We start from the raw sequence: 141,601 nt of genomic DNA, 5'->3' as shown, positions 1-141,601 counted from the left end.
ATGTCCCAATCTATTTCCGATCTGATCAACTCCCAAACCCAGCTGGAAGAGGAGAGACAGAGACTCTCTGAGACAAACACATTTCTAAGGGAGGAGCTGTTTCAAGTGAAGGAAAATAATCGAGAACTTCTGGAACTAAATAACAAGCTCCAAGGAGAAATCCAAAGTCTGGACGAGAAAATTGAGGCAGACGCTTTTCTGAGGGACGACTGTGAGAAGGCATCAAAAGACAACACGCAGCTCCAGGAGACAGTCGCAGAGCTTCAACAGCAGAAGCAGAACCTGAGCACCCTGCTGGGGCAAGAGAGGCGGGACGCAGCAGAGCGAGAGAGAAGCAGGAGAGAGGAGATGGACCTGATGCTGGTGGACATGCGTTCAATGAATGAGGCCTATCACTCTCTAGACCGCTACTGTCCTGTGGTTAACCAGAAGACGAACGGTACATCAGCATTTTGTTCTTTGTTTTCTTGGTGAAAATGTCCTTCCCAAGTATCTCAATCAATCATCAACGAATGTGCACTAAGCACTTAATCCATGCTGTGATCTTACTCCTGATTAGTTGTTGCATAATGTAGTGACATCTTGTTAATAGTTCACAGTGTGGTAGTGCAGTCTAAAAGTACAATTGCCATGGTACAGAGCAACTCAGAGTGAAGGAAATCTGCTTCAGGCAATGAATAGCAAAATGATTTTGTGGATCCACAGAGTGCTGGAGTTTTTACATAATAATGAACTTTATTCTACTGTAGAGTTATCAGGACTGAACCAGAAAATGTAACCTTATCCCCAGAGGGTTGTTATATAGTCACCTACTTGATGACATCAAAGGGCTCAAGTCTGGCTTGTGGCTTAGTGAGAAGATGTTCATGCTTATTCATTAGTAGACCTGAATAAAGCATGCAATATCTACAATATTTCAAATTAAATGCATTTCAACATTTCACATAACACATCATTCATGGGATTAAAGTAGGAAGTAGTTCATAACAAAATGACAGTGAACTAGACCAAGCAACTGATGTTTTCTTAATCCTTTCCCACAGAGCGGATTTGCAAAAAATGTCATGATAGCTGGAAACTATTCCAGACCAAGTGCTACTACTTCTCCTCTCGCACACTCGCCTGGAGGTCCAGCAGAGCCTGGTGCCAGACACAAGGGGGCGACCTGCTCATCATTAACAGTCAACAGGAACAGGTAGGGAAAAAAGAAAGGCACTATCTCTTTTTGCTTAGATCAGATTAATATTATAACATTTAATTACCATTGGATGTATCACTGAGTATCCTCTGTTCAATAAAAGATGTGAAACATGACACTGGAAGCAAATTTCTGAGGCAGTTGACAGTTTATTGATATCATCTAATCAAATATCATCTTCCCTTTCCAGACTTTCATTTTTGGCACCAGCCAGGCGATGGACCAGGCCAGCACCAGGGTGTGGATAGGCATGACAGATGCAGAGATGGAAGGTGAATGGCACTGGGTGGATGGCAGCCCAGTCACTTCAGATCAACAGTAAGTCATCTAGTAAAATAGCCCTTGTTGCCTTATGGCAGAAATATCAATGTTAATGTAGATTAAAGCTACAAACAGTTCACTGTTTCACTAGCAACTGGTACAGAAATCATTAATCTTGAGGTTTTGAGCATTGTAGAGGATAACTCTGTATAGTTGAAATCACCTCTTATAGTTCAGTAGATTCATTCACATGCGGGTAAATGAGTTCTATTCCACAGGACTCTATGGCAAGGAATACCCCTAGTATATACACACAGAATCCAGTCTGTAGATGTTTTATAATCTCATCAGCCCCAAGCATACCTACTATCCTTTAAAAAGCACAATAATTTTAATTTAGTGTTATACATATTTTTTTAATAATAGGTATCATTCATTTCAAATGGTTGATATCTCATTTTGGAAAGAAACTCTTCAAAAGTTTTCAGCGATTAAAGTAATTCTCATTACCTGCACACTGTATCAGTACCTTTAACTTTATCTACTCTATAAGGTTTTTTTTAATTAAGTTTAATAGTAATACTCCACTACAATTATTCTGGTGCTCTATTAAATGTAATGCATTTCCAGCCTGTGGGATTAAGTGTCACACCATAATAAAGTTCAAGCAGTTGTATAAGGAATGTCTGCACCAAAGAGAATAAAATGTGGCTTTCTTTAATAAAGCTGAGATATAACAATGGCAGGATGATGTGACACAGTTGCTCTCACTAATTGTCTAGGTATTGGCTCAGCAGTGCAGGAAGGGCGACTGAGCCTGATGACTGGAAGTTGGATAATCCCCTAGGAGAAGACTGCGGACACATAGATACCAGTGAAAGCGAACTCACTTCCTGGATGGATGGCTCCTGTGACGTCCCGTATAGATGGATCTGTGAGAAGAATGTTTAAAATATCCAAGAAAAGTTTTTTTTATTTCATTTTGTAAATATACCACAAATAATTTGAAGTGTGTCATTTTACTATTTACATGGTTTATGGGAATCTGATATATACAATCACTGAGCTATATTCAAATCAATGAGTCCTAGTGTGGTGACGGTGTACTGTATGCTGAATTACATGTTATGTATCAAAATAAAAGAAAAATAGTGGCATTCAGTGTTCAGACTCCAATATTTCCAGTGCTACTGCAGTAGATAAAGACAGGCTGCCCCAAGCAATGATGATCTTTTTTTTACCCTTTTATTTTCATCAACTATAAATTTGAGTAACTATAACAGACCATTCTAGAAGTGATAAAATTACTGTGGTGGAAGTTTCCTGTAATAAAAGAGACTCGGAGAGTAGAGTTGTCTTTCTGTCGTCTTTATTGCCTGCAGACAAGGCACAATGTTCACCCAATGAGTGTGTGAAACAAAGAGCGAAAACAATGTGTTTTCTCCACCCTTCTTATAATCATGGTATCATAGTAGAATCATAGTTGAGTCATGAGAAGTCCAACACATTCTTATACTTGAAACATTCTGCAATTAAGGTGCATCTGTACATAACAAAGATAAACGGGCTAGAACCGGTTACAACTGGCTTTCTAGGGTCCATCTTCTCCATCATCTTTCCATCTTCACACAGTAGCCATTGTCTCAAGCCAGTGTAAAAGTACTGCAGGCAACAGAGGAATAAGACAGTGCTTAATGCATAGAGAAATAGAATGGTATAATATAATTTCCACTACAATTCCAATACAATTCAAATAAAATGATAAATTTAAGTTATTATAACTATCTAGTGTTGTCAAAAATAATGCAATACACACACACACACACACACACACACACACAAAGTTTTCCTCTGAAGTTTCTTTTAGTGTGTATGTGTGTGTGTATGTGTCTGTGTGTTTAGGCAAGGCAAGGCAAGGCAAGTTTATTTATATAGCACATTTCAGCAACAAGGCAATTCAAAGTGCTTTACATAAAACATTAAAAGCATCGAGACAAAATGAAAACGATAAAATTCAAATAAAAGACCAAGAAAAATAAAGTTCATTAAAGAGCTAAGAGAGTAAAAAAAAACCCCAAAATAGGCTAAAATAGAATAGGACAGGTGTAAAAAACAAGAATAAAGGTTACAGTGCAGTGTGAGAGTTGAATAGTTATTTGATGTCATAAAAGGCAGCGGCAAACAGAAAAGTCTTCAGCCTTGATTTAAAAGAACTGAGAGTTGCAGCAGACCTGCAGTTTTCTGGGAGTTTGTTCCAGATATGTGGAGCATAAGATGACTTGCTAATTTTAATGCACATTAACCTCATATGAGGAGTCAGTAACTACTCCTGCTTAGGTTTGCTCCTCCTGCACAGTCGGAAGCACAGGAACCGTATTGATCCCACTGCAACGGCTGTCAGCATCAACAGCACAGCCAAGAAGAAGCAAATAACATCCAGAGAATGATATGAGTACCAGGGCATCTTATAGGACTCGGTGCGTAAATGTGAAGCTCCTTTGTGCCTCATAACAAACTCAATCCAGTAGAGGGCAGTATCCAAAGGACGCATTGGCTTGTCCCGATGGAGATTAGAGAGACGCTTCATGTTATCTCTATAGGAGGGATTGTGGAGAACTTCTTGTACTGCTTCCAGAAAGTTCTGGCTGGTGAGTTTTGTTACATCCAGCATCTGAGCAGCCCCTCGCATCTCCAATCTCAAAAGGTTCTCAAACTGGTCAAACAGAAGGGGTACACCTATAACTGGCACTCCATGGTAAATGGACTCATAGACCCCGTTAGTACCACCATGGGCCACAAAGGCTTTGGTCTTTGGGTGACCCAAGAGGTCATTCTGGGGCATCCATTTCACCAGCAGGGTGTTGTTGCCCAAATTGCTGGGACGCTCGCCAGCATGCCTCCATATGACCTTCTGTGGAAGTTGGGCAAAAGCAGCAGCAATTTCTGAGGTAATCTCCACAGGTAGACCTTTAACCAGTGTACCTAGCGACATCAGGATGACTCCATGCTCCCCTGAGCTTTCAACAAACTCCTCCAGCTCTGAAGATAAAGGCTCCGAGGGCTTACACTGAAAGCCACCAATGTAAACAATGTTTGGCATGGTGGGCCTGGGGAACTCAAAGACAAAGTCCACCCTCATCAGCCAAATGTCTATTCCTTGTAAGAGGTGATAGAAGGTCACATCCGGATCAAAGTACCTCTCTACCAGTCTCTCATAGTGAGGGCTTACGATAAATCTATCAATGTAAACGTTGAGGAAATAGTGGAACATGTTCTTGACCCTTTGGAGAAAGGTCATCTTGTCTGCTACTGCGTGTCCAGAGGTTGGAACATAGGACACCGGTGAGGGAGCTACCACAAAATGGCCCTCTCCACTGGTGATCCATCTAACATTAAAAACAGTAGGCAACTTTAGTTCGTGGGCCACCAGAACACCGACAGGCAATCCTGGGTCCATAAGAACCGTGTCGTACTCAGTGTCACGAAGACTCTGCATCAGAACCTTGTTTTCGAACATCGCCACCCCCAACAGACTGGCTTGTTGATGAATTTTTGACAATGACGTTAGCATTTCCCAGTAGAAGGACATAAAGGCCATTACAGATGCCCCCTGTTTCTGGATTGCCAGCATCTTGACGAGGAAGGTTACAAAGAAGTCCTGCTCCTCTATGCTGATGGCTTCTGGCAAGGTGATAGTGAGGGAGCGGTAGTGTGGTGCTTCTTCTGTGATGTACCAGCTAGTGGCTGTGCGGACCACAGTGACCTCATGACCCCTTGCATGGAGGCCTTGGATGAGCAGGTTCATGTTGACCCAATGGCTGCCATCCACTGGGAACACCAGAATCTTACCCCCCTGGACACTGGGACCAGCCAGGAGGGAAACACTCACCACCAGCAGCACAGAGGTAACTCCTGGGAGGCCCATGGATCAACTCTGAGGAGAAAAGAATGGATGCCAGTTTTCTGTGAGCAAAGTTAAACTTTACGAAGCACAATAATACAGTAATAACACAGTAATTTTAAATTTTATAGCTACCATGCTGCTTAGAGGAATCCTTAATTTATGCTTGCTGTGTTAATGATCTCTAAGCTCCGTCCTGCTGATAAATGTAAACCAACTAAAATGATCTCAACTGCTTTTTTGCTTCAGGTAACTATAACAACTGCTTTTTTTTGCGTTTTGCAGTAGCACACAAAACTGTTCAGTAAGAACAATTTCAAATGAAAAAAAACACAAAATCATGGTGTGTTACCATTCAACTCATGCTTATTGCCAGTTACAAGGGTATCAGGGAGTTGATAAGCTCTATGTTCCAATTTGTTGAGATATCATCTTGATCATGAATGAGCTTTTGATATAGCAATTCTTATTGCCCAAATATACAGGCACCACCAATGCTCAAGTTTTTCCCCTTGACTTTTATTAACAAAAAAAAGTAAATAGAAATACCTCTAAAAAACTATGACCATCCTCACAGAATTTTTTTTTTTTTTATTGAGTCATATTCGTGTGTATAAGAAGTACAACTTTTGGCTAGGATTTCCGAATGAAACCAAGTGAGTGAAATCATTCCTGTGGAAGAAAACTCAGGATGAGAGAGCGGCAGTTTGACAGGTTTATTCAATCTGCAGGTTGGAAGCCAAGGAACTCAAAATCTGGATGATTACACAGAGTTTTATAGTGTTGAATATTCATAATTATGTTAATACATAGAATATAATAAAGCTATTGATCAAAAAGTATAAGGTCATATGGTTCTAGCACTTTAAGGAGGTGTGTAATAAGAGGTGAGCACCTTCTTCTAGACAAGTCATTATTTTGTCAAGGCCATTTGGTCAATGTTATTTGGGCATTTGCACATTCCAAGCTCACACACAAGATGTTACGTTAGAGTTTAATCTTATAATGATGAAGCAGATTCAGTATTCTTGAGTTCTTGAGCAAAAGGTGTGAATATGAGTAAATATGAGCATACAGGAATGTTGCTTAGTATAGATACTTTTCCATTTCTTCTTCAACACTATGGATACTAGACAGCTAGTTAACTGATTGTGAACTTATGTGAAGGCAATCATGGTCAAAAGTGCAACTGTTCTAAAAAAAGAAAAAAAAGGGGGTGGTTATTCGGACATGGATTAAGATTAGTAGGCCTACTAGACTAAGATTTCATTTTCAGTGGAGATCTCCATTGGTGTAAAGTTTTTAGTTTAATTTTAGTTTATCCATGTCCGGGCAACCCGCCATTGAAATATTACTTTGAGAAATCAAAGTCCAGTGGAGTGCATAGTTGAGTAATCTCTGGTCACAACATGGTCACTAATCTTATTATCTGTATTCAGCAGTGAAGTGACTTGCTAACAATAACACTCTCAGCTATGTACACAGAGCACAATCCCTAGGCATAACGTGCAAAAGAACATGCCTTTGGTGGCCAGTTCCCTTTCTGCATATTTCCTGCAGTCCAGCAGACATTGGTGCTGCAATTTTCATGCAGTCAACAAAACAGACAGACTCACATTTTCTTTATTGATGTTAACTGAAATATCCTTCTGAGTTGTTTAGGTGTTGTAGAGAAGTAAAAATGTTGTAACCTACCTGAAATCCCTCAGACTGTGGAGCTGTGTACTTTGAGCCCTCTCTGGCTTAGTGAAGCCCAACTTCTAGTTTGAAAAAATATTTAAACTCCGAGCCAGACTATGGTGTGTTGCATAATATGGGAGAAGTGGTGCTGGGGGGGAAGGATGTTCAAAATGGATTGCAGATGTGTGTGTAGATTGAAAGCGTGACAGAAAAAAACCTTTGTCAGAGAGGGAGGAAAAGTGGTTTAAACAAGCAAACAATTTTCCTGCAGAGCCCGCCCTCTCTCTGTATTGCGCACGCACGCACGCACACACACCCACACACACACACAGACATTCACACGTATAGACACACACACACACACTGCAATAACTTTTCCATATCTTCCCCAGCGTCACTCCTCAGATACATTCCATGTCCCAAAACAGTTTTCTTTTCCAACAGAAACTGACCTGAAGTGACCTGTAGAATGAGCTTATCCACCCAAAAAAACATTCCACTGAGACAAAAATAATGTGTATATAAAGAAAAATAAATGTTTTCCACAGGAGTGGTAAGTTTCAAGACCGTCAAGTATGTTTTAATTGTTGTAGATATTCAGTCAATGGGAGAAGTGTTGGACAAGTGAAAAAGTGAAGATTGGTTGGTCAAATGTTGAATAGTTTTTCACTCTTTTTAAGTTTAATGAATGTGCCGATGTAGTTTTTAACAAGATATCCTTGATGCAACACACAAGACCAGCTTGAAATCTATTTTGGTAATTTCCATACATATTTACAGATTTCAAATTAAAATGAGAAGTTAAAAGTTAATAAAATAAAAGTTTGTCTGCATTTCTTTGTTTTTCCAAGAAAGTTTCCTGTTACCGGTTACTTCACTTCACTACTCCAGTCACATCCCTCACAACCTATAGATACCTGAAGCAGCTATTCTGTCTCATAAAGTCTTATCAAATCCTCTCAGCAGGTCTTTGCCCAGGTTTTGCAATCTCTCTTGATTTATTTGATTTGAATGACCTCTAGTGATAAGATTGATCTTTAATTTTCACTTCCTGTTAAGCAAAAAATGGGCATGTCTGTGCATTACTATACCTATCTATTTGGGTTATGCACAAACTACATTTTTATAGAATCTTATATTAGGAGACAGCAAAAGACAACAAAACGTTAACTGTGAAGCTATGTTGAGCTGTTACATCTGACAAAATTTTAACTACAGTCAATAAATAACTGCAGTACGCTTCTAAAGTAATTTGCCTCTCTTGATCTTTAATGAAATTAACTTATTAACTTTAACGTATGCAACTTATGCAGTTTCATCAGCAGTAGCCTACTTTTTGATAAACTTTATGGCATATTGCAGTTAATCAATAGCGACAGTTGCGACACAGTTTCTGTGGAAATTAGGCCGTAACAAACTGGGAGAATGAAAAAAAGAATATATAGAAAATGTGCAAATCGTTCTTTGATAGTCCTACACGTTATCTAGCACTTCTGCAATCTTTTGAGCTATGTTTATTTTTATAAGCTGTGTAGACATATAGGCTATAAACGTTGTCTGTCCCTGTCACAGTCGGCTACGTAGCAACTTTCAGAGCAGAAGACTGCCTCTTCCTCGTCACTATTTCTGAACAACTTCACAACTTCACACCAAGGAGGTTCTCTTCACACCATCCTCCTGTAAACTTTCGCCTCGCCATCTTTGAATTTGCTTCATGAATGAACGCTTACTCAACTACGTCTCAACGGTAAAAACAAGACAGTCTACGTGATGACGTCTACCGTCGAGCGATCAGTAAAGATGGCGGATTACATCCACTGATATACTTAAAGATAGGGCTAAATCCATGTGCAAACGGGGCACATATATAATATTGAGTTGAGCTTGCTAGTTAGTTGCGATTCTTTATTGTCACTTGTAAAACCTTATCTCTCTAGCTCAAACTATTGAACATATGTTTTAAAGGACAATATTGCGATTTGGTATCGGCCGCCATGCCGTGGGTCGTAGGTTTAAGCAGTATGGAGCAGAAAACAGTCAGGCTACAATAGAGATTCAGCATCTTTCACATATATTTCCACTGATGTTTATTGTGTGACAGAATACAAAAACATTTAAGTTTTCCGGGCGACAGAAATCAAGACTAGTGTGTGTGCTGACCACATGGCTCCGATAGTAGGCTACACTCCGAAAGCTGCTTCAAGTTTTATTTTACTTACATTTAATTACGTTCAGTCTCTTTAGTTTGGTAGTTTGTGTTTTTGAGGACTGCATTTCCATGTAAGGTCTCCTGACTCAAAGGGCTGTCATATTTAGCCACACAATATAGACATTCCACCTTTCATTCAGTCTTTGGGTCCCCCCCCCCCCTGTGGCTTATTTGGCCATTTACAAAGGTGATTTTCAAAAGGTAGGCGATGTCATACATTTTTAACCAGCAAAGTAGGCCTACTATCAACACTAAAAGTAATTCTCCCATGCATCATTAATGGGCTTACCTCCACATATGATTCTATGACAGATTAGTGTATTGATCTTGATCTGATTCTCAGCTTCAGGAGATATTTGCAAAACTAGACTGAAGTGCAATAGCGATAATATGCAAATTCTGTTGATTTTTCCTGCAGTGAGACAGAAAAAGCAGGAAGCAGAAGCTGCAAGCTTAAACTGCTTCCTCTTTCACTAAGAAGTCATGTGTTATTGAAAAGGGAACAGCTTTTCAAAATTAATTCACACTCCCTTGGGTGTCACTTGAGAATGTAAACTTGAGACTTGACACTTGAGGGAGCATCTGACCGCTGGATTTTACCACTCTTTGTCAACCTTCACAATATGACTCATTTCCACGCTCTGGCTCTGGCCCTCCTGGCGTTTACTGGAGGATGGTTCCTGTGTGCGGCTGATGTTGGGGATTTCACTCCATGCCTGCAGTTCTTCTACACCTCATGGCCTCCTAAAGGTCTGGCAGGGACCCAGATCTGCCAGCGTTATGTTAACCAGTACCGCTTCGCCACGCTGTACAGTCGCCCACGTCGCTCCCCTTGGTTCTCAGCCTATTTATACAGTGCGCCAAGAGGGAAGAGGCCCACAGCATCTTGGAAGTTTGAGCCACAGGTGAGGATACTTTAGAGTCTTGTATCGTCTAATTTACAGGTTTGAAACAGATGTGATGATGGAAAGTGATGGAGGGCATGCCTTACGCTAAAGATCGTTTATCTATCTGAGAGATGTTGAGAAGTAGGCTATTTTTTGTAATCCAGCTAGAATCAATATTTTTATAGAACTATTTTGATTAGAACTGATGTGCTGGTAGCAATCCAATGGCTGATCTGTACTTTTTTTTTTTCTGAATTCGCTGCTATTATTCAGATTTGGCAGCTAATTCTACTTTCTCAGGTTCTCTAAACTGACATGTAAACACAAATATGTGTTTGCAATGTGTGACAGAATTCTTAAAGAAAAACATGTTCAAAAAGACAATCCTACAAGAAAAAGAACACTATAATCAATTTAACTGTTTTTGTAGATACTGATATCCCAATTTAGTACTGATATATTTGCACAGTAAGCACTTCAGTAGTGTTTTCAGTAAATGAAAAATGAGGAAATGAGCGTCTATAAAAGAGAACTGTCCCATCTGTGCTTTCATCGTGCCTCATCTGCAAAAAATAGGCCTACTGTGTTATTCTTCTTATTTTCAGATTTAACAAGCAGTGAAAACATTTAATCCAGTATGTATTTGTGAAAGGGTGTAGTTTTCCTTGTGATGGACTCAATACAGGACAACATTTTCATCATTTTTTTGTTCATCAGCAATCCCATAAATTGAAAAACATATTCTGCAATAAGCTTATTGTATGTTTACTGGTAACACAAGAGAACTTCAATTGCATAACACAAAAGTGGTTTCGTTCAGTTTTTTCCCCCCTGAATTACATAATGCAGTGTAAGTGCTTTTAAACATGTGGCCTACCTTAACTCCTTCAGTGTTTCCTTCCATCCTCCAATGTATCCTTCCCTCCACAGTTAGCCTACCCAGCAGCCGATGGCAACATGATTCCCTTCCCTCCGGGCCCTGTAGACCAGAATGTGGTGGAGAGCCAGGCAGTGGAGCTGGACTACATTAACTCCACCTATACCCGAGGCCACCTCAACCCGAGCCTTCACCACCAGAGCCACGAGGACCGCTCCTCCACCTTCACCCTGACCAATGTCGTTCCTCAGAAGACAGGCTCTAACGATGGGCCCTGGGAGGTCCTGGAGCAGACTGTCAACAAAACCCTAGCGGCCCACTGCCTCGGAGACGCTTACGTGGTAACTGGGATCATCCCGTACCAGAAGGAGGAGCATTGGCTTAAGAATCATCGTGTGGCAGTACCTGAGTATCTTTGGTCGGCCTACTGCTGCCCAAAGTACAACAATAGTCGTCCAGAAGAACTGAAGGAGGCCTTTCCCACATATGCTGCCATCGGCCGCAACGACCGCAACAGCACCGAGGAGATCGTGCCTGTGGATAAGACCGCTAAGAAACAGTTCAGGGGATATGATGTGAGACAAATGCCACTTGCAACACTCGAGATGTATCTGAAGGACAGGTTCGGGACTGTTGTGAGTGTTTTTTATGAACAGTGTTCTGGGTAAGAGTGATCAGACACTGATGCAGACACAAACACACAGATTATTGTTACCAAGAATTTGATTGTTGCACAGCTGTTTTTCCAGTGGATGTTAATTTCATTTCATTCAAATCACATACCGTCCTTTTATATGTACTTGTCAATTACCTAAAGTAAACCTAAAACAGACTTAAGACTGTGTTGGTATGGAAGAAGACAACATTATGAAAACATAATTGCACATATGAAACTTGATGAGCTTAGAATTTATATGTAATTGTATTACTTTTATTTGAATATACTGTATATGTAAGTAACTGTAGAAAACAGAGATACTAGCATCTAAGATCTTTTAGAGCCGGCGTCTTTCGACCATAAGGTCTTCATCATGGCTCTAAACCATGATAATGAAGGCTTTTTGAATTTCCCTCCTTACTGGATTTAGAGAGCCTTGGACATTGTGCATACAGCTCAAGAGTTTACTTTGTTTCTCACTGGAGGTTTTCAATCTTAGAGCTAGTATCTCCTACATCTTCTACAGATTTGATTCCTGTTGCCAACAAGCATCTATAAAGCTAGTATAAACCTAAGGACCTCAGTACTTTGTCTTAATCCATAAGAGCATCAAGTGTTACTTCTATAATTTTGTAATATGTAAATAACTGTTTGAACTAAAATCACTGCAAGTTTGCAGTCATGCATGCATCAAATTATTTGGACCACTAGGTGGCATCCTTGTGCAGTACATTTAGCCTCTGATATGAACTGCACGTGCATGGTTGTTTTTAGGTCAGCCACTGTAAAAAGCAACTAGAGGGATTTTACCATGAAGTTTCAAGTTTATAGAATCTGTTGCTGTCTGATGAGTTCTGATTGAAAGAAACACCTGATATCATTACCTTGCCTATCAAAATGTCTTTTATCTTGGTTCACTAAACTAAGCAAAATGTAATCTTTCTCAGTTATGTTTGTGTTAATTTTTAATGGGTTTAGTATTTAGATTTTTTATTTCATTTTATTTTTTCTAAATGGCAACTCCACCTCATACTATTCTGTGTGTATCACATTAATGTCCATGTGGCACTGGAGGTGAAGGTTGTGGTTGAGATTAAATTGCAGGAGAGGACGCCTTTGAAATGTGGATATCTTAACATTTAGTAAATATGCCAATTTGTACACCTTGTGTCTAGTAAATTTGCTTGTGCACTGAGCTTGAGATGCACTGTCACCTTTTTTTCACAATCTACATTCTATAATATAACATTGTTTGTAAGTGTTTGCAGATGTATGTCATTGTTACTGTACAACTTGATTTGCAAACTGAAAATGAATAAATATATTGTTAAAAAAAAAATGCCAATTTGTTGTTCATACCATGAAGAAAGAAAAAAAGTAAGGTGCAGATCTGACTCATTTATGTAAACATTAACTTGTTCCACCAGTTGGACTAGATCATTCTGAAGTTTTAAAGACAAGACAAGTCCTTTTCCTTCATTATAATCACTGAGACACAACACAAGTTCTGTCAGTTTGGTTATGAATTTAATCCATTAATAGATGGTGTAGTAACACAAGTGCACAAAACACATGAACACATCTGACAGTACACACTCATGTCTGAAGCTCAAATTAATGCTCTGGGATCAAAAGCTTAGTAAGGACGTTGTGTGATGGGTGTGAAGAGCTTGTCCCACACTTCCACCTTCATAATGGCCCTGCCCATAGGGGACATAGTGGCCTTGATGTCCAGGTAACTGCCGTCATGGGTGATGCCAGAGCCATTTGCCTCCATCCGGACAAAGCCCTCCTGGTTTTTGTTGTAATACATCTCTTTGAACAGAGCCTCGTTGCACTCTTTGTCCTTGCTGTGGATCCCAACGCCGAACCAGTTCTTGTACAGGTTAAAATCGTAGGGCACAGAGAACATTATAGCTAATGTCTCGATGTAGTTGTTCCTGGTCCTCTCGAACAAGTCATAGGTCAGGACGCCCACAGCACCGGAGGCTTTGGCACTGGTCTTGCTGAAGTTGCACAACTCAGTTTTCAGTGTGCGCACAGTGGGTTGGGGTGGGATGTGGGTGTTGCCACTCTCCAGGAAAACCCTTTTTTGAACAGAATGAGGGGAAATGGAATAAAAGTAAGAGCCAAAGTTACATTGACAGTGGGATACAGGTATTTAGGGACATTGTCAAACGTGTCTGTGAAACTTATTTTCTAACATTAATTTAACCAGGGAAGAAATTTTGTGAACATGCATGCTCTTTTTCAACAATTTCCTGCTTCACATGCATACAGTTACGCACATTCAGACCTGGGAGCTGCCCAGTACTATAGTCTTCTACTGTTGGGTCTTGTCCTGTAAGTCTTGTACTTACTTGGGGTTGAGTAGGCAGTAGTTATTGGTGAGGTTGGTGATCTCGATGGTGACATTTCTTCGGCTGCTGAGATTAGCTGCCACAGCCTCTGCTGATTCACTCATGCTGTTGCACGTTCAGGCTGTGATATTGCAAAAGAGGTGTAAAGTGTAATTTGCAGATCGGCATTACAGTGCAGTGGAACAATTCAATAGGTATTGCCGTTAACAAAGCCCATAATAGTATAGTGTTAAATCTTCCTCAGATACAATTCACTGAATCATATTTGTCAGTTGGTTAATTTAACCCAATAAAGCCCAAAATGTAGCATATAGGAATAAACTGGCTTACCTGTCCGAATCACTGCTGTGTTCCTTACTCAGGTAATGCCAGATTTGAAACAGTGGGTTCACTCTTCAGATCACTCTTGTTGGGGAATGCATGACACTGGACTTCTACCCAAAACTGTCTCCACCCAGAGCACACGCCTACTCTCTCCTGCTCTGTCTCACTCTTGTTCTGCCTCCTTCCATCTAGGTATGTGTAGAAAGGTATGAAGACAGGGTGTAGACATCAATAACAACATACCACTGTCACATTGCTAAGGCGAGAGCTTTGTTTGTACAGCTTTCGTGACTTTGCTCCATTCAGCAGTGTCTCCCACGCACCACACCTGTGTCTCTGGGTGTATTTTGGAATTTAAGAGACTGTTATTGCCCAATGGGGGGATTAGATACCTGTAGTTTGAGTAATACTGCAGTTATTGTAATAAGTTTGATGATTCATATATTATGTCTACTGAACAGAATATTGAAAAAGATGTAAGATGTTTTTAATCAAGCTTATTGTGATGAACTGTCAATGCAATATGAAATAAGTAGATCATTTGTGATGTTAGTTATATGCTCAAATAAACAAGGATACAGAAAAACGTCAGGGACAAGATATTGATGAGATTGTTTTTTTATTTATTTAGAGCACCCACCATATGTGAATAACAAACAGACAGAACTGTATCTAAGTTTTCAGAAACATCTTTGTAGATTATGTTCTAACGTCCAGTGATAAACTCCACGCCAATGATTGGTGTGAGCGATACACATTTTATTCTCAGAGCATTACAATCAGTCTCATCTGCCCATCTTGTCATACAGCTCCAATTTTATGATAGCCCTGCCCTCACTGGACATGGTGGCTCTCAGGTCCACCGCCCTCCCGGCGTACATCACCCCTGTGCCGTCGGCCTCATGGCGCGAGAAGTTGGTGAAATCCTTGCCTTTGTACATGTGATCGTAGAGCTTCTCATCGCAGGTGCGCGTGTGCTCGAAGATGCCCACTCCCAGCCAGTTCTTGAAGAAGTTGTAGTCGAAGGGCACCGAGAACATGATGGCAATCAGCTCGTTGCAGTGGCGATTGCGCATGTCGAACATCTCGTAGGTCATGACGCCCACAGCGCCCGATGCCGTGTTGTCGTCCTTGGTGAAAGAGCACACCTCGCTCATGTTGGTGCGCAAGGTGGGCTGAGGAGGGTTGAAGCAGAAGCCACTGTTCATGTACACCCTAGTGGGTAAAAGAGGCAGAGAGCAGGTGTTTTAATCCACAATCATGCATGAATGGATTCAAGTACTGCATAGAGGACATCTGAATTATACATGTTAGTGATCCTAATCCTGATCACTGTCTTTATTGGTTCACACACAATGACAAAAAGGAATCAAATGAGGAGATTTACCCATTCAGAGCAATATAGATTATAGCAAAGCAGCTTTGCAATTTAGTCAAATCCACATTGTTTGATAGTGGCTCTTACTTTGGGTTGACAAGACAAAAGCTGGAGCTGATATTGATGATCTCTATAGTACAGTTGCGGTTGGTGGTCAGTGAGGCAGAATGGGACTCTGCAGTCTCAGGCATGGTGATGGCTGGTGGAGATGGCTCTAAGTGTAGTAGAGAGAGAGAGCAGCTGTAAACAACAGAAACTGACAATCCAGATTGTATGACTGTGGGTGACAAACTAACTTCTAAGTTGTGAATTCCTACCCTGAACTACTTTATGGTCTCTGTAGAGAATGCCTTGAAAGTTCTTCATTAAAGTTGCTTCAGGTAGAATCATTTGTCATCATGCTATGATACTGTCATTTGAATGATAGTCTGTCTGCAAGACCTGCCTCATGTCTTATGTGAAAGTCTATACTTGACTTACATAGACTGCTAAGAGCCATGCAAATAATATTTATATTTTTTAAGATACATGCTGTGACACAATTTTGCTGGACAGAACACAACACATTGCAGCACCATACTATTCCACCTTGACACAGACTAAAGTACTATAGTATTTCTTATTATAGTATTTCTTATTTATACCGGATCAGACTATTGTTAGACATTTGTTTCTCAAAACAATGTTAAGTTTAATGAATACTGCCTAATTAGCTCAAAGTAAACTTACTTACTTTGTCTTATGTCACACACACAGGATGGCAGAGAGTCCTCTGAAAACAGCTCCGGGTTTGGTATGGAGGCAAGTGCAAAGTCACACCCCCCGAAGACACACAGTCACACCTTGCTTCTGAGGCTAGGTGTGTCTGCAACTGTTAAGTGCTCTTTTTTGTGGAACATCTGCCACAATGCAAAATACAAAGTAAATGGCTCAATTTAACTCAAAGATAAAGTTATATTCAACATTGTGTTGTGGAAAACTGATAAACCATATAAGCCAATATCCAACAAACATGTACACTGAAAATGTTTAACTCCGATTTGATCTTTGTTGCTATAGCAAAGTACATTTGCTATCTTGCTAAAGCACTATCAAATTGGATAATTTAGAGAGACACAAGGGTGGTTGGTCCAATGTAATAAAAACGTATGATAATTCTGATGATCACCAAGGCACAAGATGTTAATGAATGATAAATGGAAAAGCACTCTTTGCATAGGCATACACTAGATTAGGATCAGCGGCTTCTTGTTGCCAGGTAAAAAAAAAAAACCTGAAAGTCAGCATAGATTTGTTAAGCCACCACACCCTTAGGCATTGGATACTTCTGTTGATGACTCATTTTTTGGACATAACTCAAACCTCACGGACCAGATCATCTGAAAGAACTGAACACAATGCAGCAATTGTGTGTGTGTGGCACAATATTATGGATTAAATTTATTTTCTATGACACCCACAGTCAGTCTGGTCATTCTGGTCTCAAGAGTGCATGTGGGTTTGCTGAGTTTAACTGTAATTTCCAAACAGTGCAAAGCATTTAGAGGTATTAATGTATTATGCTTTGCTACGTTTGAGTGCATGTGCTATATTTAATTACATTTCACATAAAGCTGACAAATCAGCACAGGCCTTAATTCTAATAATTGTCTTTACCCACTTATTCCTATTTAGGGTCTAGGGAGTTGCAGCATATCCCAGCATGCATTGGGCGGAAGGCAGAGATACACCCTGGATAGGTCCTCAGTCCATCACACGTTTAATACAGATACACAGACAATCACAGTCACACTCCCATTGACACTTACGGGCAATTTAGAGTCTCCAATCCACCTGACCTGCATGTCTTTGGACTGTGGGACGAAAGGTGGAAGAAACATGCAAATGGCGCACAGAAAGGACCGGGGCTGGGACTCAAACTCGGGACATTCTTGCTGTGAGCGAACAGTGCCAACCGCTGAGCCACCGTGCCGCCCCGCATGCATTAATTAAAAGAACAAAACATCCAATTAAAATGTCCACTTCAAGCTACGCTGAATGTGCATCGGGTTCATTCAGGGCTTGTCTTTATAGGACTTCAAGAGGTTGGTTGTCCAAAGCCACAGGACAGTAATGTTCTATGCCAGCAGCAAAGTGGAACCCTCCTGCCCACTCTTATAGTCATCTGTCAGGCCATGACAGTGGCATTGAGTCAGCCACCACTGGCTCTTCTGTCTCACTGTGTCTCAAAGTCCCTCCAGACGATGACACAGTGCTCCTCCCTGCTCCCAAAGCCACAGACAACATTTACATGTCTCTGTGTTTATATACTTTGCAGGGAGTATACTGTCCCAGGAGTGTACTGTATGGCATTGCAGTAGAACTCGCCCACTTTGTTGTGAATTTGATATTTCAATGCTATGTTAATGTCCCAAGATGAGGGAGCTCAAGCATGTCTTCAAAATGTCACTCAAACATTAAAAAGACCAATGTCAGCACTTGAAAACACATCACTTAAGCACGCAGTATTTGTACACTAGAGTGTAAAAGAAATTACATTTTAGTAAAGCTTCATCGAACTCCCCAGTTTTGTGGATATTAAGGCATGTAAACATATCATTGTAACATGCAGACTGAGACCAGTTGGGGGCACACTAGCTTTCTGCCACTTCCAGCAAAAAGTTATTCTCTGCACAAGCAGATCCACACTCTCGTGACACCTTAATTGAATCAGGTGTGCAAGAGAGTTGGGGCTAATAGACGTCTTGCCATGGAAGAGTGTTCAGGTTTTCATTCAAACCAAACACTGCACCAACTTATTTCAGTAATTTGCACACCTTCAACCAGAGAGCGAAGGACTAATATGTGAAACCAGCTTCTGCAGTGTTTGGTTGGAATAAACACTTGCATGAGACTGAACACCACTGGCTTAAAAGGAACATTAGTGTAGAATCCACAAATTCATCTGATGGCATTTAGTGTTGAAATTATCCACAGAAAAAAAATAAAGCATTATTAAGTCCATAAGTCCAGCGTAGGATTAAAATATATTGTGTTAATTAAACAGTGCATCCATTTATGAGTCTTCTAAGCGTGCAACATTAAAAAAACTGTTTAGTGCTGTCTCTTAGTGCTATCATTAACCTAGGGGAATCTTTGATTTTCATTATTTTTATTACATCGTAAAAGCAACAATTCTTGCTATAAAAATGCTATGAGAAATCAGTATAATTAGGAAACCAGTCATTTCATGATTGAAAGGTGAAAGGTAATGAAATTATTGTATGTTGTGATATTATTCTATGAATCTACAATTTCTCTCATATCTGTCTTTTAGCACAACATCATCTTGATAAATATTTACAGGTGTGAAATGGACTAATTATTTGTATAGCCAAATGCCTTTTATATTGTAGAACTGTGTGTAGCTCTGTTTAACAGTGTCTTCTGTATATGCTACTCTCAGTCTTCATATGGCATATGTGTATGTGATCAGTTTCTATATTCATAACCTTTTCTGAAAGTGTGTTATTTAGTATTTTACATGTGAAGAAGGTTATAGACTGAAAAGAAAACAAAATATGTGTTTATCCCAGGACAGCCATGAGGTAAGACTGACCTCTCCACTATGCATTGCAAAAGGCTGTGTTTGTTTTCACACATTTTTACTGCATACTTGTACTTGTCTAGTAATGCCTGCTCCCTGCTGTATTTTCAAATTAGGCTAAAATTGTTTTGTTTTTTTCTATTCATATCATATTCTCTGTTGTGCTGGTGGTGCATTTTCTTGCCTTTATCTGTTAATGTCTATCCACCGAATCACTTTGGTCGACCAGCTTCAGCCAGGAAAAGTTGATGCTCTTGGTCCTCCTGCAAGGAAAATTCAGCATGTATGTCCTTTAAGCCATCCTGTCACAAGAAATAAACAGTCTGGCTCCAATTCTGCCAAAACTTCAAAACGTATGGTCAATAAGCATTTTATTTACATTGACATATGGTCTCCAGGCTGTGTGATGTGACACTCTACACAGAGTTGTGAATATCATAATGGTCAGTAAGCTACTATACTCTCAGTATCCACTTTATTAGGTACACCTATAGTACCAGATAGGACCAGGACCCCCTTTTGCTTCCAAAACAGCCTGAATTCTTTTAGGCATGGATTCAACAAAGATCTTGGTCCATGATGATTTTTCTTTGTTCCTGCAGATTTTTCAGTGGCATATTCATGCTGCAAACAGCCTGATCCATTGGTTTTATTGGGTTGAGAACTGGAGACTACACCAGCTGTTGGAGTGAACTAAAGTCACCGCTATATTCCTGTAACTACCTTGAGATGATGCTTACTTTGTGTGCTTACTTTGTGACATGACGCATTCTTCTGGAAACATACATTTAAAAAAAAAAAAAAAGTATAGACTATGGCCATGAAGATATGAATCTAGTCAGCAGCAATGTTGAGGTATGCTGTGACTTGCAATTTTGAGATGTGAGCTGTATGTAAATGAGGAGGCATGGTTGCCCATGGTTGTTCTATCACTCATGACCTTCAGTCTTCGCCATGGGAGGGTGTTCACTGCATTCCAGGAAATATCTTGTCATCTATGTTTGGCCAGTTATCTGAAGGAATAAAAAAAAATACATCATCAAACAACAAGTAAACATGTCGTCCCCCACAAATGATGCAGGCATCCCTGGACCAATCAGTGTAATTTTGAAAACGCCGGAAGACGGACGGACGGACAGACGGCCGGGGCTGATCTATAGTCCCTCCCCTGATTTCATCATGGGAGGCAACAAAATGGGGCCCAGAAATGCAAGGTACATTGGTGATAGGTGTTTTGCAAATTGCTAAGTTTAGCTAACAAGTGCAACCATCAATATTACTTGGCAGTTTGCTTCATCACGTAGCTAATGTTACTCTACTAGTATAGCACGTTGTTGATGAAGGGAGAGAGGTGAAAAGAACTCGCTACCCACTACAAGTATTACATATTCAGTAATGATTGCAAAACATCTACTACATTAATTTAGCACTGTTATCATACTCATTATCACCAGAAATGACCAGCATTTAACTTAGAAACTACACATTGTAATTACAAAATAGTTACTCATTATTACCAGAAATTACCACTTACTTTCTGGTAATTTATCTGTAATTACACAGTAAGTACCCTGTAATTTGTGTACCATAATGTAAAGTCCTACCTATTAAGTTATTATTACTATTATTATTACATGTTTTTTCTACATACGACATACTTGCAGGACTGTAACAGTACTCAAAGCTTTGTGCTGGAACCATTTCGCGTTAGAGGTGAACAGTTGAATTTCTCTCTGTTAGAATGCTTTGTTGGTAACGTCTTTCTTGAAATACTTGTCTTCATCATATTTAATACGTGAGCATCTTTGTGACTTAAAGGTTGAAGTGTATTGTGTCATCAGCTGGAGAGACTCAGCTAGAGAGCGCTGCTGGAGGTGTCTGACTCAGTACCGCTGCCGTGTCCTGTGACAATAGCAGCATGAAAAACGTGAAGGAGTGGAGAGGAGTCATCAAAACTACTCTATACTCTCATTACTCTCATCAAAACATGACATCGTGCAGTGCATGCATGATTCCATCATTTTTTATTAATCATACTGTAGCCAGATGTGTGTGTCGTTGACTCCAGTGTGACTTTGGTTTGTTTTAGTTTTGTTGGTTGGAGCAAAGTAGGAAGGCAGTTATATCTAATGAGGGATATACAGTATATATACAGGTAGTTGACTGAGGCGCTCATTTTGAAGATAGTGCATTGGCTCACTTGTACTTGTAAAACACAAAATGAGCTTGTTCAGGACAAAGACAGTTGTTATCCGCTTGCCTTGGCAATGACTACAATGCTGGCTGGCTTCCCTCCAAAAAATGGGCTTAATCAACCACAGTTGCAACTAACTCACAAATTGTCATCATTATGTGACACCCAAACAGCGCACTACTTCATGGCGTAAGTACGATAATGTACAATTTGTTCAGCAGCTCAGCAGTTCACTTCTGTGGGTCAGTAGCTCAAACCTGTCTGATAAAATGTTGTGAAATGAGCACAAACTCTGAAATGCAGATTACGTGTTGCGGACACAAATTCTGTGAACATTACATTCCTCCACCACAAACTGAATTATGTGACAATACTACTCAAATTGGACATTTCGTCACATGAAAATGTTAGCTAACGGTTCATTTTAGGGAAGTAAAACAATTTGGTTAAAGTTAGGGTAAGGCCATGGTTGGTGCTGGTTATGCTTGGTCATGGTTAAATAAGACTAATAATAACACTTTAGCTAAAAATTTAAATTTCACTCAAAGTAGAAAACTTGTCTGCATGACTTGGGAATCAAACCTGGGTTGCTTGAGTTGAAGGCAGGTCCACGCTTTCTACCACGCAATTTCAATGTCAGACTACTTCCTGTTTCTAGTCATGTCTCCTTCGCGTAATCCTTTCATGGTGGGAAAATGTATTTCCCACACTTTTTATGCAGGGAGCATATATTTGCATTTTAAGACATCATGCTCATTTCACAGAATTTCGGAGAGCAGGCTCCAGTTGCCAGTTTCATCCTGAATGAACCATTTAGACGTGTAGCCACCAGGTCAGAAGACACGGTGCAAATGTGAGTGATTCGTTTATTCGGTGGGTTAGCAGTTCACTTAATGGACAAACTCTGTATATGGGACAGTTTGGGTTTTTACACAAGACAATTGAATGGACAGAATAGCAAGCTGGCAATGGCTGCTGAATCAGACAGACCCTACTCTGCCAACATGTTGAGTATGTACAGCAGTAAATTAGTCCAAATTCATGGCAGTAGACATAGCTTACCAAATGTATAATTATTTGAGACTGGACTTGACCAAGCCTATTGGAACAGCAAAGAAAAGTAAGTTAGCCTAGGTTCAGTTAATCTCTTATATTTAGACTATCAGCTATTTGGCTTGTGTTTATATGTTTGTGAATTGATTTATAATGTAGGGTATTTGTCTTGTTTTGTGACAGTATTGCTCTTTGTTCATCATCATGTTCATCAGTTATATTTACAAAGGTGAATCAAATGAACCAGTCCAATTAATTCACTTCTGTCAAAGAGCCCAAAAGAATCAAATTGGTTAAATCTGTCCCACCACTAGAGACAGGTTGTTTGTTACCAATACTAGTTCAGGTCCATGGGGCTAAATACATAGCTGGTCAATATTTTGGATAAACAGAAAATGCTTCTACTTTATGATTAAAGAGATAGGCTTCATAAAATTCTGAACTGCCCCTTTAAAGTTTGGCAATGTCGTGAAGGTCACAGCTTGACTGACCACAGATGCCTGGAATCGTTCCAGTGTACAAGAGCCCCCACCACACATACACACACACACACACACACACGCCTGTGCGTGTGCACACACACACACACACACACACACACACACACACACAGACAGGCAGATAAGGAAAAGTCTACACATTTTGACCTTGATAAAACTCAGTGAAGCCAGTAGCAGTTCAAACTATGAAAACATTTCATTGATCTTGTGTTCTATCTATTTTTGCTGCTGACTGTTAGATATCCTCTATTAGGTCTCCTGGTATTGCATGACAAAATAAAACATCTTCCTACATAAGTGCACGCAAACAATGCCTATACTGCTTCAGTATAATCTTCATACAGGAGGCTATATGGCCACAGGAATGCAGTATATCAGTTTTAATGGTACAAGCTGATGTATTTCTCAAAGGCGTTTCCCTAGAGGTTTGTCCTGATAAAACTAAATAAACTTCCCTCAAGTCTTTTTCCCCCATCTTTGTCTTTAGGGATGACCAATGAGCTCCCAAACAAAAATCTATCAACATAAAGAGGAATCCCTTGGTTATCTTCTTGCCTCCTTTCTCTCTCTATCACTCTCTTTTTCTGTATCTTCCCTCGCTTTTCACATCTGCCAGGAGGAAAGTGCCCCCCCCAGCCCTGACTCACATGGTTAGTGTGAGTGTATGTTGCTCACTCTCTCCTCCCCTCGCTTCTTTCCTTTTTTTTTCACTTGAGCTGTCTTACTCTCTCCCTCCTCCTCTTCCTCTTACTCTCTCTCCTCACTGTCTCTATCTCTCCCTCCTTTTGATCACTTTCGTCCCTTCCTTCACTCCCTCTTCCTGACTCCAACACGGCTCTGTCACTCAGTCACACGCACAGCCAGGCTCTCCCTGCGCACCGTCTACAGAGATCCTCGCCGTGTCTGCGTTTCGCCAGGTGGACGTGGTGCCTCACTCCCCGCAGTCACCATTTCCACCCCGGAGAGTTCCACGCTGGCAGCGCAGCCCCTTCCCCGGCTGAGCATCGGGCGGAAGACCCTGGTGGCGGCCGCTGTGGGGGTCATGCTGGTCCTGGTTCTGGTGGTCCTCATCCCTGTGCTGGTCAGCTCCGTTGGCACCGGCGGCACAGATGACAGCGCCAGCCACTACGAGATGCTGGGTACCTGCCGCATGGTGTGCGACCCCTTCCCCAGCACGGGCACCGCAGGCTCAGGGGCACAAGTGGGCACAGACACCGCCACCTCGGGCCTCCAGCTGGACAACGAGGCGGACGCCCTGAGCGACCACAGCATCGGTCCGCCGCTGCCCACCTACAGCGCTCACGGGCCACAGGGCAAACCGGGACGTCCGGGGAAGCCTGGACCCCCGGGACCACCTGGAGAGCCGGGCCCGCCGGGACCCAAGGGGCCGCCTGGAGATGGCGTGGACATAGTACGGACAGGGGTACTAGGTGTAGGGGGTAAAGGGACGGTCAGCACAACCATCTACAACACCACGCCTCGGGTGGCGTTTTATGCGGGACTGCGAAACCCTCAAGAAGGCTACGATATTCTGAGGTTTGATGACGTGGTGACGAATATTGGTGATAACTACGAAGGTGCCACAGGCAAGTTCACCTGCAAGATCCCTGGCACTTACTTCTTCATCTACAACGTGCTGATGAGGGGAGGAGATGGCACCAGCATGTGGGCTGACCTGATCAAGAATGGCCTGGTGGGTGACAGTTTTAACTAGTTGGACACTGTGTTTGATGATTTAACAGTAAATTTAAAGAGACTGCAAAAGCACAGTTATTTGCAATACAAATATTTGAAAATTAGTGATTTTCTGGCATAGTGAGTTATGAAACTGTCAACCCTTGAATCATGTACTGGGGTGAACCCACATCGAAATGCTCAGGTGCAACCAGTGTGCTGGCAGTCTAAATTGAGTAGTCATGCATTCATGTGTATCATGATTTAAGGTCTGGCTTAGTCTGGTGTTATAGTCCTGTATAATGACAATGCACAGTGGCAAGCTGCCAGCTTGTGTATCTGTGCGTATTACACATCCAATGATGTACACCATGAAGTGAGTGCAAATAGTGCAGCGCTATCTCAACTCCACACACATCAAAACACAGCCTGGGGTACTGTGTAGTTCAAAGCTGGTGCCCTTTGAAATACAACATAGTTCATGGAACCATGATGTGCTGGTAAGCATTATCAGACTACCTGTCAGACCTAAGCTTTTTAATATCAAATCATGATATTCGCTATATTCATGGATAATATTCTAATGTCTTTTAAGCCCTGGGTGCTGACACTGATCAAACACCATGTAAATTTGAGCCTAGACATTCCCCTGCAAGCACTTTAGCCAGGCTCCAACAGGCTCTATATCGTTAAGCTTGATGGCTTGTATTTTCGCAAACATGGATTAACAGTGCAAAGTTACTCAGACAAATTAGTTTTTTGCACATTTCTCTGACATGAAGGAGGATACCCCAATACTGTTGATCAAATTATGAACCGGTATGAACAGTTAACATTGCGTTATAAACAATACCTCTGGCCACCTGCATCACAATATCGGACATTGTTAGAGCAGAGGGAATCGTCAAGGTTACTGGCCACTGAGGTGGGAGGGAAGGAGGGTTTAGGCTGCATTGCCCTCATCTCTCTGACATCCATCATCATGCTGTCATCCATGGCTGGACCTCTCCTCTCAGACCCTGAGGCCCCATGACAGGCACTACCGTACTCCGCTGGCACTAATTAGAACTCTGTGCCGCCATTTTGGTTCTCACTTTGTTTGGAACCTGTCGCCACAATCTGGATGAAGGGGGGATTACACTTTTATAGCTTGTCTTGTGAGGTTACAGCGTAGCAGCCAACCTGGCAACCCCACTTAGATATTAGCTGAAGCTTAGAAGGGATATGTCCTTCAGTGGCTAACTGTCAGCCCAACTTTCACTTTCTTACAATCTAAAGAGATTCTGCTGCTCTGCTCCAGATTTAACACCGCTATCATTTTTTAGTAATTAGCCTGTGTTGACGTGATCACACTCTCATACTGGGGACACATGGGATTCTCAGCACTCCACCTTGAGAGATGTAGCCTAGAAGTAGGAGTAAACCATTAAGCATGTATGCACCGCCGTCCCTCCTCAGAGGCAGACTGAGTCAGGCTGGCCCTTTCAGTTGAGTCATGGGCTTTATTCACCATGGAGAAAAACAAGATTTTTGCCACAGGGGACACACTTTACACAAACACTGTGGTATCTCAAACTCTTATTTAGTCCACCCTTTTTGCAAATACCTTATTTTTGCATGCATATTGCAAGCAAGCATTGGTCACTGGTCTTAGCTGAGGGAATGTGTCGGTGAATCTGCAACTCATTTAATGTTTGTTTGCATCAAATTTGTTTCACTGTATCTATCTACTTTAATAATGCCATCTGTTGATATTAACTTTTGTACCAGATTGCAAATATCATTTGGCATTTTATTGTTAGATTTAGTGCAAGCACCTAATAGCAGTGTTTCACAATAGAAATTAAATAAAATAAAATAAAAATTCAATTCAGAAAGAACAACAATGTGCCAGAGTAAACAAATTGGTTTGTAAGAATTTTTGCATTTAAACGTGGAATTGATTCCACAGATCTTATAGGTTGGGGGAGGCGGTTCCATAATGTTGGTGCTAAAATTAAAAACGCAGTAAACACCTGCTGTTCATTAAATAATGGCACAGACAGTCTCTTCCTCTGTGTTCCAACATCTCAATTTCGTTCTTTCTTCTCTTCTCTCTTCTCTCTTTCTGTCTGTCTCTCTGTATCTCTCTGTCTTTCTGTGTGTGTGTGTGTGTGTGTGTGTGTGTGTGTGTGTGTGTGTGTGTGTGTGTGTGTGTGTCTTATTCCAGGTCAGGGCCAGTGCCATTGCCCAAGACCAGGACCAGAGTTATGACTACGCCAGCAACAGTGTCATCCTTCATTTGGACGCGGGCGATGAAGTTTTCATAAAATTGGACGGGGGCAAAGCTCACGGGGGCAACAGTAACAAATATAGCACCTTCTCAGGGTTCATCCTGTACGCCGACTGAGGACCGGACGGGACAGGGGCGCGGTGGTGAAAGGTCACAGCCAGCAGACATTCACTTCCTGTCTTTCACTCGGCTCTCGCAGTAAGGTTGATGTTGCCCGTAGCCACTGATCCGCAGTCAGATATTTTTTACATACCTCTATTGTTTAAGGTCGGGGATGGTGCGGTGATTAAGGCCATGGATCTGTGGTTATTGGTAACTGTTTACCTCCTCATCCATGCTTCCATTGTGATACAGGGTGCCTATTGCCTCTATTGTGACGGACGCAAGCAACGTAAAAGTGACAGTCACTGCGATGTTTTATGCTGAGGTGCAGCAACAATTCTGACAGTGCAGACGCTTCACCGTCATTTTTGAGCTGTCATCTCAAATTCAAGTCTGGAAATCACACGCAAACAGTCACGCGACTGCTTTGTACGGTTGTTACGTGCTGCATTTACGTAAGATTATGGTTTCTCATGGTGTTTTGTATGGTAAGATGTTGTGCTTCAATGACTGGGGGGAAATTGTTTTGCCGCAAGAAACACAGATTTGTCAAATATTGGCCCCAGAGTGAGATTATGATTTTGGATGGCAGTCAGTGTCACAAAATGTCTCGTGTCTCAGTGTGATGATTCGGAAAATCATGTCATATTACCCCATTATATTTGGCATATTGTTAGTCTATAAACTTTAAACTGTAAATTTGATATTAAATTTTGATGTGCAACCACAGTCAAAGCAGTATCTGTACTGCACATGCATCCTATTGTGTGTGTATTAAACATCATATAGCTGTTAGTAGATTGTTGTGCAATTATATCATTAGTGTGGGGAACTTCTCTTGTAATGGTTAATGCGCTCATTTGTAAAGCCATGCATGCAGCATTTCTTATCATGTATGTTTCCACAAGTGAGAATACAGGAACATCTAGTGCTGTTGTTTTTTTATTTTGTTCTTTAATGTCCATGATTTTTCGTAATAAAACAAGTTTTTTGCAATTCCTCTCACATTACCTGGGTAATGTCACTCGCTCTATCTATTTGTCGATCGGTTGCTCTGATCACGCATTTTCCCCTGAACCCCTTCTTTGGTCCAGCAAATGCTACGTACAAGAGGGAGCGACTGCACACCAAGAAGCAATCAAAGCAGAGAAGATAGCTGAGGGAAAGAGAGAGGAAATCACAGCAGTGTTAAATGCCAAATGACTTGAGAGATAATTGTGTCTCACAATCAAAGGAGAGATATTTTTTTTCCTGTAATGGGTGTGGAGACAAAGTGTTGAGAGGCTGAGAGATGGCGAGGGAAAGTGAGGGGACGGGTGTTAGAACATATCATGACAATGCTTAGATCAGTGTTGGGAAGTAATCCAGACATGAAAGTAGCTTCTAGGCATTAACTGTAAAAAACAATATATTTGGCTGTTTTGTTATGAAATATATGGGTCATAATTCCCCCTTGACATTGGCCACAGAGGCTCCACAAGGGTCCTTTACTTGGTTTGACACCGCAAGTTAGAGTTCAAGTTTATTTCTACCTGTTGGTGTCGAGTTACTCTCAGTCACATCTCACATCAGATTATCATTACCTTATTTAGCCTCTATTCTCCTCCTGTCACATCAAGTCATGTTCCAACATTCATCACAGTGATTAACTTAATCCTATCAGTACATACTTCTTACGATTATTATTCTTCACCTTTAATATCTTATTTCTTAGCAGCTTAAGCAGTTTAATAGGTAAATCAACTTATTTCTTTCCACCTTTCTTCCAAGCCCTCTTTTCTTGCCCGTTGTCTTCGGATCCGCTGTTGTACCCGAACACCTCCGAATTCCAAGGTGCTGGAGAAAACATAGCTCCCCTTTCCTTGTCGATGACAGCCAGCACATCGGCAAAACTTGATGTAGGTTGGTTGCCTTCTTTTTCCTCCAACGGTGGTCTCCATTCATCCACTATGGGCATAGTTTACCCCAACGGCCCTTCCCATTGATTCATCACTCTCACCGCGCTATTGCCCTCGTCGCCGTTACGTGGAGAGGTGGGAGTGGTAGGTGAATAATAGGAGAGAGGAGGGGGAGTGGGTGAAGATTAGGTGAGCCCTCCTTTCTCCGGTTGTGGTGTCGGCTAATCTTTGACTCTTGCGCGTTGGATCTGCTTGGTAAACAGACCCTGTAGATGTAACCTTCCATTTCTTTGGCGGGTTTGAGCGCTTTCTTGGCGGAGCGGGTGTTTGTGGTCTACTCGGGGCAGGCGAAACGTCCGGATTCTTGACACCACTGAAATACGAAAACCACATTATCATCCACATTCACACTTTCAATGAAGCTGATAAAACTGAATGTCAGCATAGAATGTTGCCCCTTGCCAAAATGCCAGTTGAAGTTTCATAAAATTCAAGAATTATGGCGAGCTGCATAAATTGGTGTGATAGTTTGATCTATAGAGTTAATGGACAGGAGGAAAAGAGGGTATTTTGCGGTGCTGTGCGGTGTTAGAGCACCCTGAAGTCTGTGTAACTGTTTTATGCACTGAGAGCCGGGAAGCCCTCGGGTCCAAACTTCAGCTTGGGAGTCTTAAGACAGCAGAATTCCTCCAGACACAATTAAGACTGAGGGTCCATACCCAAGCAGAGGTCACCCGAGCCACGGGGCAGCCGAACACTAGCGCAGGCTGTTTTCTCCTTGCAGGGTACATGAGCACATCGTCAAATTAGAGACTTCATGTCACAATGTCAAAGGCAAATGCCCCCGGTCTGCGAGAAACAGCTTTCACTGCTGAAACTGTCGGAACTGAACATTGCCTGAGAGTCTGCAACATCTGTACTTTTCCTCAAGTGCCTGGGGAGAAATCCTCCAAACTCCAAACCATTATTATATAAAAACACTGAAGAGACAACAAAGATGAGGCTAGAGGTCCAGCTACATTTGCCATTTAAAATAAACTGTATTGTGTTGTTGTTGATATGATACCACATTAGCGGAAATACACTGTCAGTAGCATTCAGACAATTCACTAAAGCTAGACTCAGTTAAGTATGACTTCACAGGTAGGCAGCCAGGGGCCCTGTATGTGTGTGTGTGTGTGTGTGTGTGTGTGTGTGTGTGTGTGTGTGTGTGTGCCCTCTTTCCCAAAAGGCAATGTACGTTATTTGTGCCATTATGTTAGCAAATACAACGACTGCACCATAGTGAAGACAAAAAAGACCCCCCTTGTCATCTGACTAATATTCATCTGACTAATATCTCAGATATGGAGCAGAGAAGGCAGCGGCATGTAGAGAAACTCTCTTGGCAGGCGCCGTCTTTGCCTCGTCTTGCAAAACTGGGAGATATTCACTCAAGCCATTGTGCCGGGGTAAGCGACAAAAAGCCCTCCTCGGGGGTGTTTGGTTTTGACGGTGACTTAGCTGAACAACCTACCCAACAGGACCGTCCGGGGCCAGTGTTTTTAATTTGTGATGAAACAGCATCTGGACTGTACACGGCGTTTGAACCCTTGACTCACATTTCATTTAATGTCCTTCCCGACTGTAAGCAGGTCCACCGTTTGAAGATAAGTATTCCCCTGAGAGCCGCTTTAAGCTGCTTTGTTGACGTAAGCTTCATCTCTTGGACTCGGCTGAGGGGATATTCGAGATTGTCTACTGTACCCCTTTTCATCATGTATAAGAAGGGGGATTTGAAAGATTATGTCTCTACTGCAGACTTGTTTTAATTCAGGTAATCTCCAGTTTTATGCAAACGTAACTGAAGGAAATTTAGATTCATTCACTCCCACCCACTCGCTATCAGTAAACTGAGATGGCTTCAGCTTGACATTTGCAGGGGCCAATTGGTGAGGCATGAGTCTTATCAGGCTACTCCAGAGTGTGTGTGCGTGTGTGTGTGTGTGTGTGTGTGATTGTGCGGGTCTATGTATGGGTCAGTGTGCGTGTGTGTGTTTCTGTGTGTGTTTCACAGTCTCCACGAGGCAAGAGAATGCTAGGCTTGGAAAAAGTACCTCCTCTGAAATGTCTGATGTGACGTTAATGAGCCCTTGGTGTTGTTATCTTCAGCATCTCCACTTAACTCACCAGGGGAGATCCAAATTAGAGATAGATGCTTTAACTGTCTAACTAAATTGTCCTTCATGCTCATGTATACATCCTCCATCCAAATGAACAGCCACCTGCCCACATGTAAATGCACACTTGGTTGTACAAATACATTACATGATTACACTGCAAAAAAATCTATGATTGAGTCCTAAAATCATCATTTTCTTAAAACAAGTGAAGAAAACTGCCAGTGCAGTGAGATAATTGCACTTGTTTCCAATGCAAATCAACTTGTTTCAAGAATTTTGTAGAATCAAGTGTCATTTTCTTGATAGAGGTGCAGTGATCTGCCTTAGTCTGATTTGTTTCCAGATACTGACACTCATTTCTAGAAAATTCCTTAAACTAGTGAAACTGCATTGGAAACAACTGGAGTCATCTCATCTCACTGGCAGAATCTTTTAGAAATTTTTAAGAAAAATAAGATTTTAAGGCTGAATATGAGACGAAATGACTTAAGATGGATGTTTTTTGTGTACATGTATGAGCGTGGACACACATCTAAGCTCACATATAATTGTGACACAAGACTGCAAAAAATATGTGCCTGGCTGCACAAATGTATGACACACACATGTTGAACTGCTTATTTTAATGCTTTAGTTTATATTGTCACAAGACACAAACAGCATACGCACACTGGAGGTTCCAAAAGACATGCTACCTACATATTGTATGGGCTCAGCCTGATACAAAGCAAATGTTAAAGTTTGTTTTGTATCAGTGTCTCCTCATCACTGTCTGCCTGTCAATAACTACTGACAGTGAACAGCATCTTGCCAGCTGCTCTGCCATCCACGTCAGACCCATCATCTGAAGGGTCACCACAAGCCTGTGTACATTGCCTAGGATACTAAAAATACACAACAGTAGGTGCTATGCGTACAGACTAGCTGTGAAATGACCTGAGCTAGTTGTTGATACTTCAAAAGCCTCGCAAAAAACTCCTCCAGGCTACAATCTGAAGTACAGCATACTTCTAACATGAACACCTCTCTGAAATCCTCATTGACTATAACAACATCAGAGGTGTTAGCAGTAATGTTTGAAAAGATGTCAGAATCATTATTACAGAGTGTGAACATGCAGGGATGGACAGCAGTGTGTTTAGGGAAGGAACATACATGCAATATCCTTTTTATACAATCTTAAGTCATCATTTCTGGCTGTACAGGCATATGTTAACATGGCAACCATTTAGAGTAAGATGGTTTCAGTTATGTGCTCAAAATCACGATGATCACAGCAAGAGGCATGGTTGCAAGACAGTCAAAGGTAGAGATTTATCTTCACAAAATCTCCAATCTTGCTTTTACTGTGAAAGGGACAATGCTCTCATCAGTTGCTGCGTTTTTCAGAGCTTTATGGAAGGCAGAATAGGCAGCAGAGCCAATCTCTTCCTGTTGTGGTCTCAACTCAGTCCAGTGTCTCTGTTGTCGTGAAGCTGGAGTGCTGGTCCATCTTTAGAGCCTCTCTCACAGGGATGTACAGGTGTGTGATCACCTCAAATTAGATGTCTCACAATCACACTGTATAAGAAAGGCATTGTACCATAACCTTGTCATATATGATTAGCCAGCTATTTTAACTAGTCTTTAACTAGTCATGAGTGCAGCTCTTATACTCCTTGTTCACCAGCAATTTCCCTACGTTTGCCTGTCTTTTCTTTTGCTGGCTATAGTTGTTCATCAAGTGTGAAAACTCGCACATTCAAAAAAAGGTTAGTGCAGGTGCGTCGGAGAAACACAGTAAACTATACAATAGAATGAACTCCCGCACAGTGCTACTTGCAATGCAACAACTTTTATTGTATAGTAACGCTTCGGTCTAACCGGACCTTCGTCAGACTGGTCATAGTTGTGCATCTGTGACAAAGAAGTGAGTGCTTGGTCCATGTTTGTTTTTTGTTTTTTTTGGTGAAAATGCTTTATTATAGGTAACAAACCAGACTCTTTCTGCATGTGTTGACATCCCCTCAGCTCTGTCTGATAACCAGCATGCTTATTATGACCAGTGACCAGTGAGGGGTGAGAGTTAAAATAATCAGACTGCTAATATTTACAAGAAACTAGAAGTACCCACCATAACTTTTTTTTTAATGAAAGTTTATTGAATCTTTTTACATATAGTATAAAGTAAAAATATAAGGGGAGTGGACAAGTTAGTTGCATTGTTTCTATTAATGGAGGCATCATGAGGAGAGTATGTCCATGTGTATACATATCCATACCCCTACATACATACATGCCCGTATACACTCATACACATATATACACCTCTGCGGATACATACACGCAACTACATGCTACATGCCCGTATACACACACACACATACATTCCAGCCTATATGCATGTGTAGGCTGTGTGCTTGGTCCATGTTGTTGCCGTGTAAATATGTTTGAACCGTCAGAGAAGTCGGTACATGTTTAATTGTTAAAAAAAATTTGTAAAACATTAGTGTAGCTGCAGGACATGAAGTTAAGCTTGCCAACCCGCCCAAAGCAAGTAATTTCAGGGCAAGTAATTTCAGGAGCTTCTCAGTTCAAGTTGCCTGTATTCTAATTCTTCAGTTCCACATTAAAGAGAGAATCAGCAGTAAATAATGTTTTTTGAGTTGTAAACATGGTTATATGGCATCTATATAGTGAATAGCATTGATCCTATACTTGATTTCAGCATTTTTCGAATTAAGTTCTGGATCCGCTTCTAGGGGCAGAAAATTGTTTCTGCACTGCTCTCTATGAGATGAAACTTTCAACAGTGTTGCACTTCTGGCCACAGCTCAATCTGTGATGTCAAGGCAGGTATTTCACTGCTTTGCGATCAGAAAATTGTTCCCACCCCAAGTAGATGGGTTATCCATTATTGCAGACACACCCCACTATTCCCTCTTGCTCCCCACCCCACTTTTCACATCTTTTTAAAAGTGTGTATGTTTTTCCTGGCTCAAAAAGAGGCTTAAGTCTGGCTTTGTCATCGTGGCCAACTGAACACCCAAACCCCTTCTATTCCAATTTTATGCTATTCTAGACACCAGTTTTTGGCATAGACTAACATAACACTGTCCTCATTGAGTCATTCTTTAATCCAGTTTTATTCATTTTTGACTAAGGGGACCAGAACAGACACATAAGTTTGTCAACAGTAATTCATCACTTATTTTGTTCCAGTGGCTGTTTAGAAGTGACTGGGATCTCTTACTTTGATTCCATGAAAGACAATAACCATTGCCCTCACAATTTCCAAGTATTCCTGAAGTTATGACAGGGAAAAGTCCAATTTGTTCATGTTATTATTAATACATTTTTGATTATGATTACGATACAAATTTTCTCACACTGATGCAAGAACCATTTCTCTGTCTGATAATCACTCACCTCAGGAAATCTTGATGAAGCAGCCTTGCCTATCCATTCAATTAAACTGTTAGCTGTCCAACTGAAAGTCTGGCAATTTTGTGAACATGAGAAGGCAAACTGGTTCACTAATTAGGCAGGCTTCTGCAAACAGGCCAGTAATTTGTAGCTAAAATGAAAATTGCAAACAGTAAGTTGTAAGTTCATAATAAGTGGCAGGAGGGACACACACACACACAAAATCACCCAAATACACTCTTTCTTGCACAGCAGTACACGTGCATGCGCCGATGCACATGTCCCCTCTCATACCACCCCCCGCTGCACCCAGAGAATCCTACAGCGGAGAACATGACAACATACAACGCTCCTCTCCCTGTGATCATGCCTGATCTGGGAACTGTCCAGTGTGTCAGTGACTCAAAACCAACGGCCTTTTTCCCTCGTGGCCCTGACTGAGCCGGGGCTAACGCGCAGGGACAGGTTGAGTCATGTGGCCAGGGACGCTCCGCTGGCATGTTGCCTGTCTCTTCACCTCACCACAGTCTCGTGGATGCGGCCTGACAATGGGCTGCGGAGGCTCTGTAAGTGCCCCTTCCTCGGCGTGACACGGGATGCCAGAGTTCAAGAACACTCCAGTGGTTCGGGAGGGTTTATTCTACCCGTTGGTGTCGGGTTGCATTCCCAACCTGTTGTACGAAGGGAGAGTGGACGCAACAGCAACTTTTTTTTTTGGTTCGGTTCTCTGTCACTGCTCCAAATCCCTTTTTGCTGGAAAATAATCAACATTTTGGGCCTTGTGCTTTATCAAAACAATCAAAATTTCAATTAACAAATCATCCGCTAACTCACAAATTCTCAAACTTGTTGAATTGGCCTACTTAAAAGACAAATCCATCCTTGGATACTCTTGTATTGTTAGAAATCATACATTTTTCAGTGGATTCCAGTTATTTTGTGATAATTTTTATTGTACCTGCCTACTTTTGTTAGCTGTTTTCCTACATTTCCCAGAATGCCATAATGCCTTTTGTTCTCTGTGCTGTATACATGTAGGTGGAGGCAGCAATAGTGATTCTGATAGCTAGTAAGTTTTTCCTGTTGAGAAAAAGTGAGAGTAGAGAGAGAACAATGTGTGCTGTGCCAATTACAAAAAATCCATCAAATCCATCAGGGTGTTGTATTTCACACACTACCGACAAGAGATCCACAGAGGTGTGGCTGCATTACATTCTGGTCTATTGAGGCCTCTGTCAATGGAGAAATTGGTATCTCAGCCTCTTCTTTGATGGGTTTCTCCCTGTATGATTGTTGAACATCGGGGGCAAAATGGTGAGTCTAGAAAGAAGCCCTTGCTGTTTGATTCTGAGAGACCGACACCAAAACCCGACATTTACTGCTGATGTTTTAGACAGATTTTAACTTTGCACTGAAAATATCTTGACATGGTGTCATGTTGTTTATGTTAGGACAGATATCTCCAGGAATAAGAAAAATATACCACACAGAAATGCAAGTTACATCGCTAAAAGCTGTTTTTTTAACAGTGTTAAAGTGTTTTGGGGTGTCCTTTTCCTTTTGAATCATGACCGAAAAATTGATTCGTGTGGGAATGAGTTGGCAAATCAGTTTCTGAATCTGACAGTTTTGTTCAGGCCTCCCATACCTACTCAATCAGTCGCACTGACCAAATCAAACACATAGCTTAACAAGGGGGGTTGAGCATAGTGAGAAGGCTGAATCAAACTTTCAGACAAAGACAATTTGTGGCCTATACCTGCCTTGCCAATGACTGCAGCTGGCTGCTCTACAGGAACTGTCCTAATTACTGGAACCGCTTGAATGAATCGACATGACGAAAAACTGTCAGAACGAGGCTCATATGAGCTGACTCACAACGGTGTGCAAGGACTTTGAGTAGTTTGACAGTGTAATCAAACCAATCATTTTATTGAGATTTAGCTTATAATCAAAGACTCAAATATATTATATGAATATTTGCAGGACAGACCTACTTTACCAAAATCATTAGGATGTGACAAACTCATTTGAAATGTAAGGTTGATCAATTCATCCCTTTTATAAGCATTTAAGCAATTTGGCTTGTGTTTGCATGTTCTGGCATGTCTGTGGGGCTTCTGCGTCGGTCATAATGTGGCAGGAATCACGCAAAATGCTGCTGGTTATGAAATATTATAATTTTTGTGTGAGAGAATCAAAAGAATGTATTCACTTCTTTTGGACAGCCCAAATTATTCGAGTTAGTTACAAGAATCAGACTCCCCACTTCAATTTAACATGCACAGCTTGTGTTTATCAGCTAATTATGAAAATCAGAAATGGAAATTTAACCTTCCCACTTGCCAGCGGAGAGTACATACCAGGTTGGATGATGTAAACTGAGAAATCACCTGGTATGTTCTGTGGTTTGTGGCACTGACACTGTTGTGATAACATATAGATCCAAACCTGACTGTGTGACCTCAATGCTGCTGTTTGTCAGGAGTGAAATAATTGGTTACAGTGGATTGCATACACACCCTTTTCACCCTCTTCCACACACACTTCCCTCTCCCCACTGCTTTGTCCATACTGCAGTGGAGCAGAACACAAACAACACAAGCAACACACACACACACACACACACACACACAATGGACAGGAGAGAGGAGTCAATCCTCTAAATTTCATTAAGACATTTGAGAGTCAGTAAATATACTGTAGCTGAGTGAGCAGTAACACTGCAGCTTAACACAGTAAATGTGTTACTCTCTGTTCTCTCTTAATTTAAATGCTTAGAAAAATTTGTCCAGAGAGAGAAACAATTGAGAATCTCTTGTATGCATTGATGATTCACTACAATGTTAAAATCTGAAACGCTTTAAACACACACCTGATTAATATTGGAAAAACTATAACTCTCTTGGCAGGAATTTATTTTCATTGTGGCTGTGATAAAATGAGCCTATGTAAACGTTACAAACTCGATGCTTTACGAAAACAATGCTGCATCATACAAAGTTCAGGAAAATGTGCTCATCCTGGCAATCAGCCTGGGTTACAACTGAGTTTGGTGCAAAGCTAATTATTTTGTTTGCCTTTGCCCTAGCTGCTTTACCTTCCCTGACAGCAGTGGGCGGGGGGATGATGAAAAATCACTCAGACAGGAGATTCCAAAATGTCGACACACTGTGGTGCCGTGGGCCAACTCTCTGAACATGATGTTGTGATTATGGAACTCTTCACCCCCTGCCATCAGAAAATTATTTGCTTTGCCCCCCGAAAGGCCCCGCGACGCACGCTAAAATGCCAGCTTGTGCCTGTATTCATGCATATTTGCGTGTGTTTAAGGCAACTTAGAACTCTCACCTTTGTAGCATAACACCCTCTGAATTAAACCCCTATTTAAATTCAGACTGAGACTTTGCCACCCTTCTCTGCCTGAAGCGTTCACACTTGCTGGTACAGATATAGTCCTCCTTCCGCGTTCCGCATCGGGTCTCCGTCTGTGTCTCAACCAGACTGAGGAAAGGGACACTTGGAAATCTCTGCTGAACAGCTGGCCGCCCAGTAAAGCACAGTGCCCCCTGGATGGACAGAGCAGCCAAGAAAAAAATCCAAGAATAGACCGTGTTCCTTATCACGGCTCTGGCTGATGAGCAGCTCTGCAGTGATTTGTGTTACACTGCGACTGTGTGTACGACTATGCGCGCTTATATGCGAGCAATTGTGTGTTATATGCATGCGTGTGAAAGATTACATTATGTTAGTGTGTGTGATTTTGTGTATATGTGTGTGTGCAAGTGTGTGGCCAGGCAGCACTGGTTCACTGCCCCCCTAGCCCAAGTCACTCTGCATTAATTCTGCAGTGCCTTGCTAAAAAACAAAGAGCAGACTAGCAGGGGTTTTTGGACGGAGCCAAGTGAGCCACGCAGGCTCGCCCTGCTTCTGCAATGCCAAGACAAGCGGGACCACAGTGCCAGAGTGATGTCACTAAACCCGCCTTCGGGGTTGGATTTTCGTGCCTAAGCTCCGGTGTGGACAAAGGCAAGGGCATGACAACTGGCCGCTAATACAAGTTCAATACTGATTCCTAAAAGACCAGTTTGGAACACATTTTCCTGTATAATTCTAGTTACTTGAAGAATTTCGGTGTTGTTTGCTGATGATATTGGATTGGAGGTGGATGCATTTCAATATTCTCAATAGGATTTATATTTATCAGCTTCATTAACTTTTGTCTGATATCTGGACCGGTGAGGTAGAAGAGAGTTAGGGATTTTGTCACTAAAAAGTAAACTAAAAACCAAATAAGGGACGTTGAGACATTCTGGTAGTTCTGGTTACTTTAAAACAGTAATGTATGATAATTTACATTCATCTCTGACAAGTTAAGCAGCTGATCTTACAAATTATGTATATTAGTTACAAGTGAGAGTGTGCATACCCAAAAAAAAACAAAAAAAACATCTTTGACTTAGTATTTACAGAAGACAGCTTTAAGTGTAGGAAAATACAGTGGTAAATACAAAGTCTGTTTGTTAATTTATCTTAACTTCTTAAAAATGTGTTAGTGTAAATTCACATTGTTTGCGTGAAAAGTGGATTGTCAAACACATCCTTTCCTCTTCAACGTCTACAGTATGTCTTGATGGTACAGGTCGATAAAATATAACTTTAAAACTGTAAAGATCGGATAATTCATATTTTAAATTACTTTGTTCTATGACGAATATTCCACCCAAATTAAAATAATTTCATGAATGTGGATAATTTTGCCATCTTGCACAGATATGCATTATCTTAAACAATTTAAAAGACTTGTTTTAAATGAGAGCTGTTGGGTAACATAACAACTAAATGTGTAAACTATGAAAGAGACCATAGTAAGATAAAGCTGAAGAAACCATGACTCCAGTGTATCACAGGTAGCAAAAATAAACCCTTTCACTTGTTCCATTTGCCCCTTGTAACGTCCTTGTGTTTCTATTTACAATCTATAAAATCAACCAAACTCCTAATTTGGATAAAATTATAAAGTGTAAAAGGTATAACAAATTATAATCTCATTGTTCCCACTGTTATCAGTTTTGATGATCTTACTGATGCTAGGTATCTGCTGCACTAAAATAAGGATTTTAGCTTTAAGATCTTCGTTTTCTTCACTGAGGATCCCAACAAAAATTGCACATGAAACCCTTCTGAGTCGCTAAACCACATTTGTCAGTGCAAGTTATATGTCAACAATAACAGAGCACACTGCACCACTGAGCTTTAGCGGTGGGTGCTCTGATACTAATCTCACAGTATACTGCATCGGGACTTACGACCTGGCTACGCCTACTTCTGACCATGACCACACCCTTGTTCCCCTCGCCTTTCCTCTGCTAGGACAAAAGCATCTTGGCTGCATAGAGGAGTATCCCACCCAGACCGGCGGAGGCGGCGATAGCGATGACCCTCACTAAGAGGAACTCCATGGAGTCCTCCAGCTTGGTGTGCAGCCGCAGGACCTGCCGGTGGGTGTCCTCCCGGCCGCCCGAGTTCTCAATGACATGCTTAGCCAAGCCACGCTTTTCGTTGAGCGGCATCTGGGCGGCCACGCGCTGCTCGGCCTGCTCCTGGGTCAGGCCGTCCCTCTGCATCAGGCGCAACAGCTGAGTGGCAGGGTCGCTGAAGAGGAACAGACAACGGAGGTTATTTATGGTACGGCCAGAGCGCCTTGTTAAAAATCCAGAGGCAGTGAGTCATGCTAATAAGGCATAGAGAGAGTTGGAGAGAAGAATCCAATAACTTGCAAAACTATGGACCTAATGGCCAGTTTCTGTCAAAAACAACTTCAAAATGTCACCTTCTAATGATATATTTAAAATCTGACGCCTGTAAACAAAGTCTATAACTAAAAACCTAAAGTAAAATGGGAAAAATGAGCAGCGGTCTTACCAGTAGACCACCACAGTATGGTTCAGAAACTGAGTGAGGCGCCGGGTCTCAAAGAGCAGGGGTACGTCCAGCACCACGTAGCGGTACCCTTGGGACAAGGAGGAGGAGGGGGAGCATTGTGAACAACAGAATTAATTAGTGTCTTCGACACAATGCTGCAGTGAAGAGATGGTGTTTTCCAGTCCATGCACAACACATTTACACTCTCTGAAGGCAATGAGTCTACTAGTAACACAATTAACTGAATCATTTTTTAAATAGCCCAAGAAGTTGTGTTTTAAGTGTATATTTAAAGGCAACTCCTCATGCTGTTTATGATGCACCGGACAAGAGAAGAGGAGTTGAAGGAGTTGCTCAGGAATTCATCTACTGTGAGTCGGAGTGAGGGTTGTTGCAGTATTTCAAATGTTAAAAAAAGATGGCTAAAGTCATGAAAAAACAAATGAATGAAGAATAATGACAAATGCCCATCTATGTTTTACTATTATTGCCATATGCAGATTGTGAGTTTGAATACAATGTCTCTAACCACTTAACGCTAACTTGGAGTAACAAGAATTATGATGGTTTGAAAAGTTGACAGCCAAAGATCTAATGTACAGCAACCTGTACATTACTACTCTCCACCTCTTAAAATGTTATAGACTTGGGAGTATTTTTCTTGTTTTTAATTTAAGAGCAACTCTTACGCTTAGGAAGCTTTGGGAATAACAGCCTCAAATCTGATGGGTACTGCTGCCTCACATTGAGCTAATTTACCCCCTTTTTTCCTTTTTTTCCTGGCTGAAGTCAACCTGTAACTGAGCCCTGTAACCCTGATTCCTCCCTCACCTCTGAGGAAGTAGAGCAGGATCTCTTTGAGCATGGCTTTGTGGATCTCTGGGTGGGTGATGGAGTTCAGCAGCTTCCTCTTTTCCTCACTGGCGAAAATGAGCTGGCCCAGCTTCTGCCTGTCGATCTCCCCGCTCTCCAGCAGGATCTCTGGCCCGAAGTGGTAGACGATGCGGCAGTAGGCCGAACTGTGGGGCTCCACCACTGTTAACGAGGCAAGGGAAGTTACAGTTGGTGCTTTTCTCAAATTTTTTTTTTTTTTACCTAACCAAGTTAGTGTTTTGTCCAGAAATATTTCAACTATATTTTCATTCATTGTGTGAACCAGAAGAGTTTGCACTGGAAAGAGAGAGTTTGGCCTACCTTTCCTGGCCACCACATCAGCATCAATAATGGGGCATCCGAGCTCTCGCAGCATTGAAGACACTGTGCTCTTCCCTGAGGCGATACCTCCCGTCAGCCCCACCAAAAACATCTTGAGACAAAGGTAAAAGGACAGGATGTTACCAATCAATGTATGATAGTATTATGACAATATTGACATTGTCATAATACTATCACTATCCATATTTACAGTGGTTCAAAGCCAAAGTCACACAAAAACTGCAATGGTGATAACATAAGTCCAAAATTTGTAGATTAAAGATTGACTATCTTGTAAAATTATAGCCTAACATAATAGCCATAAAAAATATGAAACTCAAAATAAAAATGTCAGGGCATTCCTAACTTGAACAAATTAAAAATACCTGGATACAAGAAAATGACAAATTACAAATCTGCAGATCAACAGGTCATGCATTTGATACTGTATATAAAAAAGAGATCCACACATAATAGTGTCTATTAAAAGCTATTAAAAGAGTATACCTTTACTAAAAATTTTAAAGAACAAAACACTTTTATTCAGTTTAATTTCATCAGGCCGTTCAGAGTCTATCAGTTAAATAAGTAAAAATCTGTGCAAAATGATCTGTTGTGCTGCTGTCTGTAAGGCTTAATAAGGTATAAAAGAAGACTGTCTCTAGGCCATCTATAAACTGAATTGGAAGCCAGTATTAACTGGGCTGATATATGAATTTCTAGAAAATCTAGTTACAAGCCTTGATGCAGCATGTTGTATACTGAAGAATATTCCTCTATTTTCGAGTGGAAGAGGAATGAATTATAACTATATCTTAAATGAGAAGAAACAACGCTGGAGCTGCTAAAAACATCATTAATATGTTTCCCAGTTAGGTAAAGCAATACTGAACAAGCCTGTTGACTTGATCAAAACTGCATGTAAATCATTTCTAGACTTCTTTCTGGCTACTGAATTGTTGTTCAATAGACTTTCTCAGGCTACCAGGAGGCAACACGCCCTCTGCTGTGAAAGTACTGCGCCACACCCACAGCTGATGTTGGGCTCAGCAGCCAAAAAAAAGTGTCAAACTTGTTTGACTGGTTAGGAAAGTTAGCTGCAAAGTCATTCTTGGTACAATGGGCATGGCAACCCGAGGCTTAACAGATCCATAATGTTAATTTGTCATTAAATTCAAAAGCATGAGAATACCTTACTGTTCAGAGACTAAGGTTATTTGTTCCTGCTTTCCACATAGATAACTAATGTGCCTTTTCGCTTTACCTTGAAAACGTGCGGCACTCCTTAATTCAACTGAAATTACACTGGAAATCCGTGCAGAGCCAGAGTGGAGCAGACGAAGTAAACAAACAAGCTTGCTAACAGGCTAGCGTTAGCACAAGTGTTGATCAGGTCAATGCGACCAAAGACATGTGAGCAAATGAAGCCGTAGCCATTTCCACCTCGAAATAAGACAATATGCAGCCAGATGAAAAGGTTTGAGCGACTCGTATTTCTTGACACTGCTATCTACAACTTTGAACTATAACGCATAGTCGACTGGCTAACTCCTAACAACCTAGCTTCTTAGCTTGACAGGCGCATCGCCAACAATCTTCCGGAGTTTCCTACTATTTTGACTTGAGTTCCTCCTTCAATTTTGTGTTGTAAGCCAAACCCAGCCTCTGATGACATACTCTCCAAAACTTGTTTATTTCACAGCCAAAACAATTATGTTTTTGTATGAAAGAAAAGGTACATACAGTGTTTTTGCATGACAGATAAAGTAAATACAATGTTTTTGCATAAACAAAAAAGTAATTACAAAGGTAATTACAAAGTATGATGCAGGCAAGTCTATTTTCCTGTAGAAAAATATATCAATGTTCCGCTGTCAGATCTTCGCTTTGTTTTGAAGATGGCACTTCTAAGGCAACAGGCGGACTGGGGGCGTTGTGGGAATGTTTGGACCTTTTGCCTCTGTGAACCGTTTCCCCCCCGTTCTCCCCTTCCTCGCGCTCCAGCCTGCCTCTTTTCACAAAATGGTCTATCCTGGACTCCAGGCTCTCGCAGCACGGACGCTCCAGCAAGGGCCGATAGTTCCTTTGTCTGCTGCCCTCTATCAGCCAGCAATGGTTGGAGGACACCCCACCTGTGGATGGAGAAGGGTGAAAAAAATTATACATTTTAAACCCTAAAGAAAGTTGAGTAATTCTACCACATATAATATTTTACCTACACCAACTATTATGCATAATGGCAACGTCCAGGTTTGCAAGTCTGACATAATTCCTCATTAATTTTTATCCCACATTGTGATAAGTTCCTAATGAAAACACTGGGCTACTGTGCTCAGACCAAAATGTCAAGGTATTATGCTTATATCAAATGTCTATTTGAAAACTTATGTATGTGTTTTCAAGTTCCTGGTGATAAAATTTAAAAGACTACAATTCAAAATGTCAAGATGTTCCTCAAGTCTTATTGAATCCTACTGAACGTCTCACCTATGGCCTCCAAACCCTGGATCATCCCATGGAGAACGTGGGTCTTGACTGCGCTCTGGGTCCAGTGCTGCTGCAGTGCAGCCAGAGCATGGTTCACCTCTTCAGGCTCCTGCTGCCAGCTCAGCCCTTCAAAGTGGCAGTCGTGCAGCACCAGGGGGTAGTCTACTGCCATGCTGGAGAGAAGAAGAAGGAAAACGTTTAAGTAGAATTCATACTGATGCAATCGTTTAACAGTATTATCCTCATTGTTTCACAAAGACTCAGACAGCATCAGTTGGAGTATTAGTGATTTAGTTCCTTACGTGGTTCAACTCCACACAAGTGAACTCACCTGTACTGGGGTTTCCTGGGGTTACTGTCAACATCCAGCAGCTGTCTGATTATCTCCGGGGTTTCCAACTTCTGGCCAATCAGGAGCAGCACTGCCATCATGCAGCGGACCTGCAGAGCAAGTAACACAACACAAAATTCACTGGCTGATAGTCAGATACTGCAAATGCTCTTGATCAAAGCACTCATATATGTGAAGAGAACAGTGCCAGCAGAAATTTCAAATTCAAAAACTGATTTTTTTAAAGACACAATTTGAAATGCAATGAATGAGTGCAATGGCTTGAAATTGAATGTGAACTTTTAACTCTGATTTCAAATTCAGTCTTCTCTGTAAAAATTTTGTTTTCTTAATTCGTTTTTGTCACTTGTCAATTTTTCCAAACGGGGAATCGGTCATTTTCGAACAAAAACCCTTGAGTTAGTGTCTGTCCACACCTGATGGTAAAGGAAAGCTAGTCCTTTGATCTCAAACATGAAGAGGTCATATGGGTCTGGGCTGGAGATGTGTTGAGGCTGGACAGGCTTGACTGAGGCCGACAAGATGGTCCTCTGGAACTGCAGCACTCCATTGCCCACGTCCATTTTGCACAGGTTGCGGAAGTCATGGGTGCCCTCGTAGCTGTTGGGTGTCAGAGGATCACAAGTGAGAACTGGATGAGAGAACATACCAATGTCTTCTTTCCTTTGTATTCCCCCTCCTCTAAGCTCTACTTCTCACCTGCCTAAGCCACTAACTTCAATCAGGACTTGATGAACACTGGCTTACTATTGTGAAGGCAAACCACTGGCAGATCTTTTGTAAACGTCTCATGGCTAAACCACATAGACTGCAATGGTCATTTTAGAATCCCAAAGGTCCTTGGGTTGAGGACGGATATGGCAATGCTTTTTTCTTACACTTTTATATTCCTGATATAATTATGTATAATGATGTTTCTGAGAAGGGACAAGGGAGTCTAGATATTAGTTCAGTCTTAATTTGAACAGGTTTCTCCTACAGCTAGAAGGAAAAGACCCAAAACTCCCTTGATGACAACTTTGTAGAAAGTGCCCAGGATGATCTTACTGGGATGTGAGTACATTTTCTGGTTCATACCTGAAATACATTCAAATTTTTGTAATTTGGATGTAAAAGCTCCAACAAAGATTCTATGCATCCAAAAATAAAATTTGTCCCTTAACAGCCCCAAGACCAAATTCTCTGGTTTCAAGATTTGGGAGCAAGTCCATGTCCTCAAATGCAGGTTAAACTGCCTAAGATATACATTTTTGCTTTAGTTATACGGATTATTATGAATAAAAAATAATAAAAAAAATCATAAAAAATAGACTGAGGAACCCATGAGTGTGTATTAGTTTGTGTCTCCACCCACCTTTTTGCAGCATCTGCCATCAACACCACATCCAAGGCCCCGCGGGGGAAGTAGTACCGGTACGTCCGGGACTGACAGTCAAAGCGTGCGCTGAAACCCTCTGCCACTGGTGCCCAGTCCAGGATCCTAATGTCCTGGGGCAGGACTCTATTCAGCATCTTGCCATACGGCAGCTCAGAGCCAACTGCTTTTGTCTTGGCACTGGCGTCAACATTGGCTGGGAGCGTGACACCCAATCCTCCACCAAACTGTGTGGAGCGCAGGTCTATGCTTATGACCTGCAGGAAAAAAACAACACACTTAACTATTTATAATTACAAAAAAACTTGTTTGTGCAAGAGTAGCGCATTATGAATAGCCAGCAAACAGGGCAAACTGTGTACTGTCCCTAATCTTTATTCATATTTGCATATTAATGAGGAAAAATTTATTTTTTTGAAACTAACATAACTCCTTAATGCTTTAATGTACAGAGTTTATATTAATACCATCCATGTGTTATGTGAAAACAAGTAAGTTCACAGAAATGTTTGCAAATTAACTTTATTAATTACCTAATTAGCATAATTGTACTGAGATGTCATCTGATTTTTATGCTTCTTATTTGTTGGTACTGTGTGTGTTTTTGTGCATGACTGTGCAACGCCATGTTCACTGACTCTGCAATGTCCCTATGGAGACAAATTAATTGAACTTGAGTCTCAGTGAACTCACTTGGGAAAAGGCACTGACTCCCTTATCGGTGCGGCCACACCGGTGATAGTTGGAGCTCTGTCGATCCTGGATCAGCCGCGTCTTCAGCAGAGCCTCGAACAGTCTGGCCTCCACTGTGTTGTCCGTGTTCTCCTGAACCGCAAACCCCTGGTAGGCCCAGCCCAGGTACGCCAGCCGCAGAGCCACGTGGCGCCGGGGGTGGGCAGAGAAGTCAAAAGGACGCTCTTTGCTCGCTTTCTTACCCCGTTTTCTGCTGGTGCCACCATCAGGCTTACAGTCTGTCTTTTCATCAGGACCTGGCTCGGCCATCATCTCATCCCCAGCTCCACTCCTCACTCTCAGCTGGGACCTGAGCCTCTCCACCTCTCCCTCCAGGTCCTTTATTCGCTGGATTAAGTCGTCTGACATGCTTCTTATAGTCAAAGGCGAGTGCTTTGAGAGAGTAGATATGCCTGCAAGAATGAAAAAGTACCTTGGTTAGCCAATGCATTACATCCAATAAGACCTGGCACTCTACTGAGCAAGATACTTACTATATGTTTCTACTTATAGTAACAGTGTCTAAGAAATCTACTCACTATATGTTCATACTTTTGCTTCACACAGTATTGACCCCCAGTATTTAGGCAGCGTGTGTTTGTAAGTCAACTAATGTTGACTAGCTTGTTACCGTTACACACACACACACAGCTTTTTGGCTCGTATTGTAGATGGTAGCAGGATTGCAACAATGTGAGGTCGTCGTAAATGACATCGCAATAAAACAGTGTCTTTACCTTTACTTTGAGGTGCACCTTTTTCCCGATAAACTGTGCTTTATCCAGTGTGATAGGCTGCTGGCGCACACATGCTTCCTCTCATGCTGATGCGGGAGCTGAGTCGGACAAAGATTGAGGACGGACTCATTTCCTGTGGGGGGGTTCTGGGAAATGTCGTTTACCTGTAACAGCCAGCTTCGGCTTCTGAAACTGCTGATAAAAATGTGTTTTGTGTCAAAGTAGGGTTTTCAACTTTCTAAGTTTTATTTTTTTTTTACTTTTTACTTTTTTTTTTATTATTATTATGACGAGTCCCGGCTTTGCAGCTTGGGCAGAGAGAAGAATTAATTTACATCAAAATTATTTCTATCATACGTAGCTAGCCTAAAACTTGAGACTTATTTTCAGGTGGAGGGTTTCTTTACAATACAATACTAATACTAATACTGGTACTGATATTGAAACGAATACTACTGCTTACAGTAATAATAATTATAACATATATATAACATATGTAGTCTAGGCTTATAACACTTTTCCAAAAGTTTACAAAGCACTTTACGGATAAACCCAAGTCATAAAATAGAAATAAAGAAAATAAATCATGGGCAGAAAAAAAAACATTGAAGAAGAGCTAAAAGTATAGCTATCTTAAAGCTGCAAGATGTTTATGTAAAAATACACCTGTCATGTCACCTGATTCGCCCTATTTGCCCCAATGAAATTCTGGTTATTTACAGTAATCATTAAATGTCAAACAAATGACATGTAACATCTTTCTACTCCAAACCCTTTGTGGTCTCAATAAGTAGTGCTGCTAAAAGATTAGAGGTGTTTTCTGTATCATGTCATAGAAAAACATAACCTACCATGATGCTCACAGCTGTTTTCAGTTGTTTTCCAAGACACAGACAATAGGCCAATAGAAAGAACAAATCATTTCCAAAAATTACTGGGCACACAAAGTTAAATCAAGTACATATATGAATCATTTTTATTTCACAGCTGAGAAAAGAAAGGCAGTTTCAAATACATTGAAACAGGGTCCCATAATGCAATAACTATAAGTAAATTAAATAAAGTAAGTCAATTTAAAAGTTGCTTAAAAATAGATGAAATTGTCATATGGGAATCCAGCTGTTCTTGGACATGATGATGCATCAGCCGAGGTCTTCATAGCTCCTTCGTTTTATATCCAGACACAAGCACATACCAAACAGTACATCAAGGACCTGGAACAAGACGGTTAGAAGTTACTGGCAGCAAATGACCTAATAGACAGAGCAAGAAAGCTGTTGCCTCTCTCAGTAAACTCTAACTGATCCTGGACAGGACTAGCTAGGTCTTATTAGGTGTATTATTCATGCCATCCTCCTCAATAAATCTGTAATTCCATTAACATCCCTTACAAAAGGGATGTTAATGGAGGTGGATGTTTTTAAAGGATTATTGAAAAAGAAAAACCACCAGGACACCTTACCTTTATGATTTTCAATGTGAAAATCCCACATGCAGGAAAAAAAACAAAACTTAAATGTTTCATATGATAGACACAAAGTTTATCATGTGAAAACCCAATTTTCACATGTTTTCTTTGTAAGGGATTCCCTCCAGAGGTGATACATTATGTGAGTAAAGGCATAGTGTCATATAGCCTAATCAAGTCAGTGTTACAGATATTTTAAGTTGGCCCTGTTAAGCCCTTGTTGGCACAGGTATGGAAAATCAGTGAACCACAGTTTACCTGTAGGACTCCAAGAGCAATGCAGACAGCAGCGACCCACACCAGGTTCTTCAACAGAAAGTACTTGACAGCCCAGATGCAGCCCTAAGGAGGAACACACACTCATATAATACTGTACCAGTTGTACTGTACTGTACAAAAATGAAATGAAATGGGTGTGAGATGAAGAGGGGTTTGTCCGCAGACCTTCTTGTGTATGTTGGAGGGGCTGATATCCTGTCCGCAGGCCTCAGTCATCACCGTGCAGCAGGAGTCTGGCACTGCATCGGTCTTTCCCCAGCCCGGACTGCTGAGCCAGTCGGCCTGGCCGTCCGCACCGCAGCAATTGAACTGTAACACAGCGTCCACACATGAGATGGCGCTACAGCACAGACACTACATCCAGTCTGAGGCGCTGCTGCTGCTGCATATGTGCATTCATGCTACACTGTAAAAATGAGATGTCGAGGATCCCAAAGATCCCTTGGTGGGCTTTGAGGACTCTTTTATGGAGGTTTAAGGAGCATTGGAATTTGAATTTTGATTGACTGTTTTTAGGAATAATATGCTTTAGTGCTTTACAAATGTTCTTTTTTAATGTTATGAATGATTTAAATGGCTTTTACATGCATTTTCAGGAGACATCCTTTAGTATGCATATGTTGCTCCAGTTAGGGCAAACACTGTGGGTGGATTTGAGACGACTGTACCTGGTAAACCACTGACAGATTTATCAAAACACGTTGCAAAATATACCATGGAGTTTGATCTAATGGACAGTTGTGTTTCCAATAATTATGAGCAACAGCAAAACTGAGTTAAAGACTGAAACAAAATAAATTATCTAATGAATTCCTAAATTCTTTGTTATTATCACGGGGTTTGGTGAGTTTCTGCAAGAGGCCTGTAAATCAGGCTTTTGCTTTTGTTGGAACAACCTTCCTGAAAGTGTTGGGTCAGCAGTATCCATTGCCATTTTTAAAAATCATTTCAAGACCGACTTCTTCTCTATGGCCTTTCAGTGTGACTGATGTGTTTTATCTGCTTTTTAAAAAATGTGTTTGTTGTTTTTTGTCTGTTTAGATTGTTTTCTTTTAGCCGTGTGAATCGCTTTATAACAAAGTGTTTAAGGCTCTACATAAATAAAGCAGACTTGGCTTGACTATAAGCTCAACATCTGCAAGTAAATTCTCAGAGGCTTTCATGGCGACTCCCAGTGTCCTCACTGAAAGGCATCCCCTGAAAACACTGACGATTTATTGTCTCATTTTAACCACACTTGTTTAGCCCTTCTTGACTCTGTCACTCCCTTCAAAATGAAAAAGTTAAAAATAAGAGTCCTGTCATGGCTTAGTGAAACAACTTGGGCCCTAAAGAGCAACTGAAAAGCTGAGCAAAGATGGAAACTGATACCTAAGCTACAAATCCTTTAATATATCATTATTATTATCAGGTATCAGGTAGAGTTTAAGGATGGCAGAGTGACATATTTCTCTGATCTAAAGAGAGTCATAACTCTATCGTTACTGTTCATGTTGTTAACTTAGTACTGAAGCCTCCTTTGAGAAGTGTCAAAAACACAGATCCAATACATAAGAAAATTATTTTGGTTTACTCTCTCTGAATCTATTTCCCTAATGTTTTTTTAAAGGAAATTGTCTCCCATACTGCTCTACTTGTCCACTAGATGTTGTTCCCACAAAATTCCTCAAAATGTCTTTCATACAGTAGGTCCTCCTCTCTTCTTGCTCTGCATGCTCCCCCTTGGCAGCTTCATTTGTTAACATGTCTTTTTCCACTAATATGGAGGCAATACCCAGGTTTACCTTACATTAAAAGTTAGTGAGTCAAACTGCATGAACACTCTCCAAAACTGCCTTTGGGACGTTTTATAACTCCATGCAAACTTGATGTCTTATCTGGCCCTTCCAACTCCAGAAATGTTATTCTAGATGATCTGTGTAGTTTATTTTTCGACACAAAGCCAGAAGTGATTTTGGACGGTGACTTGACTTTTGATGAGCAGGTAAACAGCGCTTCCTGCAGTTGAGAAACACAGAAAAATCATGTCACTTTTATTCTCCACAGGTTGGTCATCTATGCTTTTATCTCATCTTGATTAGACCGTGGAACACCCTGCCTGAAGAACTTAGACAAGCTATTTCATTATCATCTTTAAATCACTTCTTAAAATGCACTTTTATAGACTTGCTGTTATGTTATGTTTTTATTTTTGCACCCACTTTCTCCTGTAATCCTGTGTTGTTTCTTAAGTTTTTATTTTTAAACACCAAGTGTGGAGGTAAAACAACAAGTTTTATCTCCATTATATTTTTTGTTTTTCTTGTTTTCATGACTTTTGTAAAGCACTTAGCAAACTCTGCTTTGGATAAGTGCTGTATACGGTCATCATTACTATTTGCAATATTCCTCCTCAGCTTAATAACAAATTCCTTTAGGTTCCTTGAAGAACATCTTGTTTTTACAGTGTATGTAATGTTCTGTTTTACAAAGAAATCATGATCTGTTTTCTTCAAAGCTCTTTGAGCAGAAGTGCTTTGCTTTGCCTGCTTGTATACTATCAGCAGCTGCTACACAATCTCTCCAGCCTATCAAGCGCTACAGGCAAATAAAGCTCCGTGTGTCACCTTCTCTTGAATGCTATCGATGATGTGTCTGTTCTTCAGCTTGTATTCTGAGATCACCGCTCGGGCTTTATTGTTGATGGCGCTATTCATCTTTAGGGGGGCAGTCTTCAGAGAGAAAAAGATTAAATAAACTTCTAGCTATTTTATTTAAGGCCACATCGCCTCTTGTATGTCTAGAGAAGCACTGCTAATGTTTTGATCTCAGAATATGAGTGTCTCACCTTGCTGCGAAATATGTAAAGGGCAATACCTGTGATTATCTCCAGACCAATTATCACCACAAGGATACAGATGAACTATGGAGTGACAGAGTGAACAGTGTTAGAGATGCTGATGGCTTGAATATAGCCGACAACCAGCCAGCCACCCTCCCCCATGTGACATTACAGCTGCAATTCACTGCCCCTTGCACCAGAGAGAGAACTGTGGGCAACAACAACACATCATAACAAATCTGTTGAAACATCTCTGGTGAATGTTACACAACATTTTGAACCAGAGTCTATTTAAATCCAGCTTTGCAATCTTAATGACAGAAACCCAGAACCAAATATTTTGCCATTATAAACTAAGGAACAGGCAATCAAACCACATATCAATTTTTATTTCCTTCATCCCAATCGACATCCTTTCTTTCCCAACTGGCCAGCGGACACTCCCCTGTCCATATGGGAATCTGTAAGGAGAGAATCCCAAACCCGTATTGTGGAAGATGAAGTCACTTACAGTAGCCAGCATGGAAGAATTATCTACGAATGCCCCAAAAAAGCCCAAGAAGGAGATGAGGGTGATGAAGACGCCCACTGCAATGAGGAGCACAGTGGTCTGAGACAGGCCGCTGCTGGCGAAAACACCAATATCTGAGTAGGTGGTGTGTGACCACGCTCCGATAATGATGAGGGCAACCCCAGACGCCTGTAGGACAAACACAGCAACTGGATTATAATGTGATACTTTATTGATCTGGTATAGAAAAGAAGGATTCAATGTGTTGCTCAAGGGCATTGAACCCAGGTCCTCCAGTTGAATGGCAGTCTCCCTCACTGTGACAAGATGGTGGATTATGGCACCAACAAAACCAAGAGTTTTAAGCTCAGTCCTCAGACCACTTTACGGTTCAGATGGACATAATCAGACTGATCGTGTTGTTCCCCTGTACTCTGCCTCTCCATTGGGACCCTTGAGACCGTCTAACATGCTTGTGTCTGGTGTTGTTGGGAGGATAAACTAGTTCTCTTTTGAATGAGGTTGGACACTTCTCTGTCAGATGAACTGTGTCCACATGGAGCTCCTGGGATTGATCTTACTTCCATTCCACTTCCTTGCCTACAGACAGTAAATGTTCTCTCTTGGTTTACTGTGACCAGTAGTAATGCCAGACAAATGAAGAATTTCAATTAAAGTAAACCTCCTGTACTTCAAAGCGGTTATAACAGGACCATGCAGTCACTTGCTACTGATGTGTTTTGGATTTTTGCCTAAAATTTAAATGGAATATTTAAGTAGGCCATTTATGCCAACCCGAATGTGCTAATATTTCAACACACAATTGTAATACTTCACGCCTATCAGTCCAAAATGAATGCTGCTGAAACAATTTACCCATTTACTTGAAAATGATGAATATGAATAGGATTTCGGAAAAAACTGCCATATTCTGTTATAGGTGGGCAGTGCATCTCTGGTATGGAGAAGGTTATCTGAATATTTTGCTACCAAAATTAGCTATATATTTATTTTATATATTTTTCTTAACCTCCACTACCATCAAAGTTGCTTGTGTTATGCATGGTTTGTAAAACATAGTTTTACAAACCATGCATAACACTGTAAATGTTATAGGAACATAATGGAACAGGTCTACAATAAATAATAATGATGACGTTTCATGAAATAAAGTGATGCATCTAAATATTTTGTAAAATTTAAAAACAAATAAAAAAATATTATTGATATATCAAATCAATCATCAACTTCATATACCATCATAAAGGCAGAGTCTTTCCAAACAATTTAATAAATTCAATTACATGAGCGTTACTTACCAAGAAGAGAATATTGAAGAAAATGAACACGCATTTGATGCTGCAACAGTTGGACATAGTGTAAGGACTGGGTGCAATCCGATACTTTGTAGAGGAATTTATAGCCTAGTGGGATGAATGATTTCTAAATAGATTTCTAAATTGTATAGTAAAGACAGTGAGAGGCGACTTGATTCAGTCGCATGAAGTCAAGTCTGAAGAGACGCAGGTTAGCTACACTTATCCAAATGAAGGTGAGCTGAAACGTAACTCAGTTGGGAGATTTTGCGATATTGACTGTTGTGGCCTTATGGAAATTAACTGGTAATCCTACTATAAATTTTAGCATGATATACCATGCAAATACTAGCCTACATCAATTAAGTCCCTATATAGGAATATTACAGTGGTAGCGTACCACAGGCGATTAAAAAAGCACCATAAAGTAGGATAAGGTCACTAGAACTCACTATAGCGTCTATAATAGCCTATTATGGGAATGTTTTGTTAAGAATATTATCGTAATTTCTTAGTGTTTTCACTCCGTTATTAAAATGAAAATTAAGGCCACAAGACCAGAATGAGGTCAGTAACAATTTCACAAACATTTCACGTCATCAGAAACCAACACGGAGACTGAACCATTAATAAGAAAAGTGTTCGTATTCATGGGGTCATCTTCTGTCTACAAACCTTTTCACAATGACCCTCTCCCTCTCTTTCCTCTGTCTCTGCTCTGTCCTCAGCTGTCCATGGATCTCATCACTCCATCCGGGTCCAGGAGGACCTGCAGGTCAAGGTCAGGTGATTTGGACCAAGTTCCAGTATCTTTGTGATTTCCTGACAATAGAAAAATATCTGACCTTAGGAATCTTGAGATTGTGGTTACAAAAATAGTCTCCACCTTTCATTTTTATAATTTTGAGATGTCCACATCCACCAAAGTTAATCTCACACTTTTGATAATTTTGAACAGTCGCCACTCTTCAAACAACTTGTCAACAAAATCATGACTTGTGAACACTGGAAAATATGCTGTGTACATTACTTTTAGGATGATTAGAGCCACAATGGCATCATGACTGATTTTAAAGATTGGGCCAAATCCATGCGAATGGGTTAGCCCTTTATTAATAATCCAGAACTTTTAATAAATATAATAAATGTCCATTTTGTATGGAGAGCCAACATCGTTTTGTTACTCTTTACACCATGCAAGAGTGATTCAACCTATAGCCAGTTCATTAAAGCTTGCGTTTTATGCGATGCGTTTTATGTTTATGGAAGCAACAACTGTGGTTTGGTTGGAAAAGATTTAAAATGATAGAGGAAATATAAGACACACTGAGAGTCTTTACTAGTGCAGTATGTTGGGCTAGTGCCTACATTGAGTCACCAAAATCAAGAAAAACAAGAATCTCACGGATTATCATTTTAATGTGATGAAAGATCTCAGCCTCTATTTGAAAATGTAGTTTTTATAATCACATTTTCAGAAATATATAATTTTCTCTCAAGGCATTCTGTTTATTCCTTGTTCTCATATGAGTTCCCATCATCACTGAATCTCAAGAGGTATTCTATTACTTCATTTCTGCTTTATTGTGCAAATAAACTCAACTAATCAAACGAAACATTAGCTTTGACAGTAGAAACCACTAATACTCTTGGCTCCACAAAATATTAGACAAACATTACAGATCAGACAATACAGTCCAGGCAAGACAATATCAACTTAATATGACTCTTTATTCTCAAATAAAGAACACAAATCTCATCCCTTTCTGTTCTGTTCCTCCGTCACAGTCCGAAGACGGTCTGCTTTCTGCATGTTAGTCTGTCTCCTTCTTTCTCTTTTTCCCTTTTTTTTCTCTTGTGCAAAGTTCATCAGAATCAGAGCATCAGAATTTCTGCTCTTTACTCTCTTCTCTCTGACTACTGAATCAAAGCAGGCACTCCAGCCTCCTTCTGCATGTAGACAGATGGAAAACAGACTCGGTTGTGGACTGAGTCATAAGGTCATGGCCAAAAAGCTGCCTACTTTGGTAGGACATGGATATACAGAGAGGAGTCTGTCTGGCTTATCAGTTATGGGACAAGTCATTTACATGTGCACGAGTCTCTGGTTTTGTTTTCTGTCAGCTCCTCAATAACCCTCTGTCTGTGGAAACTTATCTCCTTATTTGCCTGGAAAGAAATTCAAGCTTGACAGAGATAAAGGGGAATATTTTGGATGCTGGCAGCTAAGTCTGCATGTGTTCTCACGGTCGTCATAATACAGTCAATTTGGTGACTTATATAGTCATACTGTCTTATGGGAGTCTTTGATGGATTTCAATGGGTCTTGGCATCTGTTGACCATCCTCTGACTGGCGATGCTGGTTGACGGTTAGATTTAATCATTTCTGCAGTGTGACCTATACAACCACAGGAGGCCGCTGTTTGACTTTTTTCACTTTACTTATGTAGGGAAGGTACATTTATCCAAGGAAGTGAGTGCACATGGTCTTTTTCAACGGTGTCTTACTACACACATACTCCCCCTCCACACACACACACACACACACACACACACTTGGGAGCTGCCCGGTACAACTACAGTCTTCTGCTGTTGTCCGCTGAGCTGTAGTTGTTGAAGGAGAGCGTTAGTCTTTTGCTTTCTCCATCCATATTTTCACAGCTGGTCTGTAAAGTCAAACCACCATCTTCAAGCCTTCTCTAACTTTTGGGCTACCATCAGTCCATTTTAAGTTATTTGAACAGATCATGGTGTCAAAGGTCAGAAGCCTGCCCTCTGCCACATACTGTAAAAATCTAAGGAGTCTGCATGTCTTTGAAGGATTTCGTGGGAACAGGATGCGAAACGATTACCATAGTTGGAATACGCTGTCACAGAGAGAGGGAACATTGTCCTTCCCACTCTTTGCTTTTCCTGTTATGAATTCCTGAGACTTGGTCAAAACCTTGGACGATTTCCTTCTGATAACGATAATTGTGTAGGTGGGGGTGAGGGTGACGGCGCTATTTATGTAATATTAAGGTTAAAGCTCTGTGTTCGGTAATGACGTCATTCTACAGTGGAAAGACCCATATATGGTAAAAGGTATAGAATGGGCCCTGTTTTGAAACTTAAGGGGGACCTATACTCTTATACTTAAGTCCAAGTTTTTCATGATTTATGTATATTTTATTGTTTTATTCATCATCCTTTTACATTTTACAACTGATGATATTTCAGTCAGTGTGTATGTCCAGTATGCCAAGTGGCTCTCCAACTCTGCTGGAGCACTTCAAATGCAGATATACTGTATATGTAGATGCCTCTCAATGTATTTCTTGAAAATGTTTGCGTTTACAAAGTGAAATTCCACTCAAGAAAGCAAAACAACATTAGAAGTGTTTGTGTCTTTAGCTGCATTGCTGACTTCTCCTCGCGTCTGAGAGATTAGAAGAGCGTAGAGTGTGTCTGTCCAGCGGTAAACAATTAAATCACCATGCGTTTTGCACCAGGGGACAACATGTTTGTAGTCTAAAGTAAATAACGCCTGTGATCATCATGCCTCCCACCATATGGGACTACTTAAGTGTACCAAGCCTTATTAACTCTGTTTTCTCTTACAGTCTGCCCAGCATTGAGTGAAATATGTCCATTTAAAAATTCAAAATAACAATTATTATATTACTTTTACTATTATTATTGTACTCTCCGGAGAAACAATTATTATGCAACTATTGTGTTTGTATTGTGACAAAAGTGTACTGCATGAGAAACTCTGGGAAGCATTTGATGTTTGTTTTCATAGCTAATCATTTACAAAAGTTATCTAATGTTTGTGGTTTGTCCCAAAGCCACATATCAGGATATATGCTTGTATTTAGATATGTGATTGTGGGTTGTATTGCACTGAATAGAACAAACTATAGACTATAGAATAGAACAAACATTAACAAACTAATAAAGCAGTGTAGTGGTTAATACAGTATGGTATCATTTAGTAGTAGTGGCAGTAGTAGCAGTTTTAATGCTAGATCCCACAATGTGAAATTCCTTTACTAATTGAAGTAAAATAATAAACACAATATAGCACTTTCCCATAAAGCAGAACATTTCACATAAGTAAAAAACAGTCCAAGATACTTTGAATGTAACAAGGCTAGAGTCATTCAGTGAGACCGGTCTTCTGAATGGTCACAAAGTGACAAAAACAAAAAAACACTGAAAGCCCATTAACAAGCGTCACAGGCTTTGAATATTCATGAGGAGTCTGTAGCTAAAAAGCAGAGTGCTTACAACAAAAGGTAAACGAGAACACACCTTGGAGACACACCCAAACAGAGGCCATACGATCCCCATATGAGCAGGATTAAAGGCTTTTGAAGTTTCAAGTGTTGTGGTTACTTCTCATGGTCACATGATCACTGTAATATGAAGAAACCCTACCAAGGAAATCCACAGTTTGAAAGTGTTACTCGAATGGAGTTCAGCTGAGTTTTCTATTTGTTGTCACGTGGCGGATCAACTGCGAGCAAAAAGCCGTCCTACTGGCTCATCTTGATTCCTGTAGCCTCATTAACAGTGAGCTGAACCTAACAATGAGGGGACGTCAGTTGCATATCGACTGTTTACAGGGGAAAATACGTCAGAGGGAAGTTGGCAGAAAACGTCAGTGATTATGTGCAGAAAGTGAAGTGTGCCACCAGGTACAGTAACAATTGTTTTCATATTACTTCCTTATGTTTTTGTTTCTTTTTTTTACCACCCATCCCACTTAGCTCTCTGTTTCTGTCCATCCCTCTTGTTTTGTTTCTCCCACACGTTTCCTGCGGTCTCTCTCTTGTTTTCCATCACACATGTTTTCTGTTTCTCTCTCTCTCTCTCTCTCTCTCTGCCTGTCTGTTCTCGGCACAGAGGGATAGGGGCTGGATGCCTGCGTTTCTAATTGGCCTTCCGATAAAGCTAACTGTTTCCTGTGTGCTGTGGGGTTGAGAGTGGGTTGTGATTGGGGAGGCAGTCCGAGAGCAATGCCTCCTCCTGTTAGCAGCTCAGAAGATGTGTGAGTAGGGACAGGGGGAGTGTGCGACAGGACAGTCTCACACAGAGTTATAGTGAGTGAGACACAACCAAGAGAGACTGATCAGTGACTCTGTTTCATACTCAGCTGTTGTCCGGGTGTCGTTATTGCTCCAGGATGGACAAGGGCGGTAGGACCCCAAAGACCTATGTGTCCACTTTCCGGCTGGACCTCAAGCCTGCTGGGCCTTTGTGCGTGGAGAAGCACAAAGAGAATGGACTGGACACCAGTAAAAGGATGGTTATGGGACACAGCAAGCTGGGAGTCTCATCTTCAACAGGTAAAGGATGGAAGAACTAGCGGAGAGCATTTTCCACGCTCCCATATAGCAATCACACTTTCTATGGAGTGAGGGAATGAAGTGTTTCCCTCTAGGCCTATTTGTAATGTGTCTGTCATGGTTGTGACTTTTTGCCTGGTCTAGGTTTTGTATTTCTTTGTATGTTTCCTTGTCTAGTTCTCTTAGTTCTACGTGTACCTTGTTTCCTGTCTGCCCCAGCTGTGTCTCATTTGTAATCACCCCCCATGTGTATATTAGCCTTGTTCCCTAGTCAGTCTTCGTCGGTTCATTGTTCTGTTACTTCTATCAGTTTGTATGAAGAGCTCTTGTTTTTGGTTTCCTGTGTCACCTGCTGTATGTTCAGTAAACACCCAGTCTTGGGGTTTTGATCGCCACCTGCCTCGCTGTCCTGCGTTTGGGTCCTCACCACACCTTCCCATGACAGTGTCAGTTTCATTTTAACAAGTTCACAAGTACATATTTGTTTACACTTCTGTTGGGTGTGTCTTCTAATTGGGGGAACTTAATTAGAAAGTGTTGGGAAAATGTATCAGCTGCACCCCACCCCAGCCCCCACAGGCATTTATATGTTTCAATATGAATTTCTTTTACTTGAACCCTTTGCATGAGGCCCATCAGGGGAACCAGGAACACTGGAAACACGGAGATGTTAGACTTACATTGGTCTAATGAGGTTACCCCCAAGGATAGTTTTCTACTTGTCAAAATATTACTTAGGGTGCAACTGTCTATACATGATTATTATTATTGTTGTGTTGTTTTTGTTGTTACAGTGATAGTGTAGTGGTCAGAGACCTCACACACACATACACACACACACACACACACACACACACACACACACAGTTGACATTCCACTACCCACTAGGGACCACCCATTACCCACTGTAGACATTCCAACACCAAAAATACACATGTACAAACACACGTGTAATGTGAAAAGTGTGTAAACACAAAGTCAAATTCCTTGTACTTGTACTTGGAAGATAAAGCTGATTCTGATTGATAAATGTCACATGGATACAGCCAGCTGATGAGAAGTTTAGTACAATTGGTGTTCAGCCAGATAGATCACTTCTGTTTATCCCCATCAGTCAACAGTTCTCTGTTGCACCTCATTAACATTTGATACCTAGAGGATAGCACACATTGCATGTATTGCTTTTCACAGTAACTCGGTTGATCCATGTATTTTCACTGTAGTAGAATAGCATTTTCACTAGAATGTCTTTCTTTGTGAGGTGAAAGCCGCCTGAAACAGCATTTACTCCACATAACATAAAAAACTCTCCACAGAAACCAACACTAATGAAAATCCTTTCAGGCAAGTGGGCCCACCCTGATTGTTCAGTGGTAGAGGAAACTCTGGTGTATACAGAACCTCAATGGAGTATAATCAAAAACTAAATCTAATGCCCGTACCTCCTCTTCTCTCTTCAGATACCAGACAAACACCAGTCCAGACCGGGGACGCACCTCACTTCAAAGAGCCACTGGCAGACTGTGCAGCCTCAGTGGGAAGTGATGCTACTTTTCAAGGTGTTATCACAGGAAGTCAGCCTCTAAGCATTTCCTGGCTACACAATGGTAAGAGAGTGATGACCATACCTCCGTCTTGTTAACGCATCGTCTGCTCTCCATAATGAGCAAGGAAATAACTTTACCATGACTAAATACTGTTCTATCTATTAAGAGATTCTCCTGGAATATGGAGTAGGTCAATCAAAACATTTAAATGAAGGTCTAAGCCATAACAATATCCTACCCAGGCTCCAAGATATTATTCAATAATAATTTCCTTTCGTATGAATTCAGGAACATGAGGTGGGTTCTGATGGGAGAATACAAAGCTTTCACTTTGCCAAAAACCCATATAATTTCTGACATCCAGAGGCACAAATATTACAAATCTACTACAACAGGATCAACAGCATCTACTATTTGACTTCCAACATGCCTACAGTAAACAAAAACATGCATGTGTGTGTCCATATTTCTAGGTGAGAAGGTGCATTCAGGAAAGACTTCCTTCAAAAGCGGTGTTGCCTGTCTGGCTGTGCTTGAATGTTCCCCAGGAGATGGTGGGCTCTACACCTGTGTAGCTGAGAATACTGTTGGGAAACAGTCGAGCAGCGCTGCGTTACATATTACAGGTAAAGTAGGAGTGAAGTGGGATTGTACATTTATCGATGTACGGTAAATCTTCAAATGTGTTTCGCTCTATTGTTTTGGAACGGAACAGGAACAAAGGAAATCCCCAGGACAAGTGACCATGAGCTGCCCAGGGAGCTGACATGCAAGGACCATGAACCTGAAAACGCTCAGCTGCACTCTGCTTCTAAAGGGGCAAGCCGACACAGAGAAGATGAGGAAGGTACTGAGGTTTCTGACTTTTGTTCAACTTCCAAAAAACTTCTATTCAGTGTTCAGTGTTCACTTTACCTTCCCTCTTTCCTCCCTTTCTTTATGATATTAATGCTTAAAAAAAACATAGAAATGCTGCTAAATAAATGGTGTATATGCTCATAATTAAGGTAATGGAGGCATATTTACTTATGCAGAGTGGGATATTATATTGTGTATGAAATGATGCCAATAGTTTACTCAGTTTTTAGTTGGAGCCATTTTTACAGTGCACTCACACAAAGGTTTTTGATGAGTGGAAATGGCATCAAACAACAAACAGCTCTGCAATTAAAAGTGCAACACGTCAGCTGTCCGCTGATTGCAAACAATTGTTTGCCATTGCAACCAAACATGGCCACTCACAATGTGATTGGTTGGATACTTGTTAAACCTGCCTAACCTAAAGCGCCCCTGTAATTCCACCTACTTCTCCACAGATACCAGCCCTCAAAGAAAAGCCTCTGCTAGCAAAGGTGAGTGGAGTGGAACCATATCATGTGTGTTTTACTTAACAATTGGGTCCATTTCAGCCATGTTTGACTGGCTCTCATTTTTAAGCACACATTTATGGTAAAAACGAGTTGTTGTAGATGAACATGATAGCCCTTTTGTAGCATATATCAAACAATGTCAGTGAGAGCATTAAAAACCAAACATCAATCCACTCTGTATCTCTGTCTGGTGTGTTCATTGTCTCTGCCTCTCCTCAGGATCCCCTGTGGAGTTTGTGGACTCCCCAGAACAGGTGGAGGTTCGGGTGGGAGAGCAGGCCAGGCTGCACTGTGTGTTCAGCAGCAGCTGCGTCCCTGTGGCCTGCTGCTGGATCTACAACAGAGAGAAGGTAAGGGAAGTTTGAGAATATAATTTGATCCTTTATTTTTTCGCTCCTTAGTTGGAATTGGTGAGATTGCAGATACCGAAGAGCATGATATTCAAAAGCCCTTACACTTAAATAGTCACATCAGTCATGCAGTTTATAGATACAAACATTGCTTTGAATCCCTTTGCTAATGAAGCCGTTCATTCCTTTTTAAAAGTCTGCAAGGCATTTGAATTGGAAACAGATGTCCCGATGCATTCTTCATCCTGCTCTCTGTTCCCCTGCAGGTGGTGGTGGGAGGGCCGCGGACCTGTGTCAGGAGCAGTGAGACGCAGAGCAGCATGGAGATCTCTCAGGCTTGTCCAGGCGACACAGGCTCCTACACTGTTATAGTACGAAACCGAAGTGGCTCTGCCCAGCATACAGTCTCCCTCAGCGTCATAGGTGAGACTCGCTCAGGACTTTAAAGGAATATATCAACATTTGGCAATTAAACCATTTGGTGAACATGCCGTTGTGTGATGACAAATTGATGCATTTTCACCTGTGTTCATTATTTAGTGGTCTCTGGTGCTTTTTAGAAGAGAGTTCCCACACCTTTTCAATGATGAAATTAATGAGACTGACTTAAAAAGTAGCCAGCAACTACACTAACTTTAAGCATTATTTTCTCTTTCACAGTAAAATTAAGGATTCTAATATTACTTCAACTCAACATTAACAGCCAGCAACCAACAATATTTTCCTCCAACAGGGAGGTCTAGACTGTTTCAGAGCCAGCCACAGCTTTTTGAGACATTTGACAGTATTCATGAAAAAAAATCTTTAACTTCACAAATAAAATTTCATGACTTTTCCCAAACTATTCTTCCTTTTATCATTTTTCATAACTTTTCCAGGCCTGGAAAAAATATTCCATGACATTTCCAGGTTTTTTAGGAGTCTGGGAACTCCTGCGTATGTACATTGTGTACTCAAATGCATACTGAACACACAGTTGCACAGTTGTAAATTGCTCAGATGACTCATTTGCCAAAAAACATTACTGCATTTCAAAGAGGGACAGGAAATATGTGAGAAATGTGTCACGCTAGGAGCATAATGTAAACCAGATTCAAAGTCTGCTCCAGAAAAGGGGTACAAAGACATGGCATTTCAAAGAACTGGACTAGAACTGATGATGACTATAAATATCTCAGATGCACCTGCAGCCTTGCGGTTGGATATACTGTAGAACCAAACTCAAAGCACTGACTCCTGAATGTCTCCTCAGACCGTCCCCACCCCCCAGCATCCCATCCTGTTGTCTCCCAGCTGTCCACTCAGTCCCTGGTCCTGTCCTGGACGGGCCCCAGCTACGACGGAGGCACCGCCATCTTGGGCTACGTGGTGGAGGTCAGACAAGAGAGCGCCGACAAGCCTGGGAGCTGGACGGAGGTGACGAGCCGCTGTAAGAACACGTCCTATAAGGTCCGCTCAGGCCTGGAGCCCCTGGGGGAGTACCGCTTCCGTGTCAGGGCCTACAACTCAGCAGGGGTCAGCGAACCGAGCGAGGAGTCCGACCGCGTCAAGATGGCCACTGCAAGTTAGTGATCTGTTGGATTTGAAGGGAGGGTTTGAGGCAGAGTCTGATTCTGGTACTGTCATGGGAAATGTGTTTAATTTCTCACCACTCTGTATTGTCTGTGTGTGTTTGAAGACAAACAGAAAGAACAGCCCCAGTCATACACAACGGTGACCATTGACACCACACATAAAGTCAAGGACTATTACAATGTGCATGAGAAGTTGGGAGTGTAAGTATGGATTCTAAGTGTGTTGAAACTATATTACATAAGACCAATTTATGTGGGACTGATATCAAATTCTTAATTTTTCCATGGTTAAACCAATTAATGTATCCTACACAGATGTAAGACATTGGAGACAGGAGTCACTGTTCTTCAGAGCACACTGATCTTAAAGCTGACATTGTGCTTAGTTCAAGAAATCAGTAGAAAATCTTACTGAGGGTTTTTTCCATTTATCTTGTGTTCATTGAAATCCTAATGCTTCTTATGTTTGGTTAAAACTTCCAGTGGGAAGTTTGGCCAGGTGTTCCGGCTGTCCCACAAGGAGACGGGTCAGGAGTTTGCAGGGAAGTTCTACCGCGCCCGGAGCTCCAAGGAGAAGTCAGCGGCCCGCAGGGAGATTGAACTGATGAACTGTCTTCACCACCCCAAACTGGTCCAGTGTCTGGCTGCCTACGACACGCGCTCGGAGTTGGTCATGGTCATGGAGTAGTGAGTATCTCTGAGGAGTGAAAAGTAATTTGCTGTTGTGAAAAAGTACATTCTACTCAAGCAGTGACTTTGGTGATAGGGAGTTTCTGCTACTTTCATTCAGGATACAGATGGGGACAAGTGATCAAAATATCTTCTACTAATTGCAGTCCTGCACTTGGAAGGGTCGGGTAGCCCTGGTTTCACATCAGCCACTGCTTGCTAATTGTCTTTTCTAGAAAATGAACTTCTAGTTGCACAGACTCATCAGTACTCATCATGTGTATCACAGTACAGCAGTTAAACCAGTTAACAAATAAACTGGGAAGCTACGGCTAACAGACCACATGCAATAGGATATAAATGTGATCACAAAAATGGTAACTATGTTACTGTAAATACAGTAATTATGTTACTGAAACATAACGGGTAGGGTTACAGTGAAACATGTTTGAAGACTGTAAAATTGTGGACACAAATTTTACACAACTTAAAGATTAATCAGTGTTATATATTAACCGTAACATGCAGATTTTAGAAGCCAAGTAATCCAAAAGTAATCAGACTACATGACTGCATTGGATCATGGATTACACTGCAGATTACATCTTGGACCAGATAAACACTAATTGGTACCAAAGACCACAAAAAATATGCTTTTAAGTCATCATGAGAGCCCAGTGGAACTTGTCAACAGACTTGATAAATACAGCTAGACAGACATATAGAGTCAGAGCTACACAATTAAAGGTTGCTTTTGAAGCATGGACTTGTATGGTGTGTCTTGTGTGTCCAGCATCGCCGGTGGGGAGCTCTTTGAACGCATCGTGGATGAGAACTTTGAGCACACGGAGCCCACCAGCGCCCGCTACATGCAGCAGATCCTGGAGGGCATGCAGTACGTTCACAAGCAGAACATCGTCCACCTGGACCTCAAGCCAGAGAACATTGTCTGTGTGGACACCACCGGGACACAGATCAAGATCATTGACTTTGGCTTGGCTAGTAAACTGGGTGAGTTTTGCTTTTCTGGATATTGAACTCACTGGGATCTCATGTCCTTATCTGGTAAATATGTTTACTGAAGCAAAATTAACAAAATTAAAGACACTGTTTTGAGAGGGAAATGCTCTTAGTTAAAAGCAGATTTTTTTGAAACGCCTTTTGCAACTGCTCTTAACCACTCACTAGGGACACTGGATGATGTGTCCCATGTGTATGCTACTGAAACTAATAAAAGAGGAAAAGCCAAGCCTTTTTAAGGCTTGTTTGTAAACAAGAGGGGGATTTCTTGCAAACAAGCAGCCTCATGCATGCAGCCTCTAGAGTGAAATGATTGTTGTAAGTCATGACAACTATATAAAAAATTCAAATTTGGTTTAAAATCTCTTTTATCACTATATAATACAAATAAACAATTCTGATGATGCATTTAGTATCTATGTTGTATGTTTGTTACTCTTGTCCTCTACTTCAGAGTCTGGTAAATGTCTGATGGTGATGCATGGGACACCGGAGTTTGTGGCTCCTGAGGTGATCAGCTATGAGCCTGTGGGTCTGGAGACGGACATGTGGAGCATTGGAGTCATCTGTTTCATCTTGTAAGTCAAAACACAACTGTAATGGCTTGAACTGTAGCTACAGTAACTCAAAGGCATAGCTGGAACTGTATTCTGATTAGATAATTACTAAAATTAGAGAATTTAGCTCAGAATAGTAGCAGATGTTCTATGTTTGTCTATGTCTGTATAAAATGTAGCATGGAACAAAACTTTTTTATAATTGAAATGGGCAAAGTAACCTGGAGGTAACACAAGTAATGAGAATACAGTACTGTGTTTGGGCAATCCCTTAGATTACTTAACTAATTAACCTACACTTTTGATGAAGTAACTAGTAACTGTAATGTAATACATTTCCAAAGTAACCTACCCAACCCTGTTCAAAGGCTCTGGTTACAAATGGCCTGTTTTCTCTCACTGAGCACTAAAAGTACACATTTGACGCCATCTGCTGGTATTGCCTTGCCATTACTAAGGAATGTGATTTTCATTTATTGTTTTCTTTATTGTTGGTGTTGTAAAGGCCTTTGAGACTGTAGCTGTGATTAAGGACTTTACAAATAACTTTGACTTGAATTCAAACCATCACTTGCCCACTTTATTTGTGGGCAAGTGTGGTGTAACACTTCTTTTAGCGCTGCATAGTTTCAACCTTCACTTTCCCATTAAGCATGCTGATTTATGTCAAGACAAAAAATAGTGATACTACTTTCATCTAATGAAAGCTATAACGATGTCATTTTAAATGTGTTGTTTGTAAATGTTGGAGTACAACATATCCACATGGAGTCAGGAATGTATGTGTCCATCATAAAATATTCTGAATGGGGCTTAAGCTACCAGTGCAGGTCACCCAGTCCAGTAGAGTTCAGCATTTGTTTTTTTTGATGCACAAACTGCCTTTAATTTCTGTGTTGTTCCTGTCTCTCTCTTGCTGTTTCTGTGTCCCAGGCTTAGCGGGGAGTCTCCCTTCCAGGGGAACAGTGATGCTGAGACCCTGAGTCTAGTGACCGCAGCCCGCTACGAGTTTGACGAAGACAGTTTTGAAGATATCTCTGATCAAGCTAAGGAGTTCATCAGCTCTCTGCTGAAGAAAGACCGGAGGTTAGTCTGCTGTTAAAACGAAGTATGGCCCATTCCTTTTTTTATCAGGACACTGGTGTTTGGGGGAATTCTGTGCTCAGTTGAGCTACATAGGTAATTCTCACTGTGGGTGCCTATCTGTTTGATGTAATCTGTGCACACAAACTGCTTCACTTCAAATACCACACTGTGATACAATGACAGAAGACTGGCAGGTTCAGTTCCTGTGAAAAGCAAGCTGTGAGAGGAAGGGAAATGGGTGACATAGCAAACTGCTTTCTGTGCATCAAGTACTCCTGCTTACCCTCCTGAAATGTTGTGGCCAGAGCAACTGATAAATAATCAGGACGGCGCAATTTTCAGTGACATCCATCCTCCACAAACCTGATCCATGTGAGCATAAGTAACTGATACCGTGTTACATATTCTAAGCACTGTTCCATATTCCCAGTCGATATTTCTTGGGTCTGTAGAAAGGATATTAACATGGTACCTAAAGTACAATCTAACCAAATGATTCATCAAGCTTTGAGTGTAAAATATGGGAGAGTCCAGGTCTTATTTATGCTGGGCAGCAGATGATACATTGGTTTGCATCCCAGTGTACATGTGAGTTTAGGATGATGGCTACTCCTGGCAGCCTTTGTTGACATTTTGTTTCAACTAGCACTCTGGCACTGCATGAGGAACATGTGAGACTTTCCTTACACTGTCCTGTTATTTCAAACATTTTCTCCATCCTGTCTGTTTGCACTCTAGATGCAGGCTGTCATGTGACGAGGCCCTGGCTCACCCCTGGATGGTCTCCTTCACCCCTCTGAACCGCAGGCCCACCAAGTCCCTCAACAAGGAGAAGATGAGACGCTTCCTGGCCAAGCGCAAGTGGAAGGTAATACACACAGACAACTGAAGGGGAGGGCACCAACTCAACTTTCTCTCTCTCGACATGGATTCCAACTACTAAACATGCAGCACTGGTCAACACCAAGTACCAATCTTAACTATTTAATCTGATCTTAATGAACAGTATAGATTTGGACCATTAGTTTGGTAGTTTGTGGTTGCTGGATAAAAATGACTGGGCTACAATCCATTTACCTCAATTACTTTAGGGGGCATGAAATAAGGTCATATGGATCCTGGTATTCGATTTTCGTGTTGGGGAAATTCTCCAATACCCTATTTTAGCCCAGCAATTGGACGAATATCCAATATTCGTATTGGTGCATCCCTACTGCGACCTTCACATTCATTGTCCTTTATAGACCTGAAGCTTGGTTTCAAGTGTAGTTTGTTATACTGTGGTATTTGTCCTTTCAACTTATAGAAAACTGGTAAGGCTGTTTTGGCCCTACAGCGGATGGCTAACCTCTCCAACAGACCAGACTCTCCTGGCAGTCCCTCAGAGGGTAAGACTGATAAACACACACACACACACACACACACACACACACACACACACACACACACACACACACACACACACAAAACACACAATTACAATGCCCGCCTAGATCCTAGAGCTACATATGGCAGATGACTCATCGTTTCAGATTGTCACTTCAAGTTTCCCCTTTTGTGATCAGTAAAGCCTCATTTCTCTTTTCCTCATCATCATCCTCCCTCTCATCCAGAGCCAGGCTGGAGCCAAGAGGCAGAGAAGGCGATCCAGTCCCTGGACCAGCAGCTTCAGAGTGAGCCTCGCTTCCAGCAGGCCCTGAGGGACACTGCCCTACCTAAAGGAGCGACTGCCCAGCTAACATGCCTTGTCCATGGTAGGTTGCCAGAACGTAAACTGTAGCCTATTAAATATCTTCCTCCTATGCCACATTCTACATGGTGAAAGTAAGGAAGACAACATTGCCTCAAGTGCTGTGACTGCAGGTGCAGCAATATGCAGAGTTAGACTTTAACTGATTGGCTCTATATTTTTCATATGGAGTGGGTAAAATGGCATCATAGCGCAGTTCTGGGCTTCAGAGGCAACTTGTGATAACAATGTCCTCTTGCATGTATTCCTTTAAAGGCACAGTGTAATTTGTAGCAGAGTTTTACCTTAAACATCTAAGTTACCACACAGCTTATCGTGAGCTTGAAGAGAAAAGCAGCTGTTAAAATACTGTACAATGTCTAATGGACACTTGTCCCATAAAATAACTGGAGGCTTAGAGAATATTAAACTCGTAGCTTATCTTGATACTGCAGACTATCTTGATAATACAAACCATTTGGGCAACTAAGGGTGGCATAATTGATGGTCTCATTCATTTTATATGCATTTTATATTAAATGTTGTAGCCTATTATGGATACGCGATATACGTGCTTACATGTGTGTTAATGTGTTTAATGTAGTTAGCAATGATATGGAATGACAGCAACTTTTTTATGGTCCAAGACAAATTTCTCTACAGAGACCAATAAATCTAAATCTAAATGCTCTACCTTCTAAATGATCTTTTTTCCTTATGTAACCGTATCTTATTGTGTCAATCCTAGGCTACCCAGAGCCGGAGGTTCACTGGCTTCAGAATAAGGAGCGGGTGGAGTCGTCGTCCAGAGTGACCATGGAGCAACATGATGGACTCTGTTCTCTGGTTCTGTCTGACCTGAGGCCTTCTGACTCTGGGGTTTACATGTGCAGGGCCAGCAACAAGCTGGGGGAAGCACAGTGTTCTGCCAAACTGACAGTGGAAATGTAAGGGAAGGTGACTGAGGAAAACCAGTGGGGTGAAGATATTGGTTGCACCTCAACAATTTAAAATGGTTGCCTTCATTTACAAGGAGACTCTTCATTAGGAGACTCTCTAGACTGAATGGAATTTTAATAAGGCTTGGACAATGACACGAGTTGCCAAGATGGACAATCACTGCTGCTTTCACTTAATTTCAAGGCAAGTAGACTTGTTGTGGTCTTCTCCAGTCAAGTCGAAGATGAGGTTTGGACACATTCACTTACAACCCTGATTCACAAGTCACCAGTTAGTTATTAGTGCACTTCTGGACTCTGTATTCTTTAGTGTGTGGTAAACATATGTTCAGTTACAAACACTCTCTTGGTTCTTGTCAAATTAGATGGCAATATTATGAATTATTATGGCTCGGCACGGCACTGTGCACTATTCACTAAACCAGTTACATGAAAATTTTTGATTTTGTGTATTTTTTTTAGATGGCTATCATGGCTTAAATGTAAATATTTTGAAAGCATAACATTAAAATTAAAGGCTGAATTTTACACAAAAAATTGTGTTTTTCCGAAATGACATCAGCTCATGGTAATGAGCCACTGTTTACACTGAATGTAAATATTGAAATGCATATCTTTTTGAAATGTATTTTATCCAATAACTCAAGCAGATAAAGTTGGATAGACTGTAAAGTTGGATTGGACCTGCAACTTAAGGCATAAGGCATAAGGTCTGCTATAAATTTGTGCTCTTATTTTGGATTTTTAGCCCCGCAACAGGCCTTTGAGATTTAAGATACGGCCAAAAATATGAAGCAGTATTTCATTATGGCTATGTAAATATTGATTTACAATTCACTGAAGGGCACAATATGAAATTTACTCTAACCAAAATCTCATCATTATAACTATACTTTCTACTCCTTGCCAGTTTCATTGCCATTTTCTTTCACATAGAATGGTGGAATTTTCATGTGAGCTAGAGTGGAGAGGGCTAATCATGTGACGACTGGCTCCAGTAAGACCTATTAAACACATGGTGGTCAATGCATTTCAAAGACTACCAATATTCTTCAATATTGTATTTATACAATTCATATTTTAAAGGTATATTCTGCTAAAAATCTGTCAATGCTCATTTAAGTCTGCACTATCTACTACTTAGCCAAGTTAGCTAACTTGCTGAGTGAGCTATGGAGTTTTCATATTCCACCCATAAGATACCACTGTATTCACAACATGGAACTTTCCTCAAATCACACTGACTATTTGTTTATCCTCACTCAACTTGACAGAACAACACTGGAACTATTACAAAGGATCTTAATATAGTGCACACTAGAGTATAAGTTTTCTTTTCGAAAGTGTGCTTTGTCTAGATATTTATGATCCCTTCTATTTTGAAGGCCATTAGGTAATGTCAGTCTAAATTGTTACAATATTCCACAAAACACAAGAGTAAGTCACATCATTTAATTCCATGATTCAACAGGGGCAGTCATACAATCTTTTCAATATGGTAACGCACCATTACCCAACCAATAGTTCCTTTAAGCTAGATTGATACTCAATTAAGCCTGACCTACAGGAGAAACTTGTAAAGTGTCATCAGCTGACAAAGTGCAACCTTTTGCCTGCAATGTTAGGACTTACAGAAAATTTTGGTCTTCAAAATGATCCTGTATTGTTGGATGCTGTGCATTCAGTTTAAACAACAGTATCCATATAAAAGCATGTCATTCATGGGACAAAATATTTTGATGAAGTAAGAACGGCAATTCTTTACCAGCAAATCGCCAACTCATTCTGTGTTGGTAATTTTTGCTGTGCTGCTCTTCCAACATCCATCTTTCAATAACGCGTTGTGAAATAAAACTACAATTTAAAAACCTGTGAAAAGTCAATCAGGCACTGAGTCTTGGTCAGAGAGGTGAGGAACCTCGTTGGGTTTGCTGCAATGGCACAGTGACCATTCTCACACTTTCTCCTAAGGCAAATTTCCCCTATGTGGATCAGACATTTTTGCGCACATCTCTGGGCCTGACACAGCCTTGCACTGTATGTGCAGGTCACTGTTGAAATGGTGTATGAAACTGGAGTGGGTGTGTGTGTCCTAGGATTCAGGATGGCAGGTTGGCTTCTTGTCTCTGTTGAATTCTCTTCTGGAGAAGATCCCAAGCCTTTAGTACCTTCAATATCAAAGATGAGGCAAAAATTATCACGGGATGTCCCACAGTAATATCTTGCAAATATACAGCCTGCTTTATTATTTTATAGAAACAAATGCTCTCCACTTAATGCAGATGTGTGAACCCCACAGTGATGGAATGGTGGGAGTGTGTCTGACCTGTTTCTGAGTGACGTCTGGCTCCCACAGTGTGCTGAGCACTACGTTGGCGTGCTCCATCTGCTTAGCGTTGGACCACTGGCTGTGCAGCCTCCGCAGGGCGTCTTCTGTGGTCACACCGTCCCGCTCCATTATCCTCAACACTGCCTAGGAGGGCGGAGATTGGGTTTAGGCACTGAGGGATAGCTTTAATGGTTGAAAACTTTACATTTTGAATTTTAATTGATTATATTTCTCCACCAGGCATTCCGCCACATTACGGCGGAAAAGTTGTTGCATTAAAAAACTTCTTCAAAAAGGGATTGACAGTTTGACTTGTCTGTTACTTTTCTTCATTGTGTGCTTGTCACAATGTGGTGGCAAAGTTGCTGTATTGACATATCAGTTCATTAAGAAACAGTGTCTTAGCACTGTTAGCATTCCTTGTGGAAACCAAATCTAGCTCTTTTTTTTGCCAAACTGCCACATAAGATTCACAATGTCAAGATTTTGAACTCTCTGTGAAGGCATTTGTATATTCTGAGGTGGGATATGTGAGGCAGTCATCAGCATTTGTTGGATATTTTCCTCACAGTCATTCAAAGTATGGTGACTGCATGCCCACCCCCATAAAGAAGCCCAGGTACAGATAGCTTACCTCTTCCTCAGGGATGACTGTGACCCAGACCTCGTGGACCATGTCCGTCCAGCCTGCCTCCAGGAGAACCGCTGCGTCCACCACACATACCTGTTTACCTGGCGAGGACAGAGTGTCATGAGCGGTGGGGAAGTCTCTCCTTTGCTAGTACAAACAAGCATTAATCCACTTTCTCTGTTAGTAGTGCAGAGGACAGAGTATAAAGGTCTTGTGTCAGTGGTCTTCGGTAGAGGCCCAATGACTCCTCCAGATTAATCATCAATTCAATTGTGTTACATATCAACATAAGAACAATTTTAGTGATGAACAAGAAACAAAACAGACTATAACCAAAATCACCTCCAACACCACATCTACAAAAACATTCTAGGGGAAAACACTGCCTGGGTGATGTTTACCAGTGTACAGTTCTATAGCACTGAGGTTAAAAAAATAATACCTTCCTCTCTGGCTTGCAGAATTCTCTTCTTGACCAGAAGAGCGATCTCAGGCCACACAATGTCTGTTAGGGCTTTTAACCGTTCCTGCAACAAAAACAACCACCTCAGTAAACTGGCAATATATTATGACATTTGCAATGTCATAATGAGCTGAAACATTGATCATACTGGCCATTTTACCTTGTTTCCAAAAACTTTCTTTCCTAATGCACGCCTGTTGATGGTTTTATCTTCATTCAGAATATCTACAAAAGACAAAATAACAAAACAAAACAACAAACTCACATCATTGCATTGCCAGAGACAACATGAAAATCAAGGCAAAAGTAAACATGTCATCCCCGATGCATGATGCAGTCATTGTTTGGGCTAATATTGTTAAATTTAGTCATACAGTATACGTATGTGTATAAATAGAGGAAAATTTGAATTCCTATAATATGGGACCTTTAAACGGCAGAACACAGTGACAAGATGCATTATCCCTCCAAGTTTTGTCAAAATCGGACCAGTGATGTAGCACTCATGGCCTTTCAAAATATCAAATTTTGACCTTTATTTATATCGCCCTCATCAGGCCAACCAGTGTACCAAATAAGTCATCCCACCCAGTTTCATCAAAATCAAACCAGTGCTGTCTATCACATTTAAATAAATATCAAGTTTAAACATTTTGGCCTTTAATATATATTTAATCTATATTTTATATCACCCACAGTGTGAAGATGCATTGCATCATTCCTCCCAAGTTTCGTCAAAATCAGACCGGTGGTCTCTGAGATATCGGCTGAGGTATCGCAGACAGACAGACAGACGCACACAGCCGAATCATAGCTGCCCCTCATTATAATATTGCCTGGTGGTAATATGCTTCCTCACCTGACCCAAACTCCTCCAGAACCCGGTGGTAGGCTGCTGTACCCGGCTGGTACGTCTCGTGGCCCAGCTTGTCACTGTCGATGCGGACCGCACCCAGGGCCTCCAGCCGCCGGGCGATGGAGCTCTTTCCACTGCCGCTGCCCCCCGTCAGGCCAATCACATATGGAAGGGGGGGGAGATGGGACATGTCCTAGTTTAGGGGAAAAGGGGGAGACAAGTCAGAGAGGTGTAGAAGGGGGGCAGGTAATGATAAAAAAAGAGTCATGACAGATATATTATGACAGATATATTAATTAAGAGCAAGTTTTAGAAAATCTTGCTGTTCAAATCGTGAATGTCCAATTGTCATGATGCAATCTTGGTGTTATGCCTACAGCTGACAATCCACTGACTCATGGCTGTGATCACTAAAACTACTCCAGCTTTAGGTGAGCAGAAAAGTATATACATTGAATTTATATCAACAGACAAGAATATCAAAATACAAAATGGCACTATACATGAAAATATCAAGATAACACAGAAAAGCCCTGAGACTTATCTCCATTGTAATCCTTTAACAATGGAGGTTGGGATAGGTCTAGACAACACATCTGCCATAGCAAGAATGACAAACAGCTTCTAGGGCAAGTCAAGAGTGCTACAGAAATGGTCTCCGCCCTAGCCGAAGGGGAGTTAACCTTTTCTCTGAAAACACTGACAATGATCTCCGTCAGCCATGACAAAGTAGGTCACCTGTAAGACAACGGATCTCAGTTTACTTCGTTCCAGTTACGTCATGTTCTCTTCCAAGTCAGATTTACTCCACTGCAGTCAAGTCATGGTTACTTCACAGTCAGATTTGTCATAGTGAGACAGTATCTGTCCGTCTCTTGCCATACTTTCTTGTTATCAGGAAAAATAAAACTTCCAGATTCTCTGGTATCTAACAAAGCAATCTGAACTATATTAATCCTTCACTCCTAGTTGTCTGCAAGTCCCTCTGTGGAAAACATGAAAATTGGCCTTGTGAGCGCTATTTCCCTTAACACTTAACATAGACATTGTACTTTAGCATATGCTGGCAAGAGGTAACTGATGCTGTAATGTTTTACCTAGTGAAGGATGGTTCCTATAAAAACAGTTACAAATTAAGGTTTCAACACATTGCTCCTAGTGGTTGAAACGGAAAATGCCCCGCCACAGTTTTTGTTATGAAACCGCTATTTCACGACTGTGCTCAAATGCCATGAGAAAACAGCAGGTCGGATTAGAAATGTACAATGTTTTGCCTCAATGAGCAATTCATGATCTAGTTGTAATTCAGAGCCATATATAGGTTATAATTAATTTCATTCTTGACTGGAGGCTGTGCAGTGCTTGTTTACCTTTTGAAACTAGAATTCATTAAACAGGTCTGAAAACTGACTTTGACTGATGCTGATGGTCTGCAAGTTTTACATACACAAGTTTTCCCTTGTTGGCATATACTATCTTTAAAGACAAATAGAGTATCACATTGCAACTATTTGGGTTGTACTTTTCATTAACTTGCAACCTAGTCTTAGAAAAGCAACATGAAAAATGCAATGCAAGGTGACATGTATATGACATTCTGGTGTGCAATATCCTTTGTCCTGCATTGGAATCCCTTATCAAAATGTAAACAATGTTGAAGGCCTTACTGTAGGGGTGGTGAGGAGGGTGCCCAGCAGACGAGAGCGGAGGCTGGAGGAGCTGATCTTCTCCTCCTCGGTCTCGGCATGGTGGGCATCCTTCAGCAACTGGATCTCATGGAGGACCAGACCTGGAAGACCCTGATTCAAGGAGCAGAGAACACAAGATACCAGATATTTAATAACGTGCTATGGATCAGTTCTGTTTGAACAGCCTATGAAAGCCTAGAACGTTCTGGGACATGCAACTTCATATGTTGGTTAAGGATTCTGCACCAGAATACCTTGTATAGGAGACCATGTGAAACACTTTTCATTGCGATTATTCCAAAAATTCGTAAATTGCAGTAATCAATATTGCAAATTGTTTTTTTCCAACCCAATCAGTTGTGCAGCCCTACGCCATCCCTTAAACATAGCAAAAAAGATAGCATACATTTCTACACAAAACAGTATAGGCCAACTGCACAACAGTAAAACGGTACAATTCAAGCAATTTAGTACCGATGAATTTCAAGCAATTTGTTAATGTTAGAAAAGTTAAAAAAAATAGCCTATGGTTTGGACTCTGGATAAAAACTATTACAAATAATACACCCACATATTCAGAAAAAAGTTATAGCAAATGGCAAACCACTAACAGAAGAGAAACATGGACATATACCTAACCCCAGTTCAAAGTTCACCAGCTGGGGTTGAAAAGAAAATGGACTATAAAATAAAATTTTTAACACCAATAAAAAAATGAAACCAGATTACATATTAGATGACAACAGAAATAACTGTTCTACCTTCTTTGGTGGAAAATCTGCTCAAAGCAACAGTAAAAATTGTCTGCTCTGATTTCTTAAGGCAAGGCAAGGCAAGGCAGCTTTATTTGTATAGCACATTTCATACACTGGGGCAATTCAAAGTGCTTTACAGAGTGCTAAAAATACAGTAAAGGTAAAAGATTTACAATTAAAAAGTGCAAAAGTACAGACAAGAGATACAAAAGATAAAAGACTTAAAAAGTAAACTAGTGCAGTTCAAATCAAATGAGATAGAAAGATGAAAGAACACAACAAATACTCCCACTTTTAGATGCACATTGTGAGTGAACCCATATGTTTTTCTGTAATTTTCTTTTCCCCTGTCCTTCCTGATTCAACTCTTAATCTGATATTTATGTCAGACGAGAATCATAGATTCTCCTCTTGGTGAAAAACCTCACCATCCACAGATGGATGAGAATCATACAGGGTAAAGCTCTGTCCCCCCCACATATAGTGTTCACTCATGCGCAAGTAAGCATTACCTGGACAAGACGAATGAATATTCGTACTTGCCCGTGTCAGCTCTGTTCGCTGTCCCAAACATGTAAAATCAGCATATGATCTCTCAGTCAATCAGCTGACACACTGGTCTCTCCCCGATGTGTGCCAAGTTGCCAATATATCAAATATCAAAGTCACAGACAAATTAAACTGTAGGGTTTAGTTTTTGCACGATTAGGCAGGCTCACTCTCTTGACAAGAAAATTATGTTAATTATAGCTACATTTTGGGCCTTCGTGTTGTTCAATCTACACAGCACCACCCCATGCTGTCTCCTGTCTGAAATAATTGTACGATTATTCATATCTGATTCCCCCTCACTCTATAACCTTTAACACCTTCCTCCCTTGTTCTAAAGGCACGTTAGTGTGAAATTAGGTTTGATAGAGTTTCAGTGTGTAATTGTGGCCAGTCAGTTGTTGTTAGAATAGCCTAATAATAGCATAATCTCTCCTGAAGAGATGGAGAGACATCCACACCTTGGAAAAGTCCTGGGAAAAGTAGTGAAAGTCATAGAAAGACCAAAACACTGCAATTAAAGTGCTTGAAGAATTCAATTTTTAAATCTCAAGGGCTATGGCAAAAAAACCTATATTACACAAAAATTGTCCTTTTCCTGACTTACATTCTCAATACGCCTCTTGTTGACAGCCTCGCCTCCCTTCTTGGTCTCCTCGCTAACCACAATGCATTGCAGCTGGGAGTCAACCACAGAGGCTCCGAAGGGGTCGTCAAGGGGAACGATCTCCACACGCAGCGAGGGCTTGACGTCCTGCAGGAACTCCTGTAGTCTCTGCACCCGCTGGGAGTAGGGCTCGATCAGCTCCTTCAGGACCTTTTCTGCGGCCAGGAGGGAGAGGAGGTCAGGGGCACGGCCTTTCATGTCATTTCACATATCATTTCACACTATGTCACTTTTAAGCCTCTGAAATGTTAGTTTTCCAATGCTCATAATTTTTCTTCAAGCATCTCATTCTGTTCAGAAGAACTTTCTCATGGTACAGTTGGACAACATACAACTGGCCACCTACTGCACTTCGCTCTACAGCTACATAATGCATGCCATGTTAATTGAATGCACATACCTACATACCAGTAGTGAAGGTTAACTTTATATATGTATAGTCTACTATCCATGGTATGTCTTGTCCCTTTCCATTGTAGCGTCCTGTTGTCCTTGTTCCATGTGTCAGTATGTACGATGAAATTAAGTTTCATGGTACAATTTTTGATGGTGATTAAAGTAATTGTGATTCTGAATATGAATCAGATATACGCCTGTATCAAAGCCATGCAAAGTCATCAGTCTCACTCAAAACTCACTTTTCAGCATTTCTTGGTCACACACGCCAATAAGGAACCTTCTGTTGGCTAGTAGGCATGAAATGTTGAGCAGCGTCTTGTGGGCCCCATGAAGCCGGTCAAACGTCCCCCCCACCACCACATCACTGTAAGTCTCCAAGGACTCTGCCTTTTCTTTGCCATTCTTCAGCCCTTCCACGGTCTCCTGCCCAACCCCCTCCCCGTTCTGCAGCTTCACCAGCTGCGGGTGGAGCAGCACCGAGGCCAGGCGGGGGCTACACACGTAGCAGTGGCCGGCGTACCTCTGCAGACACTGAGTAACCAGAGGGGACTGGCCTGGGTCCTGCACAGGGAAATCTGTTAGCACCACCTCTGGAGAGTGAGAGAGGGGTTGTGGGGTGGGGAAGGGGCAGCTTGGAGTCGTTCCCTGGCTGGAGGCAGCCGTCTGGGCACGAACATTGGTCAGCAACACGCGAACATCCAGGTGCCCACACACATCAGCTGCGTTGCTGTAGAGGCGGGTGATGAGGTTGGACAGGTCCACCACTGGTGGAATGAAAACGGGCCGAGGCTGGCTCCCGCTTTCCAGGTTCAGCCCGGGGTGGAGGTGGACGTACAGGGTGCGCTCGACCACCTGGGCAGCTGAGAGGAGCACTGGAGCAATCCGCGGGGGGAGGGTGTGGAGAGGAGAAGTCAGCACAAGGATGCCTGTGCTGAACATGGACATGTTGCCGGCTTGATGTCACAGGGGATTTGCTGAGGAGTCGCTGTTAGGGGGAGAGAGAGGGGGGGGGGGGGGAGAGATGTCTCACCAAATATTGACCTTAGAAGAGGAGGAGGACAATCAGGCCCTCAAGACTGAGTTTCAGAGGCTAGGAGAGGAGCTGACCTCTTCTACCCCACATCAACAAGTTCTGCTCAGTCTACAGACAGAGGTTCAGGAGCTGTGGGTACAGCTTCACAGACATCCAACCCATGCTGCTGCATCCTTCTCTGCCTCCCATCTTAACTGAAACCTTTACACCAGAACCAAACCTCAAAAGCCAAAAACCTAACCCAAGATCTCTCCACCACAGAGCATTCCCATAGCTCTTGTCCAGAGAGTGACCTCTTATTAACTGGCTCTGAACAACAATATTGAAACAAATTGAAAAGAGTAAAAAAATTACAGCCACTATTGGCAAAATGAAATAAAACATAACAGATAAAAATGTAACGATGATCTGGAGAGAGAACGCTAACTTGCAGACTATCCTGTTAAAATAAAAGATAAGAAACAAAGACACATTTTAACGAAATACAGGCTTAGTTCTATTAAAAGAGGCTGCCAGAGAAGACAGTGCTCCCATTGCCAAACAGGAGAGGCAACTAGAAACAGAGTCACTTCCTGCTGTCCTGTAAAAAACTACAAGGAAATCAGACAGTTGCACCTGCCCACCTTCAGGTACTACTAGGGAAAAACGTAAATACTTTAAATAAAGCAGGAATCTTTGTAACTAAAAGTCATCTGAAATCTGAGAAATGGAAATGTTGAAGGAAATGTATATGCAAACGTTTGTATGCATGTGCATGCACGGTTTGTTTATTTACATGTAGGCTATGCATACACACATACAGTATACTGCCCCTCCCCATTTTTCATCCTACACATCTATACAGGGAGGACATTGCAATCAATAGAATGGAACAGTTGAATTGATTTAACAGAATTAATTTAAATGTAATTATCTAATGCTGATAACAATTAGATGAATGAATGAATAACATTTCATTTTTGTGCCATGCCAAGTTAATGGCCCATCCCACATGAGATTGTGTAACACAGTGTTATATTTGATTGTTACTAGTCATTTGTTAATATCTATATCACCTGAGTCGATACACTATATTTCTTTGGCAACACGGGTTTCTGTCCTGTCATGCCAATAAGGCAGATCTGAATATGAATTTTGATTTCAAAAACATATCTTGTGACCTCTGTTATGAAACCCACAACTCGCTTGTCACTACAAAACTGCCATAACCAAGGCTGGTTGACTAAATTGAAAGGGTGGCTAAAACGTTGGCTACTCACTGATATTGTCGTTAATGATAAGCTAACTGTTAGTAGACAAGACTTTGCTTACAAGGTAAGTACTAGTAATAAGTAAGTAAAAAGTAAGCATCTTGAGGTCAGCTAGCCTATATTATTATTGTCTAAAAATCTCTTGTATACATTACCGTTATCTTGAGTGCAGAGCTCGCAGCTCCCGTCTGGCTAATCGAGCTGCCTGCTATTCTTTCAGTCGCCGTCTCTGGATTAGCTAACTAATGGTAAATTGTTGCGCTAAACGGGCAGGTGTGACCAGAAGCAGCCTTGCTAGATAAGGTTAGCAGCTTAGCATAAGCTTACCAGTGTTCAACAAATCTAAAGCGATGTGAAAAAAGGACGACTCATGTAATGGGATAGTTGACGGGCTCTCCAGCTATCCGGCTATTTTGATAATCTCCAAGAGCACATTGTCAAATCTTCTTATTCTATGAGTTCTTGGCAGACCGTTTGTCATATCCAGTCCTCTGGTATACTTGGATAAAATAAGCACCTAGTGGCTGTCACTTACAGATGAACTGGCTTTGATCACGTGACATTGTACATACCAAATGATTGGTTAAGAAAACCGTTTTGAGAGGTCTGGGATTTGTAGTCACAAAACTTCATAGATTTCAACCACACTCCCCTTTCCAACGTAGTTCTGCACAATGCTTTACTGTTTCACACACGGTTTCCAACTTGGCGACTTTGCATGGAGCGAGACCACTACCACATGCTGAAAGTTTCAAGCTAAGCGTTGAAACTTAGTTTTGAACGTTTGACGTTTAATCTTTGTCCCTGGTCAGAATGTTTTGCACACATGAAATAAATATAAATCTGTCTTTGTTATCCCATTTTGAATACTAGTGGAAAATGTGAATGCTGTTACTAAGGTCCAGTGCAATGATAATTGCATATCTAATGTTCATGTTAGCCTATAATTTAACAAAGGACCTGTTAATGTTAAGTTACCCAAATCATTAAAACTGCCAGCACTGGAAATTTGACTAACTCACCCTCTGGCTGTCAACAGATTTAAAATTCCAGTCTATTTCCTGGTGTAAATGATTTCACCTACACCCAGGTTTGGTCACACAGTTAAACAGGTGTCCCATTGTCTCTCAGACAACAGCCAACCAGCTACTTGCCAAACCAACCAAAATCTCTGTGCCTCCATTGTTGCTGGGTGCCAAAGTACCAACACTGGATATCTGATCCCCAAAGATAGAAATACTGGCATGCAGTGGAGCAGTACCATAATTGTGTCTAAAACATTGGGGGGACCAACTTAAGGTTGGGGGCCTGGGGGCCCTCCCCCAGAAAATCCATGGAACGCTCTATGCTCATTCACTGCTTCTACTTCCACCGTTCACAAGCTATACAGCTAGCTGATTGTTAGCAGAGGCTTTTAGCTGTATCCATCAAACTAGATCACATTAACCCTCATCCTACCGACTGGGGTACCCGCAGACCCCAGAGGTATACTTTTTGTCATATCTCACAGGTGCTTTATTCTATCATTCCAATTTTTCATGACTTTGTCAATCAATTTGTTCCTAATTACTTCATATCATTGTTTTCTGTTTCTGTTTTAATTAGTGCTTTTTAAAAATACCAATGTACTGGGGTCCTGGGGGACCCTACTTTGAACACTGGGGGAGACACAATCATAGGGAAGGTTAGACTCCCACTCAGTCCTACAAGCTTTTTTTGATGGTTTTTTCTACCATCAAAAACTGAAAAGAAATGTTGCTCATTGTGTTAGAAATCAATATCAAACTTTTCCTGACTGAGTTTAAATCATAGCACTGGATCGTTAATGATTATATTAATGAAATCAATCATAATGAAATCACAAAACTTTTCCATGTAAAGCATTAGCTTGCCTGGTAACACCTCTCTATGTACTCTAGACATTTAGTGTGCTTTTTCTATATCTGTTTAGGGCACTGCGGTAAGCCCTGGGTCTGAAAAGGTTTCTGCACATCTTACTGCATCTTGGTGGGTTAACATGAGTTTGGTGTTGGTTCTTAAATTGATGGGGCATCTGGAGGAAGCTTTACCTCCCTATGCCTTTAACTGTCCAGGTGTTCCTGGACTCCTGCTTTGTTGTATTCAGACTCCCACTCTTTTCCTTGCAACAGTGATTTCACAAGTTTGAGTTTTGATCCTTCCAAAAGTATTACCGTTATAGTTAATGGGAGATGCATTTCATTTATATAAAAAAAAAACATCAAAAAGCAAAAGGCTGTGTAAATAAATGACTGTTTCCACACTCAGCCAAAGGCACTAAATTAACTAAAATGCTTTGAAACATTCATTGCAATTGTAAAGGCCGAGGCAAACCACAACTCTTGGAGAGGATTTTTTAAATTTTCAGTTTATACTTTGAGGCCAACAATTTGTTTTACAAAAATAATAAAAAGAAATCAAGTGTTGTCATCTTCATACTGTAGAAAGAGTTGCATGACGAAGCCCTAGGGTTGACTGGGCAGAGGCATTGCATATTTAGCAAAAAAGGACATCAACACAAGTAAAAACAACAGATTCAAGTAAAAAGTCGTCTAAATCATAATGAAGTCACATTAAAGCCTTGTGGCAGCTCTTGGAAATTAAGACTGTTACTCGGTTTCACTTTTGGTCAGAGGAGTCAAACTAAACCCATGGGACCAGTCGCCCTCAGGACAGACATTGGGAGATTTGTATCTGTTTGTAGTCCTCACCAAGGCTTTACTAAAGTGCGAAACCGGCCGTTTGACAGAAATGTGCCAATTAAGATTCAGAGAACCCCTTTCAAGAACTCTAAACTACTATTAACCATGTAACCTTAAACAATTTCAAGTGGGTAATGAACTGTATGAGCAATTCTGATCAAAATGTGAATTGTGATAGAGAGACTGAAGTATAGGTTACATGCATGACATCTGCTGGGGATAGGAACCCAATGTACACACAAGCAGACACTACTGGTCCTTTTGTTTAGTTTAACTCCCCTGTTTCACATAAAGCCTGCTGAAATATATTAATTAATTTTCTTCTCGCTGGTGGCATCACTGGCAGCTGTGTCATAATGGCACTTCTCCACGCATCGCCTTGGGAACCATCCCCTTATGCGTTCCCCCACTGATAGCCAAAACAGAGAAAGAACACAGACATGTATTGCTGACCATGGATTGTTCAATATATGATTGAAAAAATCTGTCATTCAGTTTAGGCTATACCTTTCATTTGCTCCTCCCTCAAAACTTTGTCTCCGTACATCCACCATCTAAAAAGGGGGAAAAAAAAAAACATGAATTAGGTGCAATCCATTCTTAGAGACAGAAAAAAGCCAATAATGTTCATCAAGGATTCACCATGAATCTTAAATCGGGACAATAACCAAGAAGGCTATTAGACAAACCACCACAATGATCACGGCGGACTCACTTGGTGCCACGGGTGGCCAGGATGGTGTCCCCCTTGCTGAGGGGGATCCTGGGCTCCTCGGTGCAGGGGGTTCTGAAGAAGGTGTGGAGACCCTTGCTGATGGGACAGCAGGCTCCGTTGTAGTCCTCCACCGCCTGGTACTGGACCTGCTGGCCGAGGCATGAGAGACATCTGGTTATTCTAATGCTCTGACGACAGCCTGGATTAAGGCAAGATAGATGTATTTATTATAGTCATGTTCCTACGTATTAATGCATACATTACAAGTCTTTATTAATGCCCTTATAATGAATTATAGATACCGTGTGTTCTTTATAGAAAGTGCTACCAATATATGCTACTCTGAACATGTTATCTATCTTGATATATATCATATCAACAGTGCTTTTATTGCCTTAAAATGGCACATTGGCTGTACTTAAAGGATACGGCTGGTGTTTTTCAATACATTTCGAATTGTCAACAAATCCTATGAAAATAACATAATCAACTATGTGTTTGCTCTACTCCCATTACTTTCCGACTTCCCATGTTCCCTTTTAGCCTTCAGCCCGGAAGTCATTGGCTCCAATTGTAAGGTAAAAACCTTAAAATACAATTCACAAAGACATAGTTTAAATTTTAAAAATCGCTAACTGTTACCATGAAAAGTCAGGCTGTTGTAGTTATTACCAAATCAAATTCAAATGGGAACAAATTCTTGATTACGCCGGGGACTATTTTCAGTGCTACGGAACTACTTTCCTGAGATGAAGACGTGTTTACGGCCGGCTTATTAAGTTGTTTGAGGAAAAAGTCGGCTGGCCCGGTGCATCGCGATGATGAAATATGCTGCCGGAGCAACAGCATGGCTCTTTGACGTGTTTTTAATCGTTTTTTTTAATACAATGGAGTTCTATGGCTGCTGGGACATGGCTGCATTGGGCACCGGCTACATGGACGAGACTTGTTGGCAGAACAAATTCATTGCTGATTTTGTTATTTTCATAGGATTTGTTGACGCTAAGAAATGCATTAAAAAACACCGGCCTTATCCTTTAACTGTTCTTTGGCAAGTGATTTGCATGGGGACTAGAGCTGCAATGATTAATCGATTAATCGATTAGTTGTCAACTATTAAATTAATCGCCAACTATTTTGATAATCGATTAATCGGTTTGAGTAATTTTTTAAGAAAAATAAGTCAAAATTCTCTGATTCCAGCTTCTTAAATGTGAATATTTTCTGGTTTCTTTACTCCTCTATGACAGTAAACTGAATATCTTTGGGTTGTGGACAAAACAAGACATTTGAGGACGTCATCTTGGGCTTTGGGAAACACTGATCGACATTTTTCACCACTTTCTGACATTTTATAGACCAAACAACGAATCGATTAATCGAGAAAATAATCGACAGATTAATCGACAATGAAAATAATCGTTAGTTGCAGCCCTAATGGGGACTGTTGGCAGCCATATCAAATTACATATTTAACTCATTAAATCTCATAAACCTTACACCAAGATCACACACACCAGTCCAGCCTAAAAACACTCGTGCTCTCCTCTGCTGTCTGGGAATCAACACCACACACATGTTGCAATACAAATTTGGCAGGTACTTACACTTCTCACTCGCTTGTCAGCTTTCTGCTTCAGCTGCTCAATCTGTTCAGAGGAGAACCACACCACCACCAATAAATGGACTATTGTTCGACAGAGATGTCAGAGGTTTCTGCATTTGGGTGTCAACATGAACTCTGAATGGAAAAGATGCTTGCAGACACTGAAACGGTTTGGGCTTCATCTCATTATGGTACACACATTGTATATACAGTAGGACTGATTGTACTGTACCATCATTCTACATATTAAAGATAAATTAACTATTCATCATTTCACATTCACACTGACAATGCATAGTGCACATTAAAAACAGTAATAGAGAAAACAAAAAACAGTAGTGCAAGCATTACCTAACACAGGACAAACAAAGTAAACCTACAGTTAAGGTGTGCTGGTGACACTTGGGATGGACCGGCCATGCAATGCCATCACCCTTGGGCGTCCCTGACCAGGTGAAGACTTGTTTGAAGTTCTGCCAGCGGCTGCCGAGGTCGTAGGGGAAGATGAACTCCTCCCCTGTTTGGTAGTACTGGATTCTTTCTTTGGCCTAGTGGAGGAGAAGCAGTAGTATATTTATTTGAGTGTGAGCGCGCATGTGTGCGTGTGTGTGTTTGTGTGTGTGTGTGTGGGGGGGCATATTTGATTACTGTTTACTGTTCTTTACCACCGAACTTGAATTTCTGCAATTTGTGGTGCTGCAGTCTGAATTCAAAATGGATTAAATTGAGAGTTTTTGTCAACAATCTACACAGAAAATCCCATAAAGACCATCAGATCTATATTTTTCAGTGCAGCCTTCATTTTGCTGTGAAAACTCTCACTCCTTTGAATGGTGTTTCTTCAAATACCTGATTGAATTACTAGTATTGTAATTACCTCTGCAGCCTGTCACCCCTCGAAACACTTGAAATGCAAACATTAAAATTGGCTGTGTGACTGCTTTTGCTCTCCAGTTAAAAGTAATTGCAGACTGCAGACATGACTGCTACCCAGCTGCTAAGTGGTGGACAGTGCTTGTATGTGAGTGTGTGTGTGTGGATGGGTGTGTGGGTGGGGGTTCAATAAATACATCAAACAACCAGTAGCCCATACAGATACCTCAAAATCCACCAAGATCAGCTCTGATTCTGATATCAGATCAGTGCATCCCTAATTTCAGCTTTTAATTTTTAATGAATTTGTAAAAATTTGTGAATAAAAAAAAAATGCTCTCTGACGTTATGTGTTATTGTGTGCAGATCAAACAATACAAAAGAACAAAAAAAAACCCTAAATGAATCCATCTTCAATTACGTTGTAACACCACACAATGCGGAAAAAGACGAGGGGGTTAAATACTTTATGAAGGCATCGTACAACAAAGACGGACGTTCTGACCTTTTCCTCGATCCAGGCTTCGATCGAGGTCTTGTTCCGAAGGATGACTTTCATCTGGGAAGGACAGACTGGTTTAAAATGTTTAATTATCAAAGACAACTTTATTAAAATTATGAAAAAGAACATGAGCTTCTAAACATTTTCTTTCATAATTATTTTATTATTGTCTATTCTGTATTGTCATACCAACCATTCTTGTCTATATGCCTATATGTCTATTTTCTACTGCATACAAATTGTGGCTGTTTCATGGAATGCAAGATGCTCACATGCTCATACTGAATGTCACATTTCATCGCCAATAACTGTGTAAATTCTGAACCACAATGCGCACAATATGAAAGGCTTACCTGTATGAAGAAAAGCATGCCGACGGCAATGGTGGTGCCCAGTGCCAAGCCTAAGGCGAAGAGCGTGGCAGCAAAGGCGGGCACACTAAAGGGCATGAGGGGCTGGAAACGCCGCATGGCACTCATGTCAATCTTCACAGTGCTCCAGCCAAATGAAATCTACAGTGAGAAAAAGGTAAACAGCTTGACATGTGTGGAAAGTATCAACAGCTACACTGGGTGAGGAAACTGTGCCTATGGAAAAGCTGTGGTGCTAACAAGCCATCTAGAGAATCACTATATACACAATGAAACCAAAACATAATAAAACACAAACTCAAAGAAATACAGTGTGTGACAGTAGATATTTTACCAATGGGTACTGCTGGTCCCAAACTAATAAGCTAGCTTGTTAGCTTACCTGTTACCTTTTTATTAATTTTTTTGAAATGCACCAATTCACTGTATTTTTAACACCAACAGAAACTACTGACCCTCTCATAGAGCTGAGTGTACATGGTCATAATGAAGATGATGGCGGCGTGCGAGCAGCCCAGTGGAGCCAGCAGCAGGAAGCTGGTGAAGTAGGCGTGGTTCTGGTGGCCACAGCAGTTGTTGATCCAGGGGCAGTGGTGGTCCATCTTCATTACGCACCTGGGGGACGGGAGGCAGAGGAGGAGAGGAGTGCTGGGGGATTTGACTGGTTGTTTCGGGAGGAGATATAGTGATAGGTTCATCAACAAGGCATCATGCAAAAATTCCTAGCTTTTCAAGATGATAAGCATACAGATTATTTGAGTGTCAGGGTTCATTGTACATCTGTGTGATTGTTATCCATTATGAGTGTAACTGTAAAAAAAAGAATGGCAAAAACAGATGAACATCTCAGACTTGACTTACCTGGACCAGCTTATTAGTATTATTAATTAATTAATTGTTCAATAATCACAGTCTCTGAGAAAAGTTCCAATTAAGTCATTTTTTATGCTCCACCCAGATGAAAAGAACACATAGACTATTTTTGGGTGCTGGTGCCTTGAGTGTTCTTTAGGTCACCAGCCTATCTCACACGGATCGAAACCTACCTACGGTGAACACGTACTTCTGCCACTGGAAACAAATGTAGCTACCTGTTACACTTGCGACAGTGGTGGGATCTGGGGGCCTTGTACCCTTGGCACACTCTGCAGAACTGTAGGTACTGCGTATCTTGTTGATTCTCCTGTTTGGGGAAAGACAAATACATGACACCTACATACATGGGCTGTAGTGCAAAATCCCCAACCAGTGGTCCACACAATTTAAGCCGACATCAGTGACAAAGCTTACTATAGGCCCTCAACCCCACTGAGATCCTTACTGGTTTCCAGCCAAGAGGGATGTACCCAGGTCCAACAAACATAGCGTTGAAGTAGTTGTAGAGGATGAGGACAGTCCAGTTGATAAGCATGATGAAGTTAATGCTGCCTCCCGTAGTGTCTAGTGGCCAGTACCAGATGATGGAGTCCAGGATGGCCATGGTGGAGCACACAGCAATGACAGACAGGGCTATCACTGGACCCCAGTGGCACAATCGCCGAACCTCATGGAGGTTCTCAAATGACACAAAGGCTGATAAGAAGTTCATTTTTTTTTTTTTTTTTTACAAAGTTAGTCTTAGTATTTTGGCTGGTGAGTTCCTGAAATGTAGTGACAAAGCTTCAATGTGTTACTTTTTTCCACTGCTATCTTGCAGAGTGAGCAGTCCAGGAAATGAACATCTTCTTTCTCGTCTTCTGAGTACCCAGCGACTGGCTGGGTCGTGAGTCATAGGGGCTTTCTGTGTCCCATTGTCCTTTGCCCTGGCAAAGAGCAGCATCCTCTCACACCAATCCTGGGAGCACACTATCCTTGTGACAGACTCAACTTCCCCATCTAAGAGAAAAACAGCAACAACACATCAGGAACAGTGATGCTACAATTCACATGCTCAATGCGATCACTTTGACTGTGAAATACTTACAGTCCCAACAGTGTTGTGTATTTATGTTTCACACAAATGCACTTGGCATTCAATGTGTTAACCCGAATGTGAGAAGGCTAAGAATTCATACTTATTGACTGGTTGAATGTGCTAGTTATGAACAGTGTTAAATGTGACACCACTCTTTATGTCTTGGTTTGCTTAATACGAATGAATCGTAAAATTGGGGATTGTCTGGGCGCCCAATAATTACACCAACTGCATCAAGTAACAGTGTCTCTTACAGTCCATGTTTTCCATAAAACCATCTATTTTCTTAAAATATGCGGTTTTCTTGAACTTACACACCTTTTCGCCCGTAGTTGTTCTTATTTATGTTAGTTATGTTCACAGCTATAGCGTTACTCTAAACTCCGAAGCACCAAAGGATCAGCTTCGGGGTAACCTTTCCACACTTTGGCTATCTTTAAGTAAATCCTACTTTTTAAAAGTAATGTCTTATCAGCAGGTGGACTATCGACAGAAAACACAACATTGAATTGATGTTACATGGCAACATTTCGAAGCAAGTGACTCCCTGGATGCAAAGACAAATCACTTCGCAACTAGCGACCTAATTAGCTAGCTAACGTTACCCAGCTAGCTAACTCCCATCAAGGAAAATAGCATAGCAGGATTAGGCTAACACTGTCCATTATATTAACAGGCCAAAAAGACATGAGAAACAGCTTTTCGCAATGAATATCAAATCAGTCAGTACACCTTTTACTCCGCATTTTGATTCAATCACCACCTCAGGTATCATCAGGGCTAAAGCTGCTAAAACTAGTTAGCTACTAGCTAGCCTGCTCGCCAGCTTGCCAAGGCTACGTGATTGACTACTGCCAGATAACAAAGGTGCAATGAAGAAACATGAATAACTATGCATCTTGTAGATAAAATGAATGTTTACTGATACAAGTATATGCACAGATTTTGTGAATGAAGTAAAAAGCTGTCACTTTAAATAACCAACCTGGCCACTTCCTTGATTTTTTCTTTCACCTCTTCAGTGGACGGAAAGGAACCTTCCTCATGTGTCTCAGAAGAATCACACTATTACCCTTCCAAGAACCGCCCGGCAATATATCTTATCAGAGCGATTAGTTAGCTAGTCATTACAGAAGAACACACAATTATTTATGTATTCACGTTAGGCAAAAAACAAACAAACAAACAAACAAAGCTAGTGGAACGAATTTCATTGGGAGGGAAATTAAAAGAAAATCCTGTTTCTCGTCGAGCAAAATTTGGTGCGACTCAAGGAAGGGACTCCATTCCAGCCTTGTTTTCATTATTCTGAGCTAACTGTCAACCAGAAAACCACCTGTTTTAAACTTATACTTCAATATGTCTTCAGACTTTGAAGCCTACGAACAGGACTTTGGAACCCTTACTGCAGAAATAACCAACAAAATTGGCAGAATTCCCAAACTAAGTGGAGGTAAGGGAGATAAATTCATTAGCTAGGGATCGCTGAGCTATATAGCTAGCAAGTCTCAGCTGAGAAGGCTAGCTACCGTTAGCAGGTGTAGCTTGCTTGTTGTTGTATCATGTCATCAAAGTACCAGTGCTTTAATTTGATCTTCTGGGAAAGCTTTATCAGAATAATTGGTGAAACACAGATAAAGTGCGTTTTTACTTTGTAAATAGACTAATTCAGTGTTAGTGGCTGACATGTTAGATATGTTATATAATGGATTTAGTGTTAAAAAGTACTATTTATATGCTTAGTGGCTAATAACATCCTATGGACTCCAGACAGACAGATGCTCTCCCAGGCTGCTACCTCTGTTAGTGATAGTTGTACGAGGAGAACAGAGCCTCTGTCAGAGGTCTTTAATCCCTTTTATACTGTATGTTTAGTAAAATGTAGTTATTATATTATTATAATGTAATATATTGTTATATTATACAGAACATTGTCATGCTCTGCTTTGTGAAGGACAGTAATAAATGGTGAATTTAAAATGGCTCTCACCAGTTTCATACTTCAACCTGAGTATTTGACGTAACTGGTACCTTAGAAACATTTTACAAACAATTTGTTGTACATTGTAGTTAATATTATATTAATGCTCTTAGTTTTTTTTATTTATGTTTTTTTTTAATTACATTTCTATGTCAATATGTAGTAGCCTATCCATGTGGCATCTAAAATGTAGCCTACATTTTGTGTTTTTTGCATTTGTAAAATATTTTATGTTGTACTAGCTTGCACATGGGTTGCATCTATGCAACCTAGTTTTCTAGTCAGATGGCTAGGCCTGATGTACAACAACATATAGCGAAACATGCTCAGCATAGGCTCAGAAACAGTACATTCACATTGTAGATGCTTTCCCTTTGTGATGGTTGGGCGTAGGCTATACATTCACAAATGTTACAGGCCTTTTACTAGCATAGTTAAATGTATCCACTGAACTCTTACGCTATTGCTTAATTAACTTACACCCAATATACTGGATAAAGACTTCCACCAAGATCACTTATAAAGTTAATGTTCATCACATTTCTATTTTATTAGTCTATATACAGTGGAGAAAGACACAAAGAAAGGGAGAGAGGTGGTAATGACAACAAAGGCAACAAAGGTGATAAATCCATGGAAGTATTAGCCTATATTATCAGGTCCGATAAATCTGATTTGAACTTACAACTTTGCGAGTACGTGACAGAATCCCTTTATTCATCAAGAATAGTAAATGTACAGGAATTTGTCTTGGTTGAGGAACATATCCACAACTCTTATACAACTCACACTCGTGTTGCATACAGAAGGTTGCAGCCAGGTTGCAATCTTTCATGCATTTTTCTTGCACCTCCTTCATGGAGGGCATCTGACAGCTGATCACACACTTTGTAGTACAGATGATACGTTTGGCCTTGGTGTGGGTGGACGCAGGGTAGAACCAGATTGTGATGTGATTGTGACAGATACTGTATTGTGTGTCCTCTCTTGCCTCAGGATGAGCATCCTTTGTTGGGCTTTCTTGGTTAAACCAATGTTCTGTGTTGTCGCTAGGGTGAGACTCACACCCTATTGAGCAATTGATCACGAGTGGGTGACAAGCATGCAGGTTCCTCCTGAAGTTAATACTCATCGCCACAATTTTTAGTATGCTCTGTTCCAGGATTTTGGTGGCATACCATGACATGAAACGGTCCACCTCTTTCCTGTACCTGGATATATGATGAATGATGAGGCCTGCAAACTTAAGCAGATTCATGAATGGGTGGCAGCAGGCACAGCCATTTGTATACAGGGAGACAAGGAGGGGATAGAACACACACCCATGTGGTGCTGCTGTAGTGTGCTTACAGTCAGGGCTTCAGACACGTAGGGGCCTAGCTGCACAAACTTCTGTCTGTCAGGATACAGTATCAATTAAATCTGTTCACAGAGAGAAAGGCTTTTATGCCAGAGACTTAAGTTTTTTACCTCCTTTTCTTAAAAAGGATTATTGGCAGTCCATCCAGCAATATTCCTTAGAAATAATGGGAAGGTTACAGATGGGTAATTGTAGTATAGAAAATTATGTAACTGGGAGTTACAGTACACAGGGGGGCTTAAATGGGCAGAAAGATGGCTGTGCTACAGGTTGCACACAGTAATTTGTCCCCTAATGGAGATGATGCACACCCATCTTATTCCTTGTAAAGATATTTTTCCTAATCATCTTCTAGCTTATCTTTTTGATCATGTATCAGTGTTGTTGACTCAGCATGCTATCATGACTGTTATATTTTTACTATTAGACACTGGATTCTCATAATCCCATCACTATTCCTCTCTACTGGACCTGCAGAGCTACCTGTAAGAAGCAGATATCGTCATTGGGCCATCATTGTGCTGATAGCAGTCCATAGTGTTTGTTCTCCTCTGTGTGAAGACCTGTCCTTATTTACATTACAAGGATCAGATGTGCACAGGCTGCCTCTTATATAGCCTACACAATGTATACCACTCAATACTAATCATGGTTGGAACATTTATTGGACATTGTCTTCTGCTTCTGGACTCACACTTGCTCATTAATTTTTTGAAGGGCACAACCTGTCACAAAAATTTTGCCTGACTGAATAGCTCTGGTTTGGAATTGGCATCTTTGCAGAAATGTGGTAGCCCCTTCCACAGACTGATTCCACTTTGCTTCCACCCACCATCTGTTGACTGTGTCAGAATAAACCCATATGAATATGTACAAAGCAAGGAAACACATTACAAACATAAGTAATTGTTCAGTGTCCTCTGCCACTACCAGAATAGTTTACACTTGAATTTCAATTCTCTTCCTACTCATTAAGGCATTTTTCCTCCTTTCCTTTCTTTTTTTTCTCCCTGGCTCCTCTTCCTGAAGTGCCTGAATTTTGCCCATGGTTCGACAGCCCTCCATTTAATACATTGATAATAGCCCCAGACAAAGGGCTTTTGTCATTGCTGTTGTTGCATCTCTCCATTTCACATGTGCACAATTGCTGATAATGGCCAGGGCATGCGAAAAACTGTCCTTGACTGTCTTCATTCACACAAGAATCAAATGAATGTGTGTTTATATATTTATTTGTTTGCTGTGTTACCATCCCCCAAAACTTAAGGGTTGAGGAAGATTTGAATAAGAATACAACCGAATGCTAGGCCTTGTTTCATTAAACATTAATGTCATTTTTTTCTCTTATGAGTGTTTACGGAAAAAGAAGGCCTGTCAATCATTGCTGCTCAAATATTGAACATTTATTAAATATAATTCTTCACTTGCCAAGCCCAACTTCTTCTTTTTCGCCTTCCTTCTCTCTGTTTACACAACTCCTCATCTGTCCGTCAGCAGGTTGTAGTCTTGGTAAATATCCATGCATATTTCACAGCCCTCCAGCTCAGGCCGGAGTTTGAGCAAGCAAGCACCATCTCACCTTGCAGAGAATCGCCTCTGGCTGTTTACTGTGTAGGCTGTGAGGTTGGACACAAGTTTTAAAAATGAATTTGAGGACTGGCAAAAGGCAATGTAGGCCCATAGTGCCCAATAAATGAAGATCTTGACTCAGTTTTTTTGCACTGTTGCAATCCCACCACTGATAGCCTTGTGATTTGCTTTTGAGCTGGAAGTTTTGTTGAGTCTGCATTTCAATTATTGAAAATGCTGCTAATTATTTATTAAACTTTGCAACTGAAAGGTTGTGCTCATGATCCTTGACCCATTGGATTTCTTTGAAATTTGAATTCTCATCAGTTGAATTATCACTTCTAAGAATGATATCTAAAATGGCATTTAATATAAAAGAAAAGTATTTGGCTTGATCACAGTTGAGATTTTCTGAATGGTTGTTTTCTATTTTTGAGGCAGGAAATTGAGATTGGTCCGAGTCTAGGTTGGGTGTCTTTGTTTTTCCAAATCTACTAAGGCTAATATGCTGATATTTAGATTGCATCTTCTTTTCTATTCATTGTGATACTTGGCTTATATTATCTCGGAAGAGCCTTAGTTGCAGGTATTCTTAAAATAATCTTTAGTTTTGCCACACTGCTATGACATATAAAATGAACTTTGAGAGGACAAAGGAAGGCCCTGATCTTTACTTATTTTACATAAGGGATATTTCTGTTTTTCAATGTGATACCAGATGGGGTCTTTGGCCTGAGAGTAGTCTAAGATCTAGGTGAAATTTTGTTCTTGGGTAATAGTAAAATAATGCTAAATGAATGTGAGTCATAAAAGGAACCACAACAATGGATTTAAGATATTTATTTCCTCTCTGTGATTTATTCACAAAGTGTTTGAAGGATGAACAGCGAAACACTAGTCTGAGGATGTAGAGGGTTTGTTAAAGATGAACAACAAAGTTTTCCATGTAAACAACATGGATTTTTTACATTCGCAGACATAGATTATGTTGCTAGACCCCAATGACTATGTTGAATATATTTATTTCCTTCAGCTTCAGCGACATTCGGAAAGTCTTAATTTTTAATGTTTACAAGGCTACAATGTTTACATCTCCCGCCCCTTCATTTGATTGACAGCCTAAATTGCAGCCGTTCCAGGTAACCATCCAGCTATTTCACCCATTGGCACATAATTTACTATAATTTCTGGCTCAATATAGCTAGACCAGCTAGCAAGCTGACTTACCAGTTGAGTAAGAAGAATGCTGCGGTCTGCATCGGTACAAAATGCTTTTTCTAACTTTTCTCTACCGTTCAAAAGCTTCTCCACTATTAATACAGTGTCTCCTTTTATCCATGAGTTTTCTCCACTCAACATTACGATCAGGTTTTCATTTCTTTGCTCTCCCAAACTCAGCTGTGTCTCTTTCTTCCGCCGACATGGTTATTGAGTGAGCAGAGAGGAAAAACAACCTGGAACGGTGTGCAGGCCGTGAAGCCGTCTGTCTACACACAATATTGTGTAGCCTACTACATCACCTCCATGCTCATGGCGTGCCTGTGCGCATGCTTGAAAACCACATGAAAAGCGTTTTTGTTGTTGCACAGGGATCTACTTTGCTCACTAGTGCTACTAGTGTCCGAAAACTCTGTTGTTCATCTTTTAGTTTTGTAAACTCTGGAGTATTATTGGTTAAGAAAGTTCCAAAAAGCTTAGGCCTGTTTTCTGTCTGTAAGTTGAACTCTTAAAGAACATTTGAATGGTCAAATAAAGTTCGGCATTTATAAATATTGGTCAAACTTCTCTCCATTTTAATCTCCATTAACTGTTGTTGATGATGCTTGTATGGTGATCACTAGACCAAACCTCCCAGTTTCACATGGCTCTTAAACCACTCTCATGCCAAAGAACCAATACCACAACAAAATTATTACAGAATTAGAGGAAATCCCAAACCAGTCTCATCCATTAATAAATTAAGTGGTAATGTTGCTGTCTCAAATGATGATAGGGTTTAGTTTAACACAGAGTTGGTATATGCGCGCACACACACACACACACAGATGCATACACACACACATTTACACACTTCTTTGGAACTCTCACAAGTCCTAATGAGTTTCAACGGGTAATGTAGAAGAGCAGCCACGGGGTGAGGCGCAGAACAGTGCGTTAGTCATTCTGAGTGGGACTCAGACTTCTGGCAAGCGAGCAAAGCTGACACCTCCCTTCCCTTTGAGTTGGCACGAGGTGTCTCACCGCTCCTCAACAGAAACCAACAAAGGCCTCATACACGCCAATAAATAAGAGACATCAAATGTTGGCTCGTCGTGCGGAGAGAATGTGTAAATATATCTTCAAATGTGTCCTCGTGTGTTGTTTTCTCTCAGTCTCTCTCTCTCTCCCCCTCTCTCCCCCCGTTGCGGGGGAGTTAGGTTGTTGTCATGAAGCGCTGTTCCTCTGTCGACTGATCAATATGTTACTGTTTTTTCCCTTTCAGAGGAGAAGACACAGCTGGTTCTAAATGTCGACAAACAGCTTGAAGAAGTCAGAGAGTTGGTACGTCTTTGATCAGTAATTTTCTCCTCTTCCCATTTCCTAAATAATGAATTTGCGGAAGGAGGGAGGGGACAATTTTCACCGGCACCAGACAACAGCACCTGTATTATCCTGGTGGTGACATGACATGCACACACTCACACTCACACACACACACACACACTCTCGCACACTTCACATGGTGGAAAGGAGGCTTCCTCCTCACTACCGGCATGATTACTTTCCAATAATCTGCTTTTAAGTGACACCCCTATGACACATTTCAAGCCATTATCTTGAGGTGGGAGTCTTCATGTTACTGGTTAAAAATGAGCAAAGTCACCTGACAGAGACAAATTGTTGTTGCGGTTGTCTTATTATGTCACAGTGATTAGTTTCTTCCAAATCTGCCATAGAGAGACCTGTCTAGCCATGCGTCAAATGTACTTTTACTTCATTCAGTGTGACATTGTTGGGCCTCTGCATGTCGTTGCAGTGAAGGGGCCCTCACATTTGATTGTGTATTTATTTACAGAACAGCCTTTTTCTGTCACAACTTTTATCACAGTTGAGTGACATGAACGGGGAGCAGTCACTGTTTTTCCACAATCAACACTGGAACAGATTAAAGTTAATGCCACTGAAGTTGCTCATTTCAGAAAGTTTAATATTTTCACAACTGTCACGATTTCTGTTCTATCTTGAGCATCTTTCTTTTTTTGTCATAGATACTAACTTTTGTGAGAGTTTTAACAATACAACATTTACAGGAATATCTAGATTATGAGAGAAACATGATCATTAGAGAATAGGGAAACCTAGATTTTTGAGCATCTGTGCATGAATTGTATCAAATGATTTTAAACAAAAGTGTACATTTAACTAGGTAGACTGTAATTTAACACTATGATCTAAAATTAATAATGAGCATTCTGAACCTATCATATTTTGATTCTTGTTTGTACTCTCAATTATATTGTAGTGTGAGTACAGTGTTAGTGGAAAATTCTGTAATGGTTGTTGAATTAACTGGGTTGATTGCTGGCTGTAGCTGGAGCAGATGGACCTGGAGGTGCGGGAGATCCCCATCCAGAGCCGAGCCATGTACAACAGCAGACTGAAGAGCTACAAGCAGGAGATGGAGAAGCTGGAGAAAGACTTTGTAAGTACTTTGATGCTTCCCTAAGTCTCTGTAGACACATCTACTCGCCAAAAGATGCTGGATAGGAATATGTATTCTACTGTAAATGGAGTAGTGTTACTGCAGCCACTGTTTGCCTTCACATGGATAGACTAAGCCTAGCCTAGATCTAAGTTTTTCTTCTTGGGACTCTACACTGAATGAGTTTTGTTATGAACAAGGCTTCTGCTTTGTCTGCCAGTGAACCATCAAATTTCCAGTATAGTAGGTGAGTAAACTCTGAAGGTTAGGTTACTGTAGATTGGCCTTCACATTAGTATTCAGCTGTGTACATCATCCCACATCATATGCATATGACATAGTTCATGGTTGTCAGATGTGCACCTTCTCAAATCCTTTGGGGTTTGAGTCGTCGAGGTGAATTGTGAGTTGTTCAGGTTTACAAATACTGTTCAAACGTATTAGAACTCTTAAATTTAAGCACCGTTTCCTATTATGAAATGAGTAGGCTGACATTGAATAGTTCAAATATTTATTGACTCATGAATGTGGCATAGATTTGCTTTAGTTACTTCTGGACTGCAGAGTCCATGGTTAAATGACAAAGACAATCAGGCACTTACCATACTCCTCAAAACCTGCAATTTAAACTGAGACCTTCTACAAATGTAAAATATTTTTTCACTTTTATTTTTTGGCCTTTTTAGTTGAACAATAAGAGTCCATGAATGGTCAGGGGGAAAAGCTTAATGGGCAGATTGGAGATTGATTGCTTTTGAACCTTTCTGGAGGTGTGCATGCTGTAAAGTGAAATGTTTCACCATTGTGAAATAGCAGTTTAAGAGCATCACAACATTCCCTCGTGTGTGCTCTTGTTCAATTTACCTTGTGCAACTTTCCTAATTCAGACTTGATCTATGGTTAGCTTTTTGATGCAAAGATGATATAATCAGTAAATGCAGATTTAAAGAAAATCATTCAAAATTTACCACTTTGGAATGCATATCAATGCAAAAAGTAAATGTTTTTAAACAGGGTCATGAGTGTAAAATCATTTTTTTGGGGTGTACTATAAAATTATAAGAAAGTTGTAAGAATCATAAAAATTAAACATATCAGAAACTGAGAAATTGAGACATTTTAATTGTCAAAATTCATGACATCTCGTAACTCATCTGTATCTTATCCATTCTCCTACCTGCCACTGACAATCCAAATTAATCTGAAGTAAAACCTGCTTAAATTCCTTCCATAGTCCTGGAATATCTGAATCATCTGATGAATATGTTAAATCATTCTCTACAATATAAAATTATTTTTGTTAAATCCTGACATGTCTGTGCCCCCACCCCCCTCACCCCCATTTCAAATATAGAACAAACAAGTAAACATGCATAAACAAGTCATTTTGATGGAGATATCAGGTGCTAGTGATCTGTGAGTACACCACAGAGACGCGCTAACTCAGATCACAGAGGAGATCTCTACACCATAGACGGTTCGCTTTCCTCACCATGGGCATTTAATTGGCTGACGATTAATCTTTAGCTTTTCTTCTCCCCACACTTACCGTGGTTAATCATCAAGCAATTAACACCTGCTGTGGCTGATATTGGTGCTAATTTTCATTACTTGCATTTTTATGCCTGTGTTAGGGGCGTATGTGAGGAGACCCTGTTGTCATCACTGTACAATCTGGATTGGGGGGGACACCCCTCTGTCCACTTTATAAGATGCTCATCACTTGTGTGTTAGTTAAGCATAACTGAACTTCTGTCCTCCTGTACAGATAGTGCTTCAGCAGAACATGAATAAAAAGTTGCGTAGTATTGAACTTTGCATCACCTCTAAATAGTTCTTCAGGGTTAGGATCATGGTGTGTGATACTGAAAAGAAAAGCAGAAATGCTGAATAGCTCTGAGCAAATTCGCTGGCAAACCTAGTGGACAAAGAAAAAAGAAACATCGACCTGCTTTAAACTACGTCTCCCCAGTTTGACAGAGTAATTTGTATTTTTACACCTTTGTCTGTGGTGGGGTCAAAAGTTGTGTACATTTAAACCTGGACCACCTACCTGTCACACTAACATCTACTATATCTGATCGAAGGCAAGAAGTTCAGCCTCCTCCCTCAGATGTGTCAAACGCTACAGCCAAGCTCAGCCTCTCACTTCCTGCAGGCCCAGAGAGCGCATGACACTCTGCTCGAAAGGCGTCTAGTGGAAAAAAGGCGATCTCCTCTCTTTAATGTAAAAAAGCCCAGGCTTTGTTGTGCTTTCCCTGGATATCAAGGTCTTGCCACTCCCCCACTACCCAATCCCCCCACTCCACCCCCTACTGGCCTCCCGGGGGTGTCTCCCCCCTTAACCTGCTCTCTCATCCTCTCGTTCACCCGTGGTTTGAAGTCTTCCTACCACTGGTGTGCCAGCTTGAGACCTCATCACCGCTCCATTCCAGACAGGGCCCGAGTCGACCTCGGTAACCTAGCCATTTTATCCAGGGAGACAAGTTATCAAACAGGCATCCCGAAGGTGTATATATGCGATGTGGCTTTGTTGGTTGACAGCTTCATTGCGATAATAGAGGGGACAGTAGGGGTCTTGAAGGTATTGGTCCACGACAAACAGGCATTGCAGCAGCCAAAGGGGATACCGGCCCCACCAAAAAGCCCAAGTCAGAGGGGGAAAAAAACAACAAAAAAACGATGAAAATCCTGTTTGATGGAGGCGGCTTGTTTAAGTCAGGGGAAGCAGAATGGCATGGCTCTTAGCAATGGCTTTGATCAGGCAGAAGAGAGGCCTAATGCAGGCTTAATTTAATGAAATCTATTGGGTAAACAGACCCACCATCTTCAAAGGGCCACGTTTTGGTCCATCCCAATGGGAAGATGGGGGTCCAGACGTCTGTGCTGTCTCACTAAACGCACATTATTTTTGAGGGCCACACTGGGCTAATTGTAACTGTGTGAAACCTCTGACATGGGCATGATGTATTCATAAGCTGTCATTCAGCAACATTGGCTCAGAAAAATGTTTGAGATTTTTGTCACTCCTGGTGGTTAGCTGTCTTTTCTGTTAATATTTTGAATGTCATAGACCATCCTTTCTTGTCCTTTTCAAAGGTTTTCTAGGTTGTATCACTAGATATATGCTTCCAGTTGAATTGTAGGTTCAGTAAACAGAACAGTTTTAATTCTAACACAATGAAAGCATGAAACAAACCCAAAGTTAAGATTGTTAAAGTGTGTACAATGTGTCTGTTTTCCAGTATCATGATAATAGTGGTAACACAGATTTGAGATAAACATGTCCAACATTCAGGCCCATTTAACACATCAGGTAGAATTTCACCAGAGATGTTGGCCACAAATCATAAAGGAACATCTCTAAATTCACTGTAGTTACTTTTATTTACAATAACTGAATTTGGTAAGTCTTCAATAAGCCTTGAATAATTAATCACAAAACAAATTTACATTATTTATGTTTATTTTTCTAGACCTAGTTCAACATATACAGTATTAGATTATTGTTTGGGAGATGACTTTGAATTGCATTTCTCACCAATTCATTCAGAGTGTGTTGCTTTTATTTACTCTATGAAACCCACTTGCAGTTGCAGGAGATGCTGTTCATCTGCTTTTGCAGCAGATGGCGGTATTGCTCCAAGAATTTAGGTGTAGTGAGTTGCATGACAAAGACAATATGGGGCACATTTACCAATTAGTGCGTCTTCTTTCAGATGTATGGGTGGACTTGCTATGATAAGTCCCACCACTTATTGCTATTTCTGACCTCGGCCTTTATGCGTTGTAATAGAGCTTGAAAATAATGTTGTTACCAAAAAATGTCCTTATGGTGAAAGACCTTCTGATACCATGTACCTTATACTGGTCTGGGATCCAACTCTTCTTCAACTCTTCTTCAGCTAAAGTTAATAAAAAACTAAAAGCAAAACAAAATATGAATCATGTAGTGTGTCAGTCTGAAAGTGGAATTTATTTTCAAAATGGCATTGTAAACATGTCACATTGTCATTTTGTTGACTGTGGTAGTCACCGATTTTCATGTCTCCTTATCCAGTGAATCATTCAGACATAAAGTGTTGTTCCTAATAATTCACCTCCTCTCTTTTCAATCGCACAAAGCTTCTGGTCCAAATGTTAGAGGCTTTGTTTTCAAGGATCCTTGACTCTGATAAAGGCTAATTTGTCTTTATTCAATATCAAGAACCAACAAGTTTTATTGTTGATGAGAATAGTTCACATTTTTCTGTCATTATGGGCAAATTGGTGCCAGTAATGGTCAAGGCAGTTTTTTTGACAGTTAGAATTTTTATTTTAGACATTAATTTCTTTAGATCCACACCAGTCCTGAATGAATAGAAAGGTATTATGAATTTGTCATGATAGGTTGTAGACTATTTCTTCAGGGACCGTGAAGATGTCATTCACTATTGAGCATCAGTGTTCCTTTTTGAAATACATATTATTATCCAGTCATTAAATTAGAAATTGGTAAATATGTTTTCAGAGCATATAATGCAAGTTATTGCAAGATATCAAAAATGGGATGAGCTCGACCTTTTTATTCACCTGAAGTACTTCACTTCAACAGAGGCCTATACAGTAAAGATTAAACATATGATGGAATGTTTTTCTTTTACCTCTCACTCATTCATGCAGCTTCATTCCATGCTCTGCTGAAGTGGCAGAAATATTTCTTATAGATACAGCAATTGTTGCTCTTGTTTGTGTTTTCTGATATTAAATCACTAGGCCGACCGTCGCAGGGATGGAAGTCTCTGTTACCTCAACTATCTCTTCCTCTATTCTAATAGTCTATTAGAGCAGTGATTCTCAACCTTTTTCATATCAAGGACCACTAATTTAATACACATTAGGGCCACGGACCCCCATTTGATGAGATTTTGTCTCTTGGACCCAAATCTGAGAATATTTTTATTGTTATGATTTTGTCCAGAATTCCATGACTATCTGTATTGTAGGTAGAGAGATAACAGTGAAACTATGATCAAAATAGTCATTCTTCTACATTCTCTAATTGTGTTAACTTCTTGTAAATGAAATAACAGTGAAGTTTAACAATTCATCAATTTGCTGGGGACCCCCTGGACCTCCCTCAAGGACCCCTGGTGATCCCTGGACCCCACGTTGAAAACCACTGTATTAGAGTATTGTTAGGAGTCACAGTCACGGTCAAGTAGGATCTCCGGACTGCTTTTTACTTTAATAAAACCTTTAGATGGAAAGCCTCCCAGTATCTACCCAGGGAGATAATTAATGCATTTCCAAAGAGTCAGTCAGCCTTGAAATATTGAACAGTTTATTTGCCAGGTACACTGAGGTGAATAGAATGAAAAAGCTGTTGGCACCAATCCCATAATAGTTATTTTTTTCTTTTGCCTCGATATGTCAGTCTCATAAGTGGTCATCACTGACCTTCAAGAAATAATTTGATGAAATGTTGCTTCCTGTTAGGGCAAATATTGAGTGCTGTACTTATCACATTAGCACATTTGGCCTTTGTGTACTACTTGTGAATGGGGAAAAATGTTTTGACACAAATGTGGAAATGCAGATGAGTTCAAATCTGATGTGTGTCCCATCATAACATGCTTCGGATGAGACTAGGCATGGCGAACTTCAGTAACTCTTTATTTCTCTTTAGTCTCCCTTTCCAGGATAAATTGACTTGTGGTAGAGACTTGACTTGTCACACATAGCTCAGGCTACAGCTGGGTAACCATGAAGAATCCCATCAGTCTGAAGTTTGCCATAAGCCTCTTTTTTTCTGGCTTTTCTGGAGCTATTGGTTTCCTCCGAATCTGAGGGTCATCCATGATCGATTCATCACTGAAAATGAATTAACATTTTTCTTGGGTTTCTGAGATGCCATCTACAATATAGGATATTATCTGTCTGCTTTCTGCACAAGGTTAGAGTTCACTGAGTGAAGCGTTATTTACGCTTCACACGCCTGCTCTACAGTCATCTATGAACATACCATGCTCGGTGTCAAGTGGTCATGGACAATTCAAGGGCATGGAGACTTTCCAACTTTAGCAATTAGTGGTCATAAACTTATGATGATAGGCACAATTAGCGTTCTAAGTAGAGAAATAAGTGTTTGCAAAGTCATTTTTCAGAAAGTTGCTTTTTGAGACTCTCTGTCATCATAAATACATTATTTTTAAAGACCAATGCTGATAATTAAGTTGAGATTTAGGTTTTGATGAGAGATTTTAAGACCACTGTACTTGTCTGTACTACTTGTGTTTAAACACTAGCAGTGTTTATAAATGTGCGTTGTTGTAATCCATCTTGGAGGTTCCTTGTTGTTTGCCCCCTATCCTCCATTATGGCAACTCCTGCAAACAGACGACATGACAGACAAACATTAGTTGGATGTTAGACACTTTAAATCGCCTTAGGTTGCCTTGGCTTGCTTGTTCTTATTAAACACTTATGTCTTGGCAAACCACTGAGGAGTAAAGGCAGATTACTTCTTTTCATGGTTTGTTGCTTAACGACCCATCAATGACACCAAAGTCCAATCACACATAACCGATTATAAAAAGACCCCCTCAATTGACAGGGATTTTTCCTCTATATTTCCTCTGAGCCCAGTACAGATTTAAGATGTAAACAAATCGATCTTCTTCTGTGTTTATGAATTATGTCTTTCATTTGGAAGTTGTTGTGCACAGTAACTCTTCCCCAAGCTCTTTGTGGATTTGTGGCATTCAAGGCTTTTCCTTGTCCCCTTTATGGACACGAAGATGGGAGTCATTACTGGATTAGCCTCTTGTCACTCATGGTGAAACCATTTTTCCATGGGTTTGATGGTATAATGGCAGTGATGGGTCAAAGCTTGGTTGAAGGACTGTCACAAGAAGGACAAAAAATTGTGTTGTCCCCAAGTGGTGCATGGCTAATTTCCAATCATTAGAAAAGATGACAGAGAGATTATATAGCCAAAATATCACCATATGCAATAGTTTGTTGATTCTTATTAGTGACCATTTTGGGTTTAAAATATGTGGATCATGTTTTACGTAATGTGTACAGGGTATGCAAGAAACATTGAAGTGAAGGGTTCTGGTGGTTTTGTACTGATGTATATCACTTCTCCTGACATCAATCAACCCAATCATCCCTAAGACAGAGATTCTACTCACTACGAACATAATAATTCTAGTGATCACCTTGATTCAATAACCATGTCTGTCTTCCAGGTTGAAAATGCTCCTATTGGCAAGGTGTGAGCGGTCACTCAATGATTTGAATAGCATGTCGATGCTGTTACCTATAAGCCAAGCCATGCTCATCAACCAGATATGAAGCCGATTAAGCAGTTGAATCTGAAACTCCATTTTCCACTGCTACTGTAATGATGGATTTTCCAGATAACTTAAAGTCATTATGTTAGTGATTAGCATTGACCTTTCCCTCTAGAGGAAAAGCAGCCCCCCACTTCATGACAGAGCCAACATCATGTCATCACACTGGTGCTACCTTTATTATTACTAAATTCTGTATGTGCTCCTGATATTAAAGGTACAGGGAATACAAGTGCGTAATTATCCCAGAGAAATTTGTTTCCCAGCCATAAAATAGGTGCTAAGATGAGGACAAAGAAGTGGGAATCATTTTTGACGTCATTTGCCTCACTATCATGAATTCCACAGTCATTAAGAAGATGAGTTCTTCTCGTCAGTGATGGTTGACTTGCTGAAATCACATAGCCTGTAATTTGTAAGCAGACCACCCCCTGCTCCCTCTCCATCTCTTTATGTTAACACTTGTCTGTGTGGATGGGGTGATGTGCATTATGCCTGGAGCGCAGGTTTTGTTTGGCAGTGTGCAAATTCGGCCGTTATCCTTCCACGCGATCGTTTCCTCTCTCGCTTATCTCTCCTGGCCCCTCCAAAGTCGCCGTACTTCCACACACACTGACAGCGATCAGTATAGCTTTCAGACGCTTGTCTGGCTGCCTCTGCCATGAAGTGAAGGCCCTCCCAGGTCCCCTCTCTGTCCTCAGGGCTTGTGTGATTGAGTGACTGGAGTGAGTGGGGGCCAAAGATAATAAGGGAGAAAATATAAAGACATGGGGCGATGATATGATAACTCCCCCCCTCCTCCTCCTTCTCCTTCTCTATACTCCCCTTTCCACCTCCCCTTCACTTTTCTTTCTGTTCTTCTTTCTGTCCTACCCCCGATTTCCGAGCGCTGAGCCTGTCCCACGTACTAGTGTAAACCAGAAGTGACATGTGACACCCACTCCCCAGTGATGTGCTGACAAGCGGGTACTAGAATAGGTGACAATGTTTTCTTTTTTGCCAGACTGGCTTAAGTATGGTGGAGGGATTCATGAAGTATTTATGAAATATATTATGAATCATTGGGTTATAGGCCTGTGTTTTTTTCCTCTATTTTTTGGGGGTTGGCATTTGCTTTTTAATAAGTGAGCCTCTGAGAAGGAGAGAGTGAGGAAAGGGGTAAATAGAGGAAGAACTCTTTGCATTGCGTCTTCGCTGGTGCTTGCTGGTGGCTTTCCCCATCGTTAAAGTCCCATGTTTACACATGTTTTACACCCCCCACCCCCTCCGTCCCACCCACCCACTCACAAACCCACCCACACACACACACACAGGCACGCGCACACGCACACATGCGGACACACAATCAAACTTGGTTTCCCCCTCTCATCCGTAAGTGTTTCTAATGAGGGAGCGTGCCAGAGAGAAAGGGAAAGTGTTTTTGCTCTCAGCGACCAACAATTTTGCCTTTTCTCGGGTGTTTTTTGAAGCCTGCAGTGGAATCTGGCTGTGGCCTTGATCAGAATTACATTGTGGAGGATGAATTAAGGATTTGTTCAATTATCCCAGAGGTTGGCCGCCATTAGAGCATCAGCCCACTCCTGCAGTGAGACTAAACACTTTAGTTTTGTTTCCCTCGCCACCACAGAGCACTTGTTTGTTCTGCATTGTCAAGCTTTTTGTAGATTTTTGTCTTTGTACATTTCTACTCAGAAATAATCTGTTGCGTATAACACATATTTTTGCTTATATCAAATGGCCAAGAATTCCCAGTAGAAAAATAAATTAAGTTTCAAGTTTTAGTGTTTAAAAAATGAATTTTCCCAGCCCTATTTAAAAAAAGAATTGTAAATACTTGAATAGCTTGTCTATCAAATTCCAAAATTGTTTTTTTTTTATTATTATTTTGTTTGCAGTGGCCCTTTAGATTTTCTCTTCACAAAATTACTTTTTTTTTCCATGTACATGGATGCTGTTGCTTGAATAATGGTACACTGCAATAAGTTGAAATGGACTAAGTAGGTTAGCTAAAGGATAATTACCATAATCAACATAATGGATGCTAGAACCTAAATTGCTAGATTCACAAAACATACTTAGAGGTCTTCACTTTTTTATGACCCTAAATGTGAATAAGCCATTGGACCCTCCGCTGTAGTGAACTCCACTGCACACTCCCCCCTGGGTTGAGTGTAACGTGTTATTGTCTATCTCCATTCTGCTGCTTTTTCAAATCTGCTTAAGAGGTGTAAACAAGTCTTCTTTACAGCCCTCAATTGGCTATTTCTCAAAGTTTTAGGATAACTGTTGTGAATTCCAGTACAAAACCTGCAGATTCCCAGGAAACTGGTAAGTGTATTGGGAAGTTCAGGAGGGCACATGTTGGAAGGGCTCTGGAAGAGGGCCTTACTGGCCTCATCAGCATTTGAATGTGTCCTGGCTAGTGAAATAAGAAAGTATACATAAATATATAGCGGTAATGATCTGGCTAAGTCCCTATGTATGCTGCTGTATTCTTATGCTAATGAGGTAGCTATTCAGCACAAACAATGGTCACATTACAAGAAAAGGCAAGGCACTGAAGAAGATAGTCTTCTCTGTGCATTTCCATAGATGGATTGACGGGTGGACACACACACACACACACACACACACACGCTCACCAGGCCCAGCTCCTCTCCCTTTGTGTCTAGGTTTTTATTTTTTTATTTATTTTTTTTATTTTTATTTATTTATTTTTACATTTTTCATTTTTAGATAACACTCCCAGAATAGACATCAAACAACAATGAATCATAAATCGAGGTCAGGAGTGAACCTCTTTCCAAAGCAGAGAAAGGGTTAAAAGTGAAGGTATTTCTTTCTTTAAAAAAAGATGGAAAGGCTGATAGTAGAGGAGTTCTTCTCAGCAGAGGGTTCAGTGAACCATATGTAGGTAGCCACAGGCTAATGGGCCGGTTGGTCCCTGGCTTGCCAGGTATCCCGCAATGCACATCTCCTAACCCCCCCCCCCTCTCCTCGTCACCCTCCCAAACACCCACCTCTCCTCCCTCTCCCTCCCTCCACTCTGTGAAAATCCCTCCTCCACTTTCCTCTAATCTCACCTTTTTCTCTGGTGCTGACCCGGGGAGGCCCACTTTATTCCCCACTGCACGCCAGAAGCCAGCGTTGTGATCGGAGCCTGGGCCCCTGTGCTGGTTCCCCCTCTCTCCTCTCCGCTCTCTCCTCTCTCTCCTTGCCCAGGCTGCCCGTCTCCCCGACGGCTCTGCTCTATTGATTTACTCCTCCAACCACTGCTGTCTGTCTCTATGTTTTGCACCACCAGCGCCTAGGTCCCTCGTCTCTATAACCCTCCGTCTCTTTCTCTCTCTTTCTCTCTGTCTCTTTCTCTCTCTACCTCTCTCTCTCTCTCCTCTCTTCCTTTCTTTCTTTCTTTCCCCTCTCTCCTGCACGGCCATGTGCAGGGGGAGAAAATATGAGAACAAGAGAGAAGGAGGGAAAGAAAGAGATGGAAGGATGCGGGGGGGTGGGAGGAGAAACAGGGGCCTTTGATTTTTCATTAGAAGTGCCTCCATATTTTAATATTGGGTTTAATCGGGCCCTCATGCCTTAAAGAAATAACCATTGAGAGATGATCCCTCGGCCTTCAAAAAGTATATGGCGCTTCTTCAATCAAAGCTCTCCTCGAATTTGCTCTTTTGTTTGGAGTTCACTTGCAATCCTTTTCCCCCTCCTCCCTTCTCTTGCCGTCTCTCCCGCTCTTGCTTTGTGGGTACAGTCGTTAGGCTTATTGACTGATCTCGGCTCTACTTAGCAATAGAAATGACTTTGACAGGGAAATACACCACCGGTATCACAGAGGTAGGAGCATGAAAGGCCCCTATCAGAACAGTGTACTCTATCACCAGTGAAAGGCTAGGTATTTTCCCCCTGAGATGAAATCTAAGTCTGTTTACTCGCAATCTAATATATAAATCTTTGATAGACATAGCAATGTGATGCTTAAATTGGAATTATCATTTTTAATGTTTATTGAATTTGACTGATTAAGAGAAGTTACAAGTCTGTTTCATGCTTTTTTCACTGCCGTCTCTGACCGAGTGTCGCATTTTTAAAGTAAGTGACTCCAGATCTTTTTGAAGCTGATGCACCGTATACACTGTCACCCTTAAAAAAAAATCCCCACACCTCATACCTGTTTAGATATGTCGCAGGCTCATTTATTACCTCGCCGCGGTTGATCATTCACCTTTATTTGTGTTTTCGACAACAGCTTCGGTGAGACTCCTTCAGGTTTTTCATGGAAGTACAACACAATGCCGTGTGCGTGGAAGCCACCAAAGCGCCAACCTGTGAGCTAATGAGAGGCCCCATGCTGTTATCTAAGGCTCCGGCTTCTCTACCACTGCTGCACTTCTATTAAGGGAGAGAACACACACCGGGCTACCGTTCACATATGTGGCACGTGTACGTTCTCTAAAGGAGGTTTCCCTGGGATGCAGAGGCTCGTAGAAGCCTCCATCCTACATACACATGCATGCGCAAAGCATGCACACACACACACACACACGATAGACAGGAGTGGAGAATTTGATGGCCCCAAAGACCACGACAAAACAAAGGCACAAATGACACCCTCCTGTGACAATCTCAATTGTAGCTGCTTGCCTTCATCTGATAATGTATCAAATGCATTTAAAAAGGACACTTACTTAATTGAACAACCTCTCCCAATTTGTTTGCGTTGAAGGAGAGAAGAAGAAGCTAGACAACAATTTTGTGTGTGTGTGGTTTCCTTTGTGCTGGCAGACTGTGTGTGTGTGTGTGTGTGTGTGTGTGTGTGTGTGTGTGTTAAACCCCTGCCAAGCAGAGATGCATTATTTAAGATGCTGTTGTGATACTTGTGCCTGCTTAAAGGTCTCGGCTTCCTTTTAACGCCATGCCGCATCAGGCCACCTCTGCCCCTGCTTCTGGGGGGAACCAGAGAGCGACCTGCTGGCACCGGTCCACACATCACCTGGGAAAATATCACAGTGGGAGGAGGAAAGGAAGTGATATAGATAACCTTTTGAGTTTAGTACACATCCTTGTGCGCAGTTAGAGACGTTTCATTATCCCACATTATTGTGATTTTATAGCTGATTTTGAGACTTTCGTATTTTTAGATTATATTTAAGGATATTAAATTCCAGAACAAAATTATTTCTGTATACTGTTTTTAATTGTATGCTTTGCACGCTCAAGTGAGAGTCATGTTAAAATGGGGGCTCATGTGAAGAGGTCCACATTTGTGGAGCAGCTCCTCTCCAACGAGGTACGGTGATGACGACTGGGAAAATGAAAGGTTAAATGCCAATTTGCGGCCAGCATGCGGAGCTGGACATAAGTGTCATTAAGTCCAAATTTGGAAACGGCCAGCCGCTCTCCCACTGTTGAAAAAGCCTGTAATGGAACATAGTATTGTAAATTGAATATGCTTAATTACTCTTCACGCTATGCCACCAGCCGTGTGTGCAGGGCGAAAAGGAAAAGCTCGGGAAAGTGGAGGGAAAAAGCGTCTGCAGAGGAACTTCAGGGCCCCTCATTACACTCTGCCCCTGGGTATTTTTACGCCTTTTATTTCCCATCTAATGAACTGTTTACATTTTTCAGCTTTCCAGGCGCCACAATTATTTGCGCTTGTCCTTGTGTCGCTCGTTGCACTGGGCAAAAAGCGAGGAGGGGAGTTGGAGGGCATAGAAAATATGTATAATGAATATCAGTTTATTTGATTTTAATTATTCTGGTAGTTTATACAGAGGGAACTTTTTCTTCTTCATTTGCAAAGATGGTGATAGTCAACTGTTTAAAATGAGTGTGCAGTGTTTTTGCAATTACTGATAAATGTTATTTTTTTGCAAACAGATGTTTTTATAGATTTACTGTTTTCCTGTCTGGAATTTGATGGAGGAAACTTAAATATCAAGACATTTATTTATACATTATATACGCTTATGTTCCCATATACTAGTCAGGGATTGTGCAGAAAGTAGAGATTCATATATTTGTTATAATTATATAAATATCATTTGCTGCTTAGAGGATCATGCCTAGCTGATTAACATATCTGATATGAATTGTTATGCATGAATATGTAATTACATTTTGATGGGTGAAGAAGAATCGTTTTTTTCTTCTGCCATCCATGTCAACAGAGGTAAAACGTGTGTTTTTGACAGGACACCAGCACCTCCATCTCCACATTTGATGAGATGTGTAGAGTTTTAAAGGCTGGCGACTTTGCATAAAGTTAAGATATATCTTTGTACTTTTTTGTGTGCTTCCGGGAATAGAAGCAAATTCTCACCCAAGATTAAAAAAGTGACAAAAGACAGACCTTTCAAAAGGATTAAAAAAAGCTTCTTTTTTTTCTTTTCTTTTCTGAGCAATAAGGTATCTTCTGAAAGTGCTCATTCTTTTTTAGATTACAAAGCCTGATCAGTTGGTTTCATCTTGTTTTAGATGCATTAATTCCAGAGCTCAATCTTCACCACATAATAACTAGAATGAGACAGTTTCAATGCATTTTCTTTATGAAATCTCCTTTTAAGTCATATGCTCAGTTGTAAGATTTTACTGTGGAACAGGTCTGCTCCAATAACTGATAGGCTAAATCTACTTTCCTGACCTCAAGAGCAACCCTGTTATCAAAAGAATCCTAGAAAAGGCTGTCCAACCCTATGAGTTGTGCCTTTTTGCATAACACCCCAACTTGTAATCAAAATCCATCACTGGGTTAAGCAGTCAATATTGCACAGCTGTTTTTGTTTTACATCAAATAGGAAGGCAATAATCACTCAGGAATCTGTTGTTTTCCGGAGGGGGAATCCAAAACCTCAAGTATATAGGTACAGGGGAAGTAGCGGCAAGTCTTTTATTTCCGTGACATTTTCCATTCTTTCTACTTTCTTTGTTATCTGCGCTGTGCTCATTGCAGAAACGCTTCATACACTCATCTGTAACAAACAGCTATTTAGAAATACCAAAAAAACCCTGCATATGGTTTGAAGGCGACGTAAGCCTTAACATTCAAATCAATGCTTCTCCCAGGCTTCCTCGTCTCAATTACTGGTGAAGTCGTCTTTCCCCTAAGTTGCACTGCAGCTCTTTAAGATGAAACTCGACTTAAATGGAATATGTGGGTGTTTTCCCGGCAAAAAATGTGTGTGTGTGCCTTGTGTACGAGTGTATGTGCTGTCTCCAGATTGATGCTTATTGTCTTTCTAGTTTCACTCCAGTCTGAAAATCCTTTAATTTCATGACAACAGCAGCCAAGTGACCACGTATTGACCTGCTCATGGCAGATGGGGCTTTTTCAAATTTAAAAAATTAGAAAATAGGACTGTAATGGAAAAAAAAAACCTAATTTTAAAAACATTTTTTTTTGAGTCAGAAAATATGATTACTGCGATTATTACTGCATATATTTCTAAATTTACTGCAGAAATAACCATTGAGGCTGGGATTCAGAAGTAAAAAACAAACAAAAAAACTTCTATGATACACTTTCACCTTAATTGGAAGGGTGTTGAGGAGAGCAAATTGACGTGTGGGATTTGAAGAATCTTGTATAATACAGACATGCGTCAATCAATTATATACTGTATTTTTTGGAAGGTAACAGAATTTGGTTTTGCAACTAAAAAAGATAAACTTACAAATTGTATTTATTTTTTGCTTGTGCTGGAAGGAAAAAAAAAAACTATCAACATAATTGAGCTAAGTGGTAACTGTTACAAAAGAATTACAAAAAAATTGCAAAAACTTCTGAAAACAGCAGGTTCACCGCTGCTATTTGATACACGAGGTGTCGATCTCCCGTGGTAATGTGTGTCAGGAGGGCCGACGCTGTGTTTTTTTGAGTCCATGCTGTGGATCTTCTCTTTTCCCCACAGTAGCTGTTTGGTGGTTAGCTTAGGTCCCCGTGGTTGAGTAGCTGCCTGCCGAGTGTATTGTTTGGGTGCTCTCTTTATCTAATGGGTTTTGTGGTCCGGGTCAATCAGGCCCTCCGTCTAGTCAGTAATTACTCCAGAGAACTGTGGCCCTCGCCATCACGATAACAACAGCCAAATCACATCAGCCATGGCTTTCCACTCACTGCTCCAGATTATGAGGAGAGACAAATAAAAAAAAATCAGCTGGCCTGATTGTGATTGGTTCCAAAGTTATTTCAATCAAGGAACTTGATATCGTCATTCTTGAGGTTAGATTTGGCATTTTCAATTTTGGTTTGTGCTTTTCTCGTGGAAAGTGGCATCAAAGTCTTTTTTGCAATAGCTTCTCCAAACTTTCACTGATAATAGAAAGATACTGGGAAAGGATACTGTATTTGAGAAAAAATGTCCCCACCAGGTAATTGGTGTTCCTACACTGATTCCCAGTCTTTGTTTTATTTATTTAGAATCGAGGACTAAGTAAATACAGAAAATAGAGAGAATTCATGTTGAGAAAAAGTGATATTTTCATTCCTATGCTAGTATTTGTCTTTGATTTTGCCCACCTCCTGCAGCCCACCTAGAAACCCTGTCAAGGCAGGGAGAGAAAGCGAAGGAGGCTTAGTAAACACTTTCTGTGTCTGCTGCTGGTGTGTATTTAGTTTAGAGGGCATGCCAAGAGGCTGTTTTTCCACGGGTCGGGCGTCTGTAAACAAGCGGTACAACGGCAGCCCACTCTTCCACAATCGGAGGTGGCACACTCTGAAGTGTGCATGAAATGTGTGTGTCTGAGTGTTTGTCTTTTTTTTTTTTTATTTTTTTTTTTTGGACATGGCATTCCCTCTTTTCCCAGCCTATCTGGAGAGAGAGAAAGAGAGAGAGAGTGAGAGAGAGAGAGGCAGCCCCAAATCTGATGGGCCGCCAATGGGTGATGAATTATTCCCTGTCTGAGTCTCAGCATCGGTGTTATCACAGAGCCTGCCACTGCACTGGGATGACAGCAGTGACAGCCCCCAGAAAAGATTTAGCGCTGACAAGTGATACTTCCTCATAATACATCTCCCTGGCCCTTTCCCCTGTCCCCCGTTCCACAGCCTCTCCATGCACACAAGATGAGGGTTTTTTATCCCTCAACTTGTATTTGTTTAAGTGGGCAAGGGGGGAGGTCTTTGCCACCACTTCTGTGGCACAAGTGCACTAGGTAGATCACCTTGGAAGGAGGCATGGGCACAAACCCAGATGTACGTGTTGTCAATACAAGTGTTGTATGGGAGCGCGCGCACACAGACACACACACACACACACACACACACACACACACACACACACACACACACACACACACACACACACACACACAGACAACCTGCAGGTGTAAGGCTCAGTTTGTCAGGGAGTTCCATTAGGGGGCTCTCGTGCTTAAGGAATGTCTCTTCTGTTTTTCCACCAACAACGGCACTAAGGCATATTTCTCCCCCTTGTTTTCTCTCTTTCTGCTCTCTTCTGTTTTCCCCTTCTCTTCTTCTTTTTCTCCTTCTTCCTCCTCCCTCTCCTCCCCCTGCAGAAAAGGTCACGTATTGCCTACAGTGATGAGGTGCGCAACGAGCTCCTGGGGGATGACGCCAGCTCCTCGGAGAACCAGGTGAGGTGCTAATCAGGGGCCCGCCGGACTCCGGTGTGGGTGGCTGACTGGCCCCCAGGGTGAGGAGGAGGGCCCCTCATAGGGGCCGTCGAGGGCCACAACCACAGTATTGTCACCTAGTCATGCGGAAGGAACACTGTTTAATGCAAAGCTGGCCAGGCTGCCAGTGAGTGGGCTCAGGGCATGGGACCAGTGTCTGGCCAAAGCCAGATTGTGACCAAAACGCACACATACACATACACACATGCACACAATCCAACCCAAACTCCAAAAACTTAGCCTCCCCCACTCCAACCGCCCCACAGCTGTTCTCCAGCCGGGTGTGGACTTAGGCCTACAAAAGATCCTCCACCAGTGTCCACACACACACACACACACACATACACACACACATGCACACACATACACGCACACACACGCACACACACGCACACACACGCACACACACGCACACACACACACACACAGAATTCCCAAAATCTTGATCTCTCATCCTTTAAACTCCAAGGGAGGCAAAACCTGCACAATGCAGATACTCAAAATGAATAGGGACGCGGGTTCTAGTATTGTTGACAACTAGTATCAGAAAATCGTTGAAATGTTTTGATGTAATACTCCATAGAAATCATCATTTGGCTCTTAAATGTTTTTATTTATTATTTAATAACAGCCTTTGATCAAAAATCTCAAATTCTTTTTGTCTTCTTAGATATTATAATCTATTATCTATCAAACATATTCAATATTGGTATATTGTTTATAAAAAGAAGGCAGTGACTGACATTTTGTTTGAATATCTTAGTACAGCTTGTTGAATTCAAGGGATATAAACAACAGATAAAGAACACATTAGAAATCTTTCTTTCATTGTCACTAGACCACAAGAAGCCAATACAAAAAACATGAGAAATTAGCAATGTCTACAAAAAGATTCATTCACAGCAGATATGAAAGTGGCAACGAAGAAGAAAAACAACTATCTTGAATTGTGATCTTAATTGCCCAAAATATGCCACATGTTCTTTTAAACTTATATTGTTTTGAATAAATGTCTGAAGTGCTGCATCAAAACAGCGGCACATCAACGGATTCAGCAAGCAGCGTTTTAACATTTAAGACGCGCTTACCTACTGCTCACCTGCACAGCTGCCACTCATAAGCAGCCACTCTCAACTATGACCAAACGTCCTTTGAATAATTATATATTGCCTTTAGAATTGGCTGTCAACTTACAGGGGTTGCTGTGTCTCAAGGCATACACACACACACACACACACACACACACAGACACACACACAAATAAATACTGTACATTTGCAAGCATGCACACTCAAAAAAGACAAAGATGAATACTCAAATGCACATTTGCACATTTAGTCCCACAGAGCTTTATAAAAGTATATTTAGATGTTTCACAGCTGAGCAAAGCTAAATAAAGTTGCCTCGTCTTTTTTTTTTTTTTTTTTTTTGAACGCTTCCCTATTACCATTTCAATGATGACCCATGAACTACACATCTTAGAAACATATGTATCACGAGCCAAGATGTGTAATTGATATGCATATTCCTGGCAAATTAGTGAGACACAAAAGTGACTCTGACATTTTATGCAGAAGTTGGAAGGAGATTTGCTGTCAGAAATGTCACATTTAAGACACTGATGAGTTCTATCAACATCTTGTCAAGGGAAAGCTGAAAAAAAAGTATCATATCTAATTTCAAATGTTTCCATTTCTCTTTCATTCAAAAATCTCTTTCATTCAAAAATATATGCACAAAATTTTAAACGTAATTATTCATAAATCTAGAATTTACACATCTTAAAGAAAATTGTTTGTTGAAATAATAAAATGCACCAGTAGGCTTAATATTGTGGAGACGCTATTGATAATATCAAGTAATATTATTAATTTTGGTAATTGTTGCTGCTTTATTCAACAATAATTAGCAATTATTTGTTCTTTTATGTCAGAGGATTATATTACTAAAATAGGTTTGAAGAAGAAGGTCCAGCAATCCAGTGCATTGAAATATTTAGATTTTGCTTTTGTTTTTTTATGAGACATGCATGTCAGGGAAAAAAATAATAATAATAAAGGAAGTTGAATGTTGCAGTTAAACCTTAGAACAATATCCATTCTCACTTCAAATATTCACATAATGTAATATCAACGATACAAAAAATATCCCAATTGATGTTAGGTGTGTATTATACAGTTTGCTACAAATTAGATAAATTATATTTACCTAAAAACATTTTTGTAATTTTAGGTTAAACATGATGCATTTGAAAATTCTGCCTTTCTGAGTGACTATTTTTCATTCTGTCAAGTATGGCTTTCCAGGAGTAACTTAAAGCCTTAATATGTTTAATACATGAACTATTGATTATGAAATAGTAAAAGTAGAATAATAATCATCTTTGCCTACTGTGAAACGTTTTTTTTTCTTCCTAAAATGATAATGATGTATCTAAAACACACGCACGCAGGCATGGAAAGAGTTAATGTCAACTGGGGGCAAAAGCAAAGTAAATAGATGATACATATTTCCCCTTTTTCTCCCAGGTGCCATATTTACCTCATTTTCATTTTAAAACTTGTGGAGATAATACGAGTCTTGGTCTTGCTGTGAGTGGAGTGCTCGGAACTTCAGGGTTTTTTATCGAACGAGACGGCGGTGATAGGAGAGGGGAAAGGATGGTGGGGGCCGGGGCAAGTCGGTCAATTTAATTCCTGACGATCTGAAAGAGGTCAGGATCATTTCATATAGCCCTGGCTGAGCAGATCATTACCAGTCACAAATCTGTTGGTTACATGGCAAGGATTTATAGCTAAGTAAATAGGGAGCCGTCATAAGTTCTGAAAATGGCGTGTTGGCCCTGCGATAATGGCTAAAGGACGATTTAATAGAGTTCGGCATTTATTCGTTATCTGTATGCGGACAGAGACTGAATTGGCACTATCACTCGTTTTTTTAATAATGTGGTAGGCTACCATTGCACATTTTTTCTTTCTGTTTCTCCTCTGCATGCAAGACACGCACAAACGTTGGTGTGCGCACACACACACACACACACACACAGACACCACACACAAAGCAGCAAGTGCACACACACATTTTTCACACACGAACGCTATACGGAATAGTTTCGATTTCAGTCACAGCAGAAGGCTTGGCCACAAGAGATTGTGCTGGTTTGAGCCGGCATGGACCAGATTTTACAGGCTACAAAGGAAGCAGATTACCACTTGTATCGAATTCCGTATTGGATAAAAAAAAAAATCTTTTGTTTGAAAAAAATTGCTGATTATCATAACAGAAAAATTGCAGCAGTGCAATTTTGAATACTGGCTGGCATCACAAAAACACAAGGAAACGCGCTCGTGCAGGAGTAATTATAACATTTACAATATTCTGTGTTTACCACTCTATATCTCTCGAGCAAAGCTAGCATCGTTGGCTATACTAAAGAATGGATGCCAAAGGAAAAAATAAAGCTAAATGGGAAGAAAGAAGAAACACTATGCAACAAACCCCTCATATAGTTTCAGCAAATCCTCCACGAGGACTTGCAATCAGTCAGGCAGCACAAATGAGCTAGAACAAGTTTTGTCTGGTACCCATTGACTCAGATGGCAGGACTGGGGTGAGGGATCGCAGGATCTGCTGGGCTTGTTCAAGCCCTAAATAACCACATCTATAGTGTAGTTTTAAACTTTGGCCTCGTCAATAATGCATTCTTGGTAGGGAGTTGTTACTTAAGGTAGAAAAGACAGTTTCCACTCTGCAAAGTGGTTTGTGTTACTGCTGACATTTCCAAGGCTGTGTAGAAAAACATATACATTTATGCTTGCTGTTACAAATATTGTGACAGTATTTTTTATTTTCAATTTTAAAATGATCCATCTTTGCCATACTGTTTTTAATTTGAAAAAATAAAAATAAATAAATAAAACCAACAAAAAAAAAAACAAACCCAGAAAAAAAATGATGAATAAACTATTTTAGAGATGGCTCCTAAATTTAAAAGGGGGGAGGTTGTGCCTTGACTAAGGAAATGTTCTAATAGGTGAAACATTTGAGATTTTTGTTTTAGGCTCTTCATGTTTTCAAGTATAAATAGCATTCTCAATTCATTATTGTATGACACAATTCTTTGTGTGTTTACCAGTGGTGGAATAAAAACAGACATGTTGTATTTATTCAGTACAGTAAAGTTATTCTGTAATTTAAGAGGAGTTCAACACAAGATGGGTGCAAACATTAAATGACACTTCTTTGACTGATAGGTGGTGGTAGACAGAATTGGTGCTTCTCTGCCCCTCAGTCTGTCACTTGTTTTGATTTATTTGAACATTGAGGAGGCTGCCATTTCCTGAACCTGTCCCAGCCAGGTTTTCTTTTTCTTTTTTTTTTCTTTTTTAACATTTTAGTCAACAATCAATTTTGTAATTCAGGATCCAAGTTCTGCTTTTTTCTGATATGATAGCAAATTATTTCAAACCCACAAAATTCAAAATTAATAGAACATACAAAATGAGATGAGAGAGAAGTAATGGTGGCCCTGAGCCTCCCTTTAGATCTGCTAACCTTTAATCTTGCCCAAGAAATAGAGATAAAAAAATCACCTGCAAAGGCTGACAAATCAAGAAATTTGTCCTTCCCCTATTTCTGCCAAATGTTTTGCACTCCCATGATAAGCCTCAGCCTTCTCCTTCCTTTTCTTCAGTCGTCACTTGAGAATGAGCCATGGAAGCAACCTTTTAATTGTGATTAGGCTTGATTAATGGTAAATGGGATTATTGCCTTTCCTCGAATGTCTGACTCATTATCAAAGATGCAAGGTTTCCCAGGACAGGGAATAGGAGTAGCATCTCCTATTTACTTCACTTTAGATTTGCTATTCTCTTTCATCAAAAATGAATAGCTATGCTAAGATTCATTTTTCATGATCCTTGGCTCTCCCAATAATAAGCTGCACTGTTATGTATTTATGTATATGTATACACACCGGTAGCCTCACATGACTTTCCATACATAATCTACGCAGCAGGCACCTTTATTGAGATACATAAGGTACATGAAATATTGACAACGTATCAGCATTGATGGACAGTGGCTCAGCATTTCCTCATCTCAGTTAAAAAGGCACCATTTGTTTTCTCCTTTTCCATAGAATCCAGCAAAATGACAGATGCAATATAAATTTCCTTAAGATTTTATTCATACTGTACCCAAACTGTTTTTTCTCACTGTGCTGACTGTATTCTAGCCTTTTTTCTTTTCTCTTGCCATATCAAGTTCTGTGATGTGACTTCCTTGATAACGCTAGTTGAGACGTCGCAAGTCGAGCAATCCATTCCCTCTCTTTGTTTAATGTGACAGCGCCAGAACTTGATCTTTGTTTGTTCAAAAAAGTCAGCGCGAGTGGCGTGTTTAGCTTCGTTTAATGTGTTTGTCTTGTGATTTCCAAATGCTAAACATGCAAACAGATAAATCGTCAAGGTTAATTCTGTACCCAGCCACATGACTGATCTCCTTCCTGCCATGTCTCTGCTTTTTATCTCTCCTTCACTCTCTTTCTATCTCTCTCTCTTCCCCCTTTTGCTTTCACGATGCAGTTGATAAAGTTACGTGAGGAGGTAAGTGCTTCTCTGCTTTTAACATTTTAAATTCTGCTTTCCCACTGAAATTTCCATTTGCCCTCCTCTCTCCTTTAGAAAATTAAAATCAGCTCATTTGGACACTTTTTTTTGAATGTCTGATTGAGCAGCCTAAAGGCCAAGCCAAAGATAATGAATGCATTGATGGCCAGTTTCCCCTCCCTTAAAAATCTGAAAATGAAGATAAGATATTATTTCTGATACTCGTTTTTGAAGACAAATATTGGGAAATGAAGCAAGGCTCAGAATAGCTTCAGTTATGAGGCCCAATATAATTCAGAACTCGGTCAACTTCTTAGTTTCAAGTGGGAACAGCTGCTTGTACGATTTACCATCCCTTAATTTTATGAATGGGGCCAAATGAGTTGCGTTCTGCCTTTAGTAATGAATTGGATTAAGGTTATCATCATAATAGTGAAAGACAGTAGGATAGTTGGTGCGGTCTAATTTGTTTCCTCATTCACCATTGAACACCATCACCACCATTGCCAAAGATGTACTCCATCTATCACATTGTAATGTATCTGATAGCTCTTACACTTGACTGTGAATGTTGCAGTCTTAAAGATAAGAGGCAAATAAAATAATAAAAATAAAATGTAAACTGCCCCAATCATGTCTATGTACTTTAACTCAAATGTCAGTTCAAATAAACAGGCAGGTTAAGAAACATTGCCAGGTCTAAACCTAGCATGAAAAATAATTCTTGAAATCACATCAGCTACAGACCTATAGAACATTTTAATTTACAGTCATACAACACTGAAAATAAGATTTGTTTTTACTAAATACAGGTTATATCTTAGCTACTGGAGACAGCCAGTAGCAACAAGCATGGTAGCTAGCTTGTTGCTGTCTTCGCTAATTAGCTTGCTTGTCATCCTAATTTACCATTCTGCGAATTAACTCTGGCTAAATGAGAATGTAAGCTAATTGGCATTTCAATTATTTTACTATTTATATACTTAACTTTATTTTACTATTCATAATACCTTTCAGGAGAAGTTTCCTGCATCCAGCTACGTTAGCAACAGTTATACTTTAGCGCTATAATCTATATTGGCCTCTATGTTGGTCATAATTCTGTACCAAAGCCAGAAACTATGGAACCAAAACTAATCTGTGATCTCATCAAGACACAAAAATCTTTTTAGCAGGTATAATGTGGAGCCACCATTACAACTGGTCCATACATAATGTTCCCTCAGACACCAGGTTGCTAAGCTGTTTTGCTCTATGTTTGACTGAATAGCTTGAAGGTCTGTTGACTGGCATTTCTACTGTTGGTAAGATACCACACAATCTGCTAGTATGATGTGATTGATATTTACCTAACAACATTTAGATATGTGTTATGGCATGCATGATAATGGAAATCAGATGTGCAAAAATACCAAAATCCTGATCTGACGATTGTAGGAGGCGCTTTATTGAGTTCAGGCCAAAATTGTGTAAAAATCAAACCAGCTATGATCTTCTACACAAGGCAGTGTATTTTGTAAGCAAGTGTACAAGCAGTTATTTTAGGTATAAAGCTTCTGCACTGATTCTTGGACTATCTAGCAATAACCCATGTCTACAGCCAGGTAAAATACACTTTTTGATCTGATGCCAGTTGCACCTTACCTATAATGTCAAATTTCAATAACACTTTGCTGGTATGTTAATTGTAAACAGCAGTAATCACAATATTTGTTATTTGTTATTATAAAGTAGTATTCACAATAGTTGTAGCATTATGTTATGGAGGTAATTCAATTTATACTCATGTAGACCATATTTAGACATAATTGTGGTATTTATTTCCTTTTTCTTTTTTTTACTGAAGCAGATTTTGTCAGTTTCTCTAGGTTACATGGTGTTGCTTTCCTTTGAAGCATGACTGAACTTGTGTGTGGAAGTGTACTTATGTTGTTAAATGTGCCTTTGAGTGAGACAGTGTTCAAGAAGGTTTCTGAACTGTCTCCTGAAGCTGAGTAATTCAATTCCTATCAAAGCCTCTCCATTCACAGCTATTCATAATTTAGAGCGCCAACCTGGCCCAGACGCCATGTTATCACGCTTTTTTCTTTTATTTAGCTGTACTTTTGTTTCCCCTTCTTCCTCCCATCTTTTATTTTTGTGCATTTCCCCCTAGCCTGAGGGTCAGGAGACATCTTCAGTTACCTCACCTGTCTTCCCCGTCTGGAAGGGCCCGAGCTGTGTAATCGGGCTTGATTCTGCGCCCTCCTCGCCATCGCACTTCTCCATTGCAGTCTTTTACCCTCCTGCTCTTCCTGCATTTGAATCAAAGGCTGGCACAGCTTATACACACTTAAGCCCCGCTTTTAAAAACTATACTTTTTTTTTCTTCAGCTGGAAAACATGTTTAAATATTTAGCACCCATATTCACAGCTGTTTGACACTTGTAATTCCTCGTCTTACAAGTCCCAAACAAACGGCAGAGAAGATCACACAGTCAGTCTGAATCACAGCTGTCATCATTATTCACTTTGACTCTCCCCCACCCTTATTGAAATAATAAGAAAATCATCTGAACTTTGGAAAATGGTGATAGTAACCGCCTGTGTTTGATATTGAAAAAAGGCAGGAGAGCGAAAGAAGAGGGGAGAGATTTCTTTTGAGCTACAGCTGCATTGTTCTGGGGCTCCCTGTTAATAACTTACAACTGAGAGTGTTTCTTGACGCAAAAAAGCACAACAAAAAAACACCATTTTTCGTGGTTCCTAAGAAGGTCTTTGTTCAAAATGTAGGTGTCAGATGAAAAGGCATACATGCATAGGCAGAAGTGGCGGGTGGGGGGGGGGGGGGGGGCGGAGGTGCACCACTGCACTCATATATTCACAATATTTATCATATATTGTGTTTAAATCCTTTGCTAGAAGGCTCAATGAGATGATCAGATAAGACCCTTAGGTTTTTCTTGAGTAGATAAATGGCAGATCTTGATTGCAAGCCAGTGTTCGTGCGTGGATGGGTGTTAGTGCATGTGTGTCTGTGCGTTTGCCTTATTCTTAAGGTTCCACAATAGCTTCTACCAGAGCCATGGGGGTCAAGCCTTGATATTGGAAGTTGTAGCTCACTAGGGGCTGGCAGCCACTTTGCATTTCTCTTAACAAAATTGCTGATGAGGATGTCTTGGATTTTCCTTGCTAACTGGCGAACAAAATCTGAGTTGAGCACTTCCTTTTTGTAAGCCCACTGATGTTTATGCATCCATACTGTTGTTTTTGTTGTATAACATTTATCTGTTGGAGCAAAATTACTTGCCTGGAGAGAACAAGTCATCTCATTTTAGATGAAGTTTATAGGCGACATCTCTACATCAGCCTCGACAGGGAGTACCTGAAGCGTACTGAGGTATTTAGTTTTAATTATACATGTTCTTTTTCATTATTTTTCACGGTATCGTCCTACGTTCTTGCCGGATTGTTTCATTAGGAGGGCTATCACAGTGTGCCGTTACTGGATCTTTAGTGGCTGAACTCTCACCCCTTACTTCAGGTTCTGTCACCGTCAAACTCGGGACACATTATTCTAATGATCACACACACATACACTGCCACTGCCACCACTACCCCCTCCCACCCCTCCCTCCACACACACACATACACCTCGCACACCCACCCACACTCACACTCCCCCCACCCCCCCACCCCCCCACCCCCCAGCCCTAAAAGAAGACAGAACGAGGGAGAGAAGAGAGAGAGAGAAATTCAGGGGGAGAAAGCTTTGAAGTGGCTTTCCATCGCAGTGAGTCTGCCGGCCGTCTCCCCGAGACGTGTCACCTTTGCCGAGAGGGAATAGGAAAATCACGTTTCGAATGGTAATGATAACATACTAATCACTTGAGCTCTTTGAAGAACCCAGGGAGCGCGCTACTCTGTCAGTATCCCCGGCTGCCTCATGCTCCCAGGCACACACAGGCACTGCAGCCATGGTCTAGGTGTATTAGCTTAAGCATTGCATGTCAATACGTCCCCACCATCTCAGCTGATCCATAGGGGCTCATTAAAGCCCGAGCCTGGTATCCATTTCTTCGCAGCGTGCACACTGCCACCATCTCTGCCAATGCCACTACCACTTCCACACCCATGTGAACCCCCCACCCCCTTCGCCAGGAACACACCATGCATTGCTTCCTCTCCCACTCACCCTCTTCCCGTCTCTTTCACACCACAGCAGCCCATTTCACCACCCATCCACCCACCCACCCATCCTCCCTCCCATCCCTCCATCCTCCCCCTGCCCTCCCTTTAACTATTAAAAAATATCTCTGCAATTTTAAATGACATCTGTCAGCGGCGGGAAGAAAAAGGGAGCGAGGGAAAGAAAAGAGTTCAGAGGGAGTTTTTTCCTCCCGCCTCTTTTCCCATCCCTCTCATTGTCAAACTTTGAAAAGTGTGTCGTCGTCTTATTTTTTTTTCCCTCTTTTTTTTTCATTTCCTCTGAGTGATTAGCTGGTACACATTTTTGACAGCTTAACCAGAACTAGAGATTTCACTTCTCCCCCTGTCCCCTTCGCTCATGTGACGGGCATAAACCCTTTTCAGAGAGGGGGTTGTCATTCATTTGGTTGTTTTTGAGTGTCAAATGTGTTACATCTGATAGCTTGCTTAACATAGCATATTAGAAGGGCCATCAAAACCAACAACATCTAGTAGACATTTAAGTCTTCCAAGTTTATGTGACCCTCTCTTCCTCAGGCAGTACAGTTTGAATGTAGTTAACCTGGGTCTCAGTTTGGACCTTTAGATGAAGTTTGTGGCAGCAGTAGACAATATGTGGGTGTTTTGGTTTTTTATGTCGATGTGTCAGATGGGTGGCTGAAACTTTGCACTAAACAAACATACATGAACTGCAGATTAACACTGCACATCATTTAGAATACACAGCACAGTGCCTGCACCCAATTAGCTACACAGCATAAGGACATTAACTAGCTAATTAGGAAACGATGTACAGACAGTATGCACATGCTGACAAACTCCAATTAGCCTAAGTAATTTATTAAAATGTGGCTAAATATTTGAGTTGTAACTGGTAAAATAGTGAAAGTACTCTAGTCGATGACTAATGCTGAAATATCTGTAATGACCAATGGCCAATTTGTCCAATATTTAAAATACTGTATTATTAAAATCCCAAAAGTGACTGTGACAGTGACATAAAGTAAAACAAAACTACAATATAAAATTCTTAATGCATAGGCATCAATTGAAACAACATCCAAATATGACTCAACTTGGATAGAGTACATCAGAATCTGTTAAATACAACCATAGCTTATTTGATTTTGGGACTGGTACCCATATTTGTTTCAGGACCTGGCAAATACTGAAATACATAAGAGCTTTCATTAAACAGAAAAACGTAATTCAACTTAAACCAAAATTTGGGGGATTGCCACGACAGAATCTAACAATGAAGGGCCTTACAGTTTATGGATATCTACCTATCTTTTTTGACGAAAAGGCCAATGTTAAAACAACAAACTTAAGCGATTTTCAGTGTCTTTCTCTATAAAACCAATACTACAATGTAAAACATTCTCTGATGAGCTAGCTAGCACTAGTTGAGCTAACAAGTCCTCTGTGTAGTCTGTTCATAAGAATTAAGAAAACAGCGTCGAGTAAAACATTCAACTAATAACTCACTGGAGTAACAAAGATGCATAGAAACACTCAATTTCCACTCATTTCTGAAAACTCTATACACTGGGAACATTAATATTTAATTGAGTTCAGGTTAACAAAGACCACACAGCCATGACAAATACAAATGCCAGGCGTAAGTCAACAAGGATTCTTTTGCCAGCAAGAGTTTAAGCCCAGCACCCGGCTCTTGTATAACTGTAGCCTCGTTTTCTGATTATTTCTTTTTATTTGGATATGAAATGGAATTTACTGAATCAAATGGTTTGTGAAGCCAAGAAAAGAAAGAAAGCATGATTCTGTATACTTTTCCATAGATGCTGCATGTATGTAATGTATGTAATAGTCTATCTGTTAATACATAGGACGGGTAATTGTATACATGCACACAATGAAAGAAAACCATCATGTCACATTCATATGTGTGAGAAGCAAGAAGGAACTCAAGGCCATCAATCAACATATCAGACCTTTTCTTGCTTTGCTTGTCAGAGATGAATTCTGTAGCCGTAGAGAATAAACCACTGGCTTTCTTGGTAGTTTTCTCGGTATCTTAGGAACTGCTATACCATCAATTGATGTTATCTGTGCTCATGATATAAGAGCCCTAGCTAGCACCTTGATACTCACAAACACCTCCATCTTTGAAAAATGATCAAATTGCTTACTTAATTATTTATGAAACACATCGTTCCTTGATAAGCTCTCAAAACACCATGCTTTCAATGGGCAGCCTTGTCAATTGTTGATAGCTATGAATAAGCCAACATACGGGGGACTTTACTTTGAGATTCGCTGTAGAGTCATGTATCATGAATTACTGTTTTGGTCTACTATAGATTTCAAGTTACTGGGGTGTTAAGCTTGTCCATTAATGGCAAATGTGGATAAATCAGGTTTAGAAAAAATGAACATTATGTTTTCTTCAACAAAATGATTGCTTTTCACACCTCTACAGTGATATTTAACAGGTCAAGTAGATTTTGTCATTGACCTAACTATTTCCTAAGCCCTCTGGGCACTGGCAATTTTGAAAAGGCTTTCTTTTGGAAACCTTGCGACTCTTTGGATATTGTAACTTTTTCAAATGATGTGAAAATGCAGCTTTGGAAAGATCAGTGTTACCAATGAAAATGCAACCATGTTGCCATTAACAATAGGCAGGCTTTAAAACACAGGTTTTGTTCATTCACTCCTGTTGGTCAGGGTTTTTGTACACACTAGCTGCTGTGGCCATGAACATGCTACACTGTCTGCCAACTTTTTTCAAAAAGCAATGTTATATATGTTCCATTACTAACTACAACTGAGTGAGTAAATGGGTTGACTTTGTCTTGAATCATTTCTCCTCAAGTTGGAAGCCATCACCTTGACAGGTTATTCTTTTTTTTTTCTTCTATTTTTCTGTTATTAATTTTATTACTCCCTCCTTCAACTCTGCCCTCTGTGCAAAATTTCAAATAATGAAAGCTGGAGCTGTGAAACAAGATGAGGAAGCAAAACACTTTACAGCGCCTCTCGATTTTATGTCCGAGATGAGGCGACAGTACATTTTACATTGTCAGCCTCAACATGCATATGCTTGATATTCCATCAGCATATAACACATTGTCGTCCATGATGGTTATTGCCAACCTGGCTGTGTTATGTTGTTGCTGTGGATGTGGTCTGTCTGTTTAGGTGACAGTGTTGATGTGTTTCTTTGAAATGGGTCCCAGCCCTCTCAATCATTTTTTTTTTTTTTGTTTGTTTCTCTGGCTTTATTTTTCTTCCATTTGTTGCAGAGAGCACATCTGTTGGACAACACAGAGAAGCTGGAAAGGTCATCACGGAGACTGGAGGCCGGGTACCAGATAGCAGTAGAGACCGGTACGTATTCTGTTTTGGATTGGGTTGGGAAGGGGTGGGGTGGGGTTGGGCGGGGGTTCAAGATAGTGGTGGGGATGAGTGAGCGACAGCAAATTGTCTTGCTCATATGCGAGGTGGGCGTGTGTGTGTGTGTGTTGTGGAGGGGGGGTGTTAAAAAAAAAAAAAACGTTAAAAAAAAAAACCTCGCCTTCACGACTGGTGACATTTTCAGGAGCACATCAAAGGCAAGCCAGGGTGGGAGAGAGAGAGGTGTACGGGCGACAGAGCGGGCGCCGCTTCTCCTTGCTCTGCTCCCGAAGAAAATTCATGCATCTGCATGGCTCTGTGTGTGTGTGTCTGTATGTCTGTGTGTCTGTCTGGGTGGGTGTGTGGTGGTGTTTTTTTTTTTGTTTTTTTTTATAGCACACAAACAGACAGGGGGTCTATGAAAATAAACAACGTCAGCGTTCCTCCAGAAGTTCTTAATTCAGAGAGCAGGAGGAAGAAAAAACAGTAATATCACTTTCTAAATAAACCATCCATAAAAACACACAAACTCATGTTTTTTTTCTCATTATCAAGGTTAGTTTTTATCTTAAAATAGGAAAAAAGCTCATTTGGATCTTAAATAGATTTAACCAGTTAGCATATTTCTTCCTGTCTTCCTTCCTGACAGTCACCACATTATTGAGGCACAGTGTATTCCTCAGAGAGGTATCAAAGCTCATTCTTGAAGTATCAACCAGCTTTCTGTGGCTTCCGTTGTAGTTTTGAAAAAGTTTGTCAATTTACACTATAATGGTGGGGTGGCTGGCGTGTGCGACATCGACAGATTTAATAATTCAAGTCAAGGAAGGGTTGCACGCAGACCACCGTCTTTTGATGTTCTCTGTAAGTTGCATTCACAAATTCATAAATACAATCTGCATTCTCTGCTTAAAAATGTTGTTTCATATGTCTCAGATGATCCTGCGGCACGATGTTATCCGGGTTTCTCGACTGTGTCAAATTCTGCGACAGCCCAGATTTTTAATTCCATTCAGTCGTATCTTTCAGTGGAGTGGCTCGATTTGATGTGTTGCCTCACAGCTCGGTCGGTGTTAAAGAAGTGGGCCGTGGCTTAACGGTGTTCAGTACCTCCCGGGCCCAGCGGTTCCCCTGCCATGGCCTGCCACATGCCCCTTGACCCTCTGTCGCTGGTGGCCGCCTCATCCACTGTGTGTGCGGCTAACTGAGAACAATGCCTGTTTATCCTGCCCTGGTCCCACACACTTGGCTTGGTCCACACCAGCTGTGGGGTGTGTTTGTGGTTTGGTGGGGAAGCTTTGCCCTGTGTGTTTAATCCATGACCCCTTCCTTTACCCTGCTGTCGATACCAACCCTCCGCTCAGATGCACAACCTGAAATGGCAAAGGCTCTGGGTCAAACAGGGACCACATCTGTACAAAGACCATAGATACACAGGGAATATACAGTCATACCACCAGACAACTAACTACTATATATGCCAAGGTCTCAAATACACCAAATACACAGGGCATACACATCAAGCAGCCATATTCATCCACCAGGTTTATGAGGTTTGACATGCCTATCCATCTGATCCCCAACTCTGTTTGGTCATTAATTTGGTGTTTTTCATCCCCATTCTCCAAACTGTATATTTATTCTTGTGGATAGTCCCACAACGGCACATCACAACACTTTTCAGACATCGTCAGGAAATCCTGCTCTATTTAGATCATAGTCCTACCATAGTCCTTAGTGTATGGAAACACAATACACTAAGGACTAGGATTTGTTTCTTTGCAAACAGTAAATTGTTTACTTTTATAGTCCAACAAAGGCCCCATTTAGTTCTTTCTCTTTCACACCAACAAATAAATAATAATAAAACAAAAAAAACCCAAGAAGTGCACCGGCTTTATTCATGCACATTATGAAAATGGCATTGGCAGTTGTTCAGGTATAAGCTTTGAGTTTTCAAACATAGAGGTGTGGCATCCATAGAGGTTAAACAAGAATAATTAGAGCATTAAGTGTTTCTCCAATCAGGCACTCTCTAGTCACACTGTAAATACTTTTCTCACCACAAAACCTCAACTCTCCTCAGACATCTAAGAGCTGCACTTTTAGCGAAGAGCAGTTTAGTGTCGTTATTTCTCAGTAATTCAAAGTTGCATTCCCAATCCACAATGACACAGTAGCCTCCTAAGAACTGTAATTGACCAATGGGGGAAGAGGAACTTAAAGACATTTTATTTCAAAGAGAGAGATCCTGAACAAAGAAATGGCGTTCAAACTCAGCTTTGCCCCCTTTCTCTTCGGCATCGACAATATATCTCTTAATGACCAGGAACAAAAAAGCCAGGATGCTACTAGGTCACATTTAAGGGAAAAAAAGAGGGCTCTTAGTTCTGAGAAATGATGAATCTTCACACAGTACCATTTTATCAGATTTTATCAGGGGTTTTTTTTCCCACCATCCCCAATGTCTCCAGTGTATTTAGCGAAAACAAAGGCTTGCCAAAAGCAGTGAGAGCCCTTAGAGGGATATGGAGGAGGCTCTGTGGACATGCAGAGCTATTTACCACACGCACCCTCAAGAACCAGGGTCCTCTGTTTGTCTCATAAATAAAGTATAGAACTTCATTAGTGGAGAGCACTGACTTAAAAGCCTAGGCATAGCAACAAGCAGACGAGAGGGCTAGCCCAGTTAAAGAGGGCCCTAAATAAAGAGGGAGGGCATGCAGTTAGCCAATTTAAAGGCATTTGAGTCAGGGGCATCTGAAATGCCCAAATGCGGAGGCATGACTGATGTTAAATCAAAGACATGCCAGATTTCAGTACTTCCCTCCACAGTTGAAAAGATTTTGAATGATTTATGATTGCTTGTTTAGAAATAGATAGCATGTCAGATAAGACATCTAAGTTGCACTGATTAGCTTTCTACCTTTTTGATTATTATTCATTGAAGAGGTAGAGAGCTGAGTCTTACATACTGATTGACATTTCACGCAGGATATGGCTTGGCTAGAAATGTTCTATCTATACTATGCTGAATTTGCCATTTATGTTAATTTAACTCCATGTTTTTGTTCACTGCCATAGCTCAAAACATTACATAAATCAAACTTGCTTTGTGGTGTCAACACAGAGCAACCTTTGCTGTTTGTACTGTAAAAGAAAAATAATTCAGGAACATTATAATAAGTGTGAACTCTCTGTTCACTTACCTGTAAGGTCACTGTTATGCTGCTGATGCTATGGTGAGCCATAGCATCAATAGTTTTGTTGTTTACTAGGAGCCAGTTTTCTGTCAAGGAGACATGGCTAATGCAAGACTAAAGTTTGGAAGTTTGTTTATACTGGAAATGTTCATTAACTTATGATAGTGACCTTAGTTGGTACAGAAGCATCTGTGAGAAGCAATAATATTTTAAAATCACATGACTTAACAAATCAGTGAACTTAGATTGGTAGATGTGGAGCGAATGCCCTTTGAAAACACATCCCTCTTCATATGAATTCAGTTGACAGTCATTCAATAGATAATGCAAAAGGTTGGTTGAAAAAATAATTTTTATTCACTCCCTACACACACATACCTAAAACTCAGCAATCCAAGCAAAACGATGCAACTGACACAAACAATAAGACAAAAAGCAGTGCTGCTCTGCATTTTAAAAGAGGCCAGCAACGAGGCCGAGCACACTTCCCAGGCTGGCGGGCTTGGTGTTTGGGGGCCTGCAATCAATGCTGCAAAATGAAAACAGCTCATTAGGGATTGATTTCAGTCCCGTTTAGATAAGCAGAGAGGGTCGAGGCCTGGGCCCCGGGGGCCCCCGCCTAGCCCAAAGTTCACGCCATGCCAGGTAGAGAGCAGCACCGCAGGCCATCAACTTTATTAGGAGAGAGATAAGCTGATTAGACCTTGTCAATCAAAGGGTCCAGTGACTCAATCAAGATCCAGGGGACTTTCTTTCTCTCTCTCCCCCTTTCTCTCTCTCTTTTCCCACTCACACAATCTCCCTCTCTTTTTTGTGATAAATCATTGAAGCGACCAACAAAGTGGCAGGCATCGCTGGGCTAAGCTAAGCAGCCCTGCAGTTGTCACCAAGGCAGACGCGTGAGGACCCTGTGATGATGTGACGACTATATTAAAGAGTACATCAATTTGTTTTAGAGCGGTTTGATTTCCAACTGCAGTGGTATTAAAAGCGAGGGGGGAAAATGAGGGGAGGGTGAGCGTGTCGGCGTCATCGAACATGATTCCAGCGGCAGAGCACGGGGTGCTGGGACAGCAAGAAATAAATAGATAAATGATGGAGGGACAGAGAAATAAATAAATATGTTTTTGTAAACATAAAAAAAATCTTCATGGCTCCCTTTTGAAGCGGAGTGTGGCTTTGAGTCTTGCTGAGAGTCCATGGGCGCTGGAGTGGCCCAGTAACACAGCGCACGTTTGTCCCCGACTCTCTATCTCTCCCCCTCCATCTTAGTCTCTTTCTCTGTTTCTCTCCCACTCGCTTTATTTCTCCCTGTTCCCTCTAAAGATCAGGCTTGATCATTCTTTTGGTGCCGGGCCACCAAAGTGGCGCTTGCTCTTCAAATCCTAGCAAACACTTAACAAATGACATAATCGGTTATATTTATAAATACCCAGTGATATTTTTAAGCAAAGGCTATTATTAGTTCTTAAAGGATTTTTTTTTTTTTCAATATTAATTTTTTCCAAATTTCAGTTAATCTAATGAGATACGATGTCTAATATTTAATAATGTAACCATTTTAATAAAACATCTATCTCTACAAAATAAAATGCAGAATTAAAAAAAAGAATAAATGTTTTTATTGGTGTAGACATTTTTGGAAATTCCCAATAGGAGAAATTATAGTCCTTATCACTTTCATTTAATTTACATTTTCGAAGCAAAGTCAAGTTTAAATCTTGTTTATTAATTTCCATGCACATTGTTTAACAATAAATGAAAGTGTATTAAGATTATTTGAAGTTTTATGACAGATACACCTGATATGCCTGCAGATACACAGAGAACAATCTCATATTTGGTTTTATTAATCAGCATATGAGAAAATGTTTTTAAGTCACTACATAAATGGCTTGTACAATTATAGATATGCACTGTGAATCTTTTTCTTATTAACATATAGCTGGATTTTCTTTCACTTCTTTTTTTAGTTTATTCACTCTGTTCTACAGTGTAGTTTGAATATTTCAGTGATTTCTTTTTCATTTCTCTTTTATAAGGACAGTTTGCTAAAGTGGATTTCCTCGAGGTATAGCATAATAAATAGTTCAGTTTTTTGTAGGCTGATAAAATCTGAATGTTGTATTGTGTTCAAAAAGAATATGAAGTTATTTGATAATTGTTTGATTAATAGGGCTGAGAGCTGGGACTTAAATATTTTCACAGCTTGAGTTTGCAGCTGAGGAGCAAGGAGGCCTTTTTATGAAATACATTTTTAAGGGAAGAGCGTGTTTGTCTTTTACTATAAAAAAAAAGGCAGCTAATTATTAAAAATATAGCCCGGAATTTAGCTTGAAACCATATTTCCTCTCTCTCTCTATATATATATATAAATATATATATATATATATATATATAAATGTATGTGTATGTATGTATATATATATATATATATATATATATATATATATATATATATATATGCTTCAACGTATAACATTTTGCTCTCAGAAAATCTACCCACGGGTGAGCTGTTTATCGGTAAACCCCCGGCGGATGAAAGGCGTCGCAATAATGATTTTTCTCTCCTAATCGGGCCTTGTCAGCAAGGCGTCTTATCGTGGAGAGGAAAATGACACCGATCCTATCGAAGAGCCTGGAGTCCGAGTCGGCGGCGTGTGTCCCCCCCAATCATGGCCGGCCGCGGCCTAGCCATATCTAGCGCCGCCACAAACGGCGAGCGACGCTTTTTCATGTGGACTTCAAAAACGGTGCGAGTCATTAAAATTGCACCCGCGTTCGGCTGCGGGGATCAGCCGCTCTGGAGCGAAAATGGGATGTGGGAAGAGGAGACTCGCTAAATGTGCTAATTCCATCCTCACATGTTTACGGCTTAATTTTAATCTGTTTGAGGGAGGAGGAGGGGCGGAGGGACGATTGGAAAGGGGGGCGGGAGGGGCAATGAGAGAGCCTCGCATTGCAATAAATCGCTATTATCTTTGACACCCTAGGACTCAGCTGTTCCAAGGATTTAGGGGTCCACTGGCAACAGTGTATATCGTAGTGCATGAAAACACTGTTTACGCTTGAACTGCGGTAGCTAAGGTGCAATCACCAGTTTCAGGCTGCACAGACAAAAGGCCTTACTCGCACAATGGCCAACTAGCATACGGACCCTCAATGGAAGAGCTGAACCAACAGACCTGAGTGTGTGTTTATGTGTGTGCGCCTGGTTGCCCATGTGTGCGTGGGCCAATCTGTGTTTCTCTGTGTATCGGCAGGTGTTTGTCGCTAGAATCCAAATCCCGATGTTAGCTCAAGTTAAGTGGGGCTCCAGCGATGGCAGCCACATCAGAATGCAGCGAGTGAGATGTTTGTGCAAAATAAAATTAACCTTACGCCCGAGATAGATCGTTCGATAGATCAAGAATTATCAAGAATTCCTGACTGTAGAGTAAAGCTTCAGTTGAGTCCACCAGCTAGCTCCACTAGCCTCCTTCTTTCCCACCATTGGGTCTGCACAGTGCATGCAGAGTTCGCTAGCATTAACAGAATGCAAGGGAATCTAATAATTAGACCTTTAGTCAGTTATTAGCTACAACAAGGCTCTCGACATAATGAGACTCTTGGAAGTAATGATCTGACTAGAGAGCTCATTGGAGCTTTCCTGCTTAGTAAAACATTAGACAACATGTTAAGAAAAACGTTGGTTTTCCCTGTTTTGAACTTAAGAGCGTGTTGCGAAATCTCAAAAGAGATCGATTTTGAATCTCAGCAACAAATTTTTTCAACGCAGATTTAATTAAACATTCAAATGTTGAAGATAGGTCTTAGATAACATACAGTATCACTACAGTCATAACCTTGCATTAAACCATATTTGCGCAATTGGTAAATTGGTCTATATTCTCATCAAACCTCATACTGAATGATTCATTGATATGGTCTTATGTGTTTATAAATATGTTCCATCCTTATCTCAAAGTACGAAACACCTTCCAGTTGCTAGATAGTGTTATGCCACTATATCTTAAAAGACAGCTTATTCCCAACCTTAAATCGGCTTATTTTTTGCTATTTTTAGGTTACAATAACTATAAAGATACCCCCTGTCTCCTTGCATGCAGAAGAAAAAGTGTAGCATTGACCTCTGATTGACACAGAGAAAGTTGGGTGGGAGGGGGGGCAAGGGAGAGGGAGAGAAGAAAAGCAGTAGAAAGAGCGACAGAGAGGCGAGCGCTGAGAAAACAACTGTGAAGAGCCGCATAGGGTTAAAGAAAAACTGTTTCAGAAGGAAATGGGAGACAAAAGCGAGGACTCGGGCCCCCCATGGGCGCTTTAAAGAGCCGCTACATCTGAGGCGCTGAAATATTAAAAACGGAAAGGGAGAACCAAAAAAAAAATAATTAAATAGTGAAATAAAGTAAAGGAGTGGCAGCGAGAGAGAATTGTGCCACCTTGTCACCGGGGGACACATATCAGGTATATTAATTCTGTGATGAGACTGACGCACTGGCTGACAGTGGATTGATGTCAGTTGAAACCTTAAAAGGGGTAAAAATTAGGAGACATTTATCACAGTGAGGATGGAGGGGCTGGATGTACAGTAGCAAAGATGTGGAGATGGGGGGGGGCTGTATTCATGACAGTCGTATTTATGTTTTTCAGTGTTTACATAATGCCTCTTTGGCTTTTATTTGACCAGCAAACTCCTTTATATTTGTTCTCAGTTACAGTGTAGTAAGGTAATTAACCATCTTATTAAAGTATAAATGTATAGGCAAGGGACTACAAAGCACTTCTAATGACAACCAACTTTGAGTTAAACTATCACTAGCAGTGTGTCTTATTGAAATGTAAGCTACACAATCACAGTGGCTGGTCTGTCAAGCTGGCAGATATACATGGAGCACTTTATGATGGAAAGGAGATTTATAGGTAATGGATAGGTAATTGAGATAAAATCTGTAACAGAGTTTTAAGGAACGAAAGTGTTAGGGTACAAAAATATTGCTGGTTGCATTTCCTTTCTACATTGCTGGCACCCATATAAAATAGCCATTGTATTAGTTTTACAGTGACAGATAAAGTCTCCTGATGTTACCTGTTGTCATTATGTCAGCACATGTCAATACAAAAATGAAATTGTTTAAGTTGAGAAGCAAAGGTCTGCATTTTCACTTTTCAAATAGACAAAGGTCATATGCAATCATACAATTAGATTTTTAATGAAAACCCACATTTGTCAGGGATTTTGCAGATTTTGCTGGATAGACATCATTTAGGCTCATATTGACAACTCTACCATCTGAAAAGCTAACTAAAAAATAAAATAAATTATGTTTATTTACACATGCACTCTTTGAAATATGAGTTGAGATTCATGTATGACAGTTAATGCTGAACTGGTCCAGTCAGAAAATAAGTCTGTTCCAGGATTTCTTTCAGATTTCAGCCAAGATGAACTTTCTGAGAGCAGAGAGACATCACAGCTCACACTGACCTAATGGCACAAGAATGAACTTTTCCCATTTTAAAACAATAGATCCATTGAAACAATTTCTTAATCAATCACATTAATTCACAATGCCATTGTAATGGTGTTTCATATTTAGCAAGGCAGTAATAAGGCTAAGTAAGTAATATTATCTTGCTCCCAAGCTGGCTGCTGATGGCATTTTAATGCAAGTAGTCTGCCTACATTCTACTGTATTGTAACCACTGTAGCTAGCTAGATAAAAGTTTGAGTTTGCAAAATTTATATCTAGGCTTATGCAGTCTGTGACAGTAAAATGAAATACTCAATACATGGAAATAGATATAGCATAATTTTTCTGAGTTTAAATGCTGTCATTGCCAAAAAAGAAAAAAAAAGTGAGGTTTATAAATAAATGCCTATTCAAGTTACTCTTGCCTCTTCTTTTGCCCTATACTCTTGCTCTTGCCCTAAGATGATGATTCTTAATGCTAACCCTAACCCTCTCACTTTTCTGTCAATGCTTCTTCACTTTTAACAGTAAATATAACTTTAGATTTATATAATGCCTCCATTCACCAGTTCACATTTATTTTGTGAAGCCATCTTTTGTTGCCTAAAATTGATTGATGTTTATTTTATCCCTTAAAGAGAGTAACTCTTGTCTTGTGGATTTACAATTACTATCCCATCATAGCCCAATTCAGTATTATGCCGATGCTTACACAGATACAAAATTTTACAACAGGTATGTAGCATCCCATTGTGTTTCCCATATTCCTGTGACTGTTTGAAACCCAGGCTGGGGAGTAATGGATCATATATAATGTGATTACAGTGATATGGTCCAGAAATGATAACTGTATTCCTAGACAAAAAAAGTCTGAATAAGTCTGTTACTTAATTAAGAAATACTTACTTATTAGATTATTTTGAATACTTGGAGATGCAGCATTTTGTTTGTAAGATTACAGATAACCATAATCATTTTGCACCTGTGGAAAAAATGGGTGGCTATTGTTGTAGATGATGACATTAACATTATTCACATTGCAGTCTGTAAATGGTCAAAATTGTCCATTAACCTTTATGTGTTAAAGATTTTAAAATCATAATAGTCAGAAACTAATAACAGGTTATGAAATTACAGCACTGAGTTGGAGTAATGTAGTGCATTATGGTACTGATTATAGTTTTAAACAAGTAATTGGTAAAGTAGAATGGATTACATTTTGGAAGTAACCCTCCCATTTGTGGTCAGGACTGCATCCAAAGGTCTGTGAAGGAATAACCCAACAGCAGCATTGCCTCCTTTTAGCTTTCGATGGTGTGGCTTGTGCTTTGTTGTTAGTCTCATGTATTGAATGCACTGTCTGTCAGGTCTAGCCAATTCACACAGATGTTTTACAGGAGCACAGATAGAGACCTTGTAGCCTCACGTCTGCACTTACAACTGTTGTTTGGCACCTTTTGTGTTTAAATAAGCAAGGCTGGTAGTTTTAGATTTAAACTACTAAATCTAAAGTTAGTTGAAAAAGTACAAGTGCGCATAGTCATTGTAACTGCGCTACAACAGTAAATGTTGGCTCTGGCCTTGAGGAGTGCATTTGGTCCAGAGTTAGAAAACCATATAAGGCTAAATGAAGTCATTAGCTCTGTCTTTATCGGCATCTTCTGTAGCTCAAACCCTAACCTCCCACCCCGCAAGACACACAATTATACTGTACAAACACACTGAAGCACATTAGCCATCTCCGTCTGTCCTTGCTCTTCTTTTCCTCAATGGTAGCCCCAAGGAGCATACCCCCCCCCCCCCCCGCCCCTCTCCCCTCCCTCCCCTGTCAAAGGAGCTTCCTCCTTGGCTGTCCCGTGCCCATCAGACAGGGTGCCCGCCCGTTTAAGACACCCAGGGAACATGAAACAGAGCCGGGCCGAGATGTCAGCTGGTTGCCCCATCTGCCAGTCAGTGGGACAGTAAAGCTTTTGTCCTGGGGGGTAACCTTAGGAGTGCTCTGCGTGCGACTGCGCGTGCGTATGTGTGTGTGTGTGTGTTTGTGTGTGTGTGTGTGTGTGTGTTGTGTGTGTGTGTGTGTGTGTGTGTGTGTGTGTGTGTGCGTGTAGCTTTGGGAAGCGAGAGTGTTCATCACAGTTTTGGACAAAGCTAGCCACAAACAACTAAACATACTGGATTTTCCCATTGTGGCACCAAAATGACCAACATTTAAATGTAGATTCACTATTGTCAATCAAGGTGAAATTACCACCTTGTTTATCACAACATTTTTGAATGGCACGTATTTCAAAGGAACACAAATGTGTGTGTCTTAAAGAATTGTCCTCGGCTGGATTGAAGTTAATTGGTCTCATTCCAGATCTCCCCCTCACTTCTTATGGAAATCACAGTTGGCGGAGCGCTCGTCAGAATTTTAAATTGCTTGGAACTTCTCTCTATCCTCTCCCTGTTCCCCCGTTAAATAACATAACCTTGACAGTACAAACAGTTTGACTCCCATATAAATGAACCAGCGTGCTGACTGGATGGCAGGCTGGCCGGCCGGCTGAATCCGGGGGAAAATTCCACTTGTGCATTCTACCGTTCGGTAGATAGGCCGCGCCCTTGAGCTGCCGTAGGAGGGAGGCGCCGCTTGTTCTCTCTCTGTAGAAGGTGCTGAATGGGGGCCTCTATACACACAAATGCATGCACGTACATGCACACACTGTTTAAGCCTTTGGACGGGTCCCTGAAAAGAGAACGCACACAGGCAGCAGGAACTTATTTATTTACCACTGAGTTAGGCTTTTGTAGTTGTGCCTGTCAAGGATATCAACACAAGTTAATATGTGTGATTTTGTGTGTGTGTGTGTATGTGTGTGTGTGTGTGTGTGTGTGTGTGTGTCTGCTTGTATTATGTGCATGCTCTATGCGCTTTGCCCCTCTGTTATTTCAGTATCAGCTAAAATCTGATTTATAAGAACAAAGTCAGCCTTGTCCTGTACTGTAATCTTTTTTTGTCAACTTTGCCTGTTGAATGCCATGTAGAAAGTCTCTCTTAAGTGATCTACATAGTCCCCATGCTCATATCACTCAGTCTCACCACATGATGTATATAGTGGTAGTCCTGAAGGGCTGATGTATGCACAGCTCTGCACCAGCAAGTCCTCCCTGAGCACATCTATGATCTTTGGTTACTCAATCATCAATCAAGGCCCACTGCAGTGTACTGTACTGTCGCCCATCTTTTAAAGTGCAGTTGTGAAGGACTGGCTAAGATGGCCTAAGGGACACTTTCCTTGGTCTGGCCTATCTCAGGTTTGATGTGAGTATGTGCCTAGTTAAGACTACACACAGAACAGAGACCATGCATTGATGTAGACTTTTTTTTATGTTCGGTTAAGGCCAAGTGATATCAGGGATGTGATTATTATTATTAAATTATTATTTTCATTTTTTCGTAGGATTTTGCTTTAGTGATTTTGTTTTATTTGGACACTAATTTTCCAGTAATTTGTTTCATGTTTTTCTGCTTTATCCCTCATCATTTCCAACTCTGTATTATCCTGATCACATTCCTCAATAGGAACGAAAAGATTTCATCATTATTTCATTATTTTTTTAAATGATTTTCTCGGACCTCTTCCAGTGTGAGCAAAGACAGCAGTCTCTTAACAGCAACAAACATTGCAAATCTTTGGCTGACAGTGCATTTGCCAAACATTATTGCCAAACTTGCCACCTCTACAATAAGGTTTACCTGAAAAATGCAAAGCCTTCAAATTCCAAATTTGAGACATTTATGGATGGATTGAGCAGAGAAAACAAGGCAGTGCTGGAGAACAATGCCAGAGAACCAAAAAGAAATATACATTCACTTTCTCCACATAGCCACTCTGAATTCATCATATTATCCGGAATGGACATTCAAAACCATAAGATATTGCTCTGATAGAGTTGCATGCCAATTTTCCTGTGTGCTTGAAGTGAGGTATTGTGCTATTTTAATGAGCTGTTTAGACTAGTGGCCGGTTGCATTTGGGCTATAACAACCTGCTTAATGCATAATTGTTATTGCCTCTTAAAGTCCAGATGTATGGAATTCATGCAAATTCGGAGCAAAAGGAAAATGTGTGTGTATGTGTGTGTATACTTGTGTGTACACTTTTGAATAATTGTATTCCAGGTGTCCTTCTTTCATGTGAACTGCACACACACGCACACACACAGACAGACATACACACACACACACACTAAAAGGACAGAACAGATGATGGTGATGATGATTAAGATCTTAAGCATATGGAGAGACTGTGTTGTTTTAGTGTTTGTGTGTGTGTGTCTGGCTGTGGCGTTTTTGAACGTTTCTGCTCCCCCAGTCTCCTGTGACAGGTTCACCCGTCTCTCCTGGGGAGGCCTTCACTCCCAATTTAGACGCAAGCATCGTCAAATGACAACAATGGCTCCGGCACCCTACCTTTGCAATACGACTACAGTTAACTTAACAAGTCTCGATATGTGAGCTCCATCTTTGATGTAATTGATTTGAGTGGTTTGAGCATCTTTCCTGCGGAGCGGTTGAATTTTTTGGTAGAACTGTCAAGATGATCCTCGGAGACAAATGCAGGTCATTTCTGTCGCATTTTTAAACTAAAAAAAGTCATTCCCTTTTTATCATATTTCACATGATCAGAATCTGGACTGTATTGTGTGCGCTTGATGACCATCAGAAAAAGTGCTTCTTTTGCTTCAGACATCTCTGTTGAGACCCAAAGGGGCCCAAACACACAGTCATCAGGATGGATGGACATGTGTGGCTCCACTGGACTCAGGTCTCTGAACAGGAGAAGAGCAGCGGCACAGTATCGCAATCCATCTGCCCAGGCCTGCTTG

General features: G+C 40.8%; 12 protein-coding genes across 18 annotated transcripts; 4 read left to right on the top strand and 8 right to left on the bottom strand.

Moving 5' to 3' along the window:
- Positions 1-2,816: 2,816 nt before the first annotated feature.
- LOC139666513 (UDP-glucuronosyltransferase 1-2-like) lies at positions 2,817-8,912 on the bottom strand. 2 transcript variants are annotated; one of them, XM_071545771.1, is made up of 2 exons: positions 8,853-8,912; positions 2,817-5,312 (listed from the first exon to the last, which is right to left on the bottom strand). In XM_071545771.1, exons 1-2 carry the CDS (start codon positions 8,886-8,888, stop codon positions 3,783-3,785), a joined length of 1,566 nt encoding a protein of 521 aa, XP_071401872.1. In that variant the 5' UTR covers positions 8,889-8,912; the 3' UTR covers positions 2,817-3,782. The 2 variants fall into 2 exon arrangements, with proteins under 2 accessions (XP_071401872.1, XP_071401871.1); XM_071545770.1 differs by lacking the exon at positions 8,853-8,912 and adding an exon at positions 7,056-7,206 and having other exon boundaries at positions 2,817-5,393.
- Positions 8,884-13,032, top strand: LOC139666514 (endonuclease domain-containing 1 protein-like). The gene is made up of 2 exons (XM_071545772.1): positions 8,884-10,154; positions 11,067-13,032. The coding sequence occupies exons 1-2, from the start codon at positions 9,873-9,875 to the stop codon at positions 11,679-11,681; spliced, it is 897 nt and encodes a 298-aa protein (XP_071401873.1). The 5' UTR covers positions 8,884-9,872; the 3' UTR covers positions 11,682-13,032.
- Positions 13,033-13,176: 144 nt separating this feature from the next.
- Positions 13,177-14,521, bottom strand: LOC139666515 (DELTA-stichotoxin-Hcr4a-like). Its single transcript, XM_071545773.1, has 3 exons — positions 14,362-14,521; positions 14,032-14,152; positions 13,177-13,758 (listed from the first exon to the last, which is right to left on the bottom strand). The coding sequence occupies exons 2-3, from the start codon at positions 14,133-14,135 to the stop codon at positions 13,308-13,310; spliced, it is 555 nt and encodes a 184-aa protein (XP_071401874.1). The 5' UTR covers positions 14,136-14,152; positions 14,362-14,521; the 3' UTR covers positions 13,177-13,307.
- Positions 14,522-14,961: 440 nt separating this feature from the next.
- On the bottom strand, positions 14,962-16,613 carry LOC139666507 (DELTA-sagatoxin-Srs1a-like). Of its 2 annotated transcripts, none has more exons than XM_071545761.1 (3): positions 16,467-16,613; positions 15,821-15,947; positions 14,962-15,570 (listed from the first exon to the last, which is right to left on the bottom strand). In XM_071545761.1, the coding sequence occupies exons 2-3, from the start codon at positions 15,922-15,924 to the stop codon at positions 15,141-15,143; spliced, it is 534 nt and encodes a 177-aa protein (XP_071401862.1). In that variant the 5' UTR covers positions 15,925-15,947; positions 16,467-16,613; the 3' UTR covers positions 14,962-15,140. The 2 variants fall into 2 exon arrangements, with proteins under 2 accessions (XP_071401862.1, XP_071401863.1); XM_071545762.1 differs by having other exon boundaries at positions 16,463-16,482.
- A 7,477-nt stretch (positions 16,614-24,090) lies between these two features.
- LOC139666501 (C1q-related factor-like) lies at positions 24,091-27,129 on the top strand. Its single transcript, XM_071545751.1, has 2 exons — positions 24,091-24,759; positions 26,950-27,129. The coding sequence occupies exons 1-2, from the start codon at positions 24,109-24,111 to the stop codon at positions 27,127-27,129; spliced, it is 831 nt and encodes a 276-aa protein (XP_071401852.1). The 5' UTR covers positions 24,091-24,108.
- An 11,775-nt stretch (positions 27,130-38,904) lies between these two features.
- Positions 38,905-43,266, bottom strand: dcakd (dephospho-CoA kinase domain containing). Of its 2 annotated transcripts, none has more exons than XM_071545763.1 (5): positions 42,963-43,266; positions 41,699-41,810; positions 41,336-41,539; positions 40,505-40,592; positions 38,905-40,234 (listed from the first exon to the last, which is right to left on the bottom strand). In XM_071545763.1, the coding sequence occupies exons 2-5, from the start codon at positions 41,808-41,810 to the stop codon at positions 39,949-39,951; spliced, it is 690 nt and encodes a 229-aa protein (XP_071401864.1). In that variant the 5' UTR covers positions 42,963-43,266; the 3' UTR covers positions 38,905-39,948. The 2 variants fall into 2 exon arrangements, with proteins under 2 accessions (XP_071401864.1, XP_071401865.1); XM_071545764.1 differs by lacking the exon at positions 42,963-43,266 and adding an exon at positions 42,206-42,340.
- A 172-nt stretch (positions 43,267-43,438) lies between these two features.
- Positions 43,439-47,470, bottom strand: pus3 (pseudouridylate synthase 3). Its single transcript, XM_071545767.1, has 7 exons — positions 47,382-47,470; positions 46,606-47,057; positions 45,892-46,169; positions 44,954-45,137; positions 44,517-44,626; positions 44,186-44,358; positions 43,439-43,830 (listed from the first exon to the last, which is right to left on the bottom strand). The coding sequence occupies exons 2-7, from the start codon at positions 47,011-47,013 to the stop codon at positions 43,559-43,561; spliced, it is 1,425 nt and encodes a 474-aa protein (XP_071401868.1). The 5' UTR covers positions 47,014-47,057; positions 47,382-47,470; the 3' UTR covers positions 43,439-43,558.
- Positions 47,471-48,385: 915 nt separating this feature from the next.
- LOC139666516 (CD63 antigen-like) lies at positions 48,386-53,923 on the bottom strand. Its single transcript, XM_071545774.1, has 7 exons — positions 53,780-53,923; positions 52,461-52,649; positions 51,956-52,030; positions 51,735-51,839; positions 49,294-49,437; positions 49,108-49,191; positions 48,386-48,595 (listed from the first exon to the last, which is right to left on the bottom strand). The coding sequence occupies exons 1-7, from the start codon at positions 53,834-53,836 to the stop codon at positions 48,524-48,526; spliced, it is 726 nt and encodes a 241-aa protein (XP_071401875.1). The 5' UTR covers positions 53,837-53,923; the 3' UTR covers positions 48,386-48,523.
- A 4,857-nt stretch (positions 53,924-58,780) lies between these two features.
- LOC139666496 (myosin light chain kinase, smooth muscle-like) lies at positions 58,781-70,978 on the top strand. The gene is made up of 17 exons (XM_071545744.1): positions 58,781-59,110; positions 60,572-60,718; positions 61,132-61,284; positions 61,374-61,505; positions 61,975-62,010; positions 62,248-62,378; positions 62,645-62,801; positions 63,631-63,942; positions 64,057-64,153; positions 64,436-64,639; positions 65,415-65,632; positions 66,096-66,219; positions 67,132-67,284; positions 68,023-68,152; positions 68,591-68,672; positions 68,898-69,038; positions 69,762-70,978. Exons 1-17 carry the CDS (start codon positions 58,948-58,950, stop codon positions 69,962-69,964), a joined length of 2,583 nt encoding a protein of 860 aa, XP_071401845.1. The 5' UTR covers positions 58,781-58,947; the 3' UTR covers positions 69,965-70,978.
- A 264-nt stretch (positions 70,979-71,242) lies between these two features.
- On the bottom strand, positions 71,243-81,536 carry coasy (CoA synthase). 2 transcript variants are annotated; one of them, XM_071545749.1, is made up of 10 exons: positions 80,748-81,536; positions 78,549-79,294; positions 77,851-78,065; positions 75,919-76,050; positions 74,255-74,444; positions 73,556-73,620; positions 73,375-73,459; positions 72,936-73,033; positions 72,299-72,445; positions 71,243-72,140 (listed from the first exon to the last, which is right to left on the bottom strand). In XM_071545749.1, exons 2-10 carry the CDS (start codon positions 79,252-79,254, stop codon positions 72,072-72,074), a joined length of 1,707 nt encoding a protein of 568 aa, XP_071401850.1. In that variant the 5' UTR covers positions 79,255-79,294; positions 80,748-81,536; the 3' UTR covers positions 71,243-72,071. The 2 variants fall into 2 exon arrangements, with proteins under 2 accessions (XP_071401850.1, XP_071401849.1); XM_071545748.1 differs by having other exon boundaries at positions 80,920-81,536.
- Positions 81,537-82,965: 1,429 nt separating this feature from the next.
- zdhhc6 (zinc finger DHHC-type palmitoyltransferase 6) lies at positions 82,966-90,469 on the bottom strand. 3 transcript variants are annotated; one of them, XM_071545739.1, is made up of 11 exons: positions 90,319-90,469; positions 88,701-89,254; positions 88,471-88,562; positions 87,835-87,994; positions 87,362-87,520; positions 87,012-87,065; positions 86,014-86,181; positions 85,635-85,676; positions 84,028-84,173; positions 83,820-83,866; positions 82,966-83,721 (listed from the first exon to the last, which is right to left on the bottom strand). In XM_071545739.1, the coding sequence occupies exons 2-11, from the start codon at positions 88,965-88,967 to the stop codon at positions 83,621-83,623; spliced, it is 1,236 nt and encodes a 411-aa protein (XP_071401840.1). In that variant the 5' UTR covers positions 88,968-89,254; positions 90,319-90,469; the 3' UTR covers positions 82,966-83,620. The 3 variants fall into 3 exon arrangements, with proteins under 3 accessions (XP_071401840.1, XP_071401841.1, XP_071401839.1); XM_071545740.1 differs by having other exon boundaries at positions 88,471-88,559; XM_071545738.1 differs by having other exon boundaries at positions 84,028-84,176; positions 90,319-90,468.
- A 149-nt stretch (positions 90,470-90,618) lies between these two features.
- On the top strand, positions 90,619-129,214 carry LOC139666486 (vesicle transport through interaction with t-SNAREs homolog 1A-like). Its single transcript, XM_071545727.1, has 6 exons — positions 90,619-90,786; positions 96,726-96,784; positions 97,815-97,925; positions 114,782-114,859; positions 127,965-128,049; positions 129,072-129,214. The coding sequence occupies exons 1-6, from the start codon at positions 90,693-90,695 to the stop codon at positions 129,212-129,214; spliced, it is 570 nt and encodes a 189-aa protein (XP_071401828.1). The 5' UTR covers positions 90,619-90,692.
- Positions 129,215-141,601: the final 12,387 nt, after the last annotated feature.

Source organism: Centroberyx affinis, unplaced genomic scaffold (genome assembly GCF_046629955.1).
Source record: "Centroberyx affinis isolate AG114_WGS23_722 - 3 ecotype Tasmania unplaced genomic scaffold, CSIRO-AGI_Caff_v1 ptg005038l_1, whole genome shotgun sequence".
Lineage (NCBI taxonomy): Eukaryota > Metazoa > Chordata > Actinopteri > Beryciformes > Berycidae > Centroberyx > Centroberyx affinis.
Note: the sequence above shows the minus strand (reverse complement) of the source record. Positions and strands in the feature narration are given on the sequence as shown.

Bases quoted from the DNA above. Each gene is read 5' to 3' on its own strand.
- LOC139666514 (XM_071545772.1), top strand. From the start codon at position 9,873: ATGACTCATTTCCACGCTCTGGCTCTGGCCCTCCTGGCGTTTACTGGA. The intron at 10,155-11,066 runs GTGAGGATACTT...TTCCCTCCACAG, and splicing joins CTTGGAAGTTTGAGCCACAG to TTAGCCTACCCAGCAGCCGA.
- LOC139666515 (XM_071545773.1), bottom strand. From the start codon at position 14,135: ATGAGTGAATCAGCAGAGGCTGTGGCAGCTAATCTCAGCAGCCGAAGA. The intron at 13,759-14,031 runs GTAAGTACAAGA...TGTTCAAAAAAG, and splicing joins TACTGCCTACTCAACCCCAA to GGTTTTCCTGGAGAGTGGCA.
- zdhhc6 (XM_071545738.1), bottom strand. From the start codon at position 88,967: ATGAACTTCTTATCAGCCTTTGTGTCATTTGAGAACCTCCATGAGGTT. The intron at 86,182-87,011 runs GTCAGAACGTCC...CTCCTCCACTAG, and splicing joins AAGCCTGGATCGAGGAAAAG to GCCAAAGAAAGAATCCAGTA. The intron at 85,677-86,013 runs GTAGGTTTACTT...TCCTCTGAACAG, and splicing joins GTCACCAGCACACCTTAACT to ATTGAGCAGCTGAAGCAGAA.
- LOC139666501 (XM_071545751.1), top strand. From the start codon at position 24,109: ATGCTGGTCCTGGTTCTGGTGGTCCTCATCCCTGTGCTGGTCAGCTCC. The intron at 24,760-26,949 runs GTGGGTGACAGT...GTCTTATTCCAG, and splicing joins ACCTGATCAAGAATGGCCTG to GTCAGGGCCAGTGCCATTGC.
- LOC139666513 (XM_071545770.1), bottom strand. From the start codon at position 5,384: ATGGGCCTCCCAGGAGTTACCTCTGTGCTGCTGGTGGTGAGTGTTTCC.
- LOC139666516 (XM_071545774.1), bottom strand. From the start codon at position 53,836: ATGTCCAACTGTTGCAGCATCAAATGCGTGTTCATTTTCTTCAATATT. The intron at 52,650-53,779 runs GTAAGTAACGCT...TTTGTCCTACAG, and splicing joins TCTTCAATATTCTCTTCTTG to GCGTCTGGGGTTGCCCTCAT. The intron at 51,840-51,955 runs GTGAGACACTCA...TTCTCTCTGAAG, and splicing joins TTTACATATTTCGCAGCAAG to ACTGCCCCCCTAAAGATGAA.
- dcakd (XM_071545763.1), bottom strand. From the start codon at position 41,810: ATGTTTTTGGTGGGGCTGACGGGAGGTATCGCCTCAGGGAAGAGCACA. The intron at 41,540-41,698 runs GTAGGCCAAACT...CCTCGTTAACAG, and splicing joins TGATGTGGTGGCCAGGAAAG to TGGTGGAGCCCCACAGTTCG. The intron at 40,235-40,504 runs GTAAGACCGCTG...GTTCCTCTTCAG, and splicing joins CATACTGTGGTGGTCTACTG to CGACCCTGCCACTCAGCTGT.
- pus3 (XM_071545767.1), bottom strand. From the start codon at position 47,013: ATGTCAGACGACTTAATCCAGCGAATAAAGGACCTGGAGGGAGAGGTG. The intron at 46,170-46,605 runs GTGAGTTCACTG...TTTTTCCTGCAG, and splicing joins GAGTCAGTGCCTTTTCCCAA to GTCATAAGCATAGACCTGCG. The intron at 43,831-44,185 runs GTGAGACGTTCA...CTCCATCCACAG, and splicing joins CCAGGGTTTGGAGGCCATAG to GTGGGGTGTCCTCCAACCAT.
- LOC139666507 (XM_071545761.1), bottom strand. From the start codon at position 15,924: ATGCCTGAGACTGCAGAGTCCCATTCTGCCTCACTGACCACCAACCGC. The intron at 15,571-15,820 runs GTAAGAGCCACT...TTTACCCACTAG, and splicing joins TTTTGTCTTGTCAACCCAAA to GGTGTACATGAACAGTGGCT.
- LOC139666496 (XM_071545744.1), top strand. From the start codon at position 58,948: ATGGACAAGGGCGGTAGGACCCCAAAGACCTATGTGTCCACTTTCCGG. The intron at 62,379-62,644 runs GTAAGGGAAGTT...GTTCCCCTGCAG, and splicing joins GGATCTACAACAGAGAGAAG to GTGGTGGTGGGAGGGCCGCG. The intron at 65,633-66,095 runs GTGAGTTTTGCT...CCTCTACTTCAG, and splicing joins TGGCTTGGCTAGTAAACTGG to AGTCTGGTAAATGTCTGATG.
- LOC139666486 (XM_071545727.1), top strand. From the start codon at position 90,693: ATGTCTTCAGACTTTGAAGCCTACGAACAGGACTTTGGAACCCTTACT. The intron at 90,787-96,725 runs GTAAGGGAGATA...TTTCCCTTTCAG, and splicing joins AATTCCCAAACTAAGTGGAG to AGGAGAAGACACAGCTGGTT. The intron at 114,860-127,964 runs GTGAGGTGCTAA...CATTTGTTGCAG, and splicing joins CCAGCTCCTCGGAGAACCAG to AGAGCACATCTGTTGGACAA.
- coasy (XM_071545749.1), bottom strand. From the start codon at position 79,254: ATGTCCATGTTCAGCACAGGCATCCTTGTGCTGACTTCTCCTCTCCAC. The intron at 73,621-74,254 runs GTGAGGAAGCAT...TGTCTTTTGTAG, and splicing joins TCTGGAGGAGTTTGGGTCAG to ATATTCTGAATGAAGATAAA. The intron at 73,460-73,555 runs GTAAAATGGCCA...TTTTTGTTGCAG, and splicing joins AGAAAGTTTTTGGAAACAAG to GAACGGTTAAAAGCCCTAAC.